We start from the raw sequence: 144,179 nt of genomic DNA on the forward strand, positions 1-144,179 counted from the left end.
AGGATCTAGAATATAGACGTCTAAAGTGCCATGTTGAGACCTGTCACTCATCAGCCCTCTTTCATTTCTGCCCTTCGTGTTTATACTATTCACAGACGGAGACAAAGCGAGCGAACACCAAAGATGGACCGAGACAAGGAGAGATCAGATCGCTGCCTCAGTGGACACTTCCACAAGGCCAAGGGCTGATCAATAACCTTCACATTTTAAAACTGCGCCGGATCAAGTCCAACATGCCTTGTTTTTAAGAACCACAGGCTTTAATTGAGAAGCATCTCACGTCGAATCAGTGGGTTCATGTCTGTTCTTTTGAAATAACTTGTCATTTTCCCTCTCTTTCTGGAGCATATCAGCTCGCTCCTTCTCTCACTAATCCCTCTCCTCTCACTCACTCCCTCTCTCTGTCTCTCTCTCCCCCTCTCACTGTCATCACTGTCTGTGTGAACACTGCATGCAGCTCAGGTGCTGCTACTGTACACCTCTGCATGTATGTACTGTATGACTCAAAGCACAAAGATAACCACTGACAGAAGAGATGCTCAGATTTTTTTTTTCCACTTCAACATAGCAATGCAGCAATACTGAAGTATTACTAGTAAAGACAATATGCTGTAAACCAGTATTACCAGCTAAATATATTTAAAGGACCACACCCATGTGTTTTCAGGGTTTAATTGCATATTCCAAAAAGTCTGCGGGGAATTTCCTCATGATAATTATTTTTATGTAACTTACAAAAACAGAGACTTGATGTTCACTGTGATGGAGTCCACAACTCAAGAATTTTCAAAAGTCTGCAAGTTCAAATTTATTACTTTTCAGAAATGAATGGAAGCCAAACAGATGGCTAGATGGATGGAAAATACATCCCAATGCCAAACTGGCAGAGAGTTTAATGTTTAGTTTCTAGATTGTGGTTAGTGGTGTTGTACTGGCCTGAGTTATACTGAGAGGTGTTTCCAGTGTTTTGTCAACCCATTTTACACGCTGAGGGGCAGGGGCAATATAAAACACCTTTCAGTATAATGCAGTCAGCCACAGCATGAGGAACTTCACCTTCAATAAAAAACATGTAGTTGAAATTAAACTGCCAGTGTCAAGATTCGTAGAGGTAAAAGTTTCTGATTTACATAGCTGCTGTACTGGATGTCCAAAGATAGTATAGGTGAACCTAATGAATTATTATCTACTCATTGTTATATATTATAAATTATTGTACCATATGACATTTTTAAATATTTATGAATCAGTGTGTGGTTGAGGTGCAGCTAGTTATTACTACTGTATATAAAGTTCTGTAAGGGTTTGGTCACCTCCGAAGGGTCACAAGATAAATCTGAAGGGTCCTGAGGTGATTAATGGGGGAGAAAATAAGAAAAAACAAAGTTCTGCTCCATAAAATAGTAGCTACATAACTAGTAGCTACATCTGTCAAACTGATGCAGTGGATTAAAAATATACTATATTTCCTTCTCATTTCTAGTGGAGCTGAAAAATAATAGCAAAAGATGGAAACACTGGAGCACCTCAAAGTAAAGAGTAATGGAGTAAAGCTACTTAAATACGCTACACCATAAAATTTCAGTCTGAGTGCATAATAATGTGATTTTTAAAAGGAAGCAGGCATTCAATGCAAAACAAATGGTGATCTGAGTCAAAGGCACATATAGTGAATTATCACACATCAAAGCCAAGAGGCTGTACTGAAAGCCTGTTGCCAGTAAAAGCCATAATGCTCGGAATGAAAAACTCTCAACAGGCCAATTAAGTAGGAACGTACTCATTTCTACGAGTGCAATGGACACTGTAATATAATTAATATAGGCGAGAGAAGAAAATACATATTTGCGCAGTGCAAACAAAGCCTTAATAAGAAATGCTCAAACCATGAATGCACAAATGTGGTAACTCTATGATTAGAATATAAGGACATGAAACAAAGGACAAGCAGCTGGTGTATGAGGCATAATGAAAATAAAATGTTATTATGAATTTTTCATGGAGGAACCTGTGTGACAATTGCCTACGTGTGCATTTTCCGACTGCTATACATTATTCATAAGAGCGTGTGACTTGAGGTGGGGAGTTTATTCTTACATTTCACTGGAAGGAAAAAAGCAGAATTTGATGAAATCTACAAATAAAATAATGATATAATTATATATAAATAAGTCAAAGATGGTAGATGAAGTCTTTTTCAAGTTAAAATCCACAACGGGGCTAAAGTTGCTCTATGAGCTGCCAAGACTCTATCATATTCATAACACACAACAGAGGGTGTGGAAGGGAATCTATCCAACTGAATATGAAATTCCTATACCGAGACTGTAAGCATATTAATGACTACATTATATACAGCTGCAGAGAGTTGAGCTAGCTAGCTAAATTTGGTGTTGAGCATAAATTATTGTTATTGTCAGAAAACACTGCACATGAAGGTACAATCTGCACTAAAACGTTAATTAATGTATCATTAAAAAGCAAAGTATTCAGTAAAACAATGTTAAAGCACTTCTGCAATGTTTATTAATATATTTATACTGTACATTAAAATTACAGTTGGTGGTGACCAGTGCAATGTTTGAAGTGGTGTACCACAGGATATGCTTAAAAAAAAGAAAAACAAATAACAAATAATTACAAATAAATATTTACTCACAATTTCGTGTCTTTTAGCCACTGTGAATGGCTAACGGGCCCTAAACGTAGTCCTCTCTTTTGTGTTGGATATGCACATACGCATCATTTTCTTTGCATTCCTGCGCATGTCTCTGAGTATTTTAATTCTCACTGGCAACGGCAGATTCCTCCACTAACAATTAAAAATATAAGGAAGTGCTATTTAACGTGTGCAACTAGATTAAACAGCTTTTGCGTTAAAAGTGCTAATTTCATCTAAATATTAAAATAATCACAATACTTTTCAAATGTAGAGAAAACAGCCGTCTCAAAGTAACTGGAAACATAAAAGAACGAAGCAAGCGGTTTGGAGTATTTCTGGAAATTTCTGAGGTTTGACAGCTGAACGTATTTTTGTAACATGTCTCGGACTTTAGAGGAGCGGTATATAAATCATGTTTTGTAGTGCTTGGGTCAGCACCATGTCCAGCTGAGGTCTGCATGACCTCCAATGTCTCCTGCACCTGTTTTCTACATCCCCCCTGTGCATTGGCATCACTTTATATATCCAAGTTCAAAGGCAGTCTCCAGGCTATGATCCCTCCTCATGAAAGCAATTTACTTACTCTCCATCTGCATTGTGTGGTCTTTTTCAGTCTCCACACTTCTCTCTCTCTCTCCCCTCAGTGCTGTCATGTTTTTCCTACAGTTAAAACTGACCATTCTAATTACCTTTCTTTCTCCTGCTTACTTCTCTTCCTGCCAGTCATTGTTCTTGGCACTGCGACCAGTCTTGCTCAGGACCAAGTTCAGTTCATTCAGCAGATTAGGCGGCATCATACCCTCCCCGCCCAGAGCCGGTCTCTTGCTGGTGGTTTGGCAGCCACTCTTAGGAGGTTCAGGCAAAGCCGAGGGCTGAGAGTGTCTGGACGGAGACGGGGGAGGGAGCCACGGAGGCTGGACAATGCCCGCAGAAGGTCTTCTTTGTGGGACCTCTGGGACTTTGAACTGGTGGTTGTGCTTTGGGTGGTTGGCTGTGGTGTTGGTCTTGTGCAGACCTGCATCCTTGGTGGTCCCCTGGTTGTCACCACCAAAATAAATATGAAAGCATAAAAGTAAACAAGCATTAGTTAAACAACTTATTCATTCACAGCTATTTAAGTGTATTGTGAATCAATCATCAGGATGGAAAACAAGACACCTCCCATGTATGTAACAGCAAGCTTTATTTCTGAACAGATTGCATTAATTATAATGATAATAATAAATGAGAAATATAATAATATATATGTACACATACTATATAAATAAAATTGCCACAAACTTTCCTCACCTGTTTGTTGGTATTATGGTTGTGTGGTGGAATCTTGCGACCTTCAGTCACAGCTCCTCCTCTAGAGGATTTGTGATCTGCAGCTTCCTTTGAGTTAACGGTCTTTGAATAGAGGTCAGAACCGTACTGAAGACACACAGTCGACAGCAAAAATTAGTAGTAGGGTACTAATAAACCTATTTGTGATGGTTATTGAATGTTGACAACAAAGGCAGTTTGTGTTGGTTCACTGCCTTTATTTTCCTTTTTACGTTATGTATGCTTTGGATGGGAACCAATACAAAGTAGAGGAGAAACTGTGCAGTACAGCATGTACTACTAACACAAGCATCTTTAAAAATGAGGGAAAGTCAAGAGGGTGACGAATCTCTGTTCCATCGCAGCGGTCCCACTGAATTCTGATCTCTGGCTAAACTTTCTCTTTAACAATGTCTCCTTTATAATCCCTTATAATCACTGTGACCCCCCAGACCTACAGAACTGTCTCTTTTTAACAAATCCTTATTTCATCACTGCCACAACCTGTCCTTGGACCTTTACACCCACCCCCAACACTTCAACACTCACCACCACCACCATCCATTCCACCTTGTTTCAAAATGAGGCCCTCCATTGCTAGTTGCTATGGAAACTGTCGGAGCACGATGCTCGCTAACAGGTAAGAGAAAGGAAATCAAGAACACTGAAGTGCTCTCTGTCTACTTTCCCATCTAGACTTTCTCTCTGCCCTTCCCACAAGTCCTGTGTCCTTCCCACAAGCCCCTGTGTTGGAAGCTGACAATCCTGATATTTAGCGGATTAGGGAGGAGAATCCTAATATTTTTAGCCGGCTCCAGTCTGCTATAGATTTAGTCGTTGCAGAGCTAAGGGCTTCTCTAAAGAGCAGAGAAAAGTCACTGAGCCCACTGAAATAAACACCAAACGCTTAGAAACAACAGACAAAAATTGGCTTCCCCTTTAGATCAATCTCTCCCTGACAATGTTGCCCTTTTTACTTGCTAAACCAAACTAAGGCACTAAAAGGCTTTTACAGTAAGCACCTGTGATAAACAGCGCTGTGCTACAGATGGGTTCCCATAAAGGAAGCTGATCAGCGGACTAATACTGATGAAATGTGCTGAGCATACAATACAGAGGTGGAAAATCTTGGTTTGATCTTTCAGTGTAGGATGAGCGTGATGTTCGAGTTGTAGCCATTTACTTGGAAATGAGCAGAAAATAGACACATGCATTCAGTTTAATGAGAAAACAAGGGGCTACTCGCTAAAATATAGCAGCAATGAATGTGAGAGTGAAAAATAATACAAAAATATGACACATCCGTTGCTGCTCTGCCTGTGTTTGCTTTGTCTTGCATTATTTATGTCATATGTGCTGTGTCAGCGACTGACAGCGACAACACTTAGCTGTATCTGGGGGCTAAGTACCACAATGAGATTGTTACAGTCGCCTTGACCTTATTCTCACAGCTTTTCCACATAAAATGATTTATGCTATTGCTGAGTGACCTCGAAAACTTTACAGTTCTCTCCCTGTTTATGTATTTCATCTGCCTAACGGCACAATGGAAATGGATGATTGGGGAAACTATGATTTATCATATCTCCATGTTCTGAGATATGGATTGTAAAAGATGATTTATTCCCGGCTGTAATCGAGCGTATTTTTCATCCAAATACGGAGGGAAAATATGTCCCCGATGTGTACGTCACACTCACAGATATTTTTGGTTTGCAACACAATACTAAAAGCGTTAGAGAAAGGAGACGCATTCTTTTCCTGCATCCCCATCCCATCACCGAATGCTTTGAGCTTTTACTCATTAAATTACTTCATCAAGCTTTTGCATGAGTGAATTCCTCACTGGTGCACTAACATCTCTGTCGCGCGTCATCTTACCTTCATCCTGATTATGTCCATCACCCAGCTGACCTGTGCCTCCCTCTTCTCGCAGCACAAATGCCTGAGGAGGGAAAGCTCGTTCACATCAATCACGGATTTCCACCTCGTTATTTTTACGCTAATTTTAAACAGGTGACTGGATTTGGTGAGTCACTGCGCTGGACACAGTTTCCTCTGAGGGGACAGTTCATTGATCACTGTAAATAGACTTGACGATAGGCGGGCTGACTGCCATTAACTATGATTACATGAATCTGCACTGGTAAAGTACCCCTTTTGCAGCAGTGATTAGTGCTTTAAGTAACAATCTAGGATGATGGTTTAAATAATACCTGTCACCTATTCAGGTTTGTACAGTATTCTGTTTGGCCTTGAGCTATTTCTGGTGTCTCCTAATGTGGCCATGTACTGTACTGTACTGTACTGTACTGTACTGTACTGTACTGTACTGTACTGTACTGTACTGTACTGTACTGTATGCTATTATTAAAAGCCCTTTGAGGAAAATTTGTGATTTGTGAATTTGCTTGTATAAACAATATGACAATGCAGCAAGTCCTTTTTTCTTTGGCATATCCCGTAGAACTGAAGGTACCTGTTAAACAATAAATGTTCCCTTTTGTCCAGAATCATCTTATACCTTCAAATTCTTTTGGGTGGTGTTGTTCCCTGAGCAGCTGTGTCAGAAATGTTCCAGTCCTCTCCAGGAAGGTCTTATTTAATTAACTTTACAAATAAATTTGAACAAGATTATCCTGATATCAGAAATGGTATTAGAGCAGCTCGCTAGCTTTCACCAAGAAAATGCATTTGCCAGCTTAGAAGGTGACTCTTTATGTGCGACACCAGATAATGTTTTAGAGGGCAGCGATAAATAGAGATTAAATAAAACAGAGCAAATCATTGTTTTATTATTGTATGATTTCACTTCCTAACCATCCACCAGACAGCAGCCTCTCACCTTGTGACCATCTGTAATATTATTTAACTGTTCCCATTACTAACCCACTTAGATCACTACAAAGTGCTTTAACTTCAACTTTTTAACTCTCTGCCACTTGATCCTTTCTGTTTTAGAGATATTTTAAGTGGAAGGTGTAAAAGTCATACTCATCAATGACTGAACTGGAGAATTTCTGTATGGCACTCACCATTGTTGTTTATCAGTGTAGATTGTAAAGCCCCAGCTGCTGAAACGAGAAGGACATAGGTCAGATTTTGAGACTTACAGTGTCCCGTGCACCAGTTTCTTTTGGAGACAGAGGTTATAAACATGTTTTCGTGAAAAGGCGTGGAATTCTGAAGAATCCAACTTAACAATTACAAAAAAAAACATGGTGAGAATGTATTTTTAAAGATAGCAGCAGGTCAAAACCTTTTCATTAAAATGCAAAGAGGAAAAAAAAGGTTCAGTGCAAACGCTAGGTGCTAAACAGTGGAATTAATTAAGTTAATCAGTGCAGTTCCAGCCCACATGTTTATGCACAGGCACACCTCAAAATGCTCTGGGCTAAAGCATGCTATACACTGAGCACACACTGTTCACCTATAGGGCTTAAAGTACAGTTTGTTGGGAGAGACGAAAGGGATACTGAATCTCTGAAATGTAGTTTTGCAAGAGGGAGAATTCATCTACTGAAAATTAACAGTCTGTTGCATGTACAGTAAACAATCACATGATTACAGTTATTTTATGAAGATAAATAAAGTTATCCTCTTCCCACACTCCCAAGATTGTTGTTGTATACATGTATATATGTGTGTGTTTGTGTGAATTAACCTGCACAGTGGCAGTGTTAGGTGAAAAGACCACCTTCCTGGAGAATACACCCTTCCCTGAAACCCTTCACAGCTGTGGCTGCACAGGAGCAGAGAAGTGGGGGAGGAACAAAGCAAAAGAGGGGGCAGAGATAGAGAGCCCGCAGCCTAAAGCACCACTCCTGTGAGTTAAGGCAGCTGATCCAAACCCCGCAGTAGACCGCTCACAGATAGACCTCTGCCTAATGAGGTACTGGAGCGATGCCTCTCCTAACCCTCTCACTATGACTCTCTCCGTTCTCCTCAACACTCTGCCTTTATTTCTTTATTCACCGTAGCACTTCTCCCACAGCCCACTCAACAGTATATCTATGATACCATGCTGTATCATCCTTCCCTTCTGTCCCTCTTTCCTTCTCGCACTTCATCTTCCACTTCCTCTCTCTTATCCAGTTTTTCTCCCCTGAAGGACTGCGTAATGCAGGCAAACGCCGGACTCATTTTTCACGCTTCCCCAGACTCGAAATTCCAACACGGGGAAAATTATGAGGAATTATAATTGGGTAGTGTGAAATGTAGGGTTTGGCTTCTCAAAAAATTTCCTCTTTGTTTGACCAACAAGAACTGCTGGGGGTTTGGCATGTGTCATAAATTATAATAACAGAAGATCATTAAAATAAAACAGTGGCAGCAATGTTTTCTAGCCGCAGAAGCAGAGTTTGACAATTTGTATTTGTTAAAATGCAATTACATTTAATCAGTTTCATTACAGTGAAAAATAAGATGGGGTCAGGAGTGGCTCGGGTATACCCTGGTGTGGCAAAACTTTGAGGGAAGAGAAAGGGCAATACATCTTTGGGGACTAATAGCTTAGACACAAACTGTTGCGCATGTGCACACAACCGAGGAAAAATGCACTCAGACAACAGCAATACTAAATAATCACTAGTTCATCTTATTAACACATTTTGGGTGATTTGTCAAAAACATGAAGCAGCTGTTTTGGCACTTAAGTTTTGCACTGAAAAAATTACGAAAAACTGTTTGGCTTATTGTATTAAAAATCATTCACATACATTGAGATTTTGGGAAGGAAAAAAAGATACAAGAGAATGTATTATGAATGTGAGATCAGTTTACCTGGTTGGAGGTTTGAGTTTTCTCTTCAGGCCTAGGTAACATTTTACAGACTTGAGTTGGATCACTTTCTCTGCTTTAGTGCTCTGTATAAAAAAACAAAATAAAAAAGAAAGCAATTGAATATTTTGGACGAAAAAAAAAAACACATTAAACTTAACTAAATAAACCAACATAAAAAAAAGAGCCAACAAATGATCTGTGCCATTTCACAGCATCGCAACACGACAATCAATTTGAATCATTACCAGCAACCCTTCTTCCAAGCAACAAAGAACAAAGTAGAGGAGAACAAAGTGAATAAAATCAAAGTTATAGCTCGCCTCTGACACCTACACATCACAACCCACCACCCATTCCCTGTTTCTTCCAACATAATTTTCACTAAGTATAGACCTGGCAGTAATTGTAGAGGCCAAAGAATATCAATTAAATTTCAGTAACACTTCTAATTTCCTTTGCATTCATGCTGTAATTAGCCACATTCTTGTGCAACCTGATATTTAAAAAAGCTTTTCAGAGAAAGCAACCCCCACCCCCCACCACCACTGCCAGAATTACTGCGTCTCCATCAATTATTAACACTTCTTCTCACTCCTTTACGAATCCCATGTTTCAACTGCAGAAATGTGCTGAGAAGAAAAATCCTCCAGGGAACACGATGTATTCTTCCTTTTCAAAAGCGAGTAGGAAGTCCACTGCCACGAGTATGTTTTATATTCCTCCTTAATTTGAAGATTTGGAACCCAGAGATGGATATTTCACCAGGGATATGAAGCAGAGGGAGTTTGGGTGGAGTTCCATCTATGTGGCTGCAGTCATGTAGGCTCCGTTTTGACAACTTTCAGGTTTTCTAAAGCAGCTCTATAACCTCTGTTTCACATATACTTTGGGTTTGCATGCAAAAACTCACGGCAGGAAGTGTTTACAGAAGATGTGGCAGTAGATTACTCACTTTGATATCTCTGTAGAGCAGCAGTTTCTCTTCACGTAGTACAGCGTATTTGTCCTGGAATTTGTGCCCCGACAACAGTTTGGAGGATCCATCGCTGAACTTTAGATAATCGCTTTTTATGAATTTCCCTTGTTCTGCTATAAAACGCAATGAAACCGATTAAAAAGGAATATTATTATTATTATTTGAAAGCGGAAACACTAGACTATCAACTGGTGCGGTTTAATCAGTGCTTTGATGTTACAGCTAACTCAGTATGGTAATATACATATATTTTTATGATCCCATCTAATTTTTTTCAACCAGATGTCAGTAGCATACTTCACCTTTGCCACCAGCCACTCTTTTGGCCCCTGCAAACTTCTTTATAACAAGAAAAGCAGAGCTGGGGCACTCCAAGGTACTCCACTCCAACACCTGCTCAAGAATCTTCTCACTGTGGTGCAGCGGTCGCTCTGTTGAAAATAAAAGACATTGGGTCAGAAGCAGGGGACTGGTTAGCAGCTAAATCTGCCTAGAAACAGAAATGGTTAAACAAAGATGATAAGAAAGCTCACTCGCCCACAACAAAGCCATTCTGTCCTCTGGTCTTAGATAAATTATGAACGAATAAAACAAAATCCCAACCTCAAATCATAAAATCTGTGACTAATCCTAGTTAACCAAATAACAAAATTATGTTGTTGTTCTGCCCATTTTCACCACAGAGTACTTCAAATTATCTCCAGCATATCAGGACCTGATTATAAAAACACACTCGTGCAAAATAGACCTATTATCTCTTACTAATTGGTGAACGGGGTACATGCTATCAGCCAAAAAAAAAGAGCGGATAATTTGTGTACCACCACCCCTGCTCTGATGCCTCCATCTCTACACTCCTGTTTTCATAAGCAAAGGAAGTAAAAGGAGCCACAGTGGCATAACTTATTCATAACAGTGGGCTTATCTTCTCTCCAGAATCTCTGCAGACCCAGGCCATGGAATTAGTTCCTCATTTCCCAACAAATATTAGCTCCCCTTTTCTGCCTATTGTCCTCGATAACAGTGTTTATCTGAAGCTATCCCCCAAAATGGCTAATTAACGCTCTTTCCCTCCCTTCTTTATGGTTTTATGAGCAAAACCTGTCACGCTACCGCCTTCAAAATAGCTTGACTGTTTACTCATCCACAGACATATTGTCTTGGCATGGAAAATATGCTGAACCGTCAGCAAATATATTCAGTATTCAACACACCTTCATTTTTAGAAGAGGACGGCGTGTCCTCTGTAACTTTGCGAGGAGGAAAAACAAACATAAGAGCGTGGTGTAAACTCTCAGTGAACTGATGAAAAGAGCATGGGGACCGCCAGCTAAGCAACTTCGCGACAAAGCTCAACTTTGACTTCCCCTTGCTCGCTGCTTCCCGTGGTATGATCAGATGTGGGTGTGTGGGGGTATGAGGTGCCACACAGAGCATATTAATGCAAGATGAGGTGGGTCAGCTCCCCAGGTTGATCACGCAAGAAAGATTAAGGTAATTTATGACATATGATGGTAAAGATGATTAATTAATGTGCATATCATCAAACCGACGACGCTTGGCTAATTTCTCACTGTGCTTCCATGTTCACAGAGACTGGTTCATTAGAGAGATAGCATAATCTTCTAATCATGATCACGTCGTCCGATGAGAGGAAGTGTGATCTTTGTATATGCCCTGCATGAGAGTAGCCATTTAAATGATGATGTGACACATCAATCACAAACTGGATATACTTTAGTTGACAGGGGAAAGTTTAGAGAAAAGACTTTTAATTCGACATTTGAAATGAGTTTTTACTCCCAAATCATTTGAACTGATTCATTTAGTTATAATCATGCAACAGGTATCTACTGATAAGAAAAAAAAATCTGTGTGGTTAAAATGAGCAGAAAATGAAGGGTTTTTCAGATATGTGCATCCAATAGTAAATTTTTCCATAATGCATCATAATAAATCAGAGTTAGAGCCACAGCTGATAGAAGTCAGTAATTAAAGTAGAGGCTGAATTAAAAACTTAATTTAAATGAGGCAAAAAAGAGGAAACCACATGTAATGATGTTTAAAAATATGAATTAATTGACACAAGACAAAACTACAGATTACAGCAGCACAGGCAATTATTTTCTGAAAGATCAGTGTATAAAAACATAATTACATTTCTCAGATTTTTGTGAATCTACTGTGACACTTGAATTAAAGTATTAAAGACTCCTTGACTCCAACAAAAAGGAAGAATGGTGTGGCGTTTGTCCCTGAAGATGCTCTTCTGCTTGTTTAAAATAAAATGCTTGTTTAATGTCTCCAAGTGGATTCTCAGAAGTGGTAATTAAACCGATTGTACAAATACTCTGCATTACAAATGGACATTTTTTTATGTTATGTTGATAAATAACGTCACCATGTTGGTAATGTCTTTACCACAAAATATATTTTGCTCATGTTGAGTATATAAGAGAAGAGTTACTCTCAAAAAGGGCAAATGTCACTAAGATAAATAGCAGCCATGCTTCCATACAATTGCTGGTTTCTAATGCAAATGAGTTGTTTTTCTTTAAAAAGGCTGGCACCAGCCACAAAAGCCAGCGGACAACTCAGTCGTCTGCAGCCATGTTTCAAAACTTTATTTGCTTGTGAAGCCTTGACGTGAAGTAGCTTCCTTTCAAGACTCACAAGGTTTGAAGTGAAGTAAACAGTATGAGCAAAGAGTGATGTTGCCTTCTCTGATTTTAGAGGCATTAAAGAAATAAAACTAACCACCCAGTCCTCTGCAAAGAAAAATCAAAGATTTGAGAAAAGTCAGGAAAAAACAATCAACATAATATTAGTAGTAGAAATACATTTTTTCTTTTCCTATTTTTTTAATCATCTCTAATAATTATCTGGCAGAGAACTACTGGTCCATAGGCCAACTGGCAATTTGATCTAAAACAGGTCTTTGAATCTTTGTAGTGATTGGTGATTGAAAACCTGGATCTCATTTTGAATCATGACTCTTTGAAATGTAGTGTTTTCAGGGCGCTTTGTGATTTGAATTGGTTTCATGAGGCGTCTGGAGGGGGGACTCTGTATTTGGGAAATCCTGCATACCTAGCTCTCCATTCTCAATGACTTCAAAGGTAGTCCAGAAGTCGTCGGTGTTAAAGGCGACGTTCCTCATGCTCAACGCAGTTTCTGCAAGCTCCGTGGACCGCATGCTGGGAGAGACCTGCCGCAAACACAACAAACAAATAAATGCATACCTTGGCAAACAACAAAGCGAATTTTTTAAAAAATAACAACAAAAAAGAAAACATCCTGAATATAAAAGCTCAGATCATAAGCTCTCTGGGTCGATACCACTGCCTTCAACCATCTCTCCCTTTGAAGAGCCACTCAATATTTAACATGTAACATTTATTGCACAGACATTTGACTCGCAGCCATGTACACGGTGCACTGATTAAATACTTGCTTCTTTGTCGAGTTATTAGGTGTACCTGAGCCGGATTGAACTAAGCAAATGTGCTACCTTACTCCACAGAGAGGAAGTGGAATATTAAAGTCAAACGGTGCTGCTGAGCATTCCTCTTTAACCCCCATCCCTATTCCACCGCCGCCACTGCCGACCTGAAAAGAATCCGTAACCTACAGCGGCCGCGAGCCTCATGAAATGCAATTACTCACTCAATTAAATCGGATATTTCTTTGATTAGTTCGTTTTTGATTTATTTCAGTGGTGCTAATCCCATCAGGTTAAACCACAAATGTCCCGGCCCTATTCTATCAACCTCTCCACCTCTGATTCTATCAGAAGGACCTAGGGGAAAGCAGGCAGACACACGGACACATATGCCCACATGTCTGCTGAAAGTACACATGCACACATTAACATACACACACACTTATACCTTGATTAAACAGCAGTTCTCTGGCTCTCTCTTTTCCAGGTACACCTCAAAGATCAAGTCCCCAGCTGGAGAGAACTAAGGAAAGAGAGAAAAAGTGCAAGAAAGAAAAAACAGAGTGAGAGAGAAAGATCAGTCAAATTACAAAAATAATGCAACTGGATTAAGTGGCTTTTCCTCTAAATTCCTTGTTCCAGTGTGGCATGAATCTAAATGGAGAAAAGTGAGAGAAGTGGTTGGAGGATTTGTGGAAACCAAAGGTCGATTTCAGAGCTGGAGGCAAAGTAAACCCAGTAGCGATAATGGAATGCAAAACCAGGCTAAATAAAGAGAACATGTGTGAGACAGACACACTTGTGAAGGTGGAAGCGCAGGGTGCATGTTTCACCGACACAAAAACTGAAATGCTTTCCTCAGGTGTTAACTTTAAGTGTGATGTCAGTTTAAAAATGTTTTGAAGACGCACCTTGAAAAATGTTAAGGGTTTATTACGGAAAATGGAAGAAAACTTAAAGCAAAGTGCTGTGAACCCAGCCGTGATGCCAAGAGAGCGATATGGGTTCACTGTTAGCAGTATCAGTAAGAGACACACACAAGACCACACAGAAGGAAGTTGTAACGTTTTATGGGCAGATCAGAGACTCAAACACAGAGAAAGATTCAGGACCCAAGGTAAAGTTGAAAAAGGCCAAGTCTTTTACTGGAAAGCCAGGCAGTCGTTCGCAGGTAATCAGTCTGAATCAAACAAACAAATCCAGGCAGGGAGTAGGCAAAATTCCAAAAATGAGAGAACAAAGCCAAGCCAAAAAAAAAAAAAACTAAACATAAAGACTAACACTGGGAAAAATGCTGGAAGGCGATGAACACACAGGGATGAACAAAGACAACCTGGCAAGGGAACAAGGAAACCAGGAGGGTATAGTATACAGGGTTGGATGACAGCAAAACCAGGGGCAGGTAAGTAATTGGAAACAGGTGTGGATGATCAAGGGTGTGTGAGACACAAGAGGGCAGGAACTGAAACGACAAGACATGCGAGTACTTCAAAATAAAACAGGAAACAGCAGCAAGTTTCTAAACCTTTGCGGCAGTAAACCTTAAAATTAAGCCGAGAGGATTGATGCCGCCCTAATATCTGTCCAGGAAAATTTGGAATGAAACATGATGATAACCCTCTCACAATGGTTGCTGTTTGAATATTAAAATGATTTCACATGTAAATCAACAGATAGAAGATGACAGAAAAAATATCATTTTCTAATTAAATGTAGTCGCTGTGAAATTAAATCAAAGACTTTTAAGTGGCCTTTCAGCCTGACATTCAGGAGGTCAAATTCACAGTAATATTCCTCTTGTCAGTACAAATCATGGCAGCTTTCTCCATGTGTTGGAGCAGTAATCCTCTCTGCTTCCAACTTCTTTTGGTGTGAAAAACAAAGCGAGAGAGTGAAAATGTAACTTATTTTAGCTTATTTAAGACGCCAGGTCCAAATTTCTAGCACTCCATGGGGAGTGGTAATCCATCTCTAGAAAATGAATAACTGAGCACGGAAAGGTTTCTTTTCCTTCGGCTATATGGAAAATTACAGTTACTTTTTCTTTGTCGTTTTAATGTGCAGGTGAACTGAGGTCCATTATTGGCTTGAGCTGGGAGAACTATCGCATGATGAGAGGGAGGAAGCCACTTCTGACTCCCGTGGCCCTAAAATGACACAGAAATTACAGTCATTCAAACCAATGGAGTGAAAGCTGTAATTGTGAAAATGTCACACAAAGATATAGGGCCGTCTTGGTTTGCTCAGTACAGTTTTCTTCCTTTCACGTCATTGTTATGCGATGGGAGGAAGACCAAGCACACTTTACAAACATAGCATTTGTCGAGTCAAAAAGAAACACAGGAAATAAAGATGTTGACATGTTTCTGGAAAAGCAAGCAGTTGCAACAAAAGTGTTAAATGGTTTTACAGCTACCAATGTCCTATTCTCTCTGCACTCACCATGAACATTGTTTTGAACCTCATTACATCAATGATTTACTTACTCCCTAAGTCTAGCAATTCTATCCACTTGCAGGCCTCCTTGTCATTCTCTGCCTTTTAAAGGAAACAGATGAGGTCAGAACCTTCACCCGCAGGGGCCGAGCCCTCTGAGACAAGCCTCCTGCAAATGTCAAAAGCCCAAATGGTCTTGGTATTCGAGTGCAGACCCAACAGCCATTTGTTCAGCAAAGCCTACATCCTGTGCCTTAACTCCCACCTCCTCTGTTTGGCAACGTGCACACTATCGTCTGAATAGTTCAATTGTAAATGCACCAAAATAACAAACATTGTGTGTTTCCATGTTCCCATAAATGAGAAACAGGAGAGGTACGCATACATTAGCATGTCAGCATGTTAACATGCACATTAAATGCTAAACATCAGCATGTTAGCATTGTCTCTGTGCACTTGTAACACTCCCACTGTCCAAGTACAACTGCTGCTGCATTAGCTGTAGACTCTTAGTTAAACTTTACCAACCCAGACACCAGTTTGCATAATTTTACACAGTGATGGAAGAAAGAAGAAATAACTCTGACACTCCTGAGTTTGTCGAGTAAAACTTCTCTCAGAGGCAAAAATCTATACGATGAATGATGATGATTTGAGACACGGTTTCAAAAACATCCAACACCATTTTCAAGATTGGCTGTTACTGAAAACATGATGAATGCTGAAAAGAAAATGTTTCTTTTTTTTTTTTTGCTCTATTTCTAACAACCTACGCTTAAAAAGCTGCACTTTACATCATTCAAATGGTCCACTGAATGAAATGCCACTGATGTAGCTTTTTTTTACATGAATACACCTGAGCCACATACCACTATAAATGAATTGCATGCATACATAACCATAGAAAGTGCAGCTTTTATAAATCTGTGGGTTTGTTTTTTCTTATTTCTTCAAAATGAGAGCTTCTGGAAAGCAGCTCTGCACAAAATGGATGAATATGGTGGACATTTAAGGTCACAACTTTTAACTTGCACTTCCGAATCAGTAGTTGCCATGGCTGGGTTCAATTGCTCTTTTTCTTAATAATGTTTGCTAAAATTTTAAATTATCCCTGAAATGAGCTTAACCCATTATCTCAACAGAGAAATGTCCCCCATGCTGACTTGTAATTACACTAAATGATTATTTTAAATGAAAAAACTACTAACTTTCTTTTTGTCAACCGTAGTTTTCCTAGGTGCAAACCATAAAACCTTCAAATTTGTATCCATAACCAATATGTTGTCCCAATTTTCACCTCCGACGGCTTTATAATAGCACTGGCTTTCCACTGCGGTAACCCTTCTGCCCCACAGCAGCAGACGTGTTCTGAAAGTCTATGGACAAGGTGGAGAGAAGAGGGTGAGTGGGTGGGAGGGGGGGTGGCCAGAAAGGAGGGGGCATAAACAACTTACTTCAGATTTCAACAACAGCAGCGGCATGTGATTTAATTTTTTTTCCCCCCAGTTATCTGAACCAAATGTTTTTCTCGGCTCAGACATCCAGGCATAAAGTACCTGCCGTAAAGGTTAACAGGAACAAAGCCCTTTTTCCTCACCCGCCTGCTCTTGCCTCCTCCACCTTCCCCCTACGCAACCCCCCCCACCCCCTTCATTTTTGCCAGAAAAACAGGAAACCTGTTCAACTGAATCCCTGATTTGAGAGACCTTGACACATGCAGGCAAATCAATACACACACACACACACACACCCAACACCCATTGGTAATTTCCATTTGGGTTCTGTGGGTTGACTTACTGTGGTGTCCTTCTTGTCGTTCCAGCGTGTGATGAAACTATTCTCTCTCTCCATCTGTTGCACCTGGTCTTCATTGACCTGTTGGAAACATCACAAAAAACACACACAGGCACACACACTTCAATTCAAACTCAGCCAAACAGAAACTTTCTGATCAAGTAAACTGCACTTGAGAAACATTAAAATGCTGGAATCATAAAACCATTTTCAATAGTAATATTGATATCAGCACTTAGACAAAATACATGGAAGCTTCAACCAGGAAAAAGGTTATCATATGCAAACTGTAGAACTGGGTCGTTCAGCTGACACTTCTAAAACTAATTTTGAAAGAAGAAGTTGGCTGTGAGTGCTTGACACAGCTCAGCACCAAGTGAATACTCTTCCCTTTCACAAAACTCTGTGTGGGAAATGACATTTTTTTATTCTAACTTTTTTTTTTTTTTAACATCATTATCATTTTCAGAGAACAATTTGCTTTGTTCGAGTTATACGAATGGCAGAGAAGATTGTGGGGAGAAAGAAAAAACTCACAAACTCATCGTGGGTGTGTTTAGACCTGATAATGGGCCCCGTCGACGACATCCAGCACAGAACCGGCGCTTTAATTAGCGAGACGTCTCACTCGTTTTATGTCACTGCGTGTGTATTCACTGCTATTGGACTCATGATTGGTTGAGCTTAATGGCTATTTGTCATGCGAATGATGGCGTCCCGAACCGATTTGGAGTGAATGCTCCTCCTTTAACGTGAGAACAAGAGGGATCCAGGCGTTCTGCTGGGAATTAGCAGTTGCTCGGTGCTGCGTATCCCATAAGCCAGGCAGCTCTCCAAGGGTAACATTGATCCCACACCCCCGCCCATCCACACACCAGCAAAGTCAAGCCTATTGTGGAGATTTGGCAACAACAGTTCTGCTCCCCAGATGGTTGAAGTAAGGGAGTGTAAATAAAGTCATGCCTACAGCCTGGTTTAGATACGCAATATGGTAATTTCTCAATGCTGTGAACGTTATACCTTTTTTCCCCATCGGTCATTGATCATTTATTGGAGAGTCATTCAAATTCAGTGGGCAAAGTACATGAGACAAGATGTACTAGCCCATTCCCACAGTGGTATATAAGCAGAAATATCTTGTGGATGATTTGGCAAACAGGTAACACTTGCTGTCAGAGGAAAACTAGATCTGCCGGTGAGGAAGTGATGCAAAGCCAAAAAGTTATTACATGGGTGATGGCAAATAAAGCAGGACAGTATGGTTGGGAATACATAAAACAATATATTTTTTTTATTTTTCTGAATGGTAGTGGTATAGTATTTTTTGTGCATCAGTATTGAGAAGAAACCAGAAATCCTGCACACCGTTGGTTACTTGTATTCAGTTTGAAGTTTAGTAATAATGTTTTTGGTTTTTTTTTTCTTAAAAAAAACCAGTTCGGCTCTGGAGGGAGCTTTAAGATGTCATCATGGTGATCACAGATTGAACCTGACACAGTGTTTTGAAAGACATGGACTTTTACCAGGCAGGGAGAATCTGACACTGCTGAGTTGCATTATGGGAAGTGTAGGATAGTGTAAGATAGATAGATAGATAGATAGACAGATGAGTATGATGATGCATGCCTTTGTTGTTTTGTACAGCACTTATAGTAAATGTACTTAAAACATTTTTAATCACAACTAAAACCAGACAACTCAGCCACACAGAGAAAAAAAAATCTGATTTTTCCACCGTTACATTTTTCTGTTATCAAAATGGCTCCTCACACATAGAACACAGTCATAAGCCTGGCCTCCTTTTGCCTCAAGCGAAAGATGTCCTGAACAAGATTCCACTGTTATTTTTTGTTCTAGGTGACCTGTTTTTTAATATAATCTCTGTGTTTTCCGGAGATGTGTGCCGTCTGTGAGTGCAGAGCAAAGTCTGTAAAGATACCGGTTTCCATATTTGGCTGTTAATTCCACCAGCAAGAACCTCAGCAGAATAGTACCAAGTATACCAAGTGTTTTTTTGTCTTTTTTAACAACTTATGTAATGTGTGTTTATGCAATCAAAATTGGACGTTATCTAACGTACAGGTGGAGGATATCATGTAACCACGCTCAGCTCAGCCTTTTGTCAGCCTCATTGTCTCTAAATCACCTCCTCTCCACTCAGTGCTGTGAAATGGCAAAAAGAAGCTGTAGTTTTGACTTACACTGAAGAGAGTAATGTAGTTGTTGATGAGGTCATGGACCACGCTAATTTCCTGTGGGGTTTGTCCCTGAGTCTGGAACAAGCAGGAGGAGAAGACGGAGGCCAGTTTTTCACTCGGCATGTGGTTGAGGTGGGAACACTGCTGAATCCTGAATCACAAGGACGGGCACGTTTAGAAAGGAAAACAAGCTGATATACTTACAACCACTCTTATACTCTCTGATGCTCACACAAACTGTACACTCAGACACAAACACAGAACTTAATGAAATGCCACGCCTCAGTCAGTATTAAAAAAAAATGTCTGCCTGGGAATAAACTTGAAGTATATAATTTTCCAAAAGAAAAAAAGGAAAAAAAAGAAAAGAAAAGCCATTAATATATACAATAACAATAATGATAAAAATCACACAGATAACCGAGGAGTGAGTGTGTCATTAGGAAAACACATGGGGCAACAGGCTAATCAGCAGGTGACAAACAGCAACCCAAGGGGTACTCAGGGCACAGGACCTTTGAGTCCTGTTACGTCTGTGATGCTGTGTGGTATCTGTAGCTGTGTACAAATAAAGCGATGAATGTCCCCCTGCAGGATATTTAAGTTTACCTTGACGGGGACCTTGACCTTGAAATAGCTTTCCTAGTACAAGCTCTAAATGTGTCTGAAGTTTGAAGCTTGTGTGCGTTGTGTTTGTGTGTGTGTGTGTATACCTGTACAGGTGTTGCAACAGAGCTTCGAGGGTTGACCTGTTTATCTTTGGCAAACTCTCTATGAAGGTGGAATACTTCTTCACTCTCTGCCCCTCGTCCTTCTCATCTACAAACCCACACAGATGAGAACTACTTCAAATACTGCCAAATGTAACGAGCTATAAACTGAGACACGATCATGGACACATGAAGAGGACGAGGGTCACACCGTACTTTTCAAGGTACTTGTAAAGACAATGTGAGCATTTCATGCAGCTCTACTGCACAAGCATAAAACACGGACCACATTCTTAGACTATAACCAAACCCCACTTGTCCTGTGAGTGTCTGTAGTACCTATTTAGTACATTAAACATTGGAATATTTTTTTCTCATTAAGTCACTCCAGCAAACTTCCATTGTGTTCCCAGCTAACATACCTAGAGCTGACACCCAGTATGGATAGAGCTCCTTGGTCAGCAGGGCATCCTCTGCTTGGGATAAGAAGCTCTTCAGGGTGTCGGTCACGTCCTCCAGCTGGTGATCCTTCTCCCTCAGCTTCACATTACGAGCGTTGCGGGTGAAATCCTGCAGGAGTTGGGCAACTCGACCGGGGTCCCCTGGCCTCTGGTAGACCCCCTCCTGGCACAAACCTGGTTGCAAAGTAAAAAAAAAAAAAAAAAAAAAAAAAAAAAAAAAGAGGGAACGAGGGTAAAGATAGATGGATTATTCAGGTTCCCTGATCTAAAACTGGCTCTCGCATCTGCATACATTTTAGTTATATAGTCACTGTCTGATGATTTATGCCCTGTAATGTGTAGCGTCTGCAACAGCAAATGACAGTACATAGATTTCTATATGACTAAATACAATTATAGGGCAGTCACCAACCTTATGGACACTTTGAGCTGTGGGATTTAACAACGTTACATAAGCACATTTGAATCTAAATTGCAGGTAGAATAAATTGTCGGTGCAAAGTATATTAACCTTCCGTACCACTTTACAGTTTCATTCAAAGTTAACTTTAATGCCAGTCCCTCATTACACTGCACACTACTTATCATGGTTTAAGCCCCCTTTTTGCATTTATGATGCATTTCTAAGGCAACAGGCACTGTGTAATATAGACTTTATGCAGTGTCTATGTTTTTGGAGCAATCCCACATCAATGGTGCAGTCAAAACTTAGACTACATTTTCTATATTTCTAAAAAATTATGGTGAAGAAAAGAGGAGACAGGAGAATGTCACAGCTTTATGTTAGACAACATGAGAAAGCATGAAATTCTCATCACAACGCAGCACACTGGATGAATCAGCTTCTCAAGCAGAAATCATAATAATAATCCTGCAGAACCCGTTTTTTTAAAAACATTTTTCCCCATAAATGTAATATAACTCACCATACTGAGTAACAAAAGCAATGCAACTTTCGACTACAATAGGGACTCCGTTTTTAGTCAGCTGTTGTTCACTGAGGGCCTTGCCATCTGTGCCAGCAGCCAGTGTAATGGCAGAGTGCCACAGTGCAAAGTCTGTCTTGTTGAAGCCATGGATGTAAACTGTTCTGTTAAAAAAGAGATGAAAAAAAAAAAACAGTTAGTATTAATTAAGAACCGCATGATATAATTTCCAGTAACAATATGGTGTTTCATATTTTAAGACCTAAAGTTGTTCATATATTTAGAAAGGCATTGGTAAGTCATTACATAAACAACCAACAAGATTAAAGAAATCCAAGAGCGCTTCTACAGAACACACATCTATAAACAACCACTGGTTTCCCACGAGGTTTGATCAAAAACACACAAACCAACGGCAATTAACGGAGTAAGCACAAAGTCTTGTTCCATTACTCTAAAAGGGAGCCTAAAACTGTCGGCTTGTGTGAGGGCTGCGATGTGTTACGTGCCATCTCACCTCTTCTCTCTAACTGAAGCAGGCAGTCTAGCGAGGCTTTAATTACCTCAGATGGTTACAGTAGGTAAAGTGCATTCGGACTAACAAGGCGAAGGCAGAATCAAAGCTCACTGCGCTGCATAATGCATAGACTTGTTGTATCACAAATACACTGCCAATTAGCACACCTTTTTTTTTTTTTTTTTGTTTTTCAAAGACTGACATACCTTCCACCCTCCACCATCAGCAGGACTTGGATCTTGTCCTCACCCTCGGTATGTGTGGAGACAGCTGAGGGGGAAAAAGGGCAAGGAGCTGTAGTAAATGCAGGCTCCGCAACTGTGTACATTCAAAAGAGCAACACGTTCTGGACTAATGCGCTGTAATGTGTTCGGGAACAGTTTAGATTTGACATTTGCAGTTGTTCAATCTCGAATCGTCAAAAGCAAGAACACTTAGAAGCTTTTGCCGTGAAACTTGAAAGTTGATGCATTCATTACCTGTCACTGAAAGGTCTCCGTTTTCTTAAGTATTCATTTATGTTTTAGGGCAATCAGAGCAAATAATACACTGCACAATATGTCTAGACACATCTGACTATTCTTTTCAAATGTGCAGACATGTAGTGGAAAGAAAAGCGAGCAAACAGAGCGGAAGTGGAAAATGCCAAATGAATCCCATTGGAGTTAATAGCATTTTCTTGTAATATGAAACATGAATTCAGTTTTTGTGTCACTGACTTACTAAAGGTGGTTTAAACAAGAGAGGGAAGTAGGGCATAAACAGTCGTGTCATTAGTCATCAAATTTTACATAAAGTTGGCTCAATATGACCAAATAAGAAAGATTATACTGAGGGTAGTATTTAACATGCTGCGAAAAAAAGAGTTTTTGACATACTTTATCTATTCAGTCAATCTTTTGAAATCGAAATAACAGTGCAAGGATTCAGAAAAACTGGGCTGAGGGACTCGAAAGCTCTGCCATAATCTCTTCTGTGGGTTCAAACAGCTGCTTGGATCATGGCAACAATCAAACACACAAGAGAAAAAAGTTCAAAAAAAGATATGAGGCTCAGCAGTTCAGTCACAACTCTCCTTGCAATGGCATCTGGCACTTTCATCATACTCAAGTTCCCACTGGTTGTGCTCAAAAAAGGATGTATGTGTAAAAAAGAAAAAAAAAAAGAACTTCACCTAAATAAACAGTTGATTTTTGGAGACAGTTCACTAAATAAGAACCTGTACAGGATGTAATTACTAAATAATGCAAGATTTTGTTGAGGCTAAGAGTGGTGCGACATTTTTGGAAATGAACTCGTTCACTTTCTTATTAAAAATAAGATTCTGTCTCTATGGTAGCTGGTTAGCTCAGCTTAAACCACAATATGTCTTTTTTTACATGTATTTTTTTGTCTGTGTTAAGCAAACAAGACATAGCATGTTAATTAGTGAGCATTCATGCTGCTGGTGGGTGAAGTTTACTATCTTTGGATGGAGCAAAGCTATCTGTTTCCCCCTGTTTACAGTGATTTGGATAAGTGGAAGTACTGATCCCATGAGCATATAAATGAAAGAACTGCAGTCTATGGACTGTATATCTACTGTAAATCTTAAACAGATAATTTCACAATCATCAGATCACAGAAAAAAAACATTTCGGTTTCTTCTACCAAACACCACAATCTATGCATTCGCTTCTTCAGTGAACACGTCGATAATCTCCACTGACAGAAAATTTAATTTGGTTGTTGTCACAAAAGAAGAAACGAGGACTGTTAAAAACATTACAAATTAGAGTAATTTTGGCAAGCAAATCCTTTGTTTACGCCTTTGTACGTCGAACTAAACAGCAAAAACAATTAATTCCCAAAAGTCTCTCTTAACAAATAATTTGCTTTCTTATTTTCTTTGGCAGATTTTCAAGGGCACAGAATTTCATTCTGATATAAACAACAAGAGAAGAAAGAGGAGAACTTCAGAGACTGAAATTGACATGTGGTTTATTAACAGTGTTATCAGGTAAATGCAAAACACTTGTCACCGTTGTTTGAACAAATGCACAGCAATCCTCTTTTATCCATCTTACCGCTCAGTGGGAAATTTTTTTATTACTTAATATGTTTGTGTGATAAGGAACTAAGTCCGCGGCCTTGTTCTCTCCATAATTTGTACCAGGAGTCCTGTAAGAGATTTTCATTATGATTTTTCCTTCTAAAAATCAGGGAGATTTAGGCTGCTGGTGCATGTTTTCAGTGGGAGCATTCAGTTTGTTTTTTTCTGGACGGTTATTTTGTGATAAATTCCTGATAAACTGCAAACTCCTACATACAATGTTTAGTTTGCACCATATTATGCAATAAATATCCCATTATGTCACTGACCTGTGAAAACCATGAGTCTCCAAAATGTCAGCTTTTGATGAGCTAAGAAAACACAATTGCTGTTTCATCTTTTAGGTAATCCAGTGGTTTTAAAATGGTTCATTTAGCTTACAGCCCACATGGGAACACTTAATCCCTCATTTTATCTGAAAAAATTTCACAATCACCAAAATTGGAAACACACGGTTTTCACTGTTGTCTCCCAGGGTAACGGATAAAAAGCTGAGGCTACCTGAAAGGAGATGAAACATATACAACAACTATATGACACTATTTAAAGTGGAAGTTGAGCCAGTTTGAATGTCAATCATAACATATCTTAGCAACAGTGGATTAGTTTTATTAACTTTAATGTACTCAGAGTGTGCACTGTGCAGCTGCAGGCTATCACAAAAAGTAGGGAAATCTTAATCAGATCAGGATTGGGCACTGACAGTTACTCTTCTTGCTGGTTCTGAACATGTGATATCTGAGCTATATCGTAAAAGAATGAAAAAAAAAATCTTATTCTGACTTTAAATGAAGCTCTGTGTGGAAACACTGAAATCTGACTACTAAATATGCTGGACTGCAGTCTTGTGCTGATGCCTATCTTAATTTTCAGATGATTGAGCTGAGCATTGGGATTTTTTTTTTCTGTATTTAGCCGCTGCCTTAAGAGAAATCCACTGAGAAAATTACACTGAATGAGTTCAAAGTTAATGTGCTTATCTCGTTTGAAACCTTTTCATTTCAGAAAGTTCTGGGTGGGAAGGCTGATTTGTGCACTGTGACAGGTTAATGATTATCCAACTGTATCTGTCATTTTCCACTCATTTTACTTTGGTTCTGGTTATTTGTGTGGCAGACATCTTGACACACGACATCACAAAAAGATCAATCCTCTCTCAAGTACACAGCTAAGCCCCCGGGAAGCCATCTTGAGAGGTAGCGTACTTTGGAGATAGGGTTTTTGCTTTTTTTTTTTTTTTTTTGATGAATCTATTTATTTATTTAGCACTTTCCAAAACCATACCTACAAAGTGCTTCATAACCAAGAAAAAATAATATTGAAAAATTGATCAATAATAAGAGATCAATAAAACATTTTGAATGATTAGCTTGAGGCAGTAAAAACTGTCCTAGTCAGAAGGTTGAGACAAATAGAAAATAAATGACAGGCCTCACAATTGAGGATAAAATGAATAAAAGACAAAGCTTAGAGTTTTCACTTTATCTCCAGCAAGAAAAGCCCTCAGTAGATTTTGAGAAAAGATTTTAAAATGGCCATAACTCTAGCTGCCTGAAGCCAAAAAACCAGGTCGTGCATCAAACTTACAATGAACTGATGCAGTTTGAAGTGCCGCATGTTGGAAACGTGTAGTGATTTTAATTGAAAAGTGTGTTTATTTAATCCCTCTGTGCTACACAGGGCCACCTTTCATGTGGTGGTGTCACTGTTAGAGAAAATAACAGTTAATCCCATGTCACACACTGTGATTCCTAAAGGAATCCTTTCAGTGCTCCAAAACCTACCATCCCCCGACACAACACAGTCCCTTCTGGCGCTAACGGCTCCCTGTCTGTGACAAATATGGTTTGAGAGAGCCGGGAATAAAAATGAGCACGGCTGCAGTTCTTTATCCCGCCCGAGGTGAGTGGATGGGGCAGCACGTTGCGCAATTTGATCCACGTCGAGCTGTAAATAGATTAAGAAGATCCAAGGATTCTCCCCTCCTCCTGTTTGCACATTACACTGGCACAATCGATTGAAATCTTCATTATCTGTCAAAGTGTGTGTGAACTTTTGGGCCTTCCACCCCTACTGGCAGTCCCCCCACCCCACTGACTGTCCTTTAAATAACTCCTATTTGCTGGTCATGTGGAGATATTGGCAAAATTCATGTTAGTGGGCAGTGCTAGCAGTGCTACTATGACACCTGCATACTGTGAATATTCAATATACCACACAGAAAAGCAATGGAAATCATATTACTCATACCAGATTTTGTGAGAGCATCTAAGTGAAATCTGAGAGCTATTTTGACTTATGCTGCATGTGCAAGCATTGCATAATACTGACCTTTGCTGACTTCATATTAACAGATCTTCTCACATAATGTCCTGTGGCACCTTTTCACTCTCCTCCAGTCCCCTCAAAGCATTTATAATGGCAGACTAAGCTAGCCAATTAGCGAGCCAACAGAAATGTGTAATGGTGTGAGAAACTGAAATGTCTTCAGACACCAGCCGCTTGCACGCATCCTCTAACATCATTATGTAGTTATAAATGCAGGTAGTAAAAGGGTGCTATGGATTGGTAGTTTTTTTTTATTTTTTTTGTTCGAAATTACAAAGTACAGGAAAATAATGGGAAAGAATTTTAAAGAGGCAGAAATTTCTGCAAATTCATCATGAACTTGCTGCAGTTGACCACTAACAGTATCAGCCACAAACAGATATGGTGACTTTGTGCTATGGCATTTTAAGAATCTGATTTAAGGCTGATTAAAAGCTCCAATTAAGCTATTTAAGAAGGGAAATTGAAAAATAATAATGTAAATAAGCAACATTCTTACTGAGCTCATGTAGCTGTTTGAGTTGAATGACTTCCTCCTTTCCCTCCTCTTCTCCTGAGCTGAAGTGCAGGGTAGAGCCTTCCAGCATAAACCAGCCTATCCTCCAGTAGTACAGGTCATGGCCCTCTTTGTAGTAGAGTTTGCCAATCAGCTCGCTGTCTCTCTGCACCAGTCCCTCGACTTTAGACGGGACGAAGCACTGCAAATCAGACACACACAGTAAACAGAGTGAGATCAGGCTCACTAATTAAGAACTTTAACAATTAATAGCCTGAAACTTTTCACTGTGGCATGTCACCTCAAAGCAACACAAAAAACACAACAGGTGCAGTTTTCTTCTTGAAGTTTTAAACCTTTGCACAATTTCTGGTCCTTGGTTGAATTATTTTCCAAGTACACATCCATCCCTCCTGCTCGGCTCTGCCTGGCCATTGTTCTGTGATTCAAATTGAAATACGGAGGTGTGGAAGGGCCTGTGATACAGATGGAGGGACATATGGACTAATGCGGCTACACCTCCTACTATCTATGACTGGGTTGCCTGGGATTAAAGAGATAAAATAAGGAATTGGGGACATATTTATGTTGGGTGATATTACAAGATCCTGTCAGCATGTCGGGGAAGAGATAGCAAGGCCACTTGTCTTATTGAAAAAACCACAGGCAGCAAGGGGCTCACTGAGGACAATGTGTGCGGCTGTGTGTGTGCGTGTGTTGCAAAGTAGCAGAGTGAAAGAAAGAGTGTGAGGTGGATGTGGCGCTGTAGTTCTGCAGCACATTCACACAGTTCCTTCTTTGTAACTTTAAGTGAAAAACAAACTTATAAAAGGAAACAATTACAATAAGTGTGTTTTTGTGTGTGTGTGTGTGTGTGTGTGCACGCTGTATGCAAAGTGTGACACCTTTGTTAGCGCCAGGATCCAGTCATGCTGCGTTTCCTGTGTTTCAGCTCCGACAGTCAGCGCTCGCTCTGTCTGCAGGTACAGCTCCACGGTAAACACAGCCCTGCCACAGACGCACAGCTCACGATTAGATATGTGGAATGGGAAATGTCCTCACACACCGACAGGAAACAGGAAAAGAAACATCCAAAACTATGTGCATTTGCACACACAGAATGAAAACACACATAAAATTTAAACTTTTAAATGACTTAGCAAGCCTAGTTTTGCCAGACTGAAAATCGACCTGCATGTGATTTGTGAGCAATAACATTTAACTTATTTACTTTATCAAACTTTTATTATTCCAGTCAAGTTTCACTGACAGCAGTGCGCTCTTTTTCAGGAATGTCCTGTTTACACTTGCACAATTACATGCATTTACGCACACAGGTTTCCAGGTACAACCACAGTCTAATCACCTGGCTACAGAGCTCCACTGAACCTGCTGGAGGTTAAATGTCTTGCTCAGTGGCACCTCAGTTGTGTTACCAAGGGAGGGACAAGTGCTTCTGTTTGACTTGTCCCACCTGTTAGTCTGGGGAGTGAGCAGGTGATCTTCCAACCTTTTCTTTCTATGCATCGGTACATTAACTAAATGTGTCCCAGTAAGTCGTGACAGTGAGCCAGTGATCTGCTGTGTTGATGTTATCTGTTGCACCTGGGCTTTTCCTGCTATGGAGAGCCAAAATGTCTGCTGTGAGAAAGGTCTCAAGTCACATCATTAGTTAAATGGAGATCACCTGTGTGTAGTCAGTGGGTTTGACATGACTGATTCTGTCTACAAAACAAAACAGATCAAAGGAAATAGTTCAAGTGTATTGGCTCACATCATATGTTTTATATACATGTATGTTATGATTTATTCACACGTTTTATTTATTTTTAATACACCAACTTTTCAGCCTTAGCCAAGTGCTTTGATAGAATTTATTAGATTTTTGGGGGTTTCTTGCATTTTTTTAATACCGGTTTCCGAAGCTATCTGACCACCCAGCAAGCAGTTCAGAGTGTAAATCCAGATTACATCATACTATTTTAGTAGAAGCTGTGGCTAAGGTGCAGTCAGTTAAGCGTCGTGTTGTTTTCAAACTGTCCTGAATGTGTCTCAGTCGGTCACTAAGGGACAAATACAGTTTGTAATTGAACATAAAATTGTATGTGTGTACAGTATGAGGTTATATTCACACCAAACGCATAATCCTTTAAAATGAAATGGATCACGCATTCACTCCTGCACTCATTCATGTACACACAGGCACACAAAGCCTTGCTGTTGGAAGCAAAAAAGGCAGCTATTAATCTTTGCTGGTCTTTCTCCTCCTGCCGTCTCTCTGCCTCCATCCTCTCTGTCTGTCTCGCTCTCCCTCTCTCTCTCTCAGTGATGGCGCAGGGGTCAGAGTATCACTATCTTAATGGTTTGAACACAGTGCCAAGCGGTAGCTCCTTTTCTACTGGTACGCTACAGCGAGGGAGGCTCTAAATGCTAGAGCGATGGGTGTTTAAGGTGGCGTGTCACGAGGGGTCACGGCAGCGCTGAGTCGCTCTCTTCTCAGGCGTGTCAGGGGAACAGGTGAGACACGGGTGTTTATGTGCCCTCGTGTGACCCCGTCACCCTCCTCCTCGACAACAGTCCCCCCCCACCCCAACTTCCTCCTTGCCGGCAGGTGTGCAGGCGCTTGTTAGAAGGGGTCCCAGAGGGAGAGAGCGAGGACTGAGGGATGGAGTAGCGAAAGGGCAAACGGTATAATAAAAAAAAAGACGTTTCCTGTTTTCTTGCTTATTTTATCCAACTTTACACTCCTGAACTCCCCTTTAATAAGTTTATATGCACACAACAAACCAGGTTATTAGGAGAAGTCAAGTAAGGCAGATCCTGGTTACTGCAAAACCTGCATTAGCTTGCAGCTGGCAGTAGACAATGTTTGACACAGGTGTGATGGTGTTAAACTTCAAATAAAGGATTTAATAGCCTCCTGCATTCACAACCTACAGTCACAACAATCACATCTTTAGTTTATAGGTGTGTAGTGTCTCTGGAAAAAAAATTTATAACTTACGTTACTGTCAACACAAGGCAAGAGAGAATACTTAAGATTTTTGTAAATGAAATGTAAGACTTTTTTTTAAGAAACATTGCAAATAGAAACTATTAGAAACCTGGTTAATTTTATGACAGTTAAGAAATCATGAATAGAAGAAGCTATCAGTAACCACACACTGTGTGTTACATGACATCCTCACCAGTCATCTGATCACAGCCAAAGTGACACTAAGAGAAGTAGCGCAGGTGGCAAAACGTACATTGTGATTGCCTTGGTATTTGTGTTTTTTTGTTAGAAGCAAAGAAAACCTGTAACTGTGTTTTTTTTATAGATGAAAATACTTTCTTACTGCAGTTCTTGAAATCTGTAATTTTATTTGTGCAACATTCTATTGCCTGGTATTTCTTTCACATTTGTGGAGCTATTGAAAAAAAAAAAAGCAGTAGTCATTTGCAACCAAACAAAATCAGTCTTTCCCATGTACTCTCTGTAATTCACACCAACATTGCTGACATGGGCAAAACACAGCAGCAGTGGATTTGATATTGGCTGAGAGAAAGGGAAAGAGGTTAACTACTGCAGACAAGATAGAAGAAAAAAGTTTAATTTCCAATTTAAGTACCGAAGCTTGTGTTCTTATTTAGGTGTGCTAGAAAAGTATTTTTATTGTTGAATAAAATTTGACAGTATTCCTAGCGGAGGAGTCTGCTGCACAATATTCACCTGTGGTTTCAACATGCACAGAGCTGCCTACAGTTTTTCTGTAACCTTTAATTTTCTCCTTAAAGTTTTTGTGTGCTCTGAGAAAGTCTTAATTCCCCAGCCTTAATATATATATATATAAGTAGCTGAAAGGTTTGTTTCTAAGGTTTTTTTAGTTGAATTTGAAGGTCAGAATTGACTTCGAAATATTCTTGTCGAAACAGGCAGATGAGTCAAAAAAAGTCCCTAAAAAACCTCAACTTATCACCTGCCAACATCCTGCCTTCGCATTAATTCCTTAGGAGAGGGTTTGTAATATTCATACAACTTTAGCAGACGTATGTGTCGGGGCCGCAGTATAATTCACGTTGTCCTCTGCCACGGTGAAATTACCCAAATGCTGTGTTTAATGGAAACGACACCTACGGCCTCCTGTAGAGCGGCGATAGGCTGCTGGTGGGAGTGTGTCATCTGCATACGTTAATATTCATGAGAAGCAGACAGTCAAAAGGTGAGGCGTCCCCGCTCTCTTGGCGCGCAGGCATGCTGGGAACGCTAGAAGTTGCAGGAGTGAGAGGGAGTGAGGCAGAGTTTAATCTAGTGAAACGCACAGGCATTATGAGTGCGACAGAGAAATAATAGCCTTTCAGGGGGGTGACGCCGTGACCTGTAACTGGGATGTATGCGCTAAGCTAAAAATGGCACATGTCACTGCTGGTTTGTAGAGACAGAGCACACAGAGTATTATCACTGTAACCTGTCACGGCTGTGTGTGTGTGTGTGTGTCTCCACATCATTAGTAAGGTCATAGTTTTAGCTGGCCAGATGTGTGTCTAATAGCTGTATGAATAACATTTACAAATAAAAGCATTGTTCCCTCTTCATAACATCTGCTGCTGTCATTAAGGACCTGGCTTATGCTTTAATCATAAACTGTTATCAGACTCCTCGCTAAGAAACTGGAGAGCACACACATGAACACACACACAATGCGATCCAGTGGGAGTGGGGAGAGGGTGAACAGGAGAGGATCGAGACATCTGCTTCATCTTTGTGTGTTTGTAACACTTCCAGGAGAAATAAAGAAAAGTTTGTCGTCAGAGAAACTTTTTAACTGAATCATAATCTGAGGGAAGAGTGAGGGAAGCGATATAGGAGGTGGCACGGTATGGTGAAAGGAGGGAGGGCAGTTAAAGACGCATCGTTCGCCTGCATCTCCGCCTAAGTAAACAGGAAATATAGCTCTCATAAAGCCTTGATAGGTTCTGTTAAATTGAATAATGGTCAAGTTCAGATTATGCTAATGAGACATATGACAGGGAAGAAAAACAAGGCAGAAGCCTGAGTTTACATGTGTGTTTGTGTCCTTACACCAGATTGAAGCTCTGTAATATATGAATTACATGTGAGGCACATTGTAATTTTTACCAAATAAAAGAAAATCCATCATTTAAAAGTTATTTTTTTTTCATTTTTTGTGTGTGTACAACATGTGTGTCCTTAAAGCAGGTTTAGCAATCACATATAAATTATGATTTAGTGGAGGGGAAGCAATTCAAATGAGTGTATGCGTGTGGGTGTGTGTGTGTGAGAGAAAACTTCAATGCTGAGTGTATATGAGTGCCCTATAACTTGGCTGAACGGCTGTAAAGTGTGATTTATTTGTAAATTACCACTTAGTGCACTGGATTTGGATTAATATTAAACGTACATTAAATAATAATACATTTAAAAACATTAAATTGAAATAAAATACCTACAATGCTACAAAAAGCAAAAGCTACAAACTTTTTCTCATCTTGCCTCAAAAGTTTACAGTACATTTGGGAGAAACAAGGTTTTCACCAGACAGCAGTAACGTGTACATAGTGTAGTAGTGTGTTCATATGTGTTTGCTCATACCCAGCTCCAGTCACTGTCTCTGTGTTGTTGACAGCCAGACTAACCACCCCATTGACGTCCACCCTGCCGATGGCCGATGGGCTTCGCTCGCTCTCGTAGTAACTCAGGAAGCCACCTTCCAAGGTACACCAACGACGTGCCATGTCTGAAACACACATGTAATTACCCATGTGTTAAGAATATACAAAGACAAAGTAAAACGATGAAGCATACAATTGCATCCACCCCTGTCATGCAGGCTGTTTCATACAAGAGTCATGGTTGTTTGAAGTTGTCTGAGGAAAGTCTCTACATAATATTTAACATGTTAATTAATATGTTTAAGAATTGCTGGTGCATTATCTCTGGACAGAGACAGGTTTGGACACAGCCAGGCCAGGTCCTCCTGTTTCCATTTTTTTATGCTAAGCTCACTGGCTTCTAGCTCTGGCTCCACAGATGTGAGATCTGTTGCAACACCAAAAACCCACAGTGTACTGAAATTAGGAAACGTGTTTTATTGCTTATGAATCTAATTATTCATTTTTAAGAGGAGTAGTATATTCCCTCTCTCAAAGTTATACAGCCCCACTTTAAGTGCCATGAAGTTAATGCACCGGGATAGACAGTCTCCTGTAAAATGTGCCATTTTGTGAATACATTTTGCAACTTGATCTGATGCTAAATGCTAACTCTTTTCCTTATGCACTTAGAACCCTCCAATGTGTGGCGTCGCTACTGGATTACTACTGTAGAGCCATACATTTGCATACTGATAAAACTGAACAAATTGGCCATTGTTTGTGGAGTCAGAAAGAGAAATTAATTAAAGCCTGCAATGTTAGTGATTGGTCTGTGAACAATTAGCACCACTCCAACCCCATTTAACATAGCTAATGATTCTCTACAAGCTTAAACAGCACGACCAAGAAATCGGTTAAAAGTTCGGAGATAAGACACAACATTCAGCTTTCACACACGGATGGATGTATGGAGATGAGGCAGTGTCAGAGGCCTCCACTCTTCTTCTTCTTAAGGGTGCAGTTGACTCAAAAACCAAGTTGTTTTTTATGTCAAAAGTCAACCCAGCTAGATGATTACACCACCTGAAGGCCAGGATTTCAAGCCAAAATCCTAAAGAAAAAACGCAAACTTCATTTTCAGTTTTTTTTTCAAGTTTTGGCACAGTCCAAACAAAAATCTACATTTATCTGCTGAAAATCAGAAGATTTGGTTTATGTCCACATTGTGTTGTGATTGCAATCAGATGACCACACCACATCCTTTGGAGTATTAGAGAACAACTGAGTCAAGCAAACTGTATGGGAGAATAGAATTAAAAGAGTTAAGAGACTCCAAGTACTGAGCAGATTTCAATCAACAAACATGATCTCAGTGGAAAAGCTGGAAAACACACAACATTGTCTTTCATGACTGTCTGACTGTGCGATTTACATAGCCAATGAGCATGAAGTTCATGAAAACATACCTAATTTTGGATTTTCAAAGTCACCGTGCCATCTGCTTTTTTGTTCCGCAACACACACACACACACAAACAGCCCCCCACCATCCGCTCCCACCCCCTGTCGCTTGCGACTCCAAAGTTTCCACTGTATTCATCTCATGAATATGCTAATTGTGCATTCCTCTGCCAACTGTGTGATGTTTCTGAAGGAACAGATATAGTTCCAATAAAAAAGGAAGTGTCTACAACTGGCTCTTAAAAGAAAAAAAGATGTGATAAGTATAGGAAAGGAGGATGTCAGATTCGCTCTATTCACCCTTGTGCTGCCTCTCTGTATGGCTCTCTCTGACTTTGTCTTTCCTGTCTTGACAAAAAAAAAACCCAAAACAAAATAAAAACAAAAAAAAACAATTTGGACATAATTCTGCAAACAGCTTTAAAACTGCAAAATGACTAATGTGTAGTTGCTTACTGTGGCATTTAAAAAATAATGCTCTTTTGACCCCACATCTAAGAAAAGAATTATTCCAGCAGCTGAAGAATCATCATCTCTATCTGAGACCAACCGTGCAGCTCTGTACGTGTGTGTGTGTGTGTGTTCATGTGTGGGAGAGGGAGAGAGAAACTGTCTCTGGTATTTAAAGTCATTACCAATCCAATCTATCTGACAGGACCGCAGTGTTGTCTAGGTGACAGAAAAGATCGTAATGAACTTCACTTCCGTTGCAAATGTGTCTCTGGATTGCTGAGGTTTTGCAGAAAATGTCATGTCCATCATTTCCCACCGGAGGATGGTTAAGTCCTTGTTTTGTGCCATATTATCCAGTAATTTTGCCTTGCTTCCCTATGTTCGACCTCTAATAGGGTAATAACTGAACAGTTTCATTTGCACAGTCTGAAACCCCCACACAATCATCTTCTTAAGAGGCACACTTGATTTCCTAACTGAAGTCAATTGCTATCATAAGCTCAGAGAAAGCTGTAATGTCATTGATTATCTAGACGTTTTGCTTTGTAATGGTTCCTGTGGTTGCAGAGGTTATTAGGGGGTTTAGCTTATGTATGATCTGATGTAATGGCAAGTACAAACAGGTATTGTCTGGAGCAATGGATTCCAACCAGGGGCTGCGAGATAAACAAGACAGAAGCAGAAAAAAACATCTCACATAGTACAGTCTTTGCTTTTTTAAGCCTTTTGCCTTGTTTTTAAGAGACACTGCTCCAGACTGGAATACCCCAACAGCTATCAGATGGATTGCTAGGCAGTTTTACACAGATATTCATGGCCCCCAGAGGATAAAGCCAACTGACTTTGGTGCTCCCCTGACTCTTCCTCTGGCACCACCATGAGGTTATGTGAAATGTCTCAACAATTACTGTAACTATTGCTATTACATGATGAATCTTAATGACTTTGGACTGTTGAAAACAAGGACTCTGGGGATGTCATTTTGGGCTTTAGAAAACTGCTAAGTACTTTTTTTTTTTGCAATTTTATTTTAGGAAGAAAAAGTTAGTTGCAGATGGTCTTATTACTCTTGTTATTCACAGTCATGTTTTCTGGATACTGGATATTTTCACATCTTTAGGCTTTTTAAAATGAAAAAAGGAAAAAAAAAACATTTTCTGGTTGACAAGGGGTCCCAGTGTAGTTTTTTTAATATTATAGTTTTAAGAGTTCTTGAGTCATGAAGGTTAGGAACCACTAGTACAGAGGAGGTTTTTATATGAATTTTTATGAACTACTGAATAATTTTATCTATTCTTCTGACTGAAAAGAAAATCTAAAAAAATATTATATATATCTGTTTAAAACTAGGAGGGGGGGGGAATTCAATCTTTGGTTGAAGTCGTCACAAGCAATCGACATACATAACCAAAGATGAGGGGTCTCAGGAGACATTGCTTCATTTTGAAGGGTCACAAGTCAAAACCATTGGGAACTGCTGGTCAAGGGCATGTAAGGTCTCAAAGGACATAAACCTTGAAATATGTATATGAGGGAACTTGTATGTCCTAATACATCAGAAATATTAATAGATCTCATTTTGATGTCAGGATACGTGGCATCAAGATCCAGTCTCCTTGAACAAACAGCACATGACAAAATCTTTCATCTACACTGTGGAAAGGCGGAAAAATGTTTTTAATTTGCTCTCCATTCCAAGGACAAAGACACTACAAATCCCACTGTGAATCCAGGAAGCAAATTGCTGCGGGATCCTGGGTCCAGACAGCGTGGACACGAGAATGGGCTCACTGCACGGCCAACCAGTTTTTGAGAAATTATCCTAATAATGGCCAAGACGCTCACAGATACAGGTGCCCACATAAGGCCTTAACGTGCCTTGGAAACAGAGGATTGGGAAAGGAGAGGGAATTAAACAGGGGTCAAAAGGTGTACAAATGTTTGACAAATGTAATTTCAGATACAGTTATCTCCTTTGGGTTTTGAATTGAGAATGAATATGAGGGATTTGGTAGGTTAAGACAGAAGAAGCTATGATGGAATTAGACGGTTCATGGAGGCCTGAAAGTAAAAGAAAATCTCAAAACTGGCAAAAAGTTGTACCAATATGACCACAGATATAACCAGTATCAGTGGCGTGGGTGCCATTCCAGTACCAGAATGACTACAGTGTAAATGTGGAATAGCTGCAATGAGTTTTACTCAGATGAATGTAACTATTAACCAGTTATGTTGGAATCCGTGGCACAAGCTGCTTCCTAACACAGCGGTGAATGCCTTTGGATCCCTGCAAGATATTCCACCAGGAAATTGGCTTTATCAAAAACCTGCGCATCACCGATTCGCAAGCATCCTTCTTCCTTCTTTGTTTGTGGTTCAACATTTCCTTAGTGGGTGGGATACCACTAGCTTCTACACAAGCACCAGCACAATGGGGGGAACAATAGTGCTTGATTTACAATCAAGCAGCTGCGTCCATTGCCAGCTGTTTCCCACACACAGCAACGGCCCCGTGGCCCAGCCGTTCTCCACGGGAGTCCGCAACCAGCCGCCAGAGACAACGTTAGCGGAAGCCAACCGTGGTACATGCCTCCACCAGCTAAATTGGGCCAATTAGCTTGTATGCCAAGAGTGCTCCCTGCATAGCATTTTCCAAAGGAAAAAAAGGCCTCAGAATCTACAATGTGGAATCTCTCTCTCTCTTTTTCTGCTTTTTTTCCTCACCTCCTCTCTCACTTCAGAAATTTTACAATGCGCTAAATGCTCCAATGTGAGATGAGCAGGTTTATTAGACTAATCAAGTCATCAATGAGGCAATTAAACTTTTATCAACTGAATAGACAAAGTTATAGAAACATATTTACTTGAAAGTTTTTTTTAACTCTGATTGTGTCTCAAGCTTTATTTTTAGCTGCACTCCTCCAGATTTACCCAATGTCCCCCTAAACTCTTTATCGACATGGCACAGACACCCATTTTAGTATGCATCGAAACAGCAGTCTGTGCCCCTTTCCACTGAATCACCCTCTTCCCTCGCTCACTCTCCCACCTCTCCCCCTTCCCGCCAATCTTCTGCCTATCTCGCCATCAGACTAAAATATCTGTGATGAAGACATCTGCTGGACAGCTTGTCAGGGGGGCTGGAAATGGAAATCGAGAAACTGAAGGAATCTGAACGATCTGTCTGTGCCAGAATTACAGCCCACTTCATTACAGGGAGGAATGGACAGATATGGCATATGATAAAGAAAAAAAAACACGATCTGCCATGTATTTCTGGATTGAGCAACAGCACTTTAGCAAATGCATTTAGACAAGCAAAGGCACGGTAATATGAACAAAGACACATTAGGTTCAAACAAGTTGTTTAAATAGGCTTTGTGTACTTCTCATAAAATATAAACCAGAATAACATAAATGTCACTACTTAGGAATTCCTATCATTTAACATTCTTTGACAACTAATTTTCAATATAAACCATAAAGAAGATTTGGTTTATTATCAAAAACTTGACTCCAGCTTTGTAGCTGCAAGTAATTGAATTGTTCCTGTGGGCTCAGATTTGTGTCCTCAATAAAACTGTTAACATAATTCTACTTCCTTTTCTCTCCCTCCTCTCTAGACGACCCCTCCTCCATCTTCTCTCTCTGGCAGCTGTAAGTTACTGTTGCAGGCAAAAAAAAAAAAAAAACAGCACCGCTGATGAGGAAAAGACAAAACTAATCAGAAATTAGGGGTGCCATTTCCCTGCTGCCACTCACCATTTCAGACAGTAACTGCCTACTGTCTCTCTTTCCCTCCCAAGTCTCTCGCAAGCACACACAAACACACAAAGCAAGTACACACTCTTTAATGTGAGTGTAGTATGAGTCACTCCTCTGCCCGTTTGTTGTTGGGGGGGGGGGGGGGGGGGGGGTGACTTCATTAACGCTGGAATCAACTGTGTAAACCGGATGTAGAGCAGAGCTGAACAGAACAGCAAATAAAGTGGAGAATAAACCAGTTCAACCTTGATTTAAGCACAAATAAAATGAGGAATATTGTTTTTCTAAGCCTAATCTAAATTCCCAGCTGTATCTACACTGAGCACAGTGTTGCTAAATGCTAAGCAGCACAGAATTTTCTTTCATTATGGTGGACCAGAACAGTGATACCCCATGCCACCTCTGTCACGGCCATTACCAAAATTGCTTGCCAAATTAATTTATGTCATACTCTGAATTTAGTTCCCATCAGTTGAAGTACAAAAGCCTATTGGAATTGTCTCCAGACACTAAAAAAAAAAAAACGGAGAAGTTTAAGACGCTGTGGCAGAGTGCTTTTATTAAGCCCTGAGCACAACCTATGAATTATTAAGAACTTGGGTGTATCTATAGACCATCAAACCATTAGCCTGGGAGCGAAAGGCATCCTGGAGTACATTCAAAAATACCTCATCCCTCCATGCTCACAAAGTCCTGACAGCGCTTCTTCGTGATTGAAGAAGTTGGAACGCATTGAGTTTTAAACCCAACCCCTCTGAATTTTTCAACAGCTGCAGCTGCAGTTAAAGCGCCATTAAAGCACAAAAGCCGCACTCGTACGGCTCTCCATAATAGATGAAATAACAAGGTATTTATCAGCCGAAATATTACGAGCACTTATCTGAGGGGGAGACAACTTTGGAATGGTGTAGTATCTGTAAGTGGTACAAAATGTACAATGGTGCCTAAAATGGACCCAGACAAAATGGACACCTGTGGTGTTTCTCCGTCTGGAGCACAAACTCACTGTGCTGTAGGTGGAACAACAAACCATGCATTGCCTTAGTTATTGGCTTTTATAAGAACAGGAGTGCTACTCTTTTTCTGTGATTACTGTAACTTGAGGAGTCACACATGAAAGAAAAAATGCTTTATGCAACTTTCAACTTCAGTATGCCACAATTTTTTTTTTGGGAAATTAATGACATCATATAGTCAGGATAAAAACAGGATAAAGTTTCCAAAGGTGCCGTCAAAACTTCATTGGGTGATAAAACTGTCTTTGATAATTAATTTTATTAGGACATGGGTCTCCTTTTTCTAGTTCTGGTCATTGACCACAGTAGTAAAAATAACACTGTGCTCACCGAGTTAATTGCTGGAATTGATGAACATGGTAACACTGTAAGAAACACAAACCAGTTTACAGGTTTTGAGGAAACCCACACGAGGCAAGTTCACTTTCAGGTTTACCAGCATATGAAATGACACCATCACACTTCGCTGTAGTGAGGTCCCCATGTTCCCAGACCTCAGCACTTTCTTCAGTGAGCACAGCATTACCATAACCAGTAGAAATGATGACATAAAACTATGAAATTAAGACCCAAGTTGAAATATATTGGAATTCTCCTTTAACGAATTAAATGAAAATTAATTACATTTGTCCAGATGATGAGAATTTTAACAGACACTCGTGTAAAATTTCCCCCATCTCCTTTAAGGGGCAATTTCCTGGACCTCAGCCCTGTTCATTAGCCAACATGTACAACCACCAGTCTGAGCAGAGCATGTGTGTGGGGAGATGGAAATGGAGATGGATGTCTTGCCCAAGATGTAGGTAGATTCAGCTCATTCGAGTGGCAGGTAGCTACAAGCTGTCACCCCCACACGCACACCTTCTTTTCCCCCGTTCCTTCTCCACCCTCCCCCCACCCCGTCCTCCATCCCACTCCTCCACCTTCCCAATAACCCCATCTCCCAGGGGAAGCATCCAAAGCCAGCTCCTTCTCCTAATTACCCATGGGCCCCTGAAACGCTCCAGCTGTTTGGAGAAGTGGGACCATTGCAGAGCAGGAGGTGCAGCAGCAGTTGAGGAGTTTGGGTGTGAAATGGAGCCTGATTAAAAGTTTTAAAATGCCTTGGAAGACAAAGGGGGGAGAATTCAGAAGTTTTGGAGGTAGATTTAGAGAGGACTTGTACCATAATTCTATTATTTATTTTTATTTTTTAACTTGGCCCTAATTTATCCTGCGCTTCCGTAGCTCACTCACTGCTGGGTCATCTATGAACATGCTTCTGTCTGACAAGTATTCCCAGAGGACAGATGCAGAACGCATTTGAAAGACAGATTCATTGATCGTTTTGACTGGACTGTTTGGTGTACGGATTAAACGATTGGCAGTTTGACAACTGACAAACTGACACTGATTGATCGATCAGCGCTTAACTGGAGTAGACCTCTGACAAACATGCAGTTTAAATTGCTTACAAACGGATTGATGGATTGATTGGCCTTGCTGGGGGTTTGCAAAATGGCATTTACACTCACCATCTTTTCTGCGGCGGTCCAACGTTGACTTGGCAGAGCCAGACGAGATGTAGAGGAAGCCATCCATGAAGAAGGAAGCATCAGACAGGGAGGGATTCTCCAACCACGGCTCAAGTCTGGGGAAATCTACAAGGGGGGTAGAGACACAGCAGATGAGCAAGGAAATGGTTTCCCCCAAAGTAATGCAATGGTGGCAGTGCATCACTCTGATCCTTCACTTGCACTTGTGTGTAACCATTTCACCTTCACCTGCATACTAGTACCATTAAATACCATTTTTAAAGTTCCAACCTTGCTGGACACAGAGTTATGCCTCTATTACTGCAACAGCTGCATATATTATCTAGATATTATCTGTCAGGTTGTCCAGCCTCCACCACACGCCAATCATCGCTCATATCCTATACATTAAAAACCAGAATTGGATTTGGAATGTGGGAATGTTTCCAGATTAAGATAGCGCTAATCCCAGATGTGGTTCTATCTTTGTGATTTAAAATCCCTGACTACGGAGATCGTCCTTCAACCAGAAAACATGGATTCATGGCCCAGTGTTGGCGTGCTGCTACACTGTTGAAGTGTCCCTAATCAAGACACTGAATCCCCACAAGCATCACGATTGCTGTTCTTCAACCTGGACTCTGACCTCCACGTGGAGAGTATTTTTCCTCTGCACATGGATAATACTGTGCTTCAATAAAGAAGCGCAGTATTATCCATTTTTTTCCATAAGCAGCATAAAATACGATTATACCAACTGCTGTTTATTTAGACAGGACTTTGTCGCATGGTCATTCTCTTGCAATGTCAAAGATAAGATGCTGTGAGAGCATTTCAATGCACCAACCTTCATGTACGGTATCTGTTAAAAATGAGCTTTACACTCTGTCCTCTCTTCATCTTTGTCCATTTAAATTAGAAGCTTTCCTCGCTCATTTCCCCCCTTTTTCTTCTAAACTCCCTCTACTCATCCTTTCTTGCTAACTATAAGAGCTCCCCACATTCAACCTTATCGGTCTCAAATTCAATTAGCCTCAATTCTGGGGTTCAATTTTCTGCCAGAGCCTTGGCAATATCTTAGAGATTTTATCTCCACTACCTCCAGCTCTCTCATCAAGCAAGGTAAAATAACTTTAATTGAAACCACTTTTAATTGAAGCGACATTTCCACCCTTTACTGACACCACCGACGCCTCATCTCAAGGCCACATATCATTCCACAGAGTGAAAAACAATCAGTTAATTTAATAAGACAGCTTATTCTGAATATGTGTATGTTCTTTGTATGGATTCATTGTGTCAAACTAATTAATTGTGTTCATACGCACATTAATAATCTTTGAATTACAATGAAACATTACAAACATTAATATTTTATTCTAAAGAAATTAAAGTGAAGAGATTGTACTATTTCACATGTAAGCACCTAAATGAAATGTTTTTTTGAAGCTTTAGCTTGATGATGATGACATGAAAGTGAAGCCCATTATGGACATACTTTAAAGCATCTCTTTGTCTCTATACATTCAAATACTTGACAGAAAACACCACCATGAAGGTAAAGATGGGAAATGTGACAATATATACAGTGAACTGATGTAAACTGTCAGCCATAAGAGATTTTGCCATACACTTTGTACAGATGATACAGACAATAATATATTTATTTTGGCATAAAACCACACTGGAGAGTGATTGCATTGTCTTGTTGTGATGCTGCATCTAATTTGTTTTCAGGTCTCTCTTGTAAAATAGATTTTGATCTCAATGAGACTGCTTGATTAAATAACTAAATGAAAATGGATCACCAACACTGTTGTTATAAATGAAGACTGTAAGGGATGACAAAATGAAAAAAACACCTAACACAAGTACTGTCATCCACGGTCCATTAGCAGCCTTGTTAGTAGCACGTAGCAATAAAGTCAACAACAACAACAACAACATCACGTCTGGCATGATACAGGCATTTTTATGCACTGTAGCCATTTCTAACAAGTGCAACATATTTTTGATGTGAGGCCAAGGATGCAGAGCCAATCAGGAACAAGGTGACATAAAGCCTGGGCGGCATTAGGCAGCAACATTTGTAATCGAGCTTTGAATCTAACATGGAGAATGTGTCTGCCAATAGCAGCATCATAAATACATGGAATCTGACGCAGAATTTAATCAGCAAACTGCAGGGAGGCGAGTCTGACGCACACACACACACACACAACTGCTCAACCACTCAGGTTGAGAGAATGTAAATAAGCCAGTGGCTTGATGGTGTATCAGTTGTAACAAGGCTCTCTCTGTGAGCCTTGTTACAACAGTCCCTCTGGGCCCCTAAAGCTGGACTCTGTTAAGATGGGACTGTGATGTCTGTGGGGGCGGCAGTTGAGAAGTCTGGCCTGTGCTGATTGGCTCAGTCCCCAGTGAAGGGAGGTGACATGACAGAGTGCTCAATTAGCCATCTGGTCGCCCACGGCAATGGTCACAAAGTGGTGCCCGACAAGCAGTGGACAGTGGGGTAATCAGAGGTGCTCTCTCACACACACACACACACACACACTCGCACACGCACACACACAGAAATACAGCTAGACCCAGTAAATGATAGCACAAAGGGCTAATGTATGCAAGGCAAGCAAAAAATAACATGTTCAAGTCAGTTTAAGATAAAAGAAGCCAGAAGGCTAAATTTCTAAGTGTAAAAACATCCAATCATTCACATGATTACAGAAATTAAACCAATTTATTTACTGAGATATGCAGCCAGCGGGCACACAGACACTTTTTAGCCAATAACACTTCCTCAAAATTAAAGCCATTCACATATAGACACTCGATCAGGGGAAAAAGCTTTAATTTTCCCAAACTCTCAGCAGCTGCCTGTGACCTCCTGACCCTCTAACAGTCCCATGTAAAGCCCTGTATGTTGGTTAAAAACATAAACAACATCAACAAGCACAGAGAAAACTGACAGAGCCTTTCTATGTTGCTAACAACAGAGTGGAATGGAGACTCAAGATGAAACAGGCCCTCTGATTTAGCGTTTGTGTATATGTGTGTGTGCTGGTGTTCATCTTTTTATTATCCACACAGAAAGCCTGCTGGATAAATTTTTAATGTGCCGCGAGATTCAGAGATCCGAGGCGTCAGGGATGCTAGGGTGGCAACAATAAAACTTCTTTGCCTCCAAAGCCATGGTGTGTCATTTAAGAAGAAGCGGAATGATGTCAACAGTAAGAGGCATTGCTGTTTAGCTTGGTTTTACAGTACAATGGCCCCCTGGGTGGAGTGAAGAGCCACTATAAAATGCAATTTACATGTTTATATCACTCTGTTTACAGTTTAGGCATTAGCTGATACTTTTATCCAGAGGTTTACAGTGAAATAGATGGCAGAGGTTCAGTGTCTTGATTCAAGACACACAAATTCTCCGGGGCAGAAATCAAAAATGCAACCTCGAAACCACTATTTGCAGAATTTTTATGAGTTTGGAATCTTACAAATATTTCTGAAAGCATGAGTTTCTGTTTGCAGAACAGAAACAGAAGTAGCATGACATAAAATTTTATATCCATCTACCAGATTTAAAATAATATGTATAATATATTAGCACAAGCTACGTATGACACAGCCAATGAGTATCTCTTTGTACATTTACCACAGAAACACAGAGTTTACCACAAAATTGCTCTCTACTACAGAGCTGATACCCCGATGTCATTTTCCCATTACTGCTTCCCCAGCCTCTCGGGGAATGATGTGTAAACCTGGGTGCCATTTTCTCACAGTATGACGATAAATGGATGAATGAGAGGATGGATGTGTAGTTTGTTTGTATGAACTGAAACATCCAAACAAGTGTGGGGAAGTAAATTGGCAAGTGGAAGTTGGAGCTCAGTGGCTAATGTTGTGCACCTGCAGATTTAAGAACCAATTACCAACTTGTCTTTCCAGTCGGACAGGGACCAGTGGCAAACGCACACAGAGTGACAAGTCCAGGGACCAAGACTTCTGTGGGGTTACTATACTACACTTGTTTGCCAAACTGGTCCATTGTACCATCCAGTCTAACCACAGACGTGAATACCAGCACCATCAGTGCTCTGTAAATGTTACAGAGAACTTACATTTACATTTTCAGTCCATCAGCTGATGCTTTTATCAAGAATGACTTCCAATTTAGTGTTGAGACTCTGTAGAGACACTGATTATTCTGGGAATTTCAAACTCACAAGAGTCCACGATTTGTTAACCACTGAGGCTCTAAATTAGCATTTAAAAAGTACTACGAGCGAAGATCAAAGTACAGTATCCACCATATTTGGTGTCTGGTATTATATCCATCACCATCTTTACACTGGCAAATGACAGGACAGATACTGGTACCAGCTCTGTTAAACATGAGCTGTGCCAAAATCGATTATCCTCAAAAAAAATATTTGATGTAGACTGTGTTTATTTTGTCCTTTCTTCATTCTTTCAATTCCATTTTTAAAAATTCTGCTTAAATGGTGCCAGAAAGGTTTTCTTTGACATTGTCTGTTTGCCACAAATTGACACCAAATGGAAAATCATTTATTTTTCTCTGATCTCCAAAGTTTTGAACCCTTTTTTTTTTTTTTTTTTTTTTTTGTTCCAGTGATGAAAACAAAACTTGACAGAAGATCTTTTACTATACGCATATTTCTGATGGTTAATTTTATTTATGTGGTCTATGTGCCCTCCTGGGTGTAACATATGGGAATTCAGTGGACATAAAAAAAATGATAGAGGAACCTAAAATTATACAAGAAGCCACCACAGTGGAAGCCTTTGACTATAAGGGATAGAGCCATCATTGAAGCTGCCCACGGGGGTTCCTAAAGTACGAAGAAACACTCCCCCTGAGAGCTGCCACTGGCTTTTTTTAAAATTGAATCTGGGATGGGAATATGTAAATGTACACGCTCGTACAGTATCCCAGGGTGCTCTGGGGCGAGCAGGTGTGGGCAGGAGAACGAGGTCCGTCGAGGCCCACATGGATGCACTCATATACGCAGACAGAAGGAGCTAATGAAGTGGCAATGCTCTGCCATCAGAGGATGTCCTAACACTCGAGCTACAAATGAGCCGCTGTGGAGGGAAGGGACGGTGGAGAGGTTGGGGAAGAGGCTGGCTAACAGCTTTGTTTGGATTCACTATATCCAGGGGAAATGGAGGGTTCTCCTATTTTTATTTTTACAAACTGGGAGCATGATTCACACTGTGCAGTAACGTAGCGCACTGAGAGCTACTCCAATTTAGACTTTAGTTCTCGAGAGTGAGAATTGTTCAGGCTGGCGATTTGTTTATTGCTGGCTTATTGCAGCCTCCCACCGGGGGGGACAGTGAATTTGGAAAAGAACCACGCTTGTCGTCATTTCATTCAGTGCAGTGTCTGGCTTTACAGCACCATGCGGTGGTTGAATAAGGGCCTGAAGTGCTTCCTTGTTGGAGATGCATGGTTTATAAGAAAAACAAAAAAGTAAAAAAAAAAAAACCAAGCAGACAGGCACCACAGGTCATCACATGATGGCATGCTGCTGCAAACGAATGAAATTCCTATATCTGTCCTTATGTTACCTTGAATGTTCGCAACTGTCCTGTTGGAGCCGCAGCTCTTTAAAACTCTAAAACAACCCTTAGCTCTGTTTTGTCCTCGATACTGGCTGCTGTGTGGCTCCTTTTATTCTTCCCTCTATCTTCTCTCTGTCAACACCACGAGATACAGTAGGGATGGTGTCATATGGGTATTGAATTGTTCCCGGTTTCTGCCAGACATAACACTGCGCACAAAAATAACTGAAAAAGTTCAATTTCTGTGCAATCAGAAATTTCACAAGTTTTTTTTTTTCACTGCAAACTCAGGGGGCACATGCACAGAAACAATGCAGTCGCCACTTTCCACAGCTTTGTGCGATGTGACAATGTGTCCAGCAGTAGGAAAATGTCAAAGAGGGAATTTGGACAGTATTTTGTGTGGAGCCTTAATCTTCTCCACACAGCACAATAGTCTATTTCTTCACTGCAGTTTCAGAAAATATATTTATAGATGTTTTTATGAACATCTTAACACTAACCACATGGGATCTAAGGAGCAGCACAGCCTGCCTTTCTTCTGATTCATGCCAAAATATGTGCATACTGTCACCTGTGCATTAGTGTTGAAAGAACACGTTCTGTCATGCTGTGAATTACTTTTGGCATCAGTCAATAAATAATCATGTCTCAAAATGTCCCCTACAAAAGCGCTTAATGGCTGTGCAGAGTGATACAAAGCTGTGGTGTTTTCAGGGGGATATAAACGGTTGCCCATTTAAGAGAATGAGCATGTGACACTGGGTGGACATCATGTCATTTTTACGAGTAGTTTCCTCCTTCCGCTCTACCATACAGTCCCAACAAGTGTTACACTGACTGTTGTCCCTGAGGCAAGATCTCTATTGCAGCCAAGGAACATTGTAAATCAGTCATTTGGGTTCTGGGTAACCTCCATGACCCAGGTCCTTCTTGCCTAGTTGGTCAGTTTAGCTGGACACCCATCACTACAGGAAGAGTCTGGATAGTTCCATGTTTGTCTGTTTGTTAATGATGAGGCCCTACAACTTCCAGACACATAATGAGCATATAAAGGCTGCCTGTATGCTACACATTGCAGACGGACAATGCCACACGCGCAAATGTGTGTGTATGTGTGTGTGTGTGATGGTCTGTTTGTCTGCATATGAGTCTTCCAGCACACCTCCAAGTAATGGCCATCACCATGGCGACCAGGTGACCCATGCTAGCAATTAGGAGTCCCAAACAGGCTCGGTGCCGGCAAGTGTGCACAGATGCAGCGCATACATTATGTAAAATACAGTCCCTGAGAAAGTCTCCCCCCGCCCCAGCCAATGGTCTCTCTCGCTCCTTTAATCTAATACATTCTTATCATCAGCCCTGTGTAGAACCACACAAACAAAACACACCCATCATGAGGAAGCCACACGACACAGCATGTCTGTGTCGTGCCTCCGACGCAAGGAACAGGAGATGGGTAATACAAAGGAGAGTTGGCGGAAAAAGAGATACAGAAAAGAAAAAGAGAGAGAGAGAGAGAGAGAGAGAGAGAGAGAGAGAGAGAGAGAGAGAGAATTTTTAACTTACAACTCACTGGCTTCAAATTTATGGGTTTTTCTACCTTCATTTCCTATTCACGGCAGAGTAAAATAAAAACCTCCCACTGTGCTTTTATAAATGTGGCGGCACAGCAGTGAGTGTGAGTTTTAAACATGATTGGCTTGTTAAAGTATAAAGACAATGGGCTGAATATATGTGGCGCCGATGGTTGTAAAAGTCCAACTCGCACACGTAGTTTAAAGGCCGTTTCACAGATTTATATGAGCAGTCAGTTCTCTTTTTTTTTTTTTTTAGGTCTGACCAGGAGAAGGTATGAGTTATTCTGCTTCACAGCAGCTCTCTGTGGTCCAGGACCTCACCTGGGTTGAACACTGGCCATGGAAAACTTTCCTGTATTCTAACTACAACTCTTTTATCCTTTGTTCTTGAATTAATGAGTACGTACAGTAATTATGAAAAAATATGCGCTCAGATGCACAAAACAAACCACAGAGGGTGGAAGGTACTGAAACCAAAAGAAGAAAAACCGTAAGAAGCTGTTTGTGGGGTTACAGCTTACTTTACGAAAACCTGTGAACACACACCTTACACTCAAATTTAAAGGCAAAGCTTCTTTGTTAACTGAGACAGAGTTCTGAGTCCCAAACTCATCAGCTGTCCTCATCTTTGAATCCTTTCATCTCTTTAAGTGAAACATATGTAAACAGGACTATGTCAGAGCAAAATAATATTATAACTATTAAGTAATAATTCTGCACTATAATGCTAAGGTTAAAAATCTCTGCCCTGAAATACATAAACCAATGAGTGTATAAAAAGTGGGTTAGGTTTAGCTGGAGACTGAGTTTTAAGCCAACTCACAGAGTCAGCAAAATTAGCCAGCTAGCTGCAGCTGATAAACGCTGCTCCTGATAGTTGACATTTCAGCCAACAAAGTCCTTTTTTTTTTTTTACATCTGTGCAACCTTTCTGAAAAGTCATCATGGATTTTAAATGTTAAATCTTCCACTGTTAACCGAAATGTGCATATGTGCTGGGAAACAACGGACAGCTTGACAGGCTAGGCACCCAAAGTTGCTTACCAGACAGTTTGTTCTGGTGCAGAAACTCCATCTGTAGCTTCTGTCCAGCACGCTGAGCCAAGAGATAGGGGGTGGAGCACACTGGATCTCCGGTGGCACAAATAACATCTGCCCCACTGAAGACCAGAGCCATGGTCTGCAGCACGTCCGGTGACACCACAGCTGCACACAGCGCCTGAGCACACACAAAACAAGATAAAACAGCACATGAAGACTTTTTCTGTACTGTGCCTTGTCTTGGCCCACTTTCATAAAATTCTTCAATAATGTATATGTGGGATACTACTGTATATTAAGTACTTTGAGATGTTGTAAATCGGATTCTTGAGGCTGATTTTTAGTGGTCACAAATCTTATTTGTGCAAGTCTACCTGTCACTTAACGCTTCCTGATGTGATAGACTAATAAAAGGCTGAGTAAGTGCAGTCGCGGCTCATTGAATTTCTAAGTAGCTTTCCATAGCTGGATTAATACCTTGAAAAATTTCACATCCCAGATGATGAACCAGTGAAAATATCTGGAAATGTGAGCATGGTCTCACTTCTCTGTGTAGGAGGAACAGCCTGGTGCTGCTTTGTGCGTGTCTATGTGTGTATGCCAGGTTGATAGAGGACAAAGAGTCTATAAAGAGGCATCAGAAAACCATATAAAGTTTAGAATTGAGTTCCGCCCGCTGATCTCAAAAGAGAAGTTAAAATAAGATCAAACTTTAATACTCCCTGCGGGAATCATTAAATCTCTAATCCCTGTGAAAAAGGGAATATAGCAAATAAGAACAGGACAAATGGGCCATATTAAATATAATGAAACTAACAATTTCAGAGAAGAGAAATGTAGGAATAAAGACACGAAAACAATAAAGTAAACAGAATAACAGCTGTAGAGCACAGTGAGGAGAAGGGAAACACATTTTGTGAATATGCTGTATGGAAATAAACAAAAGTATGCAAGACATCTATATCATGAAACTGAAAAGTAAGACACGCAATCCAACGCATGATCCATCAAAGAAATGTGTGAACAGACTTTTACTGCACACAGTTAAACTATCAATTCAAGCCATTAATGAAAGAAGGAATGTACGAATGAGTCATTTTTTAAAATATATACTTATAATGTATGAGAACACACACTGCTTTGTGTACTTTTGCCTTCAGAGCTTTCATGCAACATACACCCTATGACGCATAACATTCAAAATGTATTGAACTTGGCACAAAATATATACTTTAAAGTATCCATAATCATACAGTATGTCATTTCCAATTTTAAACAAATGAAAAACTACAACATAAACTTAGTCTCATAGTCTTGTTTTCAACTTGAGGGGCACTTTCATAAAGTCGAGAGACAGACTTGTAAAGAACGATCAAAATCAGCACCTCAAAGCTAAGATATGTCAACTTTTGCTTGGATCCTGCAATTTCCATAATGCAGCTTAATAGAATCTGTCATTAGACCGTCTCTCCCTGTGAAATGCCCTCATCTTTCAAACTCCAAGTCCCCAGTTTCTAACGCAGGTTTTCTCTCAAATATTTACAGCCCAGACTTTAGAAAGCTCCTCCAGAGTGACAGAAAAAAATTCTGTTTTCACAAGCTGAGCAGTACTCTGCATGAGAAACAAACTGATCTCTCTGTGGAAAATCAGCAGTGGCCCTTTAAAGATTAAAAAAATGCAGACTTTGATAGGCTGAGGCACGTGTCAATCAACAAAAATCATTCAAACATCACTATCAAGTGACAGGAAGAAGAGAAATACCCAATTAAGACCTCAAATTTTTGAAATTCTTACTTTCTATTCTGCTATATTCTCTCTGTCACTTCTATTTTCTCTGTACTGTATATCTTCTATACATCGAGTCCCTTTAGTCCCTAAGTGCTTTAGCTTTGACTTCAATACAGACTGAATCTCATTTAGTGCCAGCATCAAGCGGTCATTAAAGGAACTGTTGCTTTAAGGCACCTCTGCACAGCCTTCAGTCATGGACTGGAGACACTTGGTCTCCTGTTAAACTTTTGCTTCTATAAATACATGGTGTTCAATTCCTACTTTAATAGGGACAGAAAACTTTAGTTAAATACTTAGTGTTTAGCCATACAGACATGAACTGTGAAAAACATTCACCTGTTTCACACAAAGAGCCAGCTAAGAAAAAGAACAGAGAAAAAAAGAGTCAGAAGAATATAGTCTGCCCGAGGAAAACATTTTCTCTGCGTCTGTCTCTTCCTATCAGTCCAGTCAATTGATGTGACATTGTGCACGATGACCCGCAACAAAGTGGATCAACAGAGGAGTCGAGTGGCAAATAGCGGAATTTCAACGAGCAACCTCTCCTTTCATCGGACTTGGACCGAGTCAGTAAGCAGCATCGATCTGCCACAAACAAGCAAGATCCGTCTGAAAGTGAGGCACGGTGAGGCTGCACATATACACACAGGCAAAGTACACACTCAAACAAAGTACCTGTCAGTATAACCTGCCCACCCACACAAAGGCCCTGCTCGGAGATGAAGATGTTTAAATGTGTGTGTGTGTTCTAAGCTCACAGATTTATTCATTTCCATTCACGTGCGCAGTTTCTGCAAAAAATTAATTTATCCTCCTCAACAGAAAATATCAGAAAATGAATTTGTGGATATGATTCGTTTATTCACTCTTTGTCTTTTTCTTTCACACGTGCTCACACACAAGACGAGGTCAGATTATGGCAAAACAGTCCCATGCAACCTGGCCTTATTCTGTATCGTCTCTGGAAATGACCTTCCGTGTCATAGCAATTACTGCAGCCACTAGGGGGTTTATGTGTGTTAGTGTGTGAGTGTGTGTAATGATATAAGAGGGTCCTTTGACACCCCCCTCTCTAGGTCATGTGGCCTGCGGAGACTCTGTGGAGGTCACTGGGATATGAGCTTCTAATGGGGAACATGGGACTAAGAAACAGAGAGAGCAGGGATAGAGGGAGGGCATGAAATGAAGAAAGCGGACGCAGAACGAAAACATCTTAACAGAATAAGCACACAGGGTTGACGCACACAGGTATAAATCACTTCACCGCCTTTTTATTTTTATTTCATTACTTGAATTGACACTTAAAACGGTGATTTACTGTATGGGTCGAGTGAGTTTCATGACCCCAGGGCCCATAAAACCTGTTAAAATGCCATCGCATGATTTTAAAATTGCATGAATGTCAATGAGGAAATTGCTAGTATTATTGTCTCTGTTCAAGAGAAGAGTCCCAAAGGAATGGGTTTTATATAGCTTTTATTTTTTTCATACTCATACTTGTGTTACAGTAAGTAAATGTGACACAGAACTGGAACAACGTGTCCAATGAGATTAGACTCAGTGTCCTTGTTTGTTAAAAATACTTTTTTTGTTTTGTTTTGTTTGTTTTTTTAGGTTTCTTGTGATTTATTGCTTTATGCTAAGATTTGCGGACCTGTTTTAGAAGAGTGTTTATTATTTTAGCAAACATACACACATCTGTGTTGAGTCATGGTGTGTATGATGCCTCTGTGACACATTGATCCCTATCAAGTCCGTTGAGTCCCCTTTATAAAGGCAGGCTAGACAGAGAGACAGCAAACACAACCACCCACTTGCACTTTTTTCTCTTCCCATCATCCTCTCTTTCACACACACACACACACACACACACACACACTTCTCCACTGGCCAAACCTTTTTAGGCAGCTACAGGCTGAATCCAAATGTCTGGACTTCATGGCTCTTGCAGACACTGTGAACTTGGTGGACGCCTTCCCAGGAAGTCTGTGAGCACTCAGGGCTGTCCAAATCAACAATTCATTAGATCTTCAAGAGGACTTTCAGCAGGATTTCCAAAGGGTCCGACTTCACCAGATTTTGCTCAGAAAATTACCAGTGTTCCTAATTCTAATAATAATAATATCGATATGTACAATATTTATTTATAAAGATTTTTTTTTATTTCTGCTGTGAAACCTTGCTACTGATGTAGCAAGGTTTCATCTGCACACACAGAATATGAACACGCTGAAGAATTTGGATTTGTAATAATCTGTAGGTTTACTTTTGTCCATCTATGGCGTGAGGATCCACAGCTGAGGCTTTAATGTCGACATAACATTGTGTTCGGCCGCTAATGTAAAGGGAACATTTTACTGCACATTCTAACCATATCTTTTATGGCTTCTATGTAATGTAACAGACCTCCATATCTCATATAAAAGTTGCCTTTATGAATTCCATCAAGAATTGTTCAGAAAAATCCTCTGAAATGAGCTGCAGGGTCAGGAGTTTCAGTTAATCTCCATGGAAACACATGAGCTCTTTAAGTCCCCTCTCATAGCTCATTTCAACCAGTGCAGTCCAGCAGCTTCACAGGCTTAACGTGAAAACAGTGAAGACGTCACTGTACGTGCGACAAAAGTCTGCGAGGGCTCAGTTCCTATGTCTGGAGAGTGGACATTTGGATTCAGCCACACTCTCTGCGTCTGTCACGCTTCCTCTCCTACACCACCCTGCAAAAAAAAAACTCCCACTATAACTGCAAATTCACACATCTCCAGTGGAGCAGCACACATGTTCACACGCATGTAGACACTACACACTCCCCACCAGCACACACACACACACACTCAGAAGCCAGCAAAGCCGCAATAAAACCAACCCAAGCGTTTCTGTTGTGGATCCTAATCCACTTTTCCACTTAGCTAGCTAGTATATCTCTTCCTTACTTTCCCCTCTCATTCCCTCTTTTCTCTCTACATCTCCATTCCTCTCTTTCTGCTCTAGAAAACAATACAAAAGGCCTGATCTGCGTAAATGCTGACGCAGGTGGAAACTCAGAGGCTCAGCGCACGTTGCTTTTAAGACCCTCTTTTTAGAGGCAATTTTTTTTGCCGCAGCAATAAACCCTAAACCACAAACTGGCAGAGAAGGCCTTAGCGCCAACTTGCTTATACCTGAGATCAATCAGACGCTCCCTTTGGCATCTTTAGACCTATAGAGCAGTTTTACTGGCCGTCAAAAGGTCAGGGAACTATGGGCTATTTCAGGTTCAGGGGATATAGCTAATGGTGTATGACATGTACCGTGTTTCTTAGATGTACAGATGAGGCTATTGTAGGTGCCCACTAATGACTGCTTCCTTGGTGAACTTCAACTTGCTCTCTTCATAGGAAACAGTTTTCTAATTGAAGATAGAAAAACACATTCAAAGCCAAAAAAGGGAGATATGTTTACACTATGGTGCTGGCAGCTGAAATGCACTGCGACTGGAACTTCACTGACAAGTGTGATTCTGAATTACCGGCGCACAGAGACAGTTCCTACGTATTCATGTATGAATAACAGCAAACTGCAAAAATTAACATGTGACCATGTTAGCAGAATATTGGCTGAATACCTCAAAACGTAATTTCTAAAACATCAATTTATAGTGTTGTGAATTCTGCTCAAGTGCCTTTATGGAAATTGTACCTGGTTGAGCTGCTCCAGGTCATGAAAGCCCTCCAGGACCCTCCGGTACTTCCTCTCCCTGTACTTCCTGCGGATGAATGTGGCACGCTGCTCCGCCGTAGCACCAAGGTGCAGGTCCTCCTCCATGGGAAGGTTAGCAGCCCAGAAAGTGTTAGCATTCTTGTTCCCCACCTCCAGGAAGAGCTGACAGGTTGAAAAACATACACAAGAGAAAAAAGTCAGGTGAGAATCATTTGTAGGATTTCAAATTAACGTCTGTCAAGCCCCAAATAAAAACAATTGCACTAACCTCCACTAGCTCATTGCTCCAGATACTGCTGTCCAACTTCAAGCTCCGCACTTTTGAAATACTCGGGCCGAGGGAGCGGTGCTGTCCTGGCACACAGGAACACACAGTCATCAGCGTGATAGCACAGATACACAAACACACATACAGTGTATATTTCATGAATCCTTGGCTTCAGTTAAACATATTCAAAAAGACTTTCAGGCAACACTTTTAGTTCCTAAAAAGTTCACATGAAAAAAAATAAATTAAGATGTACATACAGGCACACACAGCTCCTCCGTGTGCACAAACACACACCAAATGTCAGTGATGGAATAAACAATAAACAGGCAGTAACAAGATGGAGAAACAGAGCATGACTGCAAGCTCATTCTCTCACTCACAACAGACATATTTAGTCCCCTCAGCACTCCTAATTGGAAATGAAAGCACAGAACGAGGGCCATTAATTGCTAATGAATCATGAGTAATTCATTGTGTTTGTTGGTCGGCCTGTTTATTTGGGTGAACGAGAGGCTTCTGGGGTTGCTTATGGCCAAAGACAGAGCATACATGCATAATACATTAGGCACAAACACACTGTATGTGTGAATGTGAAATATTGTCCTGTGTGTAACGGCGGATAATTTTAGATTTAGATTTGGCATGATCTCATTACGGTCTCCAATGCTCAAGTAGAGCAGCTGCGAATGAAAACATGAGGCCATGAGATGTTAAAGGCCATCTCGACACAAATCCAGAGAGCACCTATTGTATAAAATAACGGACTCTGATTGAGGAGACATCACCTACATGTCTGAAGTCGTTTAAGACTTTTACTAGCACAGTTAAATATGAGCAATGTGATGCACAACCTCCTTAAGCGAGTATGCTGAAATGGAATCCAAGCAGTAGGTGGAGGATTTTAATTCTGTTACTATTTCAACAAGCTCTGAATAATCTAGTTTGTTAAAAACATTAAAAGTCTCTATCGGGAGAAAAACACAATACTCTTGTTGTACTCTGCCTGATCAAATTTTCTCATTTTCTAATAAAATAATTTAGGAATCTCTTAACATTTTAACAAAGACCCAGGAGCAGTTGACTCTGCTGTTTAGACTGATTCAGAAGTTGCTCAATTGTAGTAAATAAAAATCTGGGGTTATTAGCATATTTTTGTTTACAACTGATCAAACATGTTTCAGCTGAGCCTTGAGACGACAAAAAACAGCATTCCCTTCTCCCCCGAGGTTAAAGCAAATATTTTTCTGGAAGAGTTCACATTAAAAGTGTCAAGTGTGGGCACATTAGTTTAAATATGGCTTCTACAATCCCAAACGTCACACTGAAAACAAAGGGATAATCGTGGCTTGTGAGACCACATGAGTCCAGCTTGACAAATAAAAGCCAAAGAGCCAGATTCTCACACTTTTGCCTGTGAAGGAATGAAAATATTTAACTCTGGGTGACTGCTGCAGTGCTACAACCAAGCCCCTAAACACAGAGCCATACAGCACCACAGGACCGTTTTCACTTGTGTAAGGGTAATGAAGCCGAAAAAAGTGTGCATGCGCACGTGCCGCCGCGTACATGGTGAGATCTTCCCATATTAACAGCCTGTTGTAAATGGCTTTCACAAAAAAACTGCCCAACCCGCCAAGAATTACACCTCCAATCAAAAACTTTCCCAGTCACTCCAGCAACAGGTCCTGGAGCCCTTTTCCAACCCGCTCCATACATGAGGTATTTCCCCCCCTCACTCAATGATGAGTCAAAAGGAAACAAAGCAAAGCAATGAGCACTGCATTTTTGTGTTTCCATGGCAACTGCTGCTAGCAGACATATCTAGAAGTGGCATCCTGTTTTAAAGTTTATTGCAATTACATGTAAGGAGGGACCTCCCAGTCTTTGGAGTAATTTAATTTTCTCTAGCAGCTGCAGTGGATAGTGGGAGAAACTAAAGACAGGGCTCAAAACAGAACAGAGCTCAACAGAGACTAAATACTGGACTTAAATTCATTGGGTGACCAGGAACAGAGCTATAAATGAATGCTAAGGTTTCTCTGTCAGTTGCATGTGTAAATAGCCAGTTCTTAGCTAGCTATATCAAATTTATGAGGTGATAATACAGTATGTCAGTGGTGTGTTTGCACTTCGTTGCATTGCTCCCAAGTGGACAAAAAAATTCAATTAATGCTCCCAAGTGTTTTAGTTGTTACTCATCTTTACCAAATAGTACCCAGATTATTTCTTAAAGGAGTGGTTCAGTTTAAACTCATTATCTGCATGAATGGCTGCAAGATGCCACGGCAGTTCCTGCAAATCTCTTGTGGCAAGGACAGCTCAAAATATGCTTCAGTCATAAAAACACTGTTTGTGTTTTCTTACTTTCTAATAAACTAAAGAAAAACAATGGGAAAAACGCTAATGCAGAGCTGAGTGGGACGCTGTGTCTCTCAAAGTAATTAGAAAAAAAAACGCGAGTGTGCAGAGAGCTTGTGCTACATTAAAAAATAAATAAATGAATAAATAAAAATAAATGAATTAATTTAAAAAATATTATTGAGTTTTCAGATTCACCTGTTTTTTTAATGTTAAAAATAAAAACAGATGATCGTATTTTTAATAAGACTGAAAATAATGGTCCCTAACAGTCCTTCAAGTCTACGCAAACAAAGACAAAATATTACAGTATGAAACTGCTCCACATCAGAGGGTGAAGCTACAGACTATTAAAATTCATTCCGTCTTGGCAGGAAAAGAGGAAAGCCAGTCTGGGATCATTTTTACCATTAGCCTTCTCATTACTTCTTTCCTCTTCCTCTTGTTCAGCATTTCTCTTTATTGTCCATGACATGAGAGCGCTAATTAAAAGCGTGAGCAGTCATTGGTATTCCAAATGGACCACCGCCTAATTTAAGGAGAGCACAGTGTGAGGACAGCTTCCTCGTAGCAGATATTCACCCTCTCTCTCTCTCTCTCTCTCTCTCTCCCCCAGCGCGTCGACAAAAATGTAATATTAAACACCCCTGCAAATGAAATCATTTAAGGGTGTTTGAAAAGGGATGTTGGATATCTGATGCGTACCAATTACATGGGCTTTGCAGAGGTGAGGTGAAGAATCGCATTAAAACTTATGACTCTGGGAGAAATCTCAAGCTTAAAAAAAAAGATCTGGAGGGGGAAGAGGAAGCGTACGGGAGTATGCATGAGGAAAAAAAAAAAAAAAAAAAAGTACTACACACTAACCAGAAAGTCCTCCACATCAAGCATGGCTGCTGCTTCGCTCTAATCATGTTTAGCGGGTCAAGAGGCAGTTTGGGATTCCCCAAGTTCTTGCCCGTGGCTTAATCTTTGTTGTCATTTCATCTGAGCCATCCAGCATTGCCAAATAGATTAGAGAGAGTCCAGAGGCCAGACGCCAACTCCCATAAGTGGCTTATCACCTGAGATCTTATTCCGAAAGAGCCTCTGGGTCAGAGTACATACTGTCAAACAAACATCAGACCACACATACAGACTAAGAATCAGGTAATAAAATGCTTTTTTTTTTTTTTTTTTTACTTTAGCATATTTTTGACTCTTGCTCACAACTTTTCATATGCAGCATGGTCTCTCCTTTTCATTTCTCTGCATACATTTAACAGGAGCAAATAGCGTGTGCTGGTCTTTCCAACTGGTTCCCAACCACTTTGGCTTGTGACCCTTTAAAGCAAGGCAGCGCTTATTCATGACTCCCTGTCACGGGTCATATATGCATGTCTGTGAGCTGTGAGCAGTTCAACCAAAGAATTAATAATCACAATTAAGTAAATCTTAAAGTAACAGTCTCAGAACTTTTTTCCTCTCTTGATTGTTATAAAGCGGCTCCTCAGATTTGTCTTGAAAAGACTCGTGAGTCCATACTCGTGGGTGGGGAACCACTGCTTTACAAAGCGAACAAATGAAGAGTGTTTTGACGGGCTGCTTGCTGCCATTTACTCAAAGCTATGCGTGGGCGGATCTGTACAAGTAGTATATTGTTTATCTTGGTGGACTGAATCTACAGTATGTTGTTTATCAATGTGTATAAGTCTGTATATCCAGCACGTGTGTGTGTGTGTGTGTGTGTGTGTGTGCTCCTCAGAGAGCCAAAGGAAGCCAAGGGTAAAGCAGTATGTCTGTGTCCCTTACCTGCACATTTCTTACAGATGACCACACCCAGATTGACAGACGCCCACTCCGGCCGTGGGGCGCGACAGTCGGCGCAGCTCCTGTTGGCCTCGTCGAACCAGATCTTCTCTGCCACTTCATAGTCGGAGAGCGTCTCAGCAATCGATTCCTGGACCGCTTCAATCCACTCCTCCTTCTCCTGTTCTGACTCGGCCGTGAAGCTGCAACAATTGATTTTTTGCCCCCCACCCCCCAACCCCCACACATACCTCACAGTTATTGATTTGATTTGAGAGAGCAATTAAACAGCATAGTATCGCTTGGCAGGGTTACGAGGGTGCGCAGTATTTGGAGTAGTTGTGGGGGGCTGCTGAGTGTGTATGTCTATGTGTGATTGCAATAGATTTGGTGAAACTGATAGAGAGGTGGCGAGAGGGGCAATGGGGCAGGTAAATCAATCTGTCTCACCTTGCACAACTAAAATCTATAAAGTGCTAATGCAGGATATTTTTTCAGGATATTATTTTTATATTAGATTCGGGAAAGTTGAGAAATGGCGATGGAAAAAGAGTGTAAACATAACCCATTTACAGTTTCAATATACATTAAAAACAAAAAAAAAAATCACGACACTGTTGTTCCATCAGGACCTGCATCAAAAGCACTCTCAGTTTGAAAATGAAGAAAAGTAAAGCACTGAGATAAGATAGATAATATAAGTGATGCTGCTTCTGTAGTTGACATGGTGCAGTCACAAGCTTAAAGGTTTCATTTCAATACAGTAAATGTCTGAAAGCATTACTACTAAAACTTGAAGCCACAGCACACAATCGCTGCACTTACATGAACACAAGAAATCAGGTTACTGACTGTGTTCGGAGAACACATGTACATGTGTATTCTGGTCTACTCTGCTGGTTACGCTTCCAACTGTGTGATAACACTTCACAGAACGATACATCCTCTCTACACGACAGTGCCCCTGCCCACTAAGCAGGGTCCATTAAGTCAGAGTTTGGTCTGAAAGAATTCGAGAGCCCTGATCTTAACCCCGTCCAACACCTTTGGAAAGAACTGGAACAATGACTGCGAGCTGGGCATTATCAGCCAACATCATGTACCCGAGCAAATCCCTGCAGCCAGGTTACAAAATCTCAAGTAAAACCCTCCCAGAAGAGTGAAGGCAGTAATATTTGGCAGCTGACATCCCTTGTTCAGGTGTCGACTTACTTTTAATGTATTTAGGAAGAGAATGTTTAAACGATGTACAACTGGCTATATCTCATTTACGCAATTAAACTAATAACACCATCACTCAGTGACCCAATCAGATATGTGTGTGTGTGTGTGTGTGTGTGTGTGTGTGTGTGTGCGTGCGTGTGTGTGTGTGCGTGTGTGAGGAATTGCACACAGCCTGTCATTCAGTCCCTCTATATCTCACTCATTAGTTTCCCAGAGCGAAGAGATCTATGTGGAAAAGACACACACACTCATACACACACACACACACACACTTAAACACACATACACACACACAGGAGTGACTGGATATTAGATAGTGTCTAACAAGCACTTATAAAGATATCTGTCTGTGCCCTCGTAGGGACAGACAGGATGGCATTTAAGTGCATGTGCATTTTGAAGAAGTTGCTGAATGTACAGAATAACTCAAAATTAGCAAAGCATGCAAAGTGTACATAACATGCAATCTGTGCACAAGTGAAAGTGCACAAGACGACAGACAGCAAGAACAACAGAGATCGACAGATATATAAAATTGAGAGAAAAGAGAGAGAGAGAGAGATTCCTAGCTTGACTGAAAGAAGCACTTAGAAAGGAGAAATGGGACCACTGGTCTCCATGGCAACCTGGCGACCGGTGTAAAGTAAGAGAGACGATGAGGGGGAAGGAGACGGTGGGGAGGGGAAGCGTTCGCCCGGAGCAGAGGATGTGCACCAGGCCAGCTTCACCCAAGTAACCCAGCAGAGATCGATAGGTTGATTGGGTTCAGCCGCTCTGTGCCCATCGGTCTCTGCCCAGGGCCCGTCTAAAGAGATGACTGCGCACATCGTCTGCTGAACTACAACATGGCCTCCAAAATCGCAGAGGAGCAAAGGGAGGTGGGAGGCAGAAGGCAGAAGGCAGGAGGCAGCAAAAGTCTATGTGGAGGTTTAGATATGAAGTGAAGACCTGTATCAAATGAGGCTACAAAATAAACTACAGTTTTAAGGACAACAGGTGGTATTTGTCTTCCAAACCACTGAGAAATGAACACAGATGTAAGAGATGGAGCAGAAGTAAAATTACAGTGTTTTACATGCTCTAACAATAATTAAATTGTTGCCTTTGCTCTAATTTAATTTAATTCTGATTATAAATTTAGTTATGACTAAGCGGTTTGCATGTGCTAGTTTCCACTAAAATTACAACTTTCAAGCAATCTAGTACATTGTTGAAAGACGTCAATCACGCTCACAACCACAGGCTTCAGGCTTCCATCATCCCCCTCCCTGCCACTAACCACAATCTTAGAGCTCCCATGTTATTCTACCCTGCTCCCATGTAATTATCTGGAAAGTTATGAAAACTGAAAGAAAACTAAGAACGCAATGAATAGAGCAATCCACAGATATAAGGAACACTTGTTCTTTTTCAAGTCAAACAACAGGGGTACTGCCATTTATAGCACTGTAATGATTGTTTTGTATTGCTGCTGACTGACGGTTACTTTATATGAACAGAGCCAGGCTAGCTGTTTCGCCCTGTTTCCAGCCTTTATGCTGAGCTAACCTACCCGTCTCCATGCTTAACAGACAGACAAGAGGAGTGGTATCAATCTTCTCATCTAACTCATTTTTCCAAAATGTCAAACTATTCCATTAAATAAAGCAGATATAACATTTCATTTCAATTGGCCTACATGACCTTCATGGTCTGGAGTTGGAAAAACTGTTCTTTACAGTCTGCTTTAGGGTTCCCCGTGCACCTAAGGGTCTGGTATCAGTCCCTACTCATGAAAATGCATCTTTTAAAATTTTTTTATTTTAATATAAAAGGACAGTTAAATTTGGTAATCCAATTTTGATGTGCAGAAGCTTGACATTCTTTTGAAATTCTCAGTTTTGGTGAAAATTCAATCTCAAGTTTACTCCCACTGGTGCTTTTTATCCCATTTGCTGTGTAAGGCTTTTATGCTCTGCTACCCTACATACTACATGTAAGTGAGGGAATCTAATTCTTTTTCATGAATGATGAATGGGCATATGGCTCCTTTTGCATGCATGCATGCATAATGTGCGTAATGGTAAGAGTCAAATATAAAGTGGTTTGTATTATTAAATCAACGTTTTTGTTAAATATAATCATTAAATGTTAAATATTAAGAGCAGTTAATCAGTTTAAGTGAAGAAGCATCAATATTTCTTTTAAAATCAGGTGTCACGACACCTAGTCATTCCCAAAAGCATTCATTACTGAGACACTGAAGAGCCTGGATATGAGAATAATCAATGCAGCCTCTACATTGACCTTGATGTGAAACAGCGCAGTGCACTTCAAAAAGCCGCAACTCACCATTATTTAAAAAAAAGAAAAAAATTAAAAAGCATGAACATCAGTCATATTTAAAAAAAAAAAAAAAAAAAAAGAAATACAAGGTGGTACTGTAAGATAAGATGAAAACACTTTGAGGAAACACTGGCATCTACTCCAAAAAAAAAAAAAGATAAATCAATTAAACATTTAACCAAAATGGGATTTAGCCTACTTAAAGTGGTGTTCAGAAGGCATGAGAAGGCAAAACAAGTATCAAGAAATAGTGAAGTCAGTGCATAACAGATTTCCTGAACCAAACATATTAGCCAATGCCAATACTGAATCTCACTTTGATGAGTATTTTCTGGATTTATGTGGGGCTAAAAATCAGGAGATCTCAAACCTGTTCTTGTGAGTCCTCCAGTGTCATGGTCAGTGCCACATTTGATAGCTTAAGTGCCCCTTCTTCAGCATATGTATACATGGTGAAAGAGTTACTGGTCACTGCAGTCATTTCTCCTGTCCATACCGGCTGTGAAGGGATCTCTAACTAATTCCAGCGAAACTAAAGGGAAATTAAATCCAGAGGAAGGAATTCGGTGCTAAAAAGACTGTAAATGTTGAAAGCCTCTTGATTTAACTCAGGCTGCTAAACCCTCATGTTAGCTTCAGCTTCACGAACAGGAGCAATCAATAATTCTTTCACTGTACTTATGGGTCTATAAGTAATGTTTAAAATAGATTAGAAAAGTGTGAGCCTTTACTTTAAAGGGTCATTTTATTCAAAATACAAACACTTAGCCTGGTCATGTCTACCAATGCAGATGGAGTAGTCTGTGGGGTTTTATATTTCACAGTGGGATTTTCACAGTGCATGAGTGTGTTTGGAAAATTAAACCGGAAATATTCACGAGAAGACATGTCCTATCAAAAACACTGCTCAGGACAATCCAAAGACCTCACTGTCGCACGTTTTCATTACGAAATGTTTTCAGCCAAAGGGAAAAACAAAAAGAAGCAAAAGTGTTCACAGGCTTCAGTAAACGTAGACTGGCATGGATTTTCTACAATACGCCCTTCAGCTAGGCATTTATCTGCAGCTTTACTTTAGTAAAAGCGCTTTCTGATCAAGAGCACAAAGTTTTTCTTTTCTCCAAACTTGAGTGTCTTTGCTCGGTAACATCTCCGCTCCTCTCCGCCTCATTGTCATTCTCTCTACTCATAAAAGTCTGCGATTGTATCTACCACAGCGGACTGAGCGCTCTGTCCATTTAACGGCAGCAAAACAATGGAAAAGCCAAAGTGAGTCTCCACAGCTTAAAGTGATTAGATGAGTTTCTCACTAATCCCCACCTTGAGCAGGTAGGAGAACGCTCCCAGGGCTACCAATCGATTTGAAACACACACACACACACACACAGACACATATACACAATAAAAACCTTTCAGCAATCACCTCAGCAAAACAATTTGGGAGACCTGAGCTCATTTTAATTCCACCTCTTTTTTGTTGCACACAAAATGGCAATTACGCCCAGCGTATTAACGAAGCTGCCAAACGATGGGACCATTAAGGGAGCTGACACAAACAGATCGATCGTACATACAACAGACAGGTAGAGGAATGAGGGGAAAAAAAGTCTTTACACAAGGCAATGGGCAAAAAAAAGGAAGGGGTAAAAAAGAAGAGAAGATAGTGAACAAGCACATACAAACAAACAAGCCGTGCTTTGTCCAGGCAGCTGTGACGGTTGTATTCTAAATGGGCCATTACAGCACAAACAAGCAGCGCGCTCATTGATTGTAGGCCCTCTGGGACCGGAGCCGCCTGAAAGGCTTTGTGCCCTACAGAGGTAGAGACACCTGCACCAAGCTCCCATGGGGAGACTTCATAGAAAAATCCTGATTGATAATTAGGGATTTTTTGTACAGAGATCTGTTCACATGTGGTGTGTGTACGGCAATGACCAATAAGTCTGTGAGGTGTGCGGAGGGTGGCGGTGGTCGACGAGGTGGTTTGTGAGAGAGATCTGACACGACTGAAAGAGAGCGTGACTAAAATACAGCGAAAAAACAAACACGTAAGAAGATTCTTTTTGTCTCATTAGGGCTGAGTCTCAACTGTGTGACATGCCTGCTCATTAGTTTCACAACTTACATCTCAAAGGAAAACACACACTATGTTTTGAATTTTAAGCGTGTACATTTAGTTTAACTGTCTGGCAATAAGAGTGAATTTCACTGTACTAGCTAAGTAACTTTTATTTTTGTTGGTGACATTACAGGACTAATCATTTTAGCTCTGTTTATATTTTCTGTCACAAAGAGTTCACGGGTAATAACTGAATATGGTCAACCCAATGCAAAGTAAGACTGTTCATACAAATCACTTCCATAAAACGGCACCAGAGTCCAACTGGACTTTTTTTGGTCCGAACTAGAGTGGCAGCTTTCACGCAACCAATGGATCTATAGGGCAAATGCACCAAGGTTCATTTGCATTGTACCACACAGTGATGATTATATGTGACATTCATATCCAAAGAATTATATTATATTTGGTCACAATAACAATAAAGAACACTTATACTCCTATTAATATTTTTCTCTTTTTTTGCCCTCCCTGAAGTTTTGTTTTCAATAGATTTTCCTTCTAAGATAAATAATGGTTTTATATTTTCACAGTACTGAAGGACAGAAAGTAAGAAAGTTGTGTATACAGCAAAAAAAAAGTAATAAATGATCATTGTTTTCTTTATAGATATGTCTCAGGAGAAATTCTTTACAAACTGTTTTAGTGTGACTTAATGCTCCAACTCTCCAGGTAAGACGAAAAGCCATGGTTATGAAAAAGACAAAAAGGGCAAATCTGATATGACTGTGTGAATATTCTTTCCTTACAAGAACCCTAAACTCTTATCACACTGTGAGACTCTTAATACCTTACATGCATAAGAGCAGATTAACCAAAATGCCTGCCCTCACCTTTTAGCAATGAATTTGGATGTTTTATGAGATATGATTATTGAGATTACAATACAGTGAAGCAAGAAGCTTAGTGTATGTGAAGGACACCAAACTATACGGCTGAGATGACATGATAAAGCACTGGGTCCTGACATCCTGCTGCTTCCCACAGTAAGGTTTTAAACAAATACGGAGGTGTACTACAATGTCAACCTGTTGAATGCATCATTCTGAGGGGTCTGAGATCCCTTCACTTAACATTCATCTTTTAGATGATGGAAAAAAGCAATAAGAGACAGAGTATATGTTAAGGAGAAAGCTGTGAGATCAAACAGAGAGAGGGCACTTTTCTCTCTCACAGGTAAAAAGACACATCATGCATCACACATTTTAGCATGAATAGCTTTCTTTGTTGTGGGACAGGCGTGGGGGGGGGGGGGGGGGGGGGGGGGGGGGGGGCAAGAAATACAAACACCTAGTCAGACACACAGCTACACACACTCATTCGCATGCACACGCACAAATGCACACGTACCAGAAGTTCTTGAAGGGTGTGTTGATTTCAAAGCCCCTGCGGTCCATGTCTCTAATATTGGCAGCAGTCAGTTCCACTTCAGCAATAGCCAGTCCCGCTTTGTAGTCCTGGAAAAACACAAGCAGAGAGATGGAGATCCACAAATTTAATTTTAATTAAGTGTGAGGTAGTTACAGCAGAGTCGCTTCAAATCATTAACAATTTATCACCCTTTTTCCCCCATAAGAAAATAGCTTCTTCACTTTCTTACCAAGAGTTAAATGAGAAGATTGATGCTACTCTCCTGCCCGTCTGTCAAGTATGGAGGTAGAGCCAGGAGGAGAGCAAGGCTGGCATAAAGACTGGACAGATAATCTGTCTCTCTGTAAAGTTCTGCACCTGACTGCTGCTTTTCAATAAATAGTTCTACTATCCAGTAACTACCCATAAAGACCTGTGGACAGAGCTGTGCCAGCTGTTTCCTCTACACTAAACTAAACTATTCACCTCCCAGATCCACTTTTACCAATCTTCTCATGGCAAGAAAGCAAATGAGTAAAAATGTTGTACTCCCTTAACTTAGGTAAGGAACAACTGCTGCTGCTTTTTTTCTTTTGAAAGTATATATGCAAATGTTCTAAATGAATCCAGAAACTATTTATAACACTCAGAAAAGAGAACGTGTATTCCCAAAGCACCCTGCAAATGTTATGGGCCTTCACAAGACACCATCTCAAGCCCTTTTTGGTTAAATTAGAGACCTTTTCTAATAAGGTGGGATCAACAGGTCACCTCATTAAAGTCACAACTTGTTTCTCGCACAGGGCTTGAATGTCATTTGGTGAAATAAAAACTAACAAACACCAAAGAAGACCAACAATCACCGCAGCTACATTCTCAACCTCGGTCTTTCCTGTGGGCTGTTTTTGTGTTGTTCTTTTAGGAAATGGCACTGAATATAGAGTCAGACATGTGAGAGAGAGGCCTGCTGAAAATAGTTTGTGACAGACCAATAACACACCCAACAGTTCTCAGCTTTTTCTCCTTCACACCGATGACGCATAAACCTGGTCTGTGCATGACGTGTGCAAGTGTTAAAGAGCGACAGGAAAGGATAGAGAGGCTGTAGTGTGTTTTGTATTGAGTGAGTGTGTGTGTGTGTGTGTGTGTGTATACCTGCGTGATTCAGCAAAGCTCTGCAAAAGGCAAAGGTGCATCTGGGGAATCCAAACCAACCCAAGCTTTCAGCCTCGATGTTTTCAGAGGCCCATTTCAGAAATAGGGGTTAGATGCAGAGGCAGAGTTTTCATAAGCTCCACTGTAACTCTGCATCGCACCGCGCCCCTCCCTTCTCCACTTCACACTCACAGTGGTTTAGACCATTTTCTATAGCCTAGAGCTCGAGGCATCCAACATTTCAATACAGAGAAATACACACTTCACTCCATTACTGAGGCACATAGACAACGCCAAAAAACATGAGTCAAAAGATGGGGAAGAGAAAGACAGCAAGAACACAAAGGAAGGGGAATGAGGGAGAAAGTATAAGTGAGAGAAGGTCTTGGTAATCCTCAGTGAGAGTGGGTGAGACGGGTGAGGGGTCAGCTGAGCAGTCTACAGAAAGAAAGCGTGTGTGTGTGAGCGCGTGCGTGTGTGTAGAAAGAGCCAGAACAAAGCAGGATCTGCGCCAGTGCTCAGCAGCGAATCACAAAATACAGCCTTAGCGAGGAGCGCTAAATGCTGCCATGCTGTGCCAGCTCCGAAGCATGTGTTTTTTCTGTGCTAACTGTTCTTCACCAGCAAAACAATTTACACTAATTACACCAAACAAAGAAAAGAAAATGAATCGACACCATCTTTGTTGATTAGGCATTTTTTGGGAATACATGGCCTAATGTAGCAGCGCGAAGACGTGTGCGTTTATGTATGAGGGGAAGAGCGCTGCCACATCTCTTGCAGAATTCTTCAACTAATTAGCAACAAACTTCTCAGGGCAGCTAAATTTTGCAGATTGCAACACAAAGAGGAAGTCACTTAAATATTTGTGTGCCACAGGATTTCCAACCTGATCTTTCAGTGTTGTGTGGGTTGGTTCAATTGGGGCTAATGTTGTCAAAATCTTCATTTGACCATCATTAGCCCCAATTAGACTACTTCAGCAAATTTAGAGGACTCCCTCTCCTTTCCTAACAGTTCTGCACAATAATATTGAGACAGAGAAAATGGAATAGAAATATAGCTAGTGTGGACTGATCCTAGGAAACGTTATGAGTAACTAAGATAATCTAAGCAAGTGGATGACATAAAAGACACAAAGATAAAGAAAAGAAAAGAGCAAGAGAGCGTGAGTGAGACAAGTGAATTCACTGTATGTCCAGGTCCTAATTGAGCTAAAAGTTTTGATGTGAGGGGCTTCCGGTGCAGCACAAAGTGGCCTCTCTATCCTATCAATTATAACTACGTGCAGTCATCGCTCTTTAAAGTTCAGCGTGTTCTCAGGTTTGAAGTCGCATGACGCGATAATGAGAGCGCGAGGGTGACACAGTATAAACCGACCTCATTCAAAGCTCATTCTCACTAAGCATCCAGCTCTCGCCATGGATCTGAAGGCAATACACGGCAGTTATTCAAACGCAGAAGGACAAATGGTTTACATGTATGGCTGTATAATTGTTCTGTTTCGTACAGGGAGGATGTATGGAGGAGGACAGCGTCTTGGCTGTACGTGCACGCAAATGCACGAGCGTTCCCACCTCTCTGAATGTACATGCGCGAGTGTGACTGTGCTGAGAGGGCAAAGCAGTCACCTATACCTAATGACCCTCATCCCTCTCAGGCAGCCAATTAGAGCGCTGGGTGTTAGCGGCCGTCCAGCCCTCGCCACTCGTTACCTACCCAATATGTGCAGTGGCCTCCTGCCCTCTCCAATTAATTCACCAAGGATGGAAGGAAGGAGGGATGGAAAGAGGAAGGAGAGGCATTAGAGGTAAAAATAACTCACCCAATTACAACAGCCAAGGGGTAGGTGGCAATAATGGCGCTTACAGGGGGAAAGGGGAAAAGGCCCTTAGGCAAATGCTTGTACGTTTGTGCGATTTTTTGCAATTTTCTACTTTCTGTCCACAAACCATACTACATCAAACATCTCAAAGAGTCTAAACTCAACTTAAAGTGCAAAAAAAATCGACTCAAATCAAGTAAACACACCAAATTCCTGCACCATGTGAGAAAAAGGATTTCTCCCGGGCCTAAAACGAATAACCTTAACCTGGTAAGTGCTGAGCAAAGGCCCACACTGAATATTCTAGTCATGCATCCAATTATAATTTCTTTCAAAGCTTTCCAACCTCTTATTGTGTGAGTCAGTCACTCCACAGTGCCGAGCTTTTCTAAAAGAAGCCAGACAAGAAGAGGCGGCCTCTACTTCTATCTCGAATTCCATGTCCACTCAACCACTTAAGCTGCTCTAAAAGCATGCAGGGTAAGACCGTCTCGCAGAGGGATAGGTGAGTTTAAAAGAGCACACACTCAATGGAGACAAAAGACTTTTGATTATTTTAAACATCAGGTACTGAGACAGAGGGGCCAAGGACAGTGAGGAGACAAAGACAATGATAGTGGTTAAAAGAGATGCAGAAAAAGACAAATAAATAAAAGCAAAATATATTCTGAGAATATATTATGTATTGAAGGAGAGGTTTTAAACTACAACCAGCAGCCAGTGAAAGTCACACCACTGGCCTGTCAGCCGCATTTGGTCAAAAATATTTCATAAAACTTTACTGTGCATGTGGAACACAGCTATAAAGGCTTTATGAGTCTGACTGCCGCTTCAGTGTCAGTTAAGTTGAGTTGGTAAAAAAGTAGGTTTGACAAAATAAAGGTCCTGAGGTTGAGTATCTAATCCCAAATGAGTCAGTTTACAGTTTAGCACCAATCTGGATCTCAGCATGAATCACATTATTGTTCAGATTTTTAAACTTTGTAAATTCGATCTAATGTTTAAAGATGCATTAATAAACACTTTTGAGCCATGCTGGCTCAAGGGATTTCAGTGTTGGTCAGTCTATCCATCACTTTGTACACTTTGTCTTTTAAATTTGCTCTCTGAGGTGTATCAGGTATGGCAAAAGAAACAAAACTCATTACAAATTCTACGAAACGGCCTAGCAGTGTTGGGATGCTGTTAACTGTTACAAAGATGATCTTAAGAGCAAATGAGAAAGAGATTTAATTAAAGCAGAGATTAATTAAATCCCCGGTCTCACTGTTATTGTCTACTCAGGATACCTTTTCCACCAGCGAAGGCTCTAACGTATGTGTAACTTTTGTTAAGCAGGAATTAAAGTGCATTTTTCGGTGAGCATTTTTGCTCAGCCAATCGTGAGCCAAGATTTCATTGTAAAAACTGGGTTCAGCACAGCTTGTGGGAACTGGTTTACATCCGAGATGACAGCAAGAAATATGATCATCCAACAAACAATCAATCAGCTACTGGAGTGAAGACAAACCAGATAACACTTGTGATGTATGAGATGATAAGACATGAAACAAGTTGCTGTGGTTGTAACGATCAGCCTATGCAGCCCATGGCAGGGAGATCTTTCTCAGAGTAAATGTGTGTGTGTGTGACACACTTTGTGCACAGCCTGACTTTCTTTACCTTGGTGTTTAAATGACCTTAAACACTGCTCCATCACGGAGCTTACGGTCCATGAGAAATGGGGTAGGGGTGGTGAGGGAGGAGCTGGGAGGATGATGTTTCCAATAGCTCGTTCATCATGTTAGATTAAATACTGCACTCCACTGAACTTGAACGGGGCAACGGTCTACCTCCCTCTTGCTCTCCATCACTCTCTCCTTTTCTTAGAACCCACCAACGCTCGTTTCTCACTCATGCGACCCCTACACCAAAGCGCCCCCCCCCACAATCCCTTTCACTTCATCTCTCTACTCCTATCTCTTTGTTTCTGTCTCTTCCTCCCTTGTCTTTTCATTTGCTGTCTGTCGTCCTCTATGAAAAATGCTCTGCCGCTGCCGCTGCATTTATGCCGGGGGTTTAGCTTGTAAGCTGAAATAATACAATTAATTTGTTCTCTCTCAGATTCTCTCCTTCCCTCCGTTTCTCCCGCTGTCTCAGATCAAGGAAGTGGAAATGTGCTGACATGGAGTGATACCCAGAAGAGAATTCTAACAAAGATGTTTGTTCACCTTAATGAAGAAAATAATGAAAGGCAAACAACAAAACTACAAGAGCGAGCGAAACGAAATGAGAGCCAAGGAGGGATGGAAATGAGTTGAATGCGTGCAGCATTATCAAATATGCACACAAATACGTGTGAGGCACTTTAAGAAATAGTATCAGTGCTGTGAGGTATCTCTCCATCTCAGATAGGATATCTTGTAGGAGTAGGCAGGGAACAGAGTCTCGGAGCGTGTGCAGGGACTATCAGGGCTTAATTGGGCTGACATCAAATAAAAAAGAGAAACTATGAGTAAGAGAAAAAGTATCTGCTTTATTCTACTGCTAAAAGATGTAAGCTATGGAAGAGTGTATTAGTCTGTATGAATAAATTCTAAGTACACAATAATACTAAACAGGCTACTTAAAGGACTCTTTGGGGCCCGTGGTCATATGAAAACAAGAGCCTCTCTTGTTTTCAGATGACCAAATGGTTGGTTAATATGCAGCACTATGGAGTTGCATTGTGGGAAATATCTTCCAGGGGTTTTGGAGCTTGATCAATACCAGGTACTAAAAAAAGATGAATTAATCTTGACACTCGGCTTCATCAGTACTGACCATTCTTTTTTCTTCTTAGATCCATCTCTCAAAAGTCACCAGAATTTACGTAAGTGAAATACTAAGTCAGGAGAAGTCATTTAAAGACTATAAATATTCATCAGAAACATAAGGACTGCATGCATCTTCCAAAAGGCTCTAGACTCTAGACTTTTCCTGACTTTTAAGACCCTACACATCAGCTGTTTGTTTGGTAACTGCAAAGAAAACAAGGCAAGACCATAAAGTAAATATGACACTTGAAGAAGACATGAAGTCAGAGGTAATGGGAATAAAGCCACATAAAGTTTTAAAGGCAAGTGCACTACTGTCGATATTTGCTGAAAAAGCTGAGGATTTCAACCCACAGACTGAGGTGAAGATCAAACTAAACTTTTGTAAGACAACATTCAGAAACTTTTGTTTTTATCTTTCTCTTCTCTCAGGTTAGAGCTTTCCATCTTTCCAGCAAGTATGGTCGCTTAAAATTTCAGGAGGTCCAGTCACACAAATCTGCTTCACAGCAAACACAGCCCATCAGCTTCATGTCATGTTTAATAAAACGAGAAACAGTTTGATTAATAGTCCAAAAAGTTTCTGCATAAATATGCACTGAAACCACTGGATATATTTAGACAAATAATATGTTTGTGAATACTTAATAAGTTTTTTGAATCAGTAGATAATTGCAAATTTAACAGAAGGGAAATATGCTAAAATATAATTAAGTGCAAAAAACATTGAAAACAGATTTCTAAAAAAAAAAAAAAAAAGAAAAGAAAAAAAAGCACAACAAAGTGCACATTTTAGTCTCCCAAAAAAAAAGCTGGTTCTCTCCTTCTGTAATATATTCACTCATTAAAGTGGCGTGCAAATTTTCTCAATATCTGAGAGTAATGATGAGTTTAAGCAAATGAAAAATGCCACAGCTTTTAAAGGGTCACATTAATTGCATGATAGACCCCATTCCAGGATTCCAGTCTCACATTCAGTGTCAGAAACACTGTTAAATATTTTCGTCCTGACAATGTTTTGGACCTTGACAAAGTGAAGTCAGTGCAGCTGTCATCTTTTAATAGTATGAACTTCTCTTACTTTTAAACAAACTGTCTTTTGCCATCGCTTGCGACTTCTCCCTCCCCGTCTTGCTGCTGTGCACCGAGTATTTGCATAAAGATGCCAATGGACGAGGCGCTGCAGTTGGGAGATCCTCGCATACTAATGACACTGTGACACCTGTCCAGCTTCTGACAGTTCACATTCAGTCAGATGAAACTGCAGTTGCACAGAGACAAGTGTGGGTTTCAGCTCGCGTCCACAAAATAACAGAACACTGACAGCCATCGATAGTAGCCACACCCGCGAATGGACAGATGGTCAATACCTAACTTTATGAATTTCAGCAGACAACACAGCGCAACTCTCTCTTCTCCCTTTCACATCAATCTCCTTCTTTGTCTCGCTCCGTAAAGGTTTTGCAGAAATTGTCAGCAATACTTGCGAAAGTGTCAATCAAAAGGAATTAGTGAAACCATAACACAGATCGTTCTTTCAAAAAACAATAAGAAGAACAAAAAAAAAACTTGTTTGACATACCTATCCCCCAAAAAGCCATCATCCTGTCACTCATGTCCGTCATGCAAGAATGGATGTTATAGCTACAGATAACTTGACCAACCAACCGCAAACCAAGGTTGTTTACCATGGTGAATCTGGCACAACAACAGCAAAAGTCTAAAACGCAACAACTTTGCTATCCTTTGATGCAAATTAGCCAATATCTGGCCTAAAGGTGGTACTGGAAAGACAATGTGGTTGTCTACTGAAGAGATGTTACTGGAGTCGCTTTACAGGAAGAGCAGGATCCGGAGTTTTCAACAGAGAACATGAAAGTGTTCAAAGATTTGTGTGGCGTTAGCTCTCCAGCTGTGGCGTGCACAGACTCTCCACGGGATTGGGGTGAAAATAAAAAAGGGACACCGCCACTGCTCCGCAAATTACTGTTAGGGCTTTTTTTTTAGCCCTATAGGTCACATGAACAGAACATACAAGAGCAGAGACGTTCTAAATATAAAGGCACTTGGGCCAATTAGGGAAGAATTTTGGCCAGCAAAGGGAAACTGGGCCTACCAAAGCTGCACTTGGCTCATTAGAGGATCACTTGGGGTCACTTGGGCTGACCAGACTTACTGGTCATTCACTGGGCAACAATGATACTGTAAAGTGTCTCTTTAGAGTGATCCGGGACTGGGAGCAAAAAGGCCCAGGGCAGTCGTTGCCACTTACAGCACTTCTGCCTGACTAGTCTAGTACTAGTACTTTTAAAGTTGATGAGACGAGCTAGGCTGGATTACCAGCCTGGCAAAGCTAGAACTTTATCTATTAAAATAAAGGCCTCAAGATGGATCCTACCTGAAGACAGGTAATAATGTAACCAGGTAATCAATCTGTCTTGTAGAGGGTCCCTGACTCAAAATTTACACTAATTACTAAGAAAATTACAACCAGGTCCCCCTGTGGGTTAATCTGGCACTGAGGAGGACCTGATTTGTTTGGTCATTATTGAGGATTGTCCCAGTTCCAACTGCTAATAAGGCACTGCTCCCACTAACAACACATCTGGTCAATAAAGTTGCATAAATAAGTTGGTTACAGGCATTCCCGTGTGCTACCATGTGGTTGTACTAGCAATATACTGTACCTCAGTGAAACCTGAAGCATTTCCACACGTATATATTTCCTTTTTGCATTACACATTCATGAACATCTCCATCTCTCTCACGAACCTCCCCATCTCCGCCTCATCTGCTTCAAATAGGCTGTGATTATTATCTTCCTTTTTCAAACAGGAAGCTGTCATCCTGTGGAGAGGAAGTCCCAGTGGTGGTGGAAGTACCTGTTCTGTTTTGCAGAGCCTGACTTTGCTCCCCGCCAGGGACACCAGAACTCTGCCTTTGTAACCACGGAGCTCCAGCAAGCCTCGCTTGTTTGTGGAGGAGGGGTGCGCGAGGCTGTCGGAGGGCTTCTGGGAGCCGCAGGCGGGGGGGCGCGTGGCCGTCTGAAGAGTTTCCATCCACTCCTGGCGCTCCCCTGTGGACGCGTGCATGATTGAGAGACAGAAACAGAGAAAAAAGAGAGGTATCGTGAATGAGGATACAAGTGTGATTGTGTGGAAGAGAGTGAAAGCAAGAGGGAAAGAAATCAAGAAAAGCCAGGAAGGAAACTAGACGAAGGGAGATTAGGGCATTTTAAAGTCTTTGAATTATAGTGTTAATTCATCATTTTTCCATCCCTTCAGTGAGTTACATTGGCTGCCTTCACTGCAAAGTGATACAGACAATTTCAGCCTAAGACAAAAGTAATTGAAACACAGGATGAGCCGCGATTGGTGAAAATTAAAGTAGCCCCTGGAAAAACAATATACTGCAAAGCTAAAAAAAGTGCAAACTCTAGCACTACAGATACAGATAGCTGCTTCTCTGAAATTTGCAAGCCTCAAGTGAGATGAGGCAGGGGGTAATTTCAGTCAGAGACAACACCTAATTAAAATATACAATTAAAAAAATATAGCTCCTAATGAGACAGCCACAGTTCTGTGAATCCACTAATTTGTCTCAACCTGGAAACCAACAGAGCATAAAAATGTGCGACTGTCTTGTTTTGTGGTTAGAGCAGAGCTGAGCCCTGTCCCATTTATCAGCTGATGGGCCCTTGATTTCGGGCTGACTTAAAACAGAAACCCTGTCTAAAAAAATGCACCTGATGGCTACATACATGATATCATGCTAACAAACTGAGGCTAAGGATGCATCCCAGGCAAAACTTCAGCATCCTCACACATGGAAATAGAGAAAAAGAACTGTTTGGTTATTGCAGGGTAGAAATAGTAAGTTCTCGTATTATAAGTCTGATAAAGAAAAACGTAAGATCAAACTGTTATTTTGGCCCCGGCGTGTTTGACTGCTTAGCATTCATACATATTTTATAGTTATTTGGACCATCCCTGCTCAGGCGAGGGGTTTACCACACTGTCCTCTAACTGGCACCTCACATGTTTGGTGTCTTCAAAAGCTGTTTGTCTTTGAATAGGACACTGAATCTCAAACTTGTTGTAAATCACCCTGGCTTACTGCACAGCTAAATGGCTCAAGTGTAATGCAACGCATCATGTTCCAAACAGGGTTTACATTCAAACGATGCACGCTCAAAAGGCCTCTCAGATATCTTCCTCTGCAACTTTTCAAACGGACATAAAAGAAGACTTGAAGCTGGTGCTGTAAAGCCCATTCCCTTACCGCCCAAGACATTGTGCTATCAAAGCCAGCAAAGTGGAAACACGAGAGATACCAAACGATTGTAAACAGACAAGTACAGACACACACACACATCACAGGTCCACAGCAGCACCCACAGTGGTAACTGTTCAATACGAGACAGAAAAAGAATAAGAAAAGGGAAAAGAAAATAAAAAAAACAGAACTGTAAGCTGATATGAAAAAGAAAGCCATCGGTTGTGAAGGACCTGCAAATTTGAGAAAAGGCAACAAGGCAGCCTTTTTCTTTTTTTTCTCTAAAAACAAAATCATGAAAGGTACAAAGTTTTTGAAAAGTAAATGCAATTCAATTCAAAACATGTGCAGCTATCAACACATCATCAAAACACACACAAAAAAAAAGCAATTCTCTGACAGATTGACAGACTTTTCTGAAATGCACAAAGTGACAGAGCGATGCTCTCAGAACAGTGAACATCTGTGCGGAGGACAGGGGCATCACCACCCCCCTGTTTCAGGAAATGTATTTTTGGATAACTGTGAATTTGAACAGGGTGGAGAGTTATTATGAATGATCTGCAGACACAGGATGTGATGTCTGTGTTTCCAAATGGTTCTAATGTATTTTATTAAAATGTTCAGGATGGAACTGAAGCCTTTCCTTTGTGTCTCCACCTCTCTGTTTCCTTTCATTATCCATTATTATGCTTAATATGTGCCAGTTCTTTGCCAAAAGAGGAAAAAGCACAGACACACCAGTCATGTTGCCAAAATCAATTGAACTATTAGCTTTGTGGGCTAAGGAAGAATGAGGAAGTATTTGTCGAAGGTCTACAAATGATCCTGTTGAAGCAGGCGAATTTTGAAATAAAGAGAATAATTGTTTTTGTAATACTTTATTGATCTGTTCCATGGAAAAATGTGTCTGCTCACTTTCTCCTCACAGCGTCTCCAAAGAACAGAAGGCCTTTGAGTAGCTGCTGATTTTGCTCAGCACATAGGGACTGTCGAGGCAGCCCTTACTTGTCCAGGCATTCATGAGTCCACTCGGTTGCAGGCAACTGAGTCTGGTCCAAATTCCACTCAGTTGCCAGTTTATTAGGAACACCTAGCTAAAACTAATACAGTCTAATACAACAGACCTGTAATAAATCCTTCCTTCACAAAGGTTATAATGTTGGGTTTTTGCATTATACTGATATTTAGCCTACCCTCATTGATCTACTGATATATTTGGGGTGGACTAATTAATAGAAACAGTCAACAAAAAATGATAAACGATTACTTCGATCATAATTTTTACAGCAACATTTGCTAGTTTCAACAACTGGACTGGATGTTTTTCTCTATGGTAGATGACAGTAAACTGAATATCTTTTTATTTTGGACCCTGGACTTCACAGCTTCCCTTCACTTTACAGTGTGATCTGTGAAGTGCAGGGGAAAAGGAAATCTCTTTTCGACCACAGGTGCTTGTTAATTGGTGGCTCATCGTGCTGCTTCTAGTGCTGGCATTATCTCTCTGTTTGGGTCTGCCCCAGTTGAACACATTCTGTGTAATTATCCTCAAGTTCATTTGGATCAGGTCTGGCGGTCCTCGGGTCCCTATATTTTTTTTTTTTTTTTACATTAACTTATGGAAAGGCTTGGGCAAGTTTTCAGTGGGCTGTTTCAGACGGAAAATTTTTGAACCTGTAAAACCCTTAATCAGAGGTTTCACAACTTGTTACAAACGCACAAATACAAAGACAGACTTTTTTTTAACTGTGAGCCTGTGTAACCCTCAGACTGACCTGCCAGTGTGTCCTCAACATACTCTCCCTCTTTACGGAGACAGAGGAAGGGGAGCTTTCTGAGTGACCTGTCAGTCATTTCACAGCCACTGTCAATCTGATGTTGTCGTAAAATTGACCTTAATTAGCCTCTTGACTGTGACCTTCTGACCCTCCTGCAGAAGTCTGCGGACGTGTTCTTCTCTCTGACCATGCATGCAAACGTATCCACCATCGTCTCTACACTTCTGGGGAAAAGTCTTCCAACTCTCTGGGCATCCTACTCCTACAAACCCCCCCAGCTCCCAAATACTGTATCTGCTGCCTGGTCCCAAACTGAGTTCTGGTCTGGCTATCCCCCGAAGATTTTTATCAATTCACAAAGAGCCTGTATCAATAATGAACAGCCTACTCAATTATTAAGTGCTCTTTACATCACGAGGCTTTACTGTTCCGCTCCCGCCCTGCTTTCTGAGTTCCATTACCTGTCCCGCGCTCACTTATTTGCCTGTTCATTTATTCAGGGCCTCCTTCCTCTCTCCCTCCACTTTCCTTTTCGCCCAAGCTGTCAGTCTGAGCACAGGAGGGAGGGCTGGAGTGAGGAAGAAGGTGGGAGGATCGAGGGTAACTTCAGAGGAACAGAGCAGACAGTGGTATGTCCATACGCTTCAGTGTTAGCATGTGGACATCTGACTCATGTGCCTGAATTCGTCTTGCGTACATCTGACTATATGTTTTTGTTTGTTTGTGCACACAAGCTCGCTCATGAACCTAGAGCATGCTTGCCAAAATTATTTTTACTCGCAAACACGCAAACACGCCCTCACCTCACCTCACCTCACCTCACCCCTGCATGCATATAAAAAGTACATACAGCTACTCTCAGCCACTGAAGCCCAACAGCCACATCTACCTTCATTGCTTGTTAAGAGATATATGTATAGCCATGTATTTGAAAGACTGTTCCACTTTACATGGAGAGAGAAGAGGAGAGAGGCAGATAGTCCTCATTGAAAGTGGATGAGATGAGAGCCAGGTCCACTCAGCGCTCAACAGAGATCTTAGAAGCCGCCCACGCAGTCTCCATCAACAGGAATAAAAAAAGAAATAGAAAAAAAAACACACAAAGCAGAGAGACTGTGGCCATTTGCTTTGTCTTCTCCAATTTCAATTGTCTCATGCCAATATATGCGTACAACATAGAATAAAATGTTTACAATATTCTTTAATGTTTAATCTGCATGTGTTTGTCATGTCATTTTCCCCTTTTGCCTAAATTACTGGCATGGACAATATAAGCAGCCAATTTTAGCAGACGTATATGCACCAGCGTGCACAGTGTGCCAGTTCCTAAGTAAGCAGGAAACTGCAGAAATCAAACCATGTGTTAGGGTTAATTAGAAAAACTGTTCAATTCCTGATTTGTGCAAAATGATGGTTTAAGTTTTGAGTTTTGAGGTTTGTATCTATCTATAAGCTAAAGTTAAAACAAACCGAAAATATTCCTCCCTATTCCTCCCACCCATGTTTTTCTTCCTTACTTCTCTTTTCTCTAACTCTCTCTCCTCTCTCCTCAAACAATCCTAACATGTTATAAGCAGGCCTGTGGAAAGGCAGCTGCAAAAGCATCAGAATACAAATCATCAACAGTTTCTTCACAATAAATCCAATCTCTTCTCTCTTGTTGCGTGTTTCACTGCATCTCCTCCACACTTCACCAACACTCTCTCCTTGTCCTGACCGTTTTTCATCACTCTCCACCGTGTCTCTTCCTGCCAAACGCTCCTTCCCTCTCGCTTTCTTCTCCCCCCTATTCCTGCCACTACTCACCGCATCACTCTCTCACTCTCTCCCTGTCTGCCTTCCTTCCTCCTTCCATCTCTCCTCTCACAAGCTGACAGTACCTGAGGGAAGAGGCCACCTGCGGACCAAGTGGAGAATCAGCCGACAGCTGTGTGCACACTCTCTCCGGTGGCCTTCAATTATTCACTCACTTCTCCCTCCTCCTTTTCCCTCTCTCCATCCCCACTCTGCCCTTTTCATCTCTCCCCGCCGTCTCTGCCTTTACCTCTCTGTTGCTTTTTCACACCGAGCTTGCGTGTCTGCCTGTCTCGCTCTATCCATTCCTGTTATTCCCTTGCTTAATCCCTTCCTTCCCTTGTTCCTCTTGCTCCTATCCCATCCTCCTGGATGCTTTTTAACACTCTCCCACACTCTTCTGACCATCACTCCATCATTTTCTCCCCCCTCTCACCCCTACTGCATCAGCCCAGTAGCTCCTTAACTCCACTTCACTAACCTACTCCTTCTCTTTCCCTCTGTCTCTTCATGTCTCCCTCTTTCTCATGTGTTTCCCCAAAGATTGATGACTCTCTGCCACAAGGCGAGTGGGCCTGTTTAAAGATGCATGAGGTGATGGGGCCAAGTTTTCTCCTCCTTCTCTCTCTCTCTTCTCTTCCTCTTCCCAACCCTTTCTTCTGACGGCAGCAGCCACCTCCGTGAGAGGCTTCCCACTGATTCCAGGCGGTCAGAGGCCCCCTCTAAATCAGACAGCCCTCCCAGCTCTTGTCAAGATGCCTGAGTGTGACGTATGACGATCAACTAGCAGACAGAGTGATAAATGATGCCGCTGAGGATCTGCGACTCATAAATGGACAAAAAAAAAAAAAAAAAAAAAAAAAAAAAGCTGGCAGTCGTCGATATGATGATGCACTGAATCAACAGGGCGAGGAGGGAGAATCGCTGGTGCTCAGTGCTCAGTGTGGTGAAAACAGAGGAGGAATAAAAAGTTTGAATTGCAAGTTGCTATACTACTTTCTTATGAACCAGAGATGATGCAAAAACTGTATGAAGGCTGGATCAAGCTGCATAAAGCATAACGGTAAATATATATATATATATCCATCAAGCAATACCATAAATAGAATACTAGAGCACAAGCACAAAATATATACTGATGTGAAGCTCAAATGGCAGGCTATTTCTATACAGTAATGATTACCCATGGAAGCTTTTATGAATTGTCACGAGCAAATAATTGAACAAAGTATAATCGGAGTGCTCAGAGCTGACCGTTGAGCTTCTCCATTAGAGTAGCTAGAGCTCTTGACCATTAAGAGCCTTGCTCAAGAACAATCCAACCATGTCTATATTTAAATGTATTGTATTGTTCTGCTCATAACCTTGCTTCAGTAACCATTCCACCACTGGCTTACAGGACACTGACTGAAGAAGAATTATGTCTAAAGTCAGGTCTAATGTATTAGAGTCTACTCGAACAGCTTTAGTGCCAAAGCTGTTTCTAACCGAGCACTGAGGACTAAACGACCAGTTGAATTTATCAAAGGCAAAAAGCTGATGCTCACACGCAGCGATGAGCAGGTCAGATATTGATGATTCTAATTCGAGCTCAACAGATGTCAATATGTCAGTAACTTGGCATTGAGGTCTCAATGATCTGGTCAATAAAGATCTTCCAGTTCAATCTGTTCTCAAATATTCACACTGTACCACCCAATGAGTCAAAGGTATTCAACGCAATATCCATGCACAACTCAATTTGTCCAATCTCACTTATTCACATGAATCAAAGGGCAGCCGGTATCTGACCCCAGAAACGGACCCTCGATTAGTAAATGAGCAGTTTGACCTGAGCTGCCTAATAGACTGCCATAAAGCGGGCAGGAGGTAAGGAGCGGAAAGTGTCTCTTTCCCCTCTCATTAAGGCCGACACAGACAAAGCTTCCACCTGAAAGACGATAAGCAGAGACAACTCTTATTCCATTTTGTCTGACAGAGGGATGAAGAGAGGAACGAGACTATTAAAGGACAGTTCCTGGGAGGTTTGAGATTTTGTTCATTTATTCTAACCTTTTAGATTAACTTCATACCATAGGCTCAGGCGGGGACATTAAGTCATTACTGCCAGCGACATCTCCCAGAGCACCATTCACACCCATTCACATAGCATCATATTCATGGAGTATACACAGAGTATTTAGAAGAAAATGAAATAAGACTATCAATACCATGTGAGGGCAGTGGCAAGAAAAAAACTCCCTTTTAACAGGAAGAAACCTTGAGCAGAACCCGGCTCATATGGGGGGACCCTCCTGCTGATGGCCACGCTGGGTGAAAGGAGGAAAAGAAGGACGATCTGATCTTTGACATTAACATGAAAACTCAAGCTGGGAATGGAGGAGAGGAGGAGAAGGACATGCAGCATATAAAACATGATACAAACAGGGCTGGCAGTGGACAATGTTAGAGGGCCAGCATTCAGATTACAGAACAGTTAGTGGATACTGTGTGCTCAGCAGATTGCAGTTATTGACAAACAACAGTTTATCCATTCACACAGTGCTTCTGTGCAGCACCTAGGACCAAAGTGCTTTATAAATAGTCAGTGAGCTCAGGTTTTGGTATCTGTACAGGCACAATAATGATAAAACCACAAATTTGTGTTTTTTTTGTTTCCATACCAGCAAAACATGTTACTTAGTTTTAGAATTTTATTTATTTATTTTTTAACTTTAGAACTTGGCTGTTTCAGTCCAGTCTTCCTCCATGTTTAGGTCAGGCTAAACAGACTCCAGTTACTTAATGTACAACATTAGATCAGGGGACATATAGCATGTTCATTAATGAGCTGTAGAGGTGCTGGTAGGCGGACGTCGTTAGATTTCAAGAGAGCGAGGCTAGCCGTTTTCGTGCTAGGCTAAGATAACTGGCAGCTGGCTGTGGTTTCATATTTAAAGCACAGATGTGACAGTGATATCAATCTTCTCATCGAACACTGGGAAAGAAAACAGAGCCAGACTAGCAAATAAGCTCATTTTCTCAGAAGGCAGAAGTTTTTCTATATGTATGGATACCCTGCAAAATTATTTTAAATTATGTAAAAACCTCAAACTAATGGTGTCCTTTAAGGGTGAGTAGCATGAAAAATAAATGGCAGAGAGAAAACTGCATGTGGAAAAAAAATAGAAAAGAATAAAGAAAGAGGTGAGACAGAAGATTACCAGAGAGGCATTTAGAGAGTGAGGTAAGAATGAGAGAGACAAACAGAAAGGGAGGGGGGAGAGGGAAAGGACAGAGAGAGGCGGGGAAACAGGGGAGAACAAGAGAGAAAAACAAGGCCAGACAGGGAATCAGACAGTCAGAGCAACTGAGGCAGACTGACAAGCAGAAAGAGCTGAATGAGTAGCTGATAGATGACTGAAAAATGCAGCACAAAAAAAAAAGAAAAGAAAAGTGCACTTGTTGTACCTTCTCTTTCAGCCCGGAATATGAAAGTCCGAAGGGAGGTGACTACCTCAAACTTGTTGTCACCCAGTCCTCGCACCTGTCTGATAGCACTGGCCAGGATCATACCTTTGGAGTACATTTCCTAAACAGGGGGACACATAAATACAGATGAGAGTGCAGCAAAAACAAACACAGCTTCACGCATGCTAATAATGTTATTGAATTGTTGCTTTTTCCAATTATCTGCATCTGTGGACCCACAATTACTGTTTTCCAGCGCACTGTTTGCATCAATAGATGTGTAATTCTGAGTTGTATTACCGTGGGCTACGATCGCTTTCGATTTGAAACGCCACTGACAGACATCCTCAAACTAGAGCCATAACCCATCCATACAGAGTCAAATTTATTCGCAGCAATAGCTTCCCTGTTCCTTTTCAAACACTAACTTTGATAAATGGCACAGAACTCTTGGACAAGAAGCATTTGAATCTAGAAACTGATGCAGCCTGGAATATCAAATAAATACTGTATCTAGTCATATGAGATTTATATGGTTTACCAAGCCTGCTTGCATTGATTTGACCTTTGACATTAACATAAAAACTCAAATCACAGACTTGAAACATGTATAATTTGAAATGGAGGTGCAGGAAATGGTCCAAAAAATAAACCTACATTAAACTGAAGAAGACCAAACACAAGAATAACACACATGGTGCTGTCATTTGGGCGTTAGGAGACATCATAAAACTAATCTATAAGCGGAAAACAAACTTCTCAAATATTTAAAAAGAGACATGCACACTGTACTGGGGATTTGGGTAAAGCACAGGAAGTGCTTGTTGGGTAAAGCGGGATTCGGCTGTGTGTGTATTGTCTCATTACCCCCATGTTTTCCCCCAGCAGCTCTAGTGGAGGCATCCAAATAAGGAGGATGTTGCACTGGAGGCTTCATGACCCTCTTTACAGTCTCCCTTGACAATGGCAATTAAAGTACTGGGTCATTGTCAATGTGAAAAAGAGACTGAAGGGGCGAAAAAGAAAAAAATCAAACCCCAATATTATCACTTCTAAAGAAGCTGGGACAGAGTGGAAGCACCATCGGATTGGTATTCAAACCATGATGTGGTAGATATAATAGAGAAATGCCCTTAAAGTAGTTAGAAAAACCCAAGAACTTCTCAGATTGTAATGTTCTTGCAGTAGAGTGAACTGAGGGACAGTACGCTTCAGTAGCAGCGTATAAAATTACTGGGTTATTTAAAAAAAAGGGGAGGGGGTGTCGTTGCAGACATTGCATTATTCATGTCGATAATGTCATTATCACTGCAATGTATGAACAAAACAGACATGTCTCCATGTTTTCTCTCTGTTGCTCTTCAACGGGCTTGAATTTAGATTTTCTGCACTTCTGTGAACACTGCGAAGGCTTGCTGTAATTTCCATGTGCAAAAATTTCCGTTTGCTCTACTGTATTGCCGTCGTCATGTCCTGCGAAGACACAGAGCGCGATGTAAGCGAAGGAAGGGTGAAAGGAGAAAGAGAAATGAAGTGAACTTCTGACTCCTTCCTCGCCATTGTTAATTAAGCCTGTGACCTTGCCATCCACAAAAGTCTATTTCTAGAGATCATACACCCAAAAATATACCAGCCGGCGCACAGTCAGTTAGAGAGAGAGAGTTGAGGTGGAGGGCTGAATGGATGGATGGATAGAGGGAGCGTGAAATGAAAAAAAAAGAGAGAAATTAGGTTTGTGTGAAAGGCCAAGGAGAGGGCTGAGAGGAAGAGAATGGGAAGAGCGTGGAGAGATACAATGAAGAAAAAAAGATAAAAACAGAGAGGAAAAAGCAACAGTGAAAAGCCACACTCAAGAAGACACGCAGAAGAAAAGGGTGGCGTGTGGGAAAGAGACATGTAGAAATGAAGATGCCTATGAGGGTCAGAGAGGGGTCCTTCTCATATTAAAGCAGGATGTTAACAACGGCAAGAAGTGGCTCAACCTAATTACCGACAGCCAGCCTTGTGCATTTCTCTCCCCAGGAGTTTCACACCAATATCTCCCCTCTCTCTCTCTCTAAATTTAGACAGAAGTTAAAGGAAGGTGAGGAAAGGAGAAACTACGTGTGTGTTGTGTGTGTGTTGTGTGGATGTGTGTGTGGATGAATTAGCTTGGTGGCTGCATGCTGATAATTATAGCCCAGTATGGGTTAACAGTAATTAATTGTTTTAATTCTAGTTTTGGGGTCATGAAGGAGAGAGTTGTTTAATTGTGAGTTGTGCATCTGTAAATACTCTGACTGCAGAGTCAGCGTGGAGAGATGATGAAAAGAAGCGGTCAGCGTTAAGACGGTGGATTCAGGCACAACACCGTGCACCGCAGCCGCCCACACGCGTGCGCGCACACACACACACACACACACACTATGTTTATAGACTAATCTCAAGAGGACGGACTGCCAAGGAAGCAATGAGGCCTAACTATCTCTCTTTCTCCAATAACAGACACACCTGACTCACCTCCCTCTGCCAAAGATCTCCTCCACACTCATTTCCCCGCACTCCTCCTCCCTTCACCTCCCTCCCACTCTCAACTCTCTCACTCCCACATCCTCTCGTTCTAGCTGCTCCCATACCACCAGCTCTCATTTTAGCCTCCCAACATTTTCCAACCCATGCCATTTTGCCCGTGTGGTTCCCCTTTTCCGTGGACCTGCCTATCCTGCGTGGATAACTATGTCTCCTTTCTTTTCAAAAGCAAACCAGTAAACTTCAGGAAACAATTAAAGCAGAGCCGTGGAGCGAAAGCCTACAATAATGGAGGCACTGTGTGAAGAAAGCAGAGAGGAGGGTAAAGAGGGTGGAGAGTTTTACCACCAGTATGGCTTCTGCCAAAGCGTCAGATTTTCAGTGGAGGCATGAGGACACCAACTGGTTGTGGCAGAAAACTGCACCTCTGAAAAAAAAAATGCTTGTGAGCAATAACGCAGCCTTGATCAGTGTTTCACTGAGTGGGGCGCCTTAAGGGTTTTGAAGATGATGCTCTGAGGGCAGAGCTGTCTTAAGGGCAAGGCCAAGCTAAGTCTCAAGTCTTGTCAAAGCAAGTACTAACACTCAAGGCCTTGACGGCAAGTCCAAGTTAATTATAAGCAAGTCAGTTGCAAATCTTTCAGGTTCTCGGACACTGACCATTCGAAGACCATCGCAGAGCTTCAAACACTTTAACAGACCAATTTGTTCCATTGCACAGGTGTAATGTTTGAATATCAAAAGTGTGTGGCCATGTGAGGCCTGTCCATCACAGTCTCATTTATTTAGTATTGGTCCAGAGCTTAACAAGGTCATATGTGACTTTTTCTTTCAAGTTTCAAGCCAAGTCAATACTTAAAGGAGTCATTTTCTTCCTCCGTCCACTCCTGAAGGAAATGTCTGGCTCTTTAGCTGCTGAACGCTCCACTATGTTCACTGGATAGTCGCTAACTTTGTGTGTCTGCTGTTTGGTGCGTACAGTAGCACACAGCTGCCTGCTGAGGCTGAACACAAAGCTGATGACAGTGATGTGAGAGTGAATCAAAACAGTAAACTTGCCAGTCCGAAAAGCAAAACAATGAGCTGACTGAAGCTAAAAACAACCGAGCAGATCTGAGGGGACCTGCACGATAAATACTCGTACTACAGATTTTGTGCTGAAGATGTCAAATATTTTGGCCACGGTTCTGCTGATCGAAATGAAAGCAAGCATCAATATAAGAAACATTTTGGGTGTTACACAAAGAACAGGCGTCTTGGAAAACACAGGAGGGAGTAAGCAGAGGAGTTTTCAGGCTTGGCAAGAGAGAGCTTTGCAGTGTCAGACAGACAGACAGACAGACAGTCAGTCAGGCGGGCTGACACACTCAAAGACTGATCCCCGATCCTAAAACCTCATCTCCCCTTTGCCCTCCCCTCTAGCCTCACCCCCCCTCCCCAGTCCACTCATCCCTTCATCCCTCACAGCCATCCTCCTCACTTCCTCCCCTCGCTACCCTGAAGCCAGGCTTTGGACTGTTTCTTTTTTTTTTCCCCCAAACACACACACACAGACACACAGAGACACACACGACACCACATCAGGACCCTGAGGACTACATCTCAGACCCAAAGCGTTCTCCCGAGTCAATCCTGGTGTTGACGAAATCAGACGAAAGGGGTGATTGATGAGACGGAATGGATCCAACGCTGTAGAGAGGGAGAAGTGAGACTGAGGATCTCGCTACTCTCCCACGCCACCTCTGCTACCCCAATGATGACATCACCGCGGCCAGAGACCTTCAAGCTGCGACTGCGATTAAGTGCGATTAGTTCTGTCTGGGGCTGACAGATCCCTCAGGATTTCAAACTAGAGAGAAGAGATTTTTTGGGTGTTGAAAGTTTAAGAAAGAGAACGAGCATGGGAATGTTTCAGTGTGTAGGCATTTTTTGTTTTTGTGTACAGGCAGAAAAGACTGAACAATTTTACACACTTTGGGCAGACCTGACTTTACATCTGCCGCCACCATCAGGTCAAAACTCAAAGTAAGAATGTGGAACTTTTATTGAACGGCAGCCACTGCGGCCACAGGTGTAATAGAGAATAACACCACGCTGAATTTTCCTTCAATCTCTAACACTCATCTCACAAAGTCTCAAAAAGACATCATCATTTGGCTGCTGGTGACAAGACACCACTTGGGTCTCTAGCAGCAAAATCTGTGTGTACTGAACTGAGCACAGTTGCATTTCACTGCTGATGAATTTAACTTCTCCTTTGTCAGTGAGAGAATCTGTCGTTCCTTTTTTTTCCAGTTTGAAGTTGTTCAATACTTTGGTTTATGACCAAATATCTGAACTACACATTGTGACATTCCCATCATCTACACGCATACTGCAGTGTTTGTATGCTAAAATAAGATGGGTAACATGGTAAATATGAGCATCTTAGCATTGTGACATTAGCATTTAGCTCAGCTTTGTCTACAGCCTCACTGTGCTCCCAGATGATGACAGGTTGAACAATAACAACAGCTAATGATAAAGCTAGTTATATATGTAAATCAGTATGTAAGGCTATAATAAAAATGCAAATCAGTGTATGACACCATCTACAACATCTGGATGCTTTCCCTTTAAAATAGCTGGCAACTATGCTTCAGCTGATCGTTGAAGCACCTGAAAAATTAGTCTGGATCCATTTAAAGCACAACAAGATATTTGGGTTGGAGAAGGAAGGAGGCAGCGTATTCACACACGCAGCGAGAGCTTGGTTTTGTTGAATATCACAGCAATTTGCTGCAGTTGCAGATCTCTCCAGTGGAATAATGTTGTAATCAGTACAACTCCTCTGAGAGCGGGCGTGTAGATTTTGAACTCCCATGTCAAACATGACAAAATGTGAGACACAAAAGGGTTATGTAGTGTGAGCAGTACAACAGTTTTTGTTGTCACACAAACACACACATACATGTAGTCTGACTGAACACAAGCCACCGACTCACACTTCAATTTCCGACATAAAACGGTGCTGAGAGACCTCCAAGCAATCTTCCTCTACCGCTGCGCTCACCCTGTGGAGGTGGCACTGGGTGGCACACAGGGTGGTGCAGAGCCTCAGCTGGCCACATAAAGCAGGGATGACAGAGAGATTGTACTTGACCTCTCTGCTCACCCAAAACATGATGAAGCCCTATGCTTTCTCAGAGGGCAGAGTCACATTGGCAGGATGACTTTAAAAAGTCTAAACAACAATCTCTGTCGCCTCACACGGACAAAAACACACACACATACACACGCAGGCAAACTTTCATCTTCCCGAAAAGTGCCGTGCCTACACCGACAGTGACACGGACTATAAAGTGCTGACTTGCTGGCCTCCCTGCCGATTCCCGCTCTGCTGGCAACGGAGCGTGTCCTGATAAATAAAGCAACAAATGCAATGGAAAGAGAAAACGAGGGGAAAGACAGAGCGAGCGAGAGAGCGTGGAAGGCTATAATTAGTACGTGATTAACGAGCAGGCATCAGACAGGTCCCACATCATTGATTGTGATGTTGTGCAATGCTGCTGCAGCGAAAACGAGCTGGCCCTGGGAGTGGGCACTGAGGTCACAGCTCGCACACAAACACACAGCACACAGCAGTGTGTTTGTTCTTAGTGCACAGTGCATCCAGCGGTCGACAGTGCGAACACAAAGGTAAAGCACATCATGCCACATTTGTTGTGGCGCTTGAGACTCAGTGGAAATAAAAGGATACATGGCTTTAAAGTTGTATTTTTGCAATTTTTAGCAAATTAAAGAGAACTCATACATACTTTACATTTCTGCTCACCTTTCTCCACAGCTTTAGTTTTTATTGTAGTTTTTATTTCTTTCTAGGAAGACAGTGGAAACCACTTATTTCTGTTTGACATAAAATCATTAAGAGTTTTGGCATCTACTCAAGTTGTGTAACTGAACACAATAAACCAAGGTTACAACTGTGTCTACTATTAATTTTTGTCAGCGTTACATCATTGTTGCGTGATCATGCCGTTTGATTGTAACTGATTGTAGTCTGCATCACCTCGAGGGCTCAGCATCGAACCTCAGTACTTTCTGAGAACTGACTAAAACATATCCTCTGTATTAAGTATTTAAAAGAGTCAAAGCCTCAAAAGCTGGCATTATTGCTTGGTCAGATTCTTATTTACCAAAATTCAAAAGAAATAATGCAAATAAGCTTATTCTGATGCGCTTATTTCTGTGAAATTTAATGAGTTTATTTGATCGGCTTGATGGCAGCTGTCCCCTTGATGCAAAGGAGCAGCACAAACCCGATTGATAAATGTTCATGTTTTGAAACAAGAGGGGGTGAAACTGCCACCTTGCCTGATTCTGTGTCCTCCTCTGTCCAGTTTCTGCTTTTTCAGCCCCTAAACCAACTCTTTCTCCCTCACATCCCTCCCTCCCTCCCTCCCTCCCTCTGATGAAGAGGCAGGCAAAGCTAAGCGGACTTTCAAGCTCAACCGTCAGACAGAAGGAGTATGAGGAGAGGTACAGGAAGGAAGAAATGCTGAGGGAGGCAAAAAGAGAGCAGAGTCGTACCTCGACTCCCCCTTCCCCTCGCCTTCTTTCATTCTCCGAGAACTGGTCAGGTGCCAACATCAATGTACTTTACTGTATGGCTGGGCGGGCACAGAGAGTGCTGGCCCGTCATGCATGGCGTAATGTCGCTCTGTCCTTGCTCCGATTCTTTAGCCTGCCAAGCTAATGATGATGATGATGACAATGAGAACGAGGAGGAGGGGAAAGAGAAGGGAACACTTAGGGACTTGGCTCAGCTGCTCATGGTACAGATTTCTATAATGGAGGAAAGAGACTGACTTTGTCAGTGTTCACATGGAGGCTGTGAGTGAGTCAGCAGGAAGAAGGGGGAAGGGAGGTGTGAACGTGTGCGTGCTAAAGGTTTTATGCTTTAGCGACCATTAGCATGTACATGTGCTTTTTTTTTCTTGCATCTACCTTGTCATTGTTGTAGTAGGCCAGACTTTCCCCGTCGAATCGTACCCACCGCCTTTGAAAAACACAATTCCTGCAAAGAGAGGCGAAAAGCTGAGGTGAAAATGTGTTTAAAACATTCAGCAGCTCGCTGGCTTGTCAACCAAACAAAGACAGTTTTAAGTGCAATAAGCCACTGCACCGTAAAACAAAATATGTCCAAAAACCATCACAACAGTAAGCCCGTAACTAAATCTGCTCTGAACAGGTACTCATATTTCATCAAGGGCGCCATTGATTCATTAATGTCAAGAGTTGTATCAACAGCTGCCAATTAGCATAATCAAAACAAATGGCTACTTTCAGTTTGAATATTCAACAGCTCAAGGGCAGCTTGCCAAACCTATGCAAATCAGGTGGTGAAGGAGAATAGAAGAAGGAAGTCAGTGATTGATAGCTCTGGCTTTGAGTAACGGTGAAACACGTAGAGAGATTCTGGAAAGAAAACATAGTTTTGCCAGGAAAACCAAACTGAGCGAAAGTTGACATAATATGCATCTCAGTGCTACACATTTATCTCCCTTCTTCTTTTCCTGTTCTTTCAATAGTGTTACACGTAATCAAAAGATCTCCTTCAGGCCTCTGTATCTAATACCGTTTATCGGTTTTAAATAAGCATCAAAGACAGAAGAGACATGGGGATGCAGAGGAGACAGCAGAATAAAAAGGGTCTGCAAAGAAACAGGAAGCAGTGGTTGCATACTGTGGTTTTTAACCACATGACAGGCAGTGGCATGAGGATATCAATTGGTTTGTTAGGGTGAAAGGTCGCACACTAAAAGCGATGGAGAACATGCATTGATCTTAATAGAAAATAAATATTTATGACCACCAATTCCCATGCAGTGTGGAGCAGCAGTAAAAGCAGCAGTCGTGAGGATTTCATGCAGGCCCACGCATCATTACATCAGATAAAGAAGGAATTTCTAACGTCTGCTAATCTGAGCTGCATCTCTAATCATATTTATCATCTTAAGGGGTACTGTAACTTACCCTTGAGGTGACAGTTTGTCCAGCCAGCCCACTTTGAGCACCTGGTGTTTGGGGGCTCCATAGAAGCATGCATATGGAGAAATATCAGCCAATGCATTTCTGCTCACAACCCCCTGAGCTTCTGCAGGCTCCGAGTAGATTTCACACTCCACCATGACCAAGGATCCATCTTTAGCGCCAGAGGCAGCTGGACCAACAGCAAGAGTTTCCGGAGTCGAGGCAAAACTTTGGTCCAAAATGGCTCGCGGCAAAATGCTGGCGCACTCATCCACTGTTGAATACTCATCTTTGCAGGGGTCTGAGATAGCTGGAGGTGGAGGAGAATCTTTTTCCTTTGACTCTTTCTGTTTAGATGCCTTTTTTCTGTATGAGCACAGATAATATAATGTGTTGGATCACAAAGGGTTGAAGGAGACACTTAGAAGCAGGATAAAGAACAGTGTTTCTCTGCCCTTCCTTGTTGAAAATTCCAAGTCTCTCAAAAGCATCTGACACACCCTGGACTACACGTTTTCCCCACTGCACACTGTGGTAAACCACAGAACATCCAGAAAAACAAGTACCGTTGAAAATGTAACTAACAATTTTAGAAATACTCTATACATTTTATAATGACAGCATTTTTTAGCATGGATAAAAAACCAAAAGCTAAAAGCCAGAGTTTGAGGACTCCTGCATATAATTCTACTGTCACAGTACACAGTCTACAGGGATTTGTGTGTTCAGATTAATTTAACATGCAAATTACAGAACAATTTCCATTACTTAATGCAAACATGCAAAGAAATGGTTGAATATTTGTAAAACACACTTATTCATTTCATGCCACAAATAGCTCAACACAACAGAGAACAACAGCTCAGCTGTTCACAAAGATACTGAGTCTGGTATTGATCTTCACACCTAAGTGTGGGCATGAAAGCAAATGTGCACATTTCTCACAATGAACTATTCCTTAATAAGGCTTACTATTGCACTTCTAAAGCAGCAAATGTATAATGATTCGCCACAAATCACCCTGACTACTTCTCTTATTTTTATGATTTTCAATGAAGCTCAAGAATTGCATCTAATTTGTAGTGCAAACCACCTTTTTAAGATGTGACCGTACATTTGCACCTGAATGTTGTGAGTCTGAGAATGAGTCTATCTAAAGAGGTCAGACTAACTTGTGAAGATGCATCTAAGCAGATGAAACATTTCTGTGGCGAGAGCTCAAGAGGTGGTTAAAACCAAAGCACACTCGCTGTTTCTTTTGTCGCTGTTGTTTTTCCTGCTTTGAGAATGCATGTACACTTTAACATGGAGCTACATAAATTATAAAATCTTATAACTGTGTCTGACTGTAACTTACAGTGAGACTAGTCAACTCAGAGCTATAATCACTGGTCAGTAGTTCTCTTTGTGAACATTTGAATTTCCTTTCATACACCCAGAACATGGGGCAGAGGTATTACATCAGCATACCATACCTCTGTTTCCTCTGCTTTATCTTGTCCTTAAACACCTTCTGTAACCCTTCTTTAGCACCGTGGTCCTATAGAACACAAAAGAGATTAGAATCAGATGAAGAAAAGTCTCCATCTTTCAGTCAGGCACTGTTATCGTGTTGCTTCACTAAGCTATGTTAACTTTAGTGGCTAGGTGACATTTCTATTAACCTCAGGGGGCAAACTGAAACAAAGCACATTTTCCACTCCGTTATGTGTCCATGGTGACAATATTAACAGTGAGCGGGGAGTTTGGTGCGCAGGCTAAGGCTGAAAGACCACTGATTGTGTACAAGATCTGAGTAATGTCTGTTCCTCTTTGCTAAGCTGCTACTCCCTGTCCACTAGTGGGATTGTAGGCTTTCTTACCGGAGCGCTTTCAGGGTTTCTGTACAGGAACGTTTCTCCGTAGGGAGCAATAGGTGTCAAGGTTCTTTGAAGTGGAGCTAAAAAGGACAAAGAGACAACACAATAGTGGTTTTGTCATGGTACTGAAACTTGCAGAACACAGTGTGAAGGCCTAAACGTGGTGCACGGAAGTAAGGAGCTTAACAGGATTGTTCCAGTTAAATTTTAAATCACTCAGATGTTATAGTGCCCTTTGATTAAACCCACTCATTGATCTGAATAAATGTGCCAACCCTTGATCCATGTAAGCAGTAAACCAATTAAATTTTGTTTTTCGCGTGCCTATCTCTCTGCCTCGGACCGTTTCCTCGCCCAACTGGGAGTATGATCCTCCTTAAGTCTGTCTCAAACAGACTGAGTCGCTGCCAAGGCCATTTCTCTGTCTTGGCTCCTGCAGGGACCGTGGTCGGTGGAAGACGAAGAAGAAGAACGGTGAGACTCTGGCCAGACACTATTAGTCTGGAGACCCCGGGCCACCCTGCGTGGGCTGCTGCCTGTCTCTGTGAAAAATGACACCACCCTCTCCTGAGGATTGTGAGAGCCGGAAGACACCGCCACAGGGCTAGACACACACATAGACATTGGTGGAGGAACAGATATGCACGCAGACAGTGGCGTACAAAGATCGAAACACCCTCAAACGCATAAGGATGCCTTGAGAGAAACACAGACATAAAAGGATGGACAGCCAAATAAGGAGAGTCTTACACTCACACCCTTATAGATGTGAAGTGACTGCTTCTTAAAGCTGTACAGACACACACTTCCAAAACAATACAGGCCATTACAGAAGGGTACAAAGGGTATGTACTAGGCTTGGCACACTTTATGAAGGGGTCAGTTTATTTGATGATAGAATCCATTTCAACACAGTGGCCCCCTCTACGGACAGGCTTGGTGGGCAAATGGCAACCATCAATCATCATCTATCAGCTGACCTTCAGGCCACTTGCGATTCTCTCCGAAGGCCACTGGACACTACTGTACTCAATTCCTGTCTGATTCCCTCTATTCTCCCCTCACCGGCTCCATCTCCGGCTTCTGCCTTTGTTTGTCTCAGTCGAACGAGCTGCTTCTTTATCTGCTCGTGACCTGACTCACTCCCAAGTCATAGTCTGGGAAGCGACAAAGATGCAGCCACCAGCTCGGAGTTAGTGAAGAGATTGATTTTTTTTTTTTTTTTCCTGAATGAAGCCTCCCTGCTTTCAAGTCAGGGAGTTACAGGTCAGTTTGTTACCAATCACTTATCTGTGTCACTCCCACACTGAACATGGAGGACACAAAACTGTCACCAACTGAATTCAAATGAGTGCAAAGAAGCTGTAACCAGCTTAAGTTCATTATTTTTGATTAACAGATTTTTTTGAGGAGGGGGGATTAATTTATTACCACAGACATATCTGAACATAAACATATGCATATGACAAGAAAGTATGGCTCTGAATTATATTTTACACCTCTCTTATTTAGAAACATTTGGGTGCACAACTGAGAACTAGCATTCTTCCTTTGGCCACTGAGGTTGGTACTGAAAGTGAAAACCTGCTGCCAGTGTGGTGTGCCTGTGTGTGTGTGTATATATACCAAGGTCATGGCTGTCATTACCACTTCAAAGTCACAGAAAGCAGCACAACACATTTTTATAACTGCATTGTACACTGTAGCACATGCACGAAGTCTGCCACTTGAGATTAGGTATTTAAGTCACAGTACAATCAAAGGTCCTGATAAGTAAAAGTATTTTAATCATTGAATAATTTAATATTCTGCCCAATCTGCTGTGTTGCTACAGCTGCTGAAGAAGTAATACACAGAAACATGTTTTCTCTATGAGATTTTTCTCGTGCTAGAGACTTATTTGTAAAAAGATGTGTGAGGGTGTTAATTAAAATTCTGCAAGCCTCCAGTAGCAAGTTTTGATTGAATACAACAATCATTCTGTGAGACTACACTGCGCATTTTTTTGAAGTTCTGGATCTCATCTCGGAATAAACACTTCAAATATGCTCGGGTAAAATGATACATAAAATAACGTCTTGCTAGACCTTGCTGTGAAGGGAGATTTAGCTTGCTAGTCGAGCTCCCCGTTTCCCTGCTCTGGGACCGCCTTGCCTCCCTGTCTTCCTCTGTCTCTCAGCCTGTTTTGCATCCATCTCCTCTTCCTTCCTCCCAACCCACTTCACTGTCTTGCCTTCCTCTCTAGTCTCACTCCCTGTCTTGTTCCATAACAGAAAAAGTTGGCAAAACAAGGCCAACAAGAGACGGCTGCAGTGAAGGTAGACAGAACAAGGAAGGAATGGGAGGCCAAGAAAGGAGCATGAGGGGATACAGTATAAAGATGGACACAGAAATCTATTGATACATAGCAAGAGTTACTATCACTATGGGGTCAAATATTATCCCAAAAAGAGTGACATGTTCACAGGTGTTTACAACGCATTCATACAGACTGTCATCACAGAAAGGCATCATGTAATCCTAGGAGAACACAGCTAACTCAGCAAGGAAAGCAGCTCACGTAGTATCTCGTCAGATGAGACATGAGGGTCGACTCAGCCCACTTAATACAGCTGGGGAGGACGCAAAATTCAAAACATATTTGTACTGGTTGTACTACAAGCTAGTGTGTTGTTAGCAAAGTTAAACAACTTCTAAAAAACTTTGGAGAGCCAGGCGACAGGAATACACACCCGGGTCTTGCTGAGGGATAAGATCTGAGAGCGCATATTCCCTGTGAGATGAGCGCTTGAAACGGGCGCGACACCGTTTCCCACGACACTGCCGCCGAACACCCCCACCCCACCCACGCAACTACCCTCATCTCTTCTCCCTTCTTTCATCCGGGCAAACAACAGCACCGCTGACTCTACTGCCGAATGAAATATTCATGGCAGAGATGAAGCGGATGCAGCTGAAAGACTGCGTGTACCTTTCTGTATGCTGTTTGCACCAGTGGGACCTTCGGAGCCAGTTAGGTGTTCAGGGCTGGTTGTTTGCGCTGGTGGTGTGCTCCTGAGAAGGAAGAGAAATCAATGGATTAGAACCACCAATTCAGCACGAGGGGAAAAACAGGTAACACCATATAGACGTAAAGGCCTTCAGAACGGAGACGTGGAACTCTGAGAGTTAGTTTCACAGTTCAAAAGTTCAACAATGTGTATAATGCGGAGTGTTAACGTATATGGAATGGAGAACTGAATATGAAATCAGAGACCCGGGGTTCTCCATCAGTGCAAATCTGAATGCAAAGCGAGAAAGTCTTTTTTTTTTTTTTTTTTAAATTCATGGCCATGGCAGAATGCAAGTGTATTTCTCCAGGTGCTGTTCACCTTGCTCCCCTAACCTGTTTGATGAGTTCTCATAAAGTCAAACTTTGTGTTTAAAGGAACAGTATGACATTTTGAGACATATACTTATTTGCTTTCTTGCAGAGAGTTAGTCGAAAAGATCGATACCACTGTCACATCAACAGGTTAGCATAAAGACTCAATGCAAGGGTAAACAACAAAGGCCTTTCTGAATCTGTGTTCTTTGCACTTGCAGACTTATGAAACAGCCCAAGACAGTCATGTCAGACATGACACCATATTTCATGTCAGACATTAGGGGTAGAGTTAGAGGGTGAGTGTTACAGTTTAAACCCAATGTCTGATTTTTGTATGTTTACTTCTTCTTTTTTTTTTTAAGTCTTTGTACTAAGCTCCATCAGCAGCTTCATATGTACCATACAGACATGAGTGGTATCAATCATCTCATCTAAGTGTCAGCAAGAAAGTCAAACTATCTCTCTTAATTATGCCTCCACAAGAAAAGTCTTTAACTTAAACTGGCCTTTACCTGTCCTGAAACGGCGGTACAGTTTGATTCGGGATTTCAGGTACTGGTCGGTGCCTCAGCCTGTAGGAACGTGTTAACCGTGGACCTGCAAGAACCTGAAAACAGGGCTGTGTTTCATAGATGGAGTTTTCCACCATTTCACCAAGAAAACCCCCACTGTCTTCAGTCACTGTTGGCCGGGGTATTTCAGCTGAATTGCAGATGGAGTCGATACTAGACAGCGAGGGCTCCTCTGAGGAAATGTCCCAGTCTGAAGGCATTTCTGAAACGCAGAGTGACTCACTGCTGCTGCTGGAGGACACAGAAGGTGGGATGCAAGTATGTGCAGTTGTGGATGTTCGTATGTTCTGGGGATTGCGTGGGGCCGGCTTAGGTGGGCGGAAGTGTTTGTCCTCAATTTCTGTTCCCAGTCCTGCTCCTGGAGGCAAAGTCTGACTCCCTTGCAAATCATACTCGATCCTCTCTGTTGGCTGATGGTGCTGACAAGAAGTCCCTCTCTTTTTGTCCTTTAGGAAAATATGCCTCGGGAATAATGCCGGTTTCCTCCGGTGCTTCCCTTTCTCTACTCCTCCCTCTTCCTCTTCTTCTTCATTCTCTCCACCATCCAGAGGCTTCACCCCTAGTGCTTCCAAACTGCGGAGGATGCGCCTCCGATGGCCTGTTGGAAGCACTTCAAGCTCCAGGAGGCGATCATCTGTGAGATCCTTGCAGTCTTCCAGAGCTTGGTATCCTCCCTGCTGGAAACATGAGGCATACTGGGACAGGCGGAGAGTGGACAGCCACTCTACAATGTCCTGGCTGGGCTCTGGAGGCTCCAACATGGTTCTCTAATTCCACATCTCCCACATCACGAAGACCTTTAGAAGATGTCGTGGTCCAGCCTTAAACCCAAGACACTAAAACAGATAAATATGTGATGGTTAAAAAAATGCTGTGAACTTAGGAAGTTGAATGCACCATCAAACAGAATTTAATCTTTTACTTGAGATCCAAGTTCATGACTCCACTGTTGTACAGTAGACAGGATTATTAACCTTTGAAACATCAATTAACTTTAACAGGAATAATTTTAAATCTCTGTTAGGTTCCAATGGTGTGCAATTTTCTACAAGCCCAAATTATCCAAAGTGGATATTGATTTTATCTTAGAGGTACGTTTTAGCAGATGAAAATTTAAGGGTTGAATTTTAACTTTAAATATCATATTGATTGAGGATTAGTCACCTGTAGCTGTGAAAGCATGACCTCATTAACAGGATAGTTTGATATTTTGGGAAATACTTTCTTGCCTAGAGCTGGGTGACAAGATTGATACTATCTATCCATTTAACATGAAGCTACAACCTGGAGACAATTAGCTTAGCTTACCTTAAAGACTGAAAACACAGAGATAAAGCTAGCCTTTTTTTTTTCTTTTTAAAATCAGCCTACCTGCACCTCAAAAACCAAACTGTAAAAACACCAACTTGCTGTTTTACGGTGGGTTCATGTTCATGGCTAACTGAACGATTAAGATACAGCATGTTAATTAAGATGCATGTTGAGCATGTTAATACACTAGCTGTTTCTTCCTGTTTTCAGCCTTTATGCTAAGCGAAGCTAACCGTCTGTTGGCCATAGCTCAGTATTTAAAACACAGAAATGAGAGCGCTATTGCTACTCTCATGTACCCTCAGCAATAAAGCGAACAAGCTTGTTTGACACAGAGTGACACAGCTGAAAGAGTCGAGACGAATGCATGGTACAATCAACAGCAAGTGAGCACACACACCAGTCAACATCACCAGACCTAAATTTGCAACACTCCTGGATGAAACAGCAGGAAACGGCAATAGCTATGAGGAAACAGAATGCCACCGTCATAGCACATCTTCATAGTCAGGTTTTGGTAAGAGACCAACCTTAAGGCCTGAAAACAAAACTGAAAGGCCAGCTGGTATCTCGGTTAGAACGCATTTTCTTTATTCATTTATCTATTTTTTTTTTCAGCAGCACTTACCACAGCAGAGTTTAAATATCCAAGCATTACACTGCAGCTCACTGCTTAGCAAAATATAATTACCCTGCTAATGGCAAGCTATCACTGAAAGTCTGTTTGTGGATGGTATCTCTCAGAAATCTAGCCCCATCTATCTCCATCTCCCTCGCCATCTCTCTCTCTTCCCCGCGCACACACACATAAACACACACAAATCTCACAGGAAGATACATCATCATCAACATCTTGTCATGTCCACTTCTCTTTTGGGTATAGTACACAGGGGACATGAAGTGTTACTTCTGCTTTCAAGTAAATATAATCTTGTGCCATGTGTGTATGTTTGAGTGTTTTAATGTCCTAGCAGTTCACAGAATAAACATGAACAGAAACTGTCTCTGTTCCTGTAGCAATTTTAAATATGAACCTAGTGGTAGACACACTATCATGCAATATCATCTCCTACTCTCTGATATGTTCTACAGTCTAGTGTAAAAAAAACTGCAAAGCACACAAATCACACCTTAGCTGCTCAGCCTGCAGGGACAAAATTACTACATAACTAAAAAACAAAATAAATCTCCCAAACACATGACTGTATTAAGTCCTCATAGCTGAGGCCTATACAGTCTATCAGACCAGCCCTGCTGTGTATTGTAGTGTTAACATGCAGGGACCTGTGTTGGCTAACAGCCAGCCTAAGCACACGCCAAAGCTTTCTCGCTCATTTGACCCACAACACCCGGCTTCTACACCCACTCACACAGCTGCATGCCCACAGAAACTACACACTACAGAGCACAAACATCCAGCAAACACTATCAAGGCCTGGATAGAGGAGTTTTGTTCCAAAGCTACTGCCCACTGCAGTGTCAAAGCCCACAGAGTGTGTAGATCAATAGCAGAGAGCAAAAAGAGAACTTCACGAGATAAAACAGCTTGCACACATGTCACACTGGCATGGGCACATATGAAGTGGTGTGCATGCAGGCATAAAGGTGCATCTGGAGGCCTAACACACACACCAACACATAAAGCATGCGCACGACTCTCTAACACACAAGACAGCAATTTCTAAGAGCAATATATAGTTTCCTCGACAAAACAAATACATGACTGAAAGCGTGGCTTCCAGCATGGAATAGGCGTGTGTATCAGTGATACACCCGCTGTACAGCGCCTTCTACTACACCTCAGGTATGCTTAGACAGGAGTGAGTCATTGAAAGCACGCCCATGCATGCACACCAACACACACCTAACTCATACTTCTGCACATCCCTCAGCCAGTCAACTTCGAACAAAGTTCATTATGCATCCCCTTCCTGGTTTGAGAAAAAGAAAATTTCCTGCGCAAGGTTTGCACATCAAGTTACCTGTTGAAATACTGTACACCTAAATCAATAGTGTTTGGAGGGTAACCGTCACAAACACATTTTTTTTTGAAGAAGAAGAAGAAGTAAAAACCACTTCTGTACAGTGGTCTGTTCTGAATTGTCTGCGGAGGAGAGTGTTTCCATAAAAAACTATCAGCGGCGGCAGCAGCAGCAGCGTCGGTTCGCACGTGTGTAATGTGCTCAGCTGTGTGATTACATACACGGGAAAACGGTGTTACTCCACAATGAATATAATGCAACAGATGCCAATTAAAGTCTGGTTGACGCAGTTTTACTTCACTTACTCTTTACACTTATTTTAATAAGCCTAGTGATACAAATACCTGCCAACACTTCCAGCCTTGAATAAAAAAAAAAAAGAGAGAGATCATCTAATTTAAGCCAGTTCATTTCAGTCTCGTGCTTCACTTTCTTAAAAAATTAAAGCAACACTTGAAATCAGGATGTTGACGTAACACGCTGCCGTGCGTCCGGTACTTCTGCTAAACTTACCTGCTGGTTCAAAACAGGAGGAAACTTCAGACATTACCCGCACACCTTGTGTCCGGTTCCTGTCATATCATGCCGCTCTCGGTATCTGTTGACTGTCGCAGCTGTCTTCACAGCATGCTTTTACATACTGGGCTGTTTCCGTTCCCTGCCTGTTCAGGCGTTGAGAGTATAACTCCACGCCCATTTCAGCGCGAGGCCAGGAGATCAGCGCCAGCAGCAGAGGCACGAAATTGCAGAAGTTCAGTCCTTACCTTACATTCACTTGTTCTTACAGAAAAGCTGAACAACACTGCAGGCTGTAGAAAAGTTAATGCTGCAGCTGGGCTTTGCTGAAACACTTACCATCAGTCTCTTTGGGCAGCTCAAAGTCCTCCACGTAAGCCAGTTTTCCAAAAAAAAAAAAAAAAAAAAGTGTGCATGCATGTGAAACTCACCGGAACAACAACGTGGAGGCACTTGTTATGTTTTGCTGGGAAATAGGTGCATGTCCCAGCTTGATCCTGAGGCCCCAGGCTACACATTCAGCTCAGGCAGGAATGAAGACTGGCGCACTTGGTGAGAAGAGTCCTGAGGAGAAACAGCACATACTTTATTTTCACTTATAATTATTTAATTTATTATAGTCTTTATATTGGACTGCAACATGTGTACGATTTGACTGATCTTGGACTGTACACTATTGCTGTATAACAACAGGAACTGATGGGCAAAGATAAACATACTGAACTGACACATTAAACCCTGTTAGCACATAAGCAAATAAAGTACATGTCTTATGAAAGGTGACCACTACAATCATCATCATCATCATCATCATTAACATAGGCTTTTAAAATAAATGTAAAAGAAATAAAAGTACGCTGTATAAAAGAGCTACACTTCATGTGACTGATTTTTTTTTAACTTTATCTCTTAATCTAAATGATATTGTTTAAAAAAATCGGAAACTGAAAATCTTTTCAGTAATATAACATTGCAAGAATTTTTGTTACACACTTCTCACATTTCATACCATAATGTGCGTTTCCACTTTCACAAATTTCCTATTAATAATCAATAAAGTAACAGTACAGTTTGCAGAATGAGCCACATGATGGTGACAGAGCGCTGCAGTACTGTGGCTTCTAGGAAACAGTGGCTATGTCAGAGTAAAAACAGGCCTTTTTTTTTCACTGAAGAGATTCTGACATTTCACAACAGGTAAATACAGGTGTCCGTAATAACATGAATGATGGCTGAAATCAGTTTATCTGCTTCAGTTTCAGGATCCTGGTAAATAACTTTCATTTCCAGCTTTTCCTACATCTGTACATTTGCATAAGCAAGATTTTCAGTGCAGCTTTCACAACCTTTACTTGTAAGGAAGTAGTTTCAAACTATGGTATTTGTACTTCAGCAAAGGATCGGAATACTTCCACTCTCTGTCTTACGACTGTAAAACCAGGAATTCCACAGAAAACCCACAAACTGACTCTCTATACGGTGTTAGTGTAAGCTGTGTGTTTCAGTAAAACGCTGGTATTTAAAATAAACATATTGTGCAGAACTCATCACTGAGTAACTGCCAGATGTTTTTGACTGATCCAGGAGCCGGTGACGTTGAAGACCTGATGTCTTTTTACTGTCTGGACATACAAGCAGTAAAATGAGTGACAGAAGAATAGAGGAGAGGGATGAGATGTCTGGAGGACAGCACTCTTTCCTCCTGTGAATCTTTTGCTCTGTGCCTCCTCTTTTGTGTATCCCTGCCACGCCTCCAGGGGTCTCCTTGGCAACATGTTTTACTGCTGGCAGCCATTTAAATACAGGATTGGCTCCTGTAAACTGGGATAGCTGTACACAGCAACACTCAATGCCAAGGACACAGCGAACAAGGGGGCTTCAGCTTCAAATCTAAAAGGAGGTACACAAGGGAATAAAATGTATTTAGAGAATATTTGATATTATTCACCAATATGTTGTTAAAGGAGTAAATGGCTTTTGCTGTATGCAAACTGGACTGAAACGGGGGAAGATTAGACTCTCTTGACTCTGTTGTATTTTTCAGCCCAGCATGGATGAGAATCTGCATCTGAATGAACAGATGGATGAAGCGGAGTCTCTTAATGACAGGAGGAGGGAGGACAGTCTCCATAACACGCTGACTGAAACTATTCAGGCAGTTGAAGCCGACAGACGACCCAGGGATCATCATCAGGAAACAGTGGGCATGAGGAGACGCACAGGAGAACCGGGTAGAGGCGCAGGAGAGGAAATACAGAGAGGTAGTGAGGAGATTATGCTCAGTCCATCAGATGATGACAGGCAGGATGAAGGGAGAGGAAGGAGTGCTGACGAAGAGCAGGTGGAGAAAGAGTGCAAGCGAAAAGTTTTGGGAGTACTGACAGAGCTGAGAGTTTTTCATTCAGAGAGACTGAGAGCATGGAGAGAGGCCCTGAGAGAATGTGTCTCCATGCTTAACGAGTCTCCACCAGGGGGCAGTGATCAGCAATATCCATCTCCAACAGGTAAGGTAACTGATCTCAGTTATGTATGTCTTTTTCTGCCTTTTAGAGAAAGCCTTGGATATGACTTTGTATGGAAGGAGAAGTAGAACTGTATAACGCACCACAACATTTGGCATAATTGTAAAAAAACAAAATAGTTGCCTATGTTCTATACATGTGTTTTGTTTCAGAACCAGAATGTAAAGTCTCACCTCGCTCAGACTCCTTCGGTGATGCTTTTCAGAGTGTTGGGGAGGACATAGAGAACATTATGCAAAAGCTCAGCACAATCATAACCAAACTGGATGCAGAAATTCTCCAATTATCTGCAGAAGAATCCTCAAGTGTGGATGCAGCACTTGAGGAAACCAGAGACCCAGAAACTTCAGAGGAACCTGAAGATGGCAACAATCACCTCAGCTCCCACGATCCACGTGAATCTGACTCTGGGCGTAAACAGGATATCGAGGGTGAGGGTGATCAAAGCCACACAAGGCCACAAGACACTGAACAAACATCAGACTTGAGATTCAGCATCTCTGACTGCAGCAAAGTGAAAGAGACTGGGAAAGATCTGAAGGTCAAAGGTCAAGTGAGTAATAATGAGGACTGTGTTTCTCCAGTGAGTGACACTGATTTACTGAAGGAGACTGAAAAGGATGCAGAGAGGATAAATGTCAAGGGCAAAGAAGAGACAAGGATCGACTGGATCACTGTAGGGTAAGTTAACCCATTAACATACAAGACACATTTAACCAAATTTCAGTCAGGCATATTCTGATGTACTTGGACAGTGAGGGACCTCCACTAGAATTCAAAACAAAATGCTGTAGGTTTGACCAGTGTTTGCTGGTGCAGAGTGAGAAAGAACAGTATTTATAGTATAGTTTTCCACTTGTCATGTAAATCAGTTAATTTTGCTACCACCTGTGTTGACAGCAAATATGCTCTTTAACATAATGGGTTTTTAAAACAGTGAAACTTGTCAAGAACTCCTCCTCCCAAAAAAAAAAAAAAAAAAAGCTGTTCGCCATTTGCTTTTTATCCCACATGGGGCCGACTTATGAGTCTGGACATGATTTGATTCCTTCCCCTCATTTCCCCTGCTCACTGATACAGACGCAAACTCTCTACAGTGCTTTATCACAAGGTGCACGCGTTTCGACCGCCTGGCCTCCCCTTAGCCGGGTATTTCATGCAGTTCACTCTCAGGTCAATGCCCACATTTGTCCAAAAGCCAAACAAATCAGAAAAATCCAGATCAGAGGGAGAGGCCATGTCTGGGAGAGGCTGATATGGAAATGTGTGTGCAGCAGCATTTAAAAACATTCTTAACATGGTTGCACTTTTTTTTTATTACCAGAAATGCTCCTCAAACATAATAATATTTCGACTACTGATACTGCAGAGATAAATATGCAGGAAGTAAAACATGATTTCAGGATCTTTATTTTTTTAAACACAATATTGCCTACTGTCTACCATGTTTCAGTTTTGCAATCTTGTCTGTGCATCTAACAGAATTCTCTGAATCTGTGTGCATACTGTATTTTCTATGTTGAAATAATATCTAGGCTTCCTGGTAAAATGGAGGGCAGCCAATCACACATACCAGACGCATGCTTTATCAGAGCATCTGTGGGTGTGGCTGAGGTCCTGGGGTGTGAAGTAGCCGACGCCCTCAGCTGCCTCATGGTGACCGGCTCGGAGGAGCTGGTCAGCAGAGTGATCAGGGTCAAAGTTCAAGGCAGCGCCAACGTTCACTTCCCTGTGACCGTGGTTATGCCTTTCTGCGCACGTTACCGTGGCAACTACAGGGACGTCGCTGTCAAGATAGTGGATGGGGACAGGAGGACGAGCTACGTCACTCCTGTAACAACAGAGGGCACGTATGGAGGACAGAGGGTAAAGTTTTCTATCACACATACTTCCAAACATTTATTTGATTTATAGAGATGTTAACTTTTATTTTAATGTCAGTTTTACGAGACAGACCTGGCCAGAGTAAAATAAATAAAGCAGAAATAAAAACCTAATTTGGGTTTAAATCTAATTGAGTTCCTTCTGTTGTTTGAAGATTGATGTTGTCTTCTTTCTGTCAGAGACGGTTTTATTTAAAATAACTGATTCATATACTTTGGCTGAAATGAATAATTGCATTTACAATCTGCGTTTCATTTTTGTTTTTGGTCAGGGCTCATTTGCAGAGGTGAGGGTGTATTCCCTTGGTCTCTTTGCAGTGGTTTCCTGTCTAAAAAGAGAAAATTACACCATTCCCAGAAGGGGCTTGTCACTCAAGCTCCCCATGGACCCCCGCATTTGTCTCGACTACCTCCCAGGAACCTTCACTGCTCCAGTAATGGCACAAACCATGGTATGGAGATGTCGATCGGATCATCATCCATCTTTCTCACACTTTTAACACAAGCGCAGTTCAACGGAAATTGTTTGGGACTGAGAAGTGAATGAAACTACAGTGTAAATTTGAGATCAGCCCTTTGAAAAAGAGCTCAGTGCTCCAAATATTGGCAATTGTTCTAAAAATGAGATAGAAACAGAGACATGTTATGGGAATGAGGACACAAAAAGGAAGAGAGAGAAGGAGGAACAGATAGACTGCTTATAAATTCACAGACTTGTGTTCTCACAGATTTTTTGCTGTGAGCTAGAAAAATGAACAGCTGTGGCCAATATTTGAATTGACTTCTGAGTCCAATCATCTGTGAACTAACTTCACCACAGCAGTTTGTTGCTTGATCTTGCGTCAAAAAAACCCATTTTCCCCACTCCCTCTGACCATACAGCATGCTGTCAGCAAAACAAAAGTGTGTAAAAAAAAAAAAACATTGATTTTCATATCACACAGCATCTCTGTTTAAACTTCAGCCTAAATAATGCAGAACAGCTGTTTCCTCGCCTGCTTCAGATCCAGCCCATAGATGCCGTCCTCCTGGCTGCCATCAAGTCCAGACGAGATGTCTATTATTCAGTGGTGTCTACGAGCCCGCTACTCTACCTCACCCACCCGACCTCACAGTCACTGAGAAGACCCCTCGCCGTCACCCTTCCCTGTCCCCCGAACCCGGAAAAAAAGAGGGACATAAGGGGACAAGGGATAGACACGCAGCATCGCCATACCTGTTCTTCTGTTTCTCCAGCATGGGATCAACCTGCTTCCCACAGAGCGAGGTCAGATAAAGCCTCTTTGTTTAAATTAAAGCATTTGCAGTCTGCCAAGACAAAAGATGAATTTTTAGAAGATATTTTTGGATGTGATGTCTCTGTCAGAATACCGGGTGCCTCTTTGAAGTCCCCAAAGGAAATGTCCAATGAGCTGCTGATTGTTCTGGGCTCCAGGGACAAACAGTGGAGCATCCTGGAGAAAGTTGTGGTCAGAAACCAGCAGAACGGGCTGGCGTCCTTTGAGCTGACAGACAACTTTGACAGGTTTGCAACATCATGTTTTTCTCTTTTTAAAATATTCAATGGTGGGATAGTAAATAGCTGATGAGAAGATCATTACAGATCAGCTTTATTTAAATGGTCCTCTAAAGACAACACATTAGTCTAAGGTGATTTAAGGGTAAAAATGGAATACATTAAACAAGGAAAATACACACCATACAGTTTCGTTGGGAAAAGGAGGCTACTGTATGTTGTCACCCAGTTGAGGAGAATTCAGAATTTATTGTCCTCCAGACAATAAATCGGGAGACTTGAGATTTTATACTTATTCGTTTGCATCTTTGTTCTACTTTTCTGAGAAATTTGAATCCCTGACAGAATCTACGACAGCACCGCTCAGGGGATTTGTTGTTGCACCTTCCAACTCAACAAGACAATAACACAAACTGCAATATGAGGCAGAAACATCCAAAGCAGAACTACAGACAGAGCAGACAGCCCCAGGGTCAGACGAGTGGGGTAACACTCATTTGTAGCATCATTTGCTTTAGGTTTAGTGCTGATTTTCCCAGTTTGTCCACTCGCAAGAAGTACGATCTGAAAACCATATAGTATAATATCAACATTTTGTGTATGCTACAGATGCATGTGTTAACAGTCAAACTGTAATCATTTTCTTACTGCATCTCCTCGTTGCTGAGCCTTCCTGCTGAAGTCGACCAGCCACTGCAGCTGATTTGAAGGACTGTAGGTCTTCAGCTTGCTGCCATTGTCCCCCATGCACAGTATCAGTATAGACTGGCTGCTCATGCCACGAATGAGGATGTAGTAAATCCTGCATCTGATCACAGAACAGAAAGTGGTCTTATCGGCTGCAGATGAACTGAAGTAAAACCAAAATAGTTTTGATTTGCTATACGTACCTTTTTGCTGAGACGCATTTAGCAGACGTTGACTCCAGGTTCATATGTCTCTCAGGCGACTGTATTAATCTCATAAAATCATGAGATCCAATCTCTGCTGCTCTTGTCACATCAAGGAGACTGTTGAGGCTGGAACACATACAGGACAATAAACACTGTTTTTCGTTGTCTGATGCTGAAAAGAATACTTTTTTGTGTGTGAATGAGAACTGTGTAGAGTAACTGAAACTCCCTTAACACCTTTCAGTGAAGTGCAGCCTTTTCAGTTTTTGTTTTGGCAGGGAGTTAGCCTGCAAGATACAGAAAGTCAAAACTATACTTATGTTTTTACAGAAAAAAAAAAGATCTAAATGAAAAAGTTTAGAGTAATTAAAGGACATGTTGGTTTGAGAGAGGATATTGTTCTTTAGCTGGACTTGATGTTTAGGCTTCTCACCCCACATATTTGGTTTCTGAGGCCCATGAGTCCGAGGAGTGTGTTTGACAGGCGCAGCAGCTCAGCTGGGTTCTGGGCCGTCCGCACAGCCGCATCCACACACCCACTACCAGCAGTGACTGCCATCAGGAGTCCTCCAACCACGTACAGGAGGTAGAAGACATTGCCCCTGGTTACACAGAGAGAGAGAGCAAGAAGAGAAACAGAAAATTAGGGAAAGAGGGTTCACAGAACTGTTCATTGTCACTCGTGGATCCTTACTTGTGGACAATTAGCTCTGGTGGAAGTTTCAACATGGAGAGGTTTGATGTGTTGATGCGAGACCCTACAGGAACAACTGCGGCTCTGAGCATGACAAGAAATGAAATGCCTCAACAGACTTACAGCGAGATTTGCTTTACATAAGGGGTTTAAGAAAGGCAGTATGGATAAAGGGAGGCCTAAATGCTTTGAATTCCAGGCTGTAGCTTTTCTTTGTCAGAACATAATCACACATTTATGGTAAAAATGTTACGAAATCTCCTGAGAAATAATAGTAAAATGCAGGTATTTGACTGCCTTTCTGTTTTAGTCACCTGTTTAAAAAAATGAATTTAGAATATTAGTTGTAAATTGTTCCTTTAATAAGAAAGAAGCCACTTTATTTCCCTTCTGAGCTATAATTCTTTTCTTTTTTTCTTATCTTATCTAAAACTGCTTCCCAAAGGAATAATACACATACAGTAGGTAATATGAATTCTTTATTCTGTCTTAAATGTATTAAGTCTGTATCCTGGCCCACGATAACAGACTCATCTCTTCCCTCTATTCAGCCACAATCTAATCTCTCCACTGAGCTCAGCTTCTTAACTTCGCCTGTGTCTCCATCTGTGTGCCTCTGCTCTCCCTCCCCTCAGACTGCTGGTGGTTCGCCTCCTCTCCCCACTGCAGCCTTGTCACCTCACCTCCCTGGCAGAGGAGCTGGAGGATTCAGTCGGCTGCCACGCCGTCACCATCGTCCTCCACAGCCGACAAGATGAGCCTCGCGACATCCTGGTGGCCGCCCTGCCCAGCCGAGACCTCAGCTGGGAACTGAACAGACTGCGAGCTCAGGGCTACGGCGGCCTCCTGGAGACCTCGTCAGATGTCTCCATGTGTGAAGGAGACCAGCTTCTGCTACGTTTCAGTGGCAACATCACCTCCACGGGTAGGGTGGGGAGTTGCCTTACGATGGGCCTAAGACTGTTTGTACATGTAATTCACAGATTCTTTGTGTCTGAAGAGCCTATTTGATCTGTTCTGACACACACATAAAAAAAAAACCAAACGCTGGGGAAATTAGAAGGTTACAAATACCTGTTCTAGTTCAAAACAGGTTTGTCTCCCTGCTGCTTGTTACCCCATACGTGAATGTACCAGACTATATAGTATTTAACTATAGTATATAGTAAAGTAAATGGGTTTTGATTGGGCTCTTTTTTAATCATCCTTGTTTTACAACAGGAGCTCACAACAACCAAAATGACGTCCCACACGAGCGAATCGCCTTTCACAGTCAGCGCATGAATCACCTCTCAGTGCGTGTGACTGAGGTGGACCCATTCGGGAACTACAGCTCCCCTCACTACAAGGGGACGGCTGTGTTTTACAAGGTCACTAGAGGTCAGCTGGAGTGGCGAGGGGACAAAGCCGTCCCCAAGGACATAAAGCTCCTGGGAGATCCTGTGTGTAAGCTGTCTCTGACTTTGCCCAAGGTGAGGAAAGAGTCACAGAGAATTCAGCATTGTACATGATGTTAGAACTCTGACCTTCGCAATGAAACAGTGTTTTCACATATTTAATTTCAGAAAGTGAGAAGCATTAATCGGCCTATTACATCCAGAGTGAAGTTATGTGAGGAGGCAGGTGGGTGAAAATCTTATGAAAACGGTTGTTTTATAATTAGTTATAATTAATTAGTGCGGTAACCTGACTTTTCAAGATCTCATCTCTCTCTCACCCACCAGACTCCCTGTCTGACTCTCTTCTTCTCTGGCTGGCTGGGGAACTTTCAGAGGAGGAAATAGCCCTGCTGGTGCTCTCTCTGCGTCTCCGTCGTAGTGCTACTCAGCTGGTGAAGCTCCGGGCCGGGGACAGCCTGTCCACCCAGGCCTTCCATGTCCTGGCCATGTGGAGGAGGGGGTTACCAGCTGCTCCACACCAACCTAAGGCCTCTCAGCTGGCTCACTGCTTGTCCAAGAGTGGCAGGCCAGATCTGGCCAGAGAGCTGCTTCTGCGACAGGATGCAGCCACCAGACAGGGCTCACTGAAATAAGGGAACTTGAAAAGCAGAAATAACACTGCTGCTTATGAGCATGGGTGAGAAATTTGTTGCTTGCAGTGCTTTGTTTGATCCACAAGGGGTCAGCATTGGCCTGTAAGAGGCCGTGCTCTCTTCAGACTTGAGTCGAATTTTATCAGTCATTGGTTCTCAACCTGTTTGGAGCCATATCTACTTGCCTGGTTGATTATGTTTATGAGGTATAACTAAATCAAGACACCTTACCTCAAACTCAAAAGTGTTTCTAATGCAATAAATCTAAACAAGCTGACCCTAGATTCAAGCACAGATAATTGTTTTTCTCAGGTTATTTTCACATTTAAAGTCAGACATTTTTGGAGGAATTCATTTCTGTCAATGTTGTAGTTTATCTCCACACGCAGGTTGGAAATTTACGCGACCAGTCAGCCATCTCTTCTCTCTGCGTGTAAACAAACGCTGACACTGAGCTGTGACCTCTTTTCAGCTCTCCGACACCGAGTCATCTTTAAGATTTGACAGCATCTGTTGATGATCACTGATTAGATAAGAAAGGCTGTTCTCTCAGCATGTTGAGGTATATTCCTGTATTTGATATAAGCTGGAAAAACATGGAAGGTACTGTATATGTATGATTTTTGTCTTTTTTGAATATTTTTAAATGTATGACTTTAAAATTAAAAATGCAGATATGGATACAAATCCACTGTATGTGTTTAATGCATACAAATTCAGGCAGAGGAGAAAACTTGTCACCACAAGGTCCATTTAGTAGCTAATCCTGAGCTGACTCCAGACATCAAGTGCACATTACGGACCACTGAAACATGAAAAAGCCAACAGGAAACAGCATTTCCAACAAACTAATGGTGCTACAGTCAGCTACTGCTGAAAAAATCTGCTTTCAGCAACTGTCATTTCACCAATAAAGCCAATAGTTGCCGCCTAGAAATAAAAAGTCTGCCTTTGTATACCTCTACATAAAATCATGGACCCCAAATTTCTATGGTTCCTCTGGCTGCCACTGACAGGAAAAGAGTTTTTATGACTTCTTGTCCATGGTGGTTTAAAAGCTGAGATATCAAATCTGATCAAAAGCTCCAGAGCACCTACTAAATGAACCAGAAATTATGTCTTACCTGCTGTTTCCGAGGCCAATAATGGACTTTGAACCTCAACTTACGTACTATTATGGACGAGGAGTCAGTCCTGAAAGTGCTCAGAAATGAAAATGTAAATTTGAACATCTGCAGCTGGGAGGATCATGTGATATGACTGAAATCACCAAGACTGCTTCTAAATAGACCTCGTGGTGAGACGTTTTATCAACTATTATGTTCTGACTGAAAGTTGGTTTATATAGCGCTACAATGAATCCCTACTGTAACTAAATTTCAGACCGCAGAAGCGCGCTCTGTCTTTTTAATGACATTCACCAGGGTTTTTCTTTTTCATCTGTCTTCAGAGCCTCCTGCTCCAGCTGTGTGACATTCTGCAGGCCCTGAGCTGGAGCAGGGGGGTAATGATAGATGCCGTGTGTCCAGGTGGGGGGTAGGGGACTCCCTGTTGAGACAGAGGAGACCACCCTGTGCTGCAAACGGGGGGACGGTTAATGAAGTATGAAATGGTAACAGGTGGAGCTGATGGATTAAAGAGGATGATCGTTCCTGCTCATTCTCTGTCACTTGCAGACAAAAACGGTCTCCTCTATTCATTAACCTTTTCGCTTCCCTTTATTTCCTGCCCTTCTATTGTTCCTAAGCTTCACACTTAAGCGGGAGTATTGCTCTCATATTTCTCCATCCAACTCTTTACACTCCGTCGTGCTATTATCTCCCCACTTTTCCTCCTTCTTCCCCTTCAGTATGATTCTAAAGGACACGTGTGGCATCACTAGCAGGAGAGTTTTGTGCCTCCAGAGTGTGTGCCAGAGGGGGGTATCATTAGTCTGGCATAGGGCCATCAAACACACAGACACTCACACACACATTGAGGACTTTGCTAGAGGTAAATGTCACAGAGGGGGCTCCCACAGCGCCAGGAAATCGTTTCCTTTCTCATTTTATCTCCCTCCTCTCCCCCTCTACATTATTGAAAAGGCCACGCAGCAAGGCACTCTGGGAGGTTGCCCGTCGTCCAGTGGGGGAAGATACCGAGGGCTGATGAGGTGAAGAATTCCCACAGAGTGCCAGCATAAAGAGATTCTGATTAAAACCTCATCTGTTTCATCATTCATTTCATCATCTGCCTTCGTCTTCGTTCGGCGCGCTCCGACTTTTTTTGCGGGAGTCCTCACTGCCTTTGTCAGCCGAAGCTTTCACACTTTTAGCTGTCAAGGTAAAACAGTTGTGATGATGTGATTGAGATGCAGAAACAGTCATGAACGAACATATGCGCTGTCACAGCTCATCCTGAGAGCGATCCAACCGTAGCATTCACATCTGGGAGAAGAACAGACTTCTTTTCTTTCACACAAAAATCTTAAATTGCCTATTAGCATAAAAGTGGAGAAACTGGAAGGCCAAAGTAGTTATGCGAGCCCATCCATTAGCTGTACGGCTGATTATTTCTGATCCAAGGTTGGCTTAATTACCCAGGCTCTTGTTTACTTGTTTTAGACAATCATACACATCATACTGCCTCACAGTAATTCAGATCAAAACACAGCTGAATCCTCGTAAAGATTAGATATGAAGATGCTGAAACTTCATATGCCCTTAAGTCAAGAAATACCGTAAATTAACTTCTTCTTAAACTATTATTCCAATACAACAGAAAACTGCTTGACATTAAAGGAATAATTCAACATTTTAGGTTTTAAATGTATTACCTTGAGAAGATTGTTACCTGCCTCCTGTCTCTGTGGTAAATATGAAGCTACAGCCAGCAGCCTGTTTGCTTAGCTATGCACACAAACCAGATACAGGGAATCAGCAAGCGATTCACTGTTCAAAGGTAATGAAATCCCCTTACCAACAGCTCTGAAGCTCACTAAATAAAATGCTAAATTCTGTTTGTTCAATCCTCATAAAAACAGAAGAGTAAAAAATCTCACATTGCAGACTTCCTCTAATCGTTTTGCTGAGCTAAGCTAACTGCCTGCTGGTGGTAGCTTCATATTAACCAAATTAGACAGGAGAGTGCCGTCAGTCATCTCACCAAACTCTGAAGCAAATAAGTACATTTCCCAAAATGTCAGTTTCTCTAATAGCAAATAAGTTTGCACTTTTACTGCACTTTCTCCTAATTGTGAGTCTCATTTTATATTTTAAGTAACTCTGGTTTTATCAAGAACATCATATGCTGTCATTTGCACAACCTAAATGTATCAACATTCCCTGTTTTAAATATGAATGTAGATATATTTCAACATGTACTGATGTTAGAGCAGCCTAAGGTCCAGTGGGTGATGTGGGTCACTGTGCTGTGGTGAACCCTGTGATGAGTGAAAAATGGAGACAGCTCCTGTGTGGCTGCCCATTCATACAAAAACAAGGACGGAACAAATCTCAGGGGTGATTCTCTGACTCACACCACTGTTTTTGATAAGATGTTGGCAAAGCTGAAGAACAGTTAATAAAAGCATAAAGATACAGTATGCTGTGGTTCAAAAGGATTTTAACATGATTTTTAAGTCTCGCATGCACATGTATGAATACATATGTTCATGCACACAAAGACACAATCCGACAGATGCAATTCCAGTGGCGTCCGTGACCCCGTTGACCATTTTCTGGTGGAATTAAATTGGTATTGTTTACTCTGGAAATCCTCCCAAGATTGTGTGAGATATTGTGACACAGAGCAGGAGAAAAAAAGGTGAAAAAGGGTTGGGATGGTGGAGAGAGGAGCGGAGGGAGCGGCAGGAAGGGTGAAGAGGTGTTGGAGACGTGATGGAAGGCCGAGTAAACAGGAGGGAAGGGATGAGAAAAGGAGGAAAGCGGACGAGAAGGTGTGACATGATGGGAGAGGGTGAAACGTGAGGGAGAGAAGGTGTACCAACGGTGTGTCCACTGGTGTGTGAAACCAACTTGACATCTGGAGTGTGTGTATGGAAGCGTGATCAGAAGGTGGGGAGAGTCATGGAGAGCGGCTTGATTTTTCCTTCATACACACACCAAAAAAAAAACACTAACACTTCTGGTTTGGCTGAGAGGATCTTTTCAGGGTTAGAAGGTCGAAGAGAGTGCATTGCTTGGCCTCCTTAAACTACAGAGTGCCTGTAAGCCTCAAATTAACATGCAAGCTACCTGATCTTGAAATTCCTGCATTTCTTTCGTACACTGTCCATAGTTGCCTATAGAAAAAGTTCTACATCCTTTTACATTGCCAGAAGCCATGGATGGACACACATGAATAATTGAGGTGAGCTCGGCTGGCCATGGAATGAGTTTCACAGGATCCATGCTATGTTTTTATGTTGTAATTATTAATGTCTATGGATTCTCAGTGTTGAAATGTTCAGGGTTTTTGTATATGGTGTGTGGACCTCAAATAAAATTCAAAGCTGCAGAGAAGCTGCAGAGGACGACAGGTGGTATTTTTTTGAGGTGCCGAGGTCTCACAAGTCCCTCTCACTCTTTAACAACCAGCTGTCAGCTCTCCGCACTAATGCCACCAATCCTCGTTAGACGCCGCACTTTAGATGACCTTGCAGTCAAGTGGTCTCATTTCCTTCAAAATGTGGCCCCTGAAGTGGAGACGATGGTTAAGTTTGCAAAATATTGGATTTCTGAAGAGATTCTTTTTTTGGTTACTGGCTTTGGTCAGTTATACATACAGTACAGAGACATTACATTTTAAATCAGTTAAAGTATATACCTTCGACAGTATGTTTACAGTTTTTATATTGGAGTGTGCACTGCACACCGTGATGCATATCCTACTATGACAGGAGAAAAAAGAGAAAATAACAAAAGATGAGAACACAATCACAGCGCGGGACAAACATGCCACACTTCTCCCAGCAGACAATGATTCACCGTTTTTCCATTTTTCCCCTCAAACGACTGGAGGCAATAATGCGGTTTCCTGGTCACAGTGCAATATATCCAAACATCAACACGGGTTTGACCACATTTAGAAAAAGCTATATTCTCATTGTACTGCAAAATGGGACAGCACTGTTTGAATACACAGGCAATATTTATCCATTTGGTCCATTTGAGCCTTTGTGTTATTAGACTCTATGCAGCAGTCCATTTAAAATCCTGGGCTCAGTCTGCCCAGGGCACTGGTTTCATGTAGCCATTTACATTACATGAGCATCTTGTTAGTCTCTGCACTGAAAGCCAACAGTCTGTGTGGTTGGCTGACTTCTCCCTGGTCTGTGACCTTTACCCCTTGGCCGGCGCTCGGCACAGCGGTTGCAATATTCACAGTGAGTGTGGCTGAAAGACATATGTCCATGAAATGTTGGGAACTACTATTTTGTCTGCATTAGAACTAGTTATATCTTCTGTGGTAGTGTCGTACAGAACACAGCTACATGACTTCAAGCCTCAGATTTGATCTCAAGATTTGATCTCAAGAAAACAACAACAACAAAGAACAAACAACCTAGAGCTCAAAGAGTTTCTGGTGTCACCAAGCTGCACTAACTATTTACAAGCATCCCTAAAAGCTGTTAGCAAAGCAGGAAAACAAAGACGTTTCATGTAGCTACAAATGAAACAGCTTTTCTACAGCAGCAATTTCTTGGTAATTTACCTTTCTCCTCTGATAGTAAATGCCATTAAGTAGAGTTACTTAGGATGAATATGATATTTTGGGTAGACACGACAGTGCTCCATTACTGTAATGGTTATGGTGATGGTAATTGGCTACATGCTCACAACAAGGGGTAAGTAAATGACATACTTTATTACTCTTCGTGTGCATGAGCGTGCCGCATGTAAACTTGTATGATGTTTGTGTAGCGATGTGGTTGAGCGTGTGTGTGTGTTTGTGAGACTAAATGCCACAGTTGAGATGTTAATAGCTGCAGGCTGTTGCACAGCAAGCATGGTAGCAGTAGCAGGAGAACAACAGTAAATATTCACATCATAATCATCTTAATGAGCAGTGGCACCAGAACAATTTGGAGGTGCTGTAAGGTCTCTCCCTCCTCCAGTTTGAACATCCAATATTTTTCACTTTTTCATACTTTTTTTTTTTGTTTTCCTGCTTCCTCATTCCCTTCCTCAAATCTATGCACAAACACATATGCACGCATATCTAAGCTGACGATCATGAGCAAACATAAAAGGAAATGAAGCATGCCGTGTAGTCACTAGGTCGAGGCTACCACATTATCATAATCTTGAGCCCCTGTGTGCTTGTCTGTGTACGTGTGCATGTGTTTACATGCTCTATACAGATAAGGAGATTTCATTAATTTCAGAATCTGGATCATTTGATGTCATTTATATGCCCCAAAATCCCAAATTAAATATTAGAACATATCTAATCAGTAATGCAGCTACAACAGCAAACACCACCGCAGCAAAAGCTGACGCTGAACAGTGAATGTTCAATTTTCTAAACCAACAGTAAAAAAAAAAAAAAAAAAGATTTTCAAATTACTATCATATACGACAAAGTAAAGCAGCACATCCTTACAGCTAAAAAGCTGTAACTAGGGAATATTTGAAAGTTTTGTTTGAAACTTAGGTGCCAATAAATTTTCTGATCATCAACTACTCGATTAATTGACTGAACACCAGAGTTAACCTAAAACATTCTCTATAATGGCCTGCTACAAACACTGAATCATTTTAACAGAAGTTCACACAAATGTTCTTGAGCTTCACAGTTTTGTATCACTTATAGTTCTGAAAAGGTAAAATTGCCTAAATTCTCTGAAAATGGACCCGGCAGCCTTTAGATATGTCCCCATTATAACTCGATAGTGTACTCAGTAACCCCAGAATCTCTCCATTAAATCCTCTCTCGCTGTCCGAGCCTCTCTCGGTTGTAAATGGAGCCACTCCAACGAACGACTCCTATCATTTCCCTGCAATCTGTTACAGTGCCGTGCACACAAAATAAACCAAACCTGAGACGGAACTGACAGTGATTAAATGAGTAATACTGTGTCTGTGGACTTGGCAAAGCCATAAATAGTGCAGACAGTGAAAGAGTTAAAATGATTTCCTCCTGAACTCAGCCAGACGGATGATCAAGTTAACTGGCTTGATTGAGAAAAGACATGTCTGCTCAGTGTCTCCTATAAGCAAAGGCATATGTTCCCTCCCTGCAATTGGCAGTGGATACTATGTTGTGTGTCTCTGTGAGTGTATTTTCATATGTGTGTCTGTGTCTACTGTACATGTATTGGGGTGGAGGTGGTTAGTGTGTTTGCTCATGTGCACTGAGCAGTACACTTGCACATACTGCATTTGTAATCACACTGACAGTACTTGTATACGTGTGCATCTTTGAGAGTGATGTGGGGTATTTGAGAATTCGTATGTGCGTATGAGAGATTGATAGAAAGCAAATACGTGTTTGTGTGTATATGTGTGTGTGTGTGTGTGTGTGTGTGTGCTCGTGTTCTGCCAGCACCATTTGGCATTTGTCAAACAGCTGTCAGCTTCAGCCAAAGTGTTTCAGCTGACTGATCCTTAAAGTGGGCCAATAAGTTCCCACACAAAACCCCACATTCCCAGCGCGTGGACACTTTGGGTATATTGCTGCATCTATCTCAACACATCACTCTTCATCCTGTCATCCATTACTCTCTCTAACCATCTCTGCTTTCCCCACTCAACAGACTTTCTCTTTTTCTGCCTTTCTTTGCCCTCTCACTTTGCGTTCCGCTGTCAAACTGCTGTTCTTTGTCTTTGAAGTTATCCAAAGACAAAGTCTGAGTAAGGAGGAACTCTGATTGGATGGATGGGTTGACAAAGCGTCAGACCGCTGTTCGTTTCCTGTCTCCAAATTATAGTCAACATTTTTATCCTAAGCATTAACTGTGTATTTATTTCTGTTTTATTACATATGTGTGTCATCCGTCCCAGAGGACACGTACACATGACGTAGTCTGTCATTTAATTTGGAGAGCTTGTTTATATTAAGGAACCACTAATGCAAACCAGACATTTCCTACTGCTAATGTTTCACATTAAAACCATCATCTGGCAAAAAAAGAGGGTGGCTTTTATTGTGAAGAAGTGGCAGGAAACACGATATATTTGTCATCGCAGCGGCCAGCGCTGACCATGAGACAACAGTCACTGCACAACTCCTACTCCTCAGCAAGGTGACCAACTTTACTGTTAACCATTTCCACTTTAATGAAAATAAATGAAGAACTGTGTCAAATTCATGTTCCTTGTTGTGTCCTTTTATGGAGCAAGTTGCCTGTGCGATGTGTCCATATTCAGTGTGTGAGACTGGAATCTGTATGAATGAAATCATGTGTGTGCCCACAAGCATGTAGGGGAGGGTACAGTACATATGACCATGCATTTAAGTCTTTAAGAGTGTGTGCATTTGTGTGTGTGTGTGTGTGTCTGTGCTGGAGGCGAGAGGCATGACAGGGCTGAACTGTACAGCATCTCCTCTGGTCCCACCCCCTGCCCTCCAACTACCCCCCAAGGACGGCCAGCCCATTACAGTAATTAACTAGAGAGGGGGTTGATGGGATGGAGAGAAAGAAAGAAAGAGGGTTGAGAGAGAGAGAAGGAGGTATGAGAGATAGAGAAAGTGGTTTTCAGTGAGAGAGGAAAGAGAGATGGAGGTTAGGTTTGGGAGGGAGGGAGAGAGGAGAGGAAAGGAGGTGGAGAGGAGGGGGGTCTTTTTCTGCCGAGGCAGCAAGTGGGTGGGGGCCGCTGCCTTCCTGTCTGCTGTTAATCCCTGAGTGACTTTCACTGCGTACAGTAAGCAGTGCAGCGCAGGCCAGAGCCCCCGCAAATTAATCTAGCAAAAAGCCTGAGATGTGGCCGCGCTGAACCCCCCGCTTTACAACTCACCCCCACCTCCCACCATCTCCACCACCACCACAACCACAACCCTGCTAAAAGACTTGGGAGAAAGAGAGGGAGGGAAAGGAAGAGAGGGGGAGACAAACAGGGGGAAGAGAGAGACAGAGATAAGCTGCAGCTGTATTGTCCAGTGGAGTGGAGGAAAAATGAGGAGGATAGAAGGCAAAGGGGACAAATGAGCGGAGGAGGGAATGACAGGAGGTGGTGAGTAAGGAGGGGGTGGGGGGGAGATAAGGAAGACAGTGGACTATTTAAAGAGCAGAAAAGGATGACCGTGTGCCCTCGCTCCGGTGACATCACTCAGGCACACGATCACGTCACCGACTGTGGGGTGCGTCTCTGCCTCTGCATCGTGATGCCATGTTTCTCCAACATTTCAGGTCCCGTATGATTCACTCTCCACTATTTTTGCTTCATGGTGTTTATCAGACAGCATCAACATTGTGCAACATTTGCTTAATTGTGTCTGTGAATGAGATATGAAGAACTCTGTGGGTCATGTTTAGCCTAGCTTAGCATAAAGAGGAGAAAGGAGCTAATTTGTCTCTGTCCAAAGCGAAAAATAAACCAACCTACAACTCTGAAGCAGCCCCTCACATCCACCCTCCCAGTATCTCAACAGTTGGCAGCCCCGTGTGCATTACATCCATATCATACACTTGAATCACAATGAGTCTGAATCTGGCTCGTGACCTTTATCGCTTGTCATCCTCTCTCGCTCTCTCCGTCTCTCACGCATCTTCTTTTCTCTCCCTTCACAGAGCACTTCACATGCAAAAAAAAAGAGACTTATTCGCTGTTATTCTGATGATTACATCTTGACCGTGACAGCTTTATCATACTGCCCTTGTTGAAACTAAAAGCTTTTAACGGCGGGACGGCGGCTGCCATAAGGTTGCATCTCTTGAGGAACGAGGCAGCGGCTGCAGTGCTTTGTAGCTGCATCGGCTCACTAAAGAAAGGGTTCGTGGTGTTGTTTAAGATGGAGTTCAGTTTAATCCTCATCCTCTCTTCTGCTGCTGCTGCTGCTGCCTCCAGGGTGTCCAGGCAGAACCAACCCATTTTTTTTTTCCCCTCACCACCAGTTTGTTTATCCTACCTGCAGCCACCATTTTAGTGCTGGCTCACCAGCAAAGAACAGCCACAACTAATTGATTGGAACCACACTGTATAGAGATGGGTGGATAGCATCACAGGAACACCCATCTATCCTCTCATTCATTTCTCTCCTCACTTCATACTCTTTTTTTTCCCGTCCTGTCGGTTCCCAGTTCCCCTCCTCTTCTGTCACAGATCTGCCTCTGTCCCATTCACTTCTATTACCAACCACAATTTCTGTCTCCCTCCAGTCTCTCCAATCAGCTCATATATCTTTATCAGTGGCAGCTGCTCGTCTTCCTCAGGGGGAGAGCAATAACCGAGCACCATATTGTTACAGCCAACCGAGGAACGATGATGAACAATGATAATGCTAAACAATCTCCCCAATATCCTCTTTCATTTAGTAAGCTGCCCCTGAGGCCAACAGTTGCTTGTTGAGCTCTGCACTACAGCGTTTAGCCTCAGGAGCCCCCGCACGCTTCGCCCACAGTGGGCTTGATTGACCTGATACCTCATGAGGATGCCAGGCAGTTCTTTCATTTGCGACTGCTGCTCCTTTCACGCTTGTGCTGATTGCCGGACCAGTCGCAGCGGGGTGAGCGAGGGGGCGGTATTTGTTTTATCCGACTATGAGAGCAAATGTGGGAGTGCTATGAAGCCAGACAAATCAGTTGAAAAATCAAATCGGCAAATCATGCGCCCCGCATCTCAACTTCAAACCAAGCGCATACACACAAGCACACAAACTCACACACACAGAGACACAGCTTGCAGCTGCCTGTAGGCTTATGCTATCAGGCATTAAACTGTGCACATGTAAGAGATAGACTGACCCCAAGAGAAGAGTGCACTGACCGAAATAAAACATGCCTGGCATCATCATCACACCCATGTCAAAGTCTGTTTCCTCTACTGCTACCTCTTGTTTTAAATCCCGCCAACTTCAAAGCAACATTTTGGATGTTTTGTTTAATCTGATTAACAAACTCTGTGAGAAACCAACAAGCTAAACAGTGTTGCCATTCAAATCTGAAAACTGCTTTGATAATCATGTTTATTTAAAGAATTTGATTCACTAAAAAGCAGTAAATGATGTAAAACAAGGAGTATAATATTTTCAAATGTAAGTGGCGACAGGATGTGGAAATATAAAGTGAAACCTGAAGGAAAAAACAATGCCACGTTCATCATTTTAAATAAAAATACAAAAAATGAGTCTATATCACTCAAGCATGGAGTATAGACTGAGAACCATTTGTTTCTCTCTCAAATACTACTTTATATCAGTGATCTTGTACACATTTATTAATCGCACTTAACTAAGTGAAATAAACGACAATTAAAATTCCTACTCAGTGCTGTAGTGACCTTCTCTCGATTTTCTGGCACTAGCCATGACCTTTAGGCTTGTTTTCATTTTCCTTTATTGCTGTCTTGGACTAGGAAGAACAAAGGCTGTCAGATGTCTCCACTGTTCCATAAAGTTACATTTGAAAAGGTAAAATTCATGCACTCATTAAACAGACAAACAAAATAACCCAAGGACAAAAGGGAATTTTTTACATATTGGCCTAAATGAATAATGTAACTCTGTGTTTGTGTATACTTTATCTGCAGGACTGTTGAGTCAAAACAAGTCAAAACCGAATATTTTTTTAAAGCTGAGGAGGATTTTCGCTGTTCCTTTGCTATATGAGGACAAAATGCACTTCAGCACCTCACAGTCTAGGAAATTATTTGCAGAGATACTAATTCAAATGCAAATATTGTGTTTTGAAAGCCATACATTTTGATCTTCTTTTCTAAAATTCGATTCTTTTGGCAACAGTCACAGCTGGCTGAGTGTCAAAGTGCTTGACTTTACAGGAAACTCAATTTGCCATTGCTCTACCAGGTTTCTTAAAGCTAAAGTTTGACATTTTGGGAACCACACTTATTTGCATTCTTGTTGAGAATTGGATGAGAAGATTACCGTGACTCAATCTGTCCATTAAATGTGAAGCTATACAAAAAGATATAGCAACTGTAACATATTAGTAACTGAGCTTTAGAGGTGCTGGTAGGCAGATGTTTTTTTTTATAAGCTAACCAGCTGGTGACTCACAATATTATCACTTTCAACCACAGTGAGTCACCCTCTAGCTGCCTAAAAAAAGAAAAAAAAGGCTGAAGTTTCAGGATCACCTTCAGCAACCCGGACGATAATTGGAAAGAGACGGTTTTGACACCTGTCGATGGCTTTGTACAGCAGAGTGGGATTATACAATAACCGTGGACCAGGTGTCAACAGTTCCAACCGAGCTCCCCCAGCAAGCACTCAAGACTAATTACACCCGAAAATTGTCTCCACAGAACCGATTAGCCACCACTGACACCACTCCAAGCGTCCTGTGTTACTGGGTCAAAAGGTTGTCAAGCTTGCTGACTTGTAGCCAATCAAGAGCCCGGGAGCTGTTATTATGAAAGGCAATTGGTCAAAAGTAAAAGAAGAAAAAAAATCCTGGCCGCAACATTCAAATATTCAACAAAATATAATATTGAAGAGGTTCTTCTGAATGTTTGTATGGCACAGTCGAGACTGTGGAGGTGCTGAGAGGGGAAGCTGGATGTATGGGCGAGAGGGAGAAAAAAAAAGAAAGGGGCCCCTGGATGGTTTTGTGTGCTCTAATTGGCTCCTCTGGCTTTCACCTTCACAGGTCATCGAGTCCGAGCAGACACAGAGTATAGTGGTGTGGATGGCGGGGGCCAAAAGGTGATACGGTACTCTGTAAGCTGTGTGCCTTTGTGTCTGAATATCCGAGAATATGTCTCATTGTGACTGTGTGTGTATGTGTGTGAATGAGTGAGTGTGCATGTGTGAGGGTGCATACACGTGTGATTTTCTTTTATTTAACTCCATTTTTTTTTCTTTCACTGTTATGAAATAAGTCTGTGCAAGAGGAAAACAAAACAAATGGAAGCGAGAAGGAAGGAAAAAAAAGCTCCGTAATTTGCTGGCTGCTTTACTAATTGAGCTACCACAGCACTTCTCAAGAGGCGGGTTGGCTAGGAGATTGGATGGATTGATACGGATGCACACACACACACACACACACACACACACACACACACACACACACACACACACACACACACACACACACACACACACACACACACGCAGAGACACACATAAAGAGAAAAGAGAGGCACAGCTCTGCGCACACACAGATAGGAAATGCCTCAGACAAGCTTTCATCTGTTGTTTTCTTCCACAAATTCGATTAAGTTCTGCACAGGCAAAACAGAAGAGATGGTGGCCTGCTCTTAAAAGCTCCAAGAAATCCAGCACTGCCTCATCGAGTGCTGCTTTATTAGTCCACAAGGATGCATCTCAATGAGATTCAGTTTGCTGTCGGAAAGATGTTTGTGTCACATGTCTGACAGGTTTTTCTATGCAATTCAAATGGAGCACATTTTACACACAACACCCCAACATCAAAGGACCTTGAGGCAAAGAATGACTTCAAAAAGGTTACAACATGCACTTAATATCTTCGGCTTCTGCCTGAACACTGTGGTAGGATGCGAGAAATAAAACCACTGAAGAGAGCATGGGAGTGAGGGAGAGCGAAAGAGACCTCAAGCTTTACGCAAGCAAATAAATCTCCGTATTGTTGTTATTAATCCTGTGTCAAACAGGAAAGCTCCAGCGTCATCCGGAGAGGCAAAGAGGCGCTTTCCATCGCAGCTTTGCATCTCAATGTGGACGATCCCTACACACACAGCGCCCCTGAGATTAGCACATCATTTAGGATTTTTAATGACACCCAAGGCGCTATCATACTTTTTTTTTTTACGATGACGAGGCACACATTTTATCTCTGGCCATATAGACAGCGCCAACATGAAATTACTGATGTTTTTGTGCTGTTAACGTGGGTTTGCTTTAAATTAAGGGGTGTCCTAGTTGTCCAAATTACTCCTCATCATATACACTCATAATGTCTCTACATTAAAACTTTATTGTAATACTGTGATTAGTTTATTACATTTGTCTCTGTTACCAACAGTTTGTCCTCCTATCCAAGATAAAGAGAAATCAGAGCTAGTAACCTCATATTGTAATACAATCACATTCTCTCTCAGGCACTGAAAATGATTATGTGTCAGGACCATTTGTTCTTATGATTCAACCACTTCTTAATCTTTTTTCCTACATGGATACAAAGAAATTATGAAAAATACATCAGCTTTAAATTATTGTGTCTCATTCTTGGGCTAATTTAACTTTTAGTGTCTAGCATATATGACCCAAAATGCTAATTAAACAGCCCAGCCATTTAAACATGGTAATTGTGAGTTTGTCCAAATTATTTTTATTTCTCTTGTCATCTCAGAAACCATTAAAACCACATTCATTTTTGGTGAGGCCGTAAAAAGGATTGTCTGTCAGGAGTGTTTCTGCTTATGATTCAGCTACTTCTTAATCTCACAGAGTAATATTGGCCATACAGAGGAAATGAAAAAACAAACAGACAAACTCATCAGCATTAAGTTATTGTTTCTCATTCTTGGGCTAATTTTGCTTTTTAGCCAGTAGCATGAGTTGCCCAGGATGCCAATTAACTGAGGATGTAAAAGCCTGGTTGGAAGCCTGAGACAGCAAACTCCCACACATTTGCAGAGCTTAATCTCTGACTTAATTCCTCCAATTCAACAAATTGCTTGTCCAGTGGTTTCTCATATGAGCAGATTATCAAACAGTCAATGAGGCATTGCGTTATTAGCCACAACAATGTATTGTGTGTTGCACGATTGAAGAACATTAAGTTGGATGGAAAACAGTTCAAGAAATAATTACCACAACTACTGGGCAGCAATTCATTTCTGAATTAGCTGAACTGAAAGTGAGCTTGTCAGACATTCAATAACAGTCGGTGGGGTGAAATATTACAGCCTGACAAAATAACCGAGTTGACCTTCATCCTAGGATCCCCACACGGCTATCCTGACTCATAAATGACCAGCTCTGTCCTTCCGTCTCCATGAGACATCATTAGGTTTTACCCAAAGATGATGATGCTACATGCAGTGCAGTAAGCTCATGATGAGCACAGAAAAACAAGCACAACAGCAGTTATGCCAATAGCTTTTTATTCATAATTTAAAATATTTAGGCTATGACGCACCATTACCTTTAACCACTGGGTTGTGAATGACATTTTATACTGTCTGAGCATCATTTGGTGAAAATAATGTAAGTTTGACTAATCCGAGGGGCCTTTTCAGACTATATTTGTGATGACAGCTGGGCCTCAAGGCTCACAGTGGAAGTATTTCCCCAGAGGATGCTGGCAAACAGGAATGCTAACAAGCCAGGCCAGCACCAAATCATGAATTCTCCCTAAAATGTAATGTTGTGCTCACTCGATCTTTCAACCACATTCTCACTCTAAATTGTGCCTTTAATTAACCAGAAAAATATGATGAAAAACGGACTGACATGACAAAGCAATAAAAAACAATATAATTATTATTCATCAGAGACATTGTTTCGGCTTTGTTTAGCATGACAGACATGCACAGACATCCCAGCAGTCCATGTGTGTCCTTAACATGCATGCCTGTGGTTTAGGGGCAAATGTCCATTGCTTGAATTCACAAACAGGCATAATTAGCGAGCTCTGCAGAGCCTTGTTCTCCGTCTGAACTGTGTGTTTTCTCCAGCAGCACAAACAAGGGCCATCTAATCATAGTCTCCTGTTGCTATGATGGGTGCACTGTGTCTGGAGGAAGTGCCTTTAAGCAATTAACAAGTGTAAACAAGTCAGATTGGCACATGTCAGAGGCAGCACCCTGCTGTGTGGCAAGCAACTGAAATCTCTGGCAAAGGGATGTATACATACGTTTGTGTTATTTTGCATGTATGCGTAGTTACGTGTGTGCTAAAACGTGGTGCTCTGAAAAGCAAGAGTCTTCAACTCAGAAATTAGTTACTCATTTATAAAATGCATTCTAAATAATTAGAGGTAATGACTAGCGATCGTACAAAAACATATTTGTCAAAGACACTTGGAGGTAAGGAGGGTCCACCTTAAAATAATGTTCACATTGGTTCATTGTTGAATTTTGTACAGCTTAGTTTTACTTCACCGAATGTTTACAGTGGAGAGACAGACTGTAATGATGATGCCATCCAGTGACAAATCCTTGAGCTTCACCATTGACAGTAAGTAACAGTAACAGAACGACTCCTAGGACACGGTGACAGCACCCACTGTGATTTTACAAGATGTGGAGACATTTTTAGTTCACAGCTGGGAGACCCAGCATTCGTATAAAACCAACTCGGATGGAAAATTTCTCAAACAATATCTGCATTAGTCACCATTTCAATGTCAATGGACCAGCTACAGATAAAGTCATCAACTCAAGTCTTGATGACTGGCGTCGAGTTTGTGCTTCCAAAATTACTCTGTTTAAGGAAACAAGTGGCTCAGATGCAAACTGTTGTGAAAGGCTCTGTCAGGAAAGAGCTAAAGGGAGAGTGAATATTGGACGAAGGCAGCTTCCAGCTGATTTAAAGTACTGTAGTAATGGACACATGCCTACTTTAGCACTAGTCAAAGTTTATATAAAATGTGTGCTGAGAACTGAAATAACATGCTATGCTTACACGCAGGGCGTCACATTCTGTCTATAAGACTCTTGCTTTGCTTATCCTATTCATTTTTTCTCACGATGCAGCTTTTCATCATTCTTCCATCACTGCACTTGAGATATCTGTGCAACAAGATTCCTATAAAAATATAAAATCACTCTCCACTCCGGACAGAAGGAATTTGTCAAGATGGCTGCCGTAACAAACCCCTGGGAGCCATTAGGGGCTTGTGTTCAAAGTCAAAGTGATTAAAGGATGCTTTGTTGGACACATAAAAGGGAGAGGGAGCGGATGAGAGAGAATGAGAAAGAATGAGGGATCTTCCCCTTACGTCCTGCTCATCAACAACACGCCGTCGTAACAGCTCCCTGTGTCCCTCATTTGGGCGGCGAGGCTGTTTGGATCCGTGTTTGAAGCTCCACTGTCAGCTAACTGCTGATTGATTCATTACAGTCATCAAGGTGACGCAGCTAATGGATGTTCATCACCATTAAAACAACACGTCTGCTGTGGTACAGAGGGGTTTGTGAGGGGGGTTTCTCTGTCGTTTGCCTCTTTCCCTGTGGTACAATGCTTTATTTGTGTTTATCTACTTTATAAATGTTTTTGCTGACACTATGGTACATTTCCTACAGCCACTGTCATATGATTCCCAGTTTATAGTGATTTCCATGTCGAAGCAGCTACTGCCTGGATTGCCATGACCTTCCTACAGACATTTATGGTGCTCAGAGGATGAATCCTAATTATTTTGGTGAAAAGACAAATCTTATTTACCAGGACGTAGTTAAGACCTTTGTTTTTTGGTTGGACATGGCAGTATATAACACGCAGTATGCTTTGTTAGCTATGTCCTTTAAGTAGGTAGGTAGTGTGAGTAGTCTTTACTAATTTAACTAGACATAAAAATAATCACTGTAGCACCACTAGTGTTTTTACTAACTACCATTATACCATGAAATTCTTCAGTCGAAGCACTCCTGTCACTGGAAATAGAGCGAAAAGATCGGTAGGTTATGGGTTTATCCGAAACAAAGCAGACTGAGACAACAAAATTTGATTGGATGCCAGTTGGTGTGACATATTGCACCAGATGAAAGCCGTACATGTACACTGTCTCTGCTCAGTGAGCAGAGATGGACCACGGAGCTCTGCTGGGCTAATTCGGAGCCCAGTTGGGGCCCTTACCCACACATCCTCTGAATCTCCTCGAGTTGATAATCTCACTGCCCTGAGTTCTGGGGGAAGCCGTCCAATCTTCTGACTGAGTGGATGTGTGTATTATATATATATATATATATATATCCTTGTGAGAGTATGTATGTCATTTTGTGAATGTGTGACTGTGTTTGTGTACTATATATTGAGGAAAGTCACATTGCAGTATATCAGCGAGAGTGTCTGCTGATATATTGGCTTTGCCAAAGAATCCCCAGTGATCAAGTCGAATTCAGCAGCCCTGCCCTAATAAGCTCTGCACATCAAGGCTTTTCTCCCTTTTCCTCTCCGCCTCGCTCCCTCACTCTTATCCTTCCTCCTGCTTTCCCTTTGACTGCCACCCATTAGCCAACCCAGACCACACAATAGAGCTCAATCACATCTGGCAATTTAAATTAGCCCTATTTTCTCTGTCTCTTGCGCTTTAAAGCACCTCTCAACAGAATGGCCCCCATGCTTCTGCTGCACCCGGATTATTTGGCTCCCATTTTTCAGCGCGCACATGTGTGTACGTGTGTCATAATTTCTGAATGCTGCTCTGAGCATAAAAACGGGAACAAAGAGACTGCAGCCCGGAAATGACAGGGCCACACTCATTAGGCTTTCTAAAGATATTATAACAGAATTCAGGCATTATTCTGTCCAGGGCAATTAGCTTTTGCATATTCACTCTATGCGTTGGTGATGATGGTGGTGTGCATATACATGAAGACAGACTGAATTAGACAGCTTGTCAATTAGAAAATCCCTCGCCACCTCTTTCATTGCTCATTCCTTTTGAGTTGCTGGCAAGGGAAGCGAGCTAAAACACACACATACACACACACACACACACACACACACACACACACACACACACACACACACACACACAGACAGAGGCCTAATTAAGAGATACATGCGACGCTGATGCATTTTTTTCTGCGATGTAAACGCATCATGTGTGAGTGTTTGTGTACATTATGCCAGTGTTTGGAATGAGCTGTCATGCAGGCTACTTAGGTCCGTGTCCCAGCATGCATCTGGGTTGCGTGATGTAGGTTCCCTGACAGCAGTGCTATGAGATAAACACATTAGTCTTAACAAGCTGCCCGCACAGGGAAGGAGAGAAAAACTGCTTCAATAATAAAGCACGTCATGGTGACGCAGTGTATCTACTCTCTGTATTACTATTAACACAGGCAAGCACACACATACACACACACTCATGTTGGCTATACCTTGTAATCAAACTATCTCTTTTTCTCATTTACACATACACACAAACACACACACACTCACTCCCTCACGATGCCTTCCTTAAAAGAAAGCTTGGCAGACAGCTGAGAGCCTTGGACCTCGCTGTGACTGATTGGGAGAGTGTACGAGTCTGAAGGCAGTGACGCCTCTAACCCAGGGACAAATAAATCACCATGGTGAAGAGAAAGAGAAGCAGGGAATAAGATAAAGAAGCCACGCTGTGAGGAACAAAACAGCTCTGTATGCCAAACAAATCAATTAGACAAATGTGCTGTACACATTAAAGTATAAAACTACATACCAGGCCTCTGTGTGCCATAGGTGTACACACACTACATGTACTGTCCATATGCACGCAGGAATAGCTTTCTCACACTGATGCTAAAAGAAATCCAAGTTAACTCTTTCTTAAAAGCTCTCTGCTGTTTTTTAACAGCATCAAACAATCCTATTACTCATCATTAGTTAGTCCCTGTATTAAAAGGTGTGTCAATAAATTAGAGAGCAATAAGCAGTGTTTTGAATCTTGGAGGTGAGGCTAATGTTTTGTTTACATTTGGACCTCGTATTAAAGATGACAGTTTGTGAAGACGTAAACACTGATTCAGCAAATGTGGCATTTTCAAGATGGGGAGGTGTAAGCATTTATTTTGCTTAAGAGTAGTTTGTGCTGACAAAATAGACTCCTCCTTACACTCTATGCTGCTTTTTTTTTTTTTGGACTATGTCTCCCTCCAATTCTCTCCTTTTCTCTCCGTCTGCCTGCCTTTTCTATCTCATTTGGTCAGTCAATCAACAATGCTGTGATAATTTGTCTCCATTTCCCACAGCCTATTCACATGTCAAAGAAGCAGGCCCCCTGTCTGAAACACGCAGCCTAAAATAATCCAGCCCTCCCACTCACCCGCCGCCAATTAACTTGGCAAGTAAGTGCTGCTAGGCTAATTAGTTTTGCTGGAAACACCACTACTGCGAGGCAGCGATGACTGAGCTTTAGGTTGTTCACTAACTCACTTGTTTCTCAGAAGTTAACATAACTCTTCATTTCTGTCGTTGACTGGTGTGGCCTCAGTGTGATGTACTGGTTTGTGCATTTGCCCGACATGTTGTTTACAATCTCCGTTACAGCTAATGAACCCACTGATGGCTAATTACATCCGTGTTTATTTTGGGGAGGAAGCAGTGTTGTCTTTCGTCAAATAAACATCACCCCCCCACACTCCTCCCCACTTACCCCCCACTTTTTCATTTTTTCACGAACACGTACACACACAACCTATTGTTTTACTTTCCCCGGCTCTTTTTCTCTTTACTTTGACACTTCTGTGTTGATTAAGCGGCGTGGCGAGCAGCTGGGGAGCGGCAGCGTTCGGGAGTGATAAAATCCCTTCAGGTGGAACTCTGTCAACACCTGCCATCTCCGCTCTGCTCTCAGCAGTTGCAGGCAGACACCAGGCCGGGCAGAGAGAGGAACAGCAAGCACAGCAGTGCAGCGCAACAGCACTTCTACCGTCTGTTGCACCCTGGACAGCTGAGTACCAAGGACAGGTCAAGTGTGCTGTTAGGTGTGCGTGTGTGAGGGTGTATGGTCTCTACAGAAGGAAGGATAAAGTAAGGAGGAGTGCACGTGCATCGATTGAGTCAAAACTTTTCCTCAAGAGCAGATGTGCTTCCACTCTTCACCAGGCCTACGCTTCAGTCTGAATTAGACATTTTTTGGCCCCTGGACGATGCCCTCAGCTCCATTCCCCAGCATCCTCCTCCTTCACAGCTCTCTTCCCTTCACTCTTCTGTTTGGAGAGCAAGTCATTTCCTGTCTTCTTTGCTGGGGCTTCTTTTGTGGCAGCCTGCTTTCACCCCCTTCCTTCAATAAATGATGGCCCCTTTCTCCCTGACAGACACTAACAGCTGCATATATATGGATCCAAATGAGGCTAGGCGAGCTTTTTATGGCTCTTTATGATATATTAATATTTATACCCCTGCCAACCAAGATAACGACAGCGTTTGAATTTAGCGCTCGCAATTAACAAGTTCCAGCTGCTGCACTTGGGGTTTGTGTGGATGGGCTGTGCATGTGTGCGGGTGTGAGACTCTGTGTCTTTGTGTGTGTGCATAAGTGCTCAAATGAGAGAGCATGAAGAGGGGGAGTTAAATGTTCCATTTAAATGTTATGTCACGAACTAAAGGGCAGATTGAATCAATCTTGTTGAAGCGCAATTTGGATTTTCCTGCCATAAACATGATGCTACTTCTCTCACACTTACAACAGAGACAGTTATCTCAGTCAAAGGAACAGATATACGGGCCTATGATCATCCTATTAATATTATGTTATCAGGAAGCAGCAGACTTATAGTTAGATTGAGTTAAATGCATTTTTAATCATCATTCATCTCAGAAATTCATTGCACCCACCTTTTTCCATATTCCAATTTCCCTTCTTCTGATAAAGCAATTATGCTCAGCAAAGTCAGCGTGAAATCTAAAAATAGAAATATAAAATTAAATAAAGGTATTATTTATATCCTACTGTCAAGAACCAAGAGCGTACCCTGCCTGATGTCATGGGGCTTTCCTCTCTGAAGTAGCTCTGAAGCATGTGTGTGTATGTATGTGTGTGAGTGTGTGCATGCGTCACACGCTCAGTGACATCCGCAGAGTTGAATGGTTTTAGTCATCCCTGCCAGACATGGTGGGGACAAAAAGGACGGTGCATGACAGCAGCCATGACTCACTCCCACATATCTACTCGGCGGCAACTTGAAACATACAGACATGAGTGATGACATTGGTGGTGGCAGCTTATGGGGTGGACAAACACTCATCCTCTACCTGTCTGTGTAGACAGAAGCTGTGTCCCATTTCCATACTACATACAGCAAGATGTGTTTTATAAAACAGTAAATTGTAATTTTTATACCGTGAATTTTGCTCAGATTAAATAAACAAGATATAACCTGTTAACAAGAGAGCTTTACTGCTGCTTGTAAGTTTCCTCCTGTTCCCAGCCCTTGTGCTAAGCTAAGCTAACCAGCTGTTGTGGTAGTCCTATACAGTATTTACTATACAGACTGGAAGAGTGGAATAAATTTTCTCCTCTAAGTCTCAAGAAAGCAAAACCACAGACATTATCCCCCCATTATTCCCCCCTCAGTCCTCTGTGAATAGGCATTGGAAATGTGAAATCATGCACTGCAATAAATATCTCTCAAAGCAAGGGAAGATATATAACCGACAGATCGATAGTGACAGGTCAGACAGACTGAAAGCACGCAGGTAAATTTATCCCAAAGGATAGACAGTCACAACACAGATGGACAGACCAGAGAGGCATAAATCCTGCTATGACTCATAACATTAGCATAATCAATTCTCACCCCCCTTTCAAACCCAAACACAAAAGCCAATAGATATCTATGAGAATACTTAAAAGTCAATTTTTTGCTGGCAGCTCCAACTACAGGTAATGAAGCCATTTCTGGTCGCACACATGAAAGTGTACGAACGGGTTTACGGACAGTCACATGCTTTGTAATTCTTATCCAACTTTGCCACCTTTCGATTTCTTGTTGAATTCTGCCTGGCTGACTTTTACAGCACTAATAAGGTATCCAATGTTCTCTGGAGCCCAAGCCTGACATCTCTTTGTTATTGCCGGGCTATTCTTATAAATACCTGAGCATAATAAGAGCCCCGGCTGCAGGCGAGTGAAGACATCCAGTCAGCCGGCAGAGGAGACGGATGTAGCTGGCTGGGCCCAGCCGCTCATTAGTGAACAGGTCCAGTTATCCTTCCTGACAAGTCAGAGATGTCTAACCTCACCCTAGCATAACATAATTCCAGACATTTCCCAACCAGCGGGGCACAGCAGAGAGCCGTCTGAGCCACTGAAAGCCATGAATATTTCACAAAAACATCCCTGTGACAATTGCATTATTTTTTTCCCCCCATGCTCCAGATGTGTCCTGGGATTTATTTTTTTTTTTTTTTTTTTTTTTTAAGTTTTAGATTTCAGCTAACTATAAGCAAAGTGGTTCAAACAAAAAGTTGGGATTTCAGTCTTTTGAACCAGAAATTCATTTGGAGATTGATACTGGTCAACATAGCTTTTAGCTACGCTAAAGTCCAACACAATCTGTGAGAGCTAAAAAGTGAGACATACAAGCAGAAAAATCCAGAAAATGCCTGTCTCATCTATGTCAACAACCGCTTGCTGATGTCCCCCGTCCTCCCACTGCACCCTCACACCTGCTTTCTCTCCCTCTCACACATATTCTCTGCAACCGTCGACTCGCATCACTCTGACAGTGACATGCAGTTACATGTGAAAGGGGCCACTGTAACACAAGCAAAAAAAGGTAAACCGTTCTCACCCTCAGACCAGTTTAGGTGAGGCAAGGGTTGAGGACCAAGCACCAAGTTCCAAAGTTAAAACAATCTGATGATAGCTAGGACTTTGAGTTTATTTGAGTTTTCATGCCACTTTAGCAACAGGACTGAGTTTGTGCATTTGTATTCTGACTCTGATTCTAATACAAAAATAATATGTACAAATAAATATGATGAATGTACATGTCCTGGCACTGAGATATAAGTATAGGATGTTATCAAGTTGCATCTCTGTGTTAAATGATGCTATCAGTGTCTAACTTTATTACCGAAGTAAATACCATGCCCTTTCTATCTCTTGGTCTGTGTTGTAAAGGGCACAGTGGAAAAACACCTTCACAAACATAAACACTGGATCATTTATGTTGTTATTTCAGCAGGTACTGATATTTAATCTTTAAAGAGCAACTTAACTGCCCGTTTTATCTTCAACGCGACCCCTTGTCAAAGTCAAAAACTGCCTTCAATCCAAGACTTACATCCCCTCACATCCCCCTCCAACCCTGCTCTCATGGTTACGGCTCTGTTAGATCACGGCTCCACTGTTCTCTCAACTTCCCCCTCGACTTTTCAAACCAACGTGTTTCAGACATTTTTAACCCTTTTTGATGCTGAAATATTACACGTGGCTATCATCCAGTATTCATAAAAGCTTTAAGCGCGAAAGGTGAATCTTTTCTTGGTTAAAAATGCTTCAGTGAGAATCACACAGTGTCGATGCTAAATTGGAGAATTCTTGTTAATTTGAAACCATGATATCTCCAGCCAGAGAGGTTTTGGAGAAAAGCTGGATGTGTGTTTAGGTGAGTGTTTGTCTCAAACTCTCCGCAGGGAGTTCATTGTCTGGTGGTTGGAGAAGACCTATTGATGGGTGCATTTCTCCCGCTCAGTCAGGAATGGCCTCAACAGACAACTCATTATTTATGTTTCACTCAGAGGCTGTCGGTCTGACACTGATGTATGAGCATCTCATTGGAAGAAAATCCACTCTGCTGATCCTCTGAATGTAAACCCAAGCTAATAGGCAAGAATCTAATCGAAAGTGATTAAAAACAAAATGAATAAAACCGGGAGGGAAAAAAAACCCACACTGGGCTGGCACTGCATACGCGCTAACTCGGGGGAGAGATGTCAGGAAAGCATGGGTAACAAGGAAAATGCAGCAGATTTCACTCTCATTTGCTAATTGAGGAGATAATGTAAATCATTCACTGAGTCAGGGGAATAAATGGCCCTTAATAAACGGCGAGTTACAAAGCACCTACTTCTATGGAGGAGTGAATCAGCATCTCTGAGAGATGGATCTCATCCTGGGGTTTGCTTCGCCTCTGGCCTGGTAAGACTGAACATTTTAATCGTGCTAAAGGTTAATGAATCCGCAAGGAAGCTGAGGGACTTGGGACCACGGAGAGCATCAGTTGGCGACCATATCCCCTCATTAGCGGACACCAGCAGTGCTGTATGACTTACCCAGGCTGTTTGCTCATGACAGAATTTAAAGCCTGTAGCTCTTCATGAAAATTCAGGGGATATTTCAGTAATTGTCAGCCTGGGTGTTATTCTTATGTTTTTGTCCATAATAATAAGAGCTTGACTGATGATTTATTAGTCAATTTTAAATAAAAGGACACTTAAAGTCTGACTTGCTTAAGTCCTTGTCAGTTTTGTCAGCTCCTGAATGACTCGCTGTTCCTAGAAAGCGTCGTCTTCATCTCTTGGTTTCAAAACAATCAATAGAAAATCCCAGTCTAATGTCGTAGTCAAAAGGTCTTTGGGGTGATTGTATTGGAAAGAAGGAGGGGAAACCCTTAATGAGAGAGTGGGAGGAAGGCTGCTGAGATCATTTAATCATTGTCCCTTCTACATCCACTTATCATGCCACAGCAAAACTAGCCTTAATGGCTTGGCTGTGCTAGGCAGGATATTATTTCATCCATAGTGGAATTAAATGAATGCATGGCAGAGTTCAGTCTCTGGGAGAAAAATAATGGGAATCCGCTCAGCTTAAAATATTGGATTTGTTAATGAATGGAAGCAGTTAATCTAAAGCTTGATTCTGAGAATTGAATTGGGGGGGGGGGGGGGGGGGGGGGGCTGAGGAGTAAAAACAGGTGATAAAGCAGAAAGGGAAACGCTATGTTTGCGATAAACACTGTGATTTCCTCCACAACCAGCGTCCGTCAGGAGTGACACAACCATGAAATGCCATGAATGCATACACAGTGGCTGTCAGACTCTCCCCAGTAGAGGGTTTAGATGAAGGTCACCCGTTGTTTCTCTAGCACTGTCATTATCTGACAGGAAGGGAGAGATAAGAGGTCGCCGATAATAAATGCTGCGGCATGATTGGAAATAATCTTGACAAGAGCCTCTCCAACAATCCAGAAAAGTCTGTCAATGAAACGGGATTGAGTCTGACATGTTTTTGTCTGTGCCAGCCTCACACAATATGAACACGATGCAATAGCACATGAATCTGCAAGTGATGCTGCTGATGAGGGATGATTTAACCCCGCTAACACTAAGATGTGTGCAGCCTTTAACTCAGAGTGAAGAAGAGAGTGCGGCTGCTTCTTTCGTTCCACAAGCTTAACAGCGTGTTTTTTTTTAGTGTAACCATGGTGACAAAAGTCCAGGGCATTTGCCGCTTTATTCTTTATTCTTCTGAAGTAACCTGTAACTTCACCAATGACTAGCTAATAGCTAATGACTGGATGAATGGTTACTACTGTAGGTAGTAAGTGTAGGTCTTTCGTATTCAGGCCTGCTTTGCCTGTTCAGGGTTACAAACCTGTGAGTGGATGGTCACTGGGAAAAGGTTTACCTGACCTGAGCAATATTCATCTAAATGACCTCAAACACACTTAAAGCTGAAACTCAGCACTTTAACCTCAGTCATTGTTTAATTTTAAATGCAATTGTTCCTGAGCACAAAGACAAATCAATAGAAAATTTGTCACTGTCCAAAATCTCAGAGTCTGCACTTTATATTGTGGTCTGGTTTAGTGAGTTGTTATGTGAAGCACACTGAAGTTTGAACACCTGTTCGAGTGATTCAGGAAGTGGCTGTATGAATATAGAAACTGGAAGGAGGGTCATGTTGCTCTCATTGTGCAGCATGCATCATTGTCTCCATTTATCTTGTTAGGTACGTATTGTAAATCTAATCTGGTGCTTTGTTTGTGTGCCTTGCATTTACACTGGAAATCCATTTCTCCATCATCTACAGCATAACTAGCGCGGCAGGAAGACCAGACAACAATAGTGGCAATCAATTGTCAGTCATTCATTAAGTTTTTTTTACCAGCAAACACCAAGGAAAAAATGTCTTAATAAATAGCTTTTTATTTTCTTTGTAATTATTTGCCGTGTTTTGCATGTTACAACACATTTAGGCAGTTTGAGTCTTTGGCACTTTACAGTCTGTTTTTTAGCTTATCTTTCATATGTAAGCTATTTTCTGTATTTTCTGTATTATTATGCTGTTAGTTAAGTAAACCTGCGTCACATAGGCTTAACCAGGAACTGTCAAAATGTGGAGCTACCACAATTTTACATCTAAAGCCTTGACCAACAACAGCACTACTGTTATTGACATCAGTTATTGACGAGTATACATTTCATTTTATTCCAGTAGAGTAAGACAGAAGTCTCAAAAGTAGTATCCTCAGAAAGGCCAGGGTGCATACTAAATTACAAAAACAGTGTACTATGATAATTAGCATATAGCACACACTGTGTAGTATTCGTTTGCAGGGGACATAAAAATTTGTTCCGACATAGACGATGAGTCATTATTTGATATAATCAAACCTGCTTCATCTTATCGCAGGGAAATCTGCATAATGAAGCTTTTATCAACGGCAGCGTGATGGAAGGACGAGGTTCTGTGGGAAAACTGCTTATGAGAATGTGAGATGTAAAACAATAATCAAGATTTTAGTCGAGTTTGTCCGTCGTGTCTGAAGTGTTTTCAAGAGTTTATGCATCTTGTGTGAAGTGCAGGTCAAAGTTTTGCATTGTCAGTAACATTAACTTCAAGTGGATTTTGTTTTGGTCTGTAGACAAACTGCAGCAGGGGTCATTATTCTCTGTTTTCTCCATTCAAATCTGAGGATCACAATCAATACTGGTAAAGTATGCATAGGGACTCAGGCTTGGTTTCAAACAATAATCATTGTTGATGTGGTTTTATTGACTTTATGGAAACAAAAGTGGATAACAAAGTTTAAGAAATATGAGAAAAGCCTAAGGTGCCTCGGAGGTCCAGTGCACCAGAGCGAGGGAGAGTACAGGGCCCAAAAACTCAATGGCCGGGAGTTAGGGGAGGTGTGCTGGCGGTGCAGTCACCTTGCCAGTCTTTATATGTCCTCTGGGGACAATTTCACAGTGAAACAAAATAAATGTGTGAGCTGGAGCGGCCCCAGCTTCACAGATGCTCACCTTTGACTGTCCCTCTGCTCTTTTTGTAAGACAACTGCTGATGAGCAGCAGCTGTGCTGAATGGCACACAGGCCTGGTTCATCAGAGGTGATTATCAAATCCCTGAACTCCTGCTCAAGACTAGAAGCATTGTCTTTCAGAGACAAAAAGAACTTGTCAAGACCACAGAATGTCTTTACAATTTAAAATAAGGTTATGTGTTTCAGAACAAATGATCAGTGAAGACATACACGGTTTATGTTTTCTGTGATGATTCAGGTAAGTGTGGCTACATGCTGCAGATGATTTGGCATCCATGGTTCATCCATCCATATTTACATGTATGAAATACCTGTTAGACATTATCATGTTTGCAGAAACTAAGCCGTGGACATAGCAAACCTTATTGGTGCGTAAACATCATCAGTGAATCATGGGGGTTAACATTTATTGTCACTGGCAAGTTAACTGCCTCCGTCCTCACTCTTTCACTGTCATTCATTTTGTTTTAGAATCACTCTCGAGCTGTTACATATTCAATCTAATGCACAACGGAAGATCAGTTAAAGCACAAAAACACAGAATGGAAGAGACTTTGCTACGTGTCTCTTCCTGGATGTCGCTGGCCTTGGTGCTGAACCTGCACCATTGTCAGCATCTGCTGGTAAACAACTGACAACCCCAATGTAGATGAATGCCAAACCTGAGCAGCACTTTGCATGTAAAGCAAGTCAGAGTAGGAGACTAGCACGTTCAAGAGGAAGTAAAATGAATTTCCAGAATGACCAATTCTCTTTGTCTAAACAAAGTAATTCTCAGCCACACAGAGACGTCTTCTCCCAGCATCCTCCTCCAGATGCAGCCTCAATCTCCACACACTCAGCACACACACACACACTGGCCTACACCTCATTAGACAAACAGAGAGTGACATGACACGTGGCATTTCAGACGCTTTATTTGTGTACGTTAGCAGTCAGCGCACCAGAAAACCCATCATCTACGCATGCATTTAAATGTGCGCAAATGTTTTGTTTTAAACACAAGCGCACACGCTGTTTCATACATTACTTTAAATCCAATTAAAATGTGTGATCCAGGAGAAGTCTCACCAACGCACAAACACACACACACACACAGAGTGTACACGGTTAATGAGCCACTGTGCAACCAGCCAGAGTTTGTCGCTGCTTCTTCTCCGAGCATTAATGTATTTCTCGCTCTCTTGCTCTGTGCGTCAAAGGATTACAGTCCTATTTGGAGTTAACGTTTTTCCTTGTGTGCTACTGTCAGGGGACTGACTGTCTAAGCCACACTGCAATAAAATGTTAATCTTAAGTTGTTGTTTTTTTCTTTTTGGTTTTTGAACATTTTTCCTGCTGAAAAATGTGAAACATTCTCTTTCTGGGGTGAGATAATAACTCGGATGCAGCTTCATAGAAACGTTCGATTTCAGGGTAAATTTCTGAACAACTGAATCTTGGTTAAAAAAGACAGACAGCCTGTGAATATGAATTGACTAGTAATGGCATTATATTACAGCACAAGTACATAACTCTTGTTTATCAATCAAATATCTTAAGAAAAAGTTGTATTTAAATGTAAAAAAATAAACAACTGTCAAAGATTTATATTCTGGAAGTGCAGTTATCTGCATTTACAAGGCACAGAAACTACATAACCCCCCTCTTTTCTTCCATCAATCCTGTCAACTTGAATGCACTAATCTCTCTCTAGTTTCCTTCTTTTTCTCCGTCTCTTGCCTCTTTTACACCCGCAGTTATTATCGACTCTTTGATGTCTGACTATTCTTTCCGCTGCTTAAAAGAAATGGAGAATTTGGTCTAAAAGTGCGGGAGAAATTGGCAGAATGGAGCACTGCGAAACGTCTGGGCAACACATTATCACATGCCCGCCCTACATTATTTTAGTAAACACACACACACACACAAACACACACTCAGCTGCTCTTCTAAACAAGTTGAAGAGAGCAAATGAGAGCACAGTGGCACACTGATGGAAGCAATGAGCTGAGGGAAGGGAGGGGAAGGAGGGAGAGCGCGTGAAAGGTGTGAAAGATGAAAGCCAAAACGTGATAGTTGAAAGAAAAGAGACAAGGTGGCGTATTAACAAGGAGCCAAAGAGCATTTGCTGCATTTTGAGGCAGAATTTTACTCTGTGTGTTTTCTGTCGCGTCCTACAACACAAGCATCTCGTTCTTCAGTTCTCCCTGCTTCTATCAGCAATCTCTCCATCTCCCCCTTTCTTTCCTCCCTCGCTTTACTCCCCATGTTGCTGCCTAGTCATTGGAATTCATTCATTTGGCCTGACAGCTTTGGTAGAGACAGCACTTAGTCCTTATTTGAGCGATAATTCATCTTTAATTCTCCCAACCACTGCACAGTACCATCACACTTCAGCAGGCTTTTTAAACAGATGAGTAAGAACAACTGCATTTCCAAATATGATAGAAAAGATAGTGTGTTTTATATTCACACATTGTAAGCCAACTTTCACAGACTTAGCACCCACTTATCTTTGCACATAGAAATATGCAAGTGCTTGCTCAGTCAGTCAGGACTTCTTTAACATTAAAGCCGTCTGCACATGTAGGCAGTTCTCGGTTTCCACAATGCTTATTTAAAGGCCCTGCATGCCCTTGGTCCACCTGACAAGAAGCCTAATGTGCCTCAGACCTCTTCTCAAGACTGATTAGACTTGATTAAAATCTGATTCACCTTTAAATTTTCTTTTACCTGTGAAGGCCTGGTCACAGTGAAATTCATCTGTGTGTCTCCACAAAATAGAAGGTACTTGCTTGACAGTTAGCAAGCAGCCACTCCTACTACAGCTCTGCCTACTTTCAACCTGAGCTCTGCTCTAATCAGTCAGGAGACTGTAAAAACACCTTTATGAGTGTGAAGGGCCGTCAGCATGCTGTAATTAAAATGTATGCAGACACACACACACACACACACACACAGAGCTGTTTCAGAAGTCTCGTTTAGTTTGGTTTAAAAAAAAAAAAATCCAATGAATTGTTGCAAACACAACAAGCCATGAATGCAAACACCACAGCTAGCAATAAATAATCTATGCTAATTTGTTAGCATGGCTCCCCACTGAGAGTTTTATGCCATTTGCAAACAATGCAAGACTCCATGCTGGTTTAAACAAATGCACACACACACACACACAATCACACACAAGCACACACACACACACACACACACACACACACACACACACACACACACACACACGAGCACAAATAGCCACGGCGAGACAGAATTGGCTGCACTGAATCCCTAGGCCGCGTCACCGAAATGCAACCAGACAAAGTCCTCGCTTCCCAAACACACACACACAACCCATACAGAACACACAAACAGAACGCACAAGAACAGAGGGATTCCCCAGACACACAAATATGCGCATGCATGTGCCCACACAAACACACATACTTCAGTGCATAAATCCTTACACATACGTTACACACATCAAACAAGCAGCACGCACAAAGCTGCATGCTTAGATACACCCACATACACACAAACTGACCACAACACGCAAGCATCCGAGGAGATTTATTAACAGAAGCGGACAGGAGGGAAGAAATCTGCCTTGCTAAAGGGCCTAATGACCTCATCTGTGGCCAGCAGCCGACATGACTGATAACATCCAAGAACACACACACTCACACAGACACACACAGAAACACACACGCACACCGCCGGAGGCTCGTCCTTTCCTGCCCTCTCCAACACTGTTCTCACTGTGTTGTAAGGGTTTAATTTTACACCATGCTACATTGCACCCTGATTAGCAGTGAGCTGCACCTTCATCAGACTGAAAAAAAAGAAAAAAGAAAAGAAAAAAAAACAGTGAGAAGTGCGTACGCTGTCTGTTTCAGTTCTGAGCTGAGCTGGGACTTGTGCAGCAGGGCTCCATTTTCTTCAAATAACCCAAATACACTGCAACATCACATACAACAAATAACCTAAAATACACTGTAGCACACACAACTGGGTCTGTTTCTTTCATTGCGCACACACACACACACACACAGTGCTACACAGAAACTCCAGAAGACAAAGACAGTTAGGGAGAGAGATGAGGATGCAAGAAACAAATCAAAAGATGGATTGAGATTGGATTCAGATCCCTCCTCCGACTGGTGTTTCATTTTTACCTGTTCGCTCTCATGCTCCCTGGATTCCTCTCTCTTTTGCTCTCTCCTGGCTGGCCTGTGTGTGTGTGGTATTATGAGGGGTGTGTTGGTGCAATTGTGCGTTTGCAAGCATTTGTCTACATGACATAAAACCTTGTGACAGGCCTGAACATAGCCGACTGATGATGACACCAGCTGCACACAAATATATAAACACCCTATTTTTTTTCTCCCCCCTCATTTTGTACTTTATTCCCTATCTTCTGTCTTAAAACCCAGGGTTTTCTCCTCTGACTGTTCTATATTCTCTTTTTTTATCCATTTTTTCCCCTCTCAGAAGAGGCTTAGCCAGTTGTAGATACAGTAGATACAGCCGACAAGTTTGTGTGTGTGTGTGTGTGTGTATGTGCTATCCTCCCTTCTGAAACCCCATTAAATAGGTCAGATAAGCCAGATATGTGTGCCGTCTACCTGCCTCCAAGGCCGCTCGTGTGTGTGAGTGTGTGTGCATGAATGTGTGTGTCTATGGTGCAACACCTCTTAAAGTGGATTTTCAACTAATACCCTTCAACTCACTTCTCTCTGTCCTCTGGCTATTTTATTTTCTCTCCAATTTCCAGCGGTACAGTGTAACAGCACGCTCTCCTGCCCCACGCTGTTTCCTTGAGATTTCTCCACATTTTTTTTTGGTTTTGTTTTTTAGTTGTTGTTTTTTTTCCTCATTTTTTTTGCCTGATCCATTAGCAAGCCCAGTAGCCTAAAGCTCCACCCGCTCAGCTCTCCAGGATTGGCTAGAAGAGATATCTGTTTCTAGATGTAAATAAATCTGTTACTTCCCTGACAGCACAATTCATTAGCTCTCACAGCATTCTGCCTGTTCACGCAGAGTGCTTTGACGCAGCGGCGAGTGTTTGTGCAGCAAAAGAGAGGGGAGGGGGTGTTAGGAAAATGTGTCAGCTTGCTCTTTGGAGGTTTGGGTGTGATTACAGGAGGGAAATGCTTTCAGAGGACAGAGCAGCACGTGTGCAGGGGTTAACATTGAGTAACTGCAGCATTGTCCATTCTGTCACCTCATCCCAGGCTGTGTTTGCTTATTATTAACTGAATGTATTTTCTCCCCTCTCAAACTGATTGACTGAGGCTTTCAGGGGAGAGTATGTAACCACTCAGTCTTAAACATATATGTACATGAATTGTACATATCACGCTGGAGCTAACCGCAAACAAGTC

The 144,179-nt window shown here is 41.7% G+C and overlaps 2 protein-coding genes across 5 annotated transcripts; one reads left to right on the plus strand and one right to left on the minus strand.

The window, feature by feature from the left end:
• Positions 1-2,505: 2,505 nt before the first annotated feature.
• arap2 (ArfGAP with RhoGAP domain, ankyrin repeat and PH domain 2) lies at positions 2,506-101,382 on the minus strand. 4 transcript variants are annotated; one of them, XM_041031032.1, is made up of 33 exons: positions 101,270-101,382; positions 97,404-98,299; positions 96,496-96,578; positions 93,528-93,604; positions 93,141-93,205; positions 91,669-92,031; positions 90,640-90,709; positions 83,146-83,266; positions 74,728-74,921; positions 66,071-66,177; positions 59,056-59,255; positions 54,904-54,989; positions 54,615-54,797; positions 49,148-49,322; positions 40,932-41,057; positions 32,722-32,866; positions 28,034-28,136; positions 27,132-27,330; positions 22,419-22,482; positions 21,696-21,859; positions 20,731-20,943; positions 20,312-20,417; positions 19,602-19,749; positions 17,404-17,481; positions 13,619-13,693; positions 12,819-12,936; positions 10,031-10,159; positions 9,705-9,838; positions 8,753-8,835; positions 7,006-7,041; positions 5,852-5,915; positions 3,953-4,078; positions 2,506-3,696 (listed from the first exon to the last, which is right to left on the minus strand). In XM_041031032.1, the coding sequence occupies exons 2-33, from the start codon at positions 98,222-98,224 to the stop codon at positions 3,367-3,369; spliced, it is 4,986 nt and encodes a 1,661-aa protein (XP_040886966.1). In that variant the 5' UTR covers positions 98,225-98,299; positions 101,270-101,382; the 3' UTR covers positions 2,506-3,366. The 4 variants fall into 4 exon arrangements, with proteins under 4 accessions (XP_040886966.1, XP_040886965.1, XP_040886964.1 ...); XM_041031031.1 differs by having other exon boundaries at positions 7,006-7,044; XM_041031030.1 differs by having other exon boundaries at positions 9,705-9,841.
• A 1,940-nt stretch (positions 101,383-103,322) lies between these two features.
• On the plus strand, positions 103,323-110,812 carry dthd1 (death domain containing 1). Its single transcript, XM_041031814.1, has 10 exons — positions 103,323-103,776; positions 103,947-104,475; positions 105,330-105,660; positions 105,950-106,129; positions 106,682-106,944; positions 107,044-107,202; positions 109,416-109,705; positions 110,002-110,252; positions 110,346-110,403; positions 110,505-110,812. Exons 1-10 carry the CDS (start codon positions 103,323-103,325, stop codon positions 110,810-110,812), a joined length of 2,823 nt encoding a protein of 940 aa, XP_040887748.1.
• Positions 110,813-144,179: the final 33,367 nt, after the last annotated feature.

Source organism: Toxotes jaculatrix, chromosome 23 (genome assembly GCF_017976425.1).
Source record: "Toxotes jaculatrix isolate fToxJac2 chromosome 23, fToxJac2.pri, whole genome shotgun sequence".
Taxonomy (NCBI): Eukaryota; Metazoa; Chordata; class Actinopteri; family Toxotidae; genus Toxotes; species Toxotes jaculatrix.

Bases quoted from the DNA above. Each gene is read 5' to 3' on its own strand.
- arap2 (XM_041031029.1), bottom strand. From the start codon at position 98,224: ATGTTGGAGCCTCCAGAGCCCAGCCAGGACATTGTAGAGTGGCTGTCC. The intron at 92,032-93,140 runs GTATGGTATGCT...GTGCTCATACAG, and splicing joins ATAAAGCAGAGGAAACAGAG to AAAAAAGGCATCTAAACAGA. The intron at 3,697-3,952 runs GTGAGGAAAGTT...GGTGACAACCAG, and splicing joins ACCATAATACCAACAAACAG to GGGACCACCAAGGATGCAGG.
- dthd1 (XM_041031814.1), top strand. From the start codon at position 103,323: ATGGATGAGAATCTGCATCTGAATGAACAGATGGATGAAGCGGAGTCT. The intron at 106,130-106,681 runs GTATGGAGATGT...CGCCTGCTTCAG, and splicing joins CAGTAATGGCACAAACCATG to ATCCAGCCCATAGATGCCGT. The intron at 107,203-109,415 runs GTTTGCAACATC...CCCTCCCCTCAG, and splicing joins CTGACAGACAACTTTGACAG to ACTGCTGGTGGTTCGCCTCC.